The sequence below is a fragment of the Nelumbo nucifera genome, chromosome 4, assembly GCF_055504915.1.
Source record: "Nelumbo nucifera cultivar China Antique chromosome 4, China Antique-T2T, whole genome shotgun sequence".
Lineage (NCBI taxonomy): Eukaryota > Viridiplantae > Streptophyta > Magnoliopsida > Proteales > Nelumbonaceae > Nelumbo > Nelumbo nucifera.
The window spans coordinates 5,568,339-5,710,874 of NC_142652.1; the positions used below are offsets into that span (position 1 = coordinate 5,568,339).

The following is a 142,536-nucleotide window of genomic DNA, read 5'->3' on the forward strand; positions in this document are numbered from 1 at the left end:
ATATGAAAGTTTGGAGGGAGGCCTTTTGAAGCGTTCCCACAGACGGTGCCAATTGATGATGCACGATCTGGCCGTCTTAGCTGTTGACGATCTTGCCTCTGGAGTGAGTAACAGGAACCTGAAATGGGAGAAGAGAAGCTCCGGGGAGAACCCGGCGTAAGGGCTCCGAAGCTCAAGTTAGAATCCTTTAGAGGCAAGAATAACTAGATAGCGCGAGAGTTAGCATACCTCCTCCCCGGGGGGGTAGAATCCTTTTATAACCACCTCGCGTACTCACTTCCAGGCCTCCGTCAGGTCGGACATGATTACTTCTGAACTTCTGCCAGTTCGGGTGTCACCTCCTCTGGTCGGGCAGAACCGCCACTGTTCCTTCTGTCGGGGCCGTCTCTGCGGCTAGTGACGACGGTTGCAGGTGGCGGTGGCAGGAAGCCGTTTGAGATGCGGCTGTCAGGCGTCAGATCCCAAATCAGTCAGGTACGCCGCCCTTGGATGGGGACGTCCTTGGCATCGGGTACGTCTGGCGGGCCTGGTGTTTTGGAAGTGGTGTTGGAGTGGCGAGCGAGGTGTCTTGAGTTCGGTTTGGAATGCTTCGAGCTGCCATGGGTCAGCTCGGGCCAGCTTCGTGAGGCTTGGGGCCCAGTACAGTTCGCGCTCCTCGCAGGGAGCTCGGGTTCTCAGGAGGGAGCTCGCCCTTATCAGGGAGCTCGGGCTCCTTTTAGGGAGCTTGGAGGCTTAGGTTCTTTAGGGAGTTCGGGTCCTTTAGCTCGGGTTCTTTAGGGAGCTCGGGTTTTAGGGAGCTGGGACCTTTAGAAGGGAGTTCGCTTTTAACAAGGAGCTCGGACTAAACACAGCGAGCTGGAGTTGGGGTTCGGTAGTGAGTTTTGACTTGCTTCCGATGTTCGCTTTGGGTGCTCTACTGCCCCGAGCTGCTTGCCTTTGCCACGCGTCGGGCGAACGCGAGATCGGGCCAAATTTCCCTTCATCAAGACTGTTTTCTAAGGTGATGTTTGGCATCAATGCCGTTTCTTGAGAAAATGGTGCCATGTAGGCACTACATCAGAAAAAAGTGCTTCAACCAACACCCATTTGTTTGATATCATTTTTTCTGGAAAAAAAAAAAACGTTACTCCAAACCATGCATTGGAGCAACCATTATTTCTCAAAGCAATCGTATGATGATGACAATTCTCAATAAATCACATGTTTTCGTGCAACAAAAAAAGAGACCATATGAAAAGAGAATTGAAATTTGAGTTTGAAGACAGGAATTTGATCAATTACAAGTGATCTTATCCTTATCTTTTAATGATTAAAAAAACTAGGTAATTGGGGAGTGACTTATCCCTCAGCTTCATTAAATTAAAGATAATTAAGTTTTGGAGTGATAAAGGACGTTTGATCCAACTGCTGCTGAAAGATGATCACCTCCTGCCATGCATATTATTCTCTTGGACCCAGCCAGAGTTTAGCAATTTTATACTTCTTAAGCATTGACTTCATCCACAATCATGTGATACACAATTGCCAGAAAAACGGTCTAAGCTGACTGTCCAAGAGAATATGCATGGCGGGAGGTGATCAAGCATCCCTGATCTCTCCAAAACTTAATTATTTTTAATTTAGTAAAGTTGAGGGATATAGTCATCCCCAACTACAAGAGCCGTCGGCTTATGCCTTTAGACCGCCGCCTCTCTGATTCGCCAGCTAAGTGGTACCGCCTTTGCTCAAGACCACCGCCTTTGGTTACTAGTTTAAAGCTGTCCAAACACCTCTAAGGCGGTAGTATAATAGAACCGACCGTCAGCTTAGATGTTTTCAACGGCCACGTACGACACTTTATCAGTTTAGTCAGTTTTTATATATATTTTAAACTAAAATATTTATTTATATTTAAGTTCATTTCATTTTAATTTTATGTAAAATCAAAATATATATCTAAATCAATTAATTTTTTATGTAAAATTGATTTTTTTTGTCAATATATATTTAAATTTATAAAAAACTGAATTAACTATTGTACTATTGTATTATATTTGTATTGATTTTATATTTTTAGTTTTTATCATAAATAATTATTTTTTCAAAGTTCAAACAAAACACAAATAAAATATATCAGCATTTAACATAAAGGATAGGGACTAATTAATAGTCACTTAAACATATAAGATCGGTTCAGTTCGATTTGAAACCAAACTGAATTATCAGTTTATTTTTTATACAAACCGAAACTGACTGATGATTTTGAAAAACCAACCAACTCAAATTGGGCCGGGCCAATTTGATCAGTTTGACATTTAATATAAATACCCCTAATTGCAATAAGGTTTAGATGATGATTGTGAATTAGAAATAAATTACATGTTATGAATAAAATAATTCCATACGCGATGAGTTGGGGTGGACCCATGTTCTATCCAATTCCAAATAAATCTAAATAAGATCACCTTAATCAGAATCCAAATAGGAATAAATGGATATCGTTTCTACATCTAGTGGAATGGAAATTCTGTCTGTCGCCACCTTTTGCCCGATCCTATGATCCTATCCAGTTCCCACGCCAACCACGGCTATCATCAATACGGATTGCTCCCGAAAACTTGTTGCAACCAGCTTCAACTAGAATCTTCTTACGCCTCTGCTGGGATATTTGCCCCCAACTAACGCTATAGAATCTATCAAGCCAACATTCCGCTGCTTATATGTCGGCCTAATAGCTATTTGGACATGGGAATTTAGGGCTCATTACTGAACAGCTGCCAAGTGACAATAATACGGAATTTGATATGTAGATGGGCAAGAGGCTTTTTTTCTGTTCCGGAGTAGAAGGACCAGAGAAATTAAATTTTACTTTTATTCTTGTTATAAAAAATAATTTTCTAAAAAAATATTTGATTCGTAGTAATATTTTTTTTCCTATTTCTATTTATTTTTTCATTTTAGGTAAGAATAAAAAAAAAAAGGATTGACATGACCTAAATTAACCATCTTCAACTGTGTTTGTCAACTAGTGAAATATGGTCCCTCATCCTCTTCACAATCATAGGGAGGAGGATGGAAAGCTCTTAGTTTTCTCCATAGAGGAGGAACCAAAGTACAACACCGGATGCAGCTCCATGTGCAGAGTGGCAATGGCAGACCTCTGCCATTAAGCCATCGGGTCTTTCCTTTGTTACGTTTATGCAGTGTAACAATTAAGAAATTAAGGTGTTGGGTCCTAACATCTGAATCAATCAATGTCAATCAAGTCTTATCTAAATTGTTTGCACTAGATTGCATGGATCTGTTTGACCATTCAGTTTTGCGTTTTCATCTTTTATCTTTCCTTTCTTTATTAATTTGTTTTTGGGTTTAAGTAAACACTAATATATATGGTGTTTTTTTAAAGATAAACTAATATGGTGTTTGTTATTCTAATGTTGCATTTATACTTGAATAATTGTTTTGACATGTAACATTGGAAATGGGGAAATAATATGTTTCGTTTGGATGCATAATGGATTATTGTATTTTTTAACACATAAGATCAACAACCGGACTAGAAACACCCCTGTTGGGAAAGAGTGCAAATACAAATTCTAAAATACTAAAGTTTTATATATAGAATTTCTAAACCTTGTATTTGTACTGTATATATTTGTATTGTACTCTTCCTAAGAGTCTTAATGAAGAGGTCCTTAGTTTCTTAATCGAAGTATGAGCATTTTTCTGAAATCGAATCAGTCTTATCGGCTTTTACATTTTCTCAAACTAGTTCGTTGTCTCTGAGATGCCGATGTCCCTATTAGTTCGTTGTCTCCACTTCGCTTAAGCCTTTGGTTGACACTTTTCTTTGCTTGCCTATGCCGAGGTTTCTTCGTTAACTCGGCATCCTAGCCCTTAGGCTTTAGTAGCGATTTTGTCCACTTCGCTTGGTGGTCTATAGGTAGTATCGCCTTAAGTTGACGATGTTCCACGCTCGGGGTACTTGTTTGCCCTCTAAGGTTTCGAGCTCGTATGCCCCCCCGAGCGCTCTCTTTACTCTGTAGGGCCCTTCCCAATTTGGTCCAAGTTTGCCCACGCCGGGTTCGGGTACCATGATCTTACGGAGAACCAGGTCACCGACGCGGAAGCTCTGCTTCTTTACTCTGGCATTGTAGTACTGAGCTACTTTTTGCTGGTAGGCTGCTATCCGGATGTGCACGAGGTCTCTTACCTCATCCAGTAGGTCAAGGTTGGTACGTAACTCGTCTCCGTTTGTCTGATAGTCATATGCTTCTAGTCGCAGTGTAGGTATTTCGATCTCCGTCGGGATTACCGCTTCAGTGTCGTAGGTGAGGTTAAAGGGGGTCTCTCCCATGGCGGTTTTTTCCGTAGTTCGGTGAGCCCATAGAACACTTGGTAGCTCCTCCGCCCACAACCCTTTAGCTCGGTCTAGTCGTGCTTTCAGTCCGTGGAGGATGGCTCTGTTCATTACTTCTGTCTGACCGTTTGCCTGCGGGTGTGCGACCGATGTGAAGTTCTAACGAATTCCCATATCTTTGCACCATTCTTGGAACTTGATATTCTCGAACTGCCTGCCGTTGTCGGAGATCAGTACCCGAGGTAGCCCGAAGCGACATACTATGTTCTTCCAAAAGAAGTTCTGTATGTTTCGGGTTGTAACTGTTGCCAGAGGTTTAGCTTCTATCCACTTTGTGAAGTAATCTACCGCCACCACTAGGAACTTTCCCCCACCTGTTGCAAGCGGGAATGGCCCCAGGAGGTCGATGCCCCATTGCGCAAAGGGCCATGGACTGGTGAGGTACTTGAGGTCGGCAGCAGGCTGATGGTGGATATTGGCATGCTTCTAACACTTGTCGCATTTTTTGACGAGCTCGACAGCCTCTGCCTTCATCGTTGGCCAGTAGTACCCTTGTTGAAGTGCCTTCTGAGCGAGGGCCCTGCCTCCCAAGTGTCCGCCGCACAGACCTTCGTGAGTGTCGCGAAGTACGAGCTCGGCTTCGGTAGGTCGCAAGCAGCGTGTAGGACCGTCGGTACAGCCGTTCATCTACAATGACGTATTTGGCTGCTTTGCGCTGCACCCTCTTGGCTGCATTGCGGTCCGCAGGGAGGGTTCCATCTAGCAAGAAGCTCGCGAGTGGGTCGATCCAGCTCGGCTCTGCTTCAAGGACGGGAGCGACCTCCTCTGCCCCATCGAGAATGCTAGGCCGAGGAAAGTCCTCTATGTACACGGTTCTCATGGTGTTGTGACTCGTGCTGGCTAACCGGGACAGGGCGTCGGCCTCAGTGTTCTCTGACCTCGGTATTTGCCTGATGAAGTGTGATTGGAAGTTGAGCAGAGCCTCCTTTACTTTTGCGAAGTAGGCGATCATAGTCAGCTCGCGTGCTTCGTATTCGCCCGTAACCTGGTTGACTACAAGCTGGGAATCGCTACAGATAATTGTGTTTTGCCCTTACTTTTTGCGTTAGGTTCAGTCCGGCTATCAGTGCCTCATACTTCGCCTCGTTGTTGGATGCCGTGAACTCAAAGCGTAGTGCGTATTCCAATTTCGTGCCACCTGGACCGCGTAGTACTATTCCAGTCCCACTGCCCTGTTGGTTCGAGGAGCCATCTACGTGAAGGATTCAGGGCTCCTCATCCCAGTTCGCGTTTGTCCTAACTAGGAGAGATGCCACACTGGCTGCTACTTCACAGGATTCATACTCTATTGGCTTGGGAGCTCCGTGCTCACCCGAACTGGGGATCTCGGGCTCAACCGGCCTGGGGACCTCAAGGCTGAACGTGCACTCAGCGATAAAATCTGCTAAGGCTTGGGCATTAATAGCAGTCCGTGGCTTATACTGGAGGTCGTACTCACAGAGTTCGATGGCCCACTTCGTTAGCCGACCGGAAACCTCAGGCTTGAGTAAGACTTGCCTCAGGGGTTTGTCGGTCAAGACGATGACAGTGTGAGCCCGGAAATATGGGCGGAGTTTCCGAGCTGCTATCACCAGTGCGTATGCTAGCTTTTCTATCAGTGGGTACATTGTCTCTACTCCCTGCAAAATTTTACTAACATAATAGATGGGTTGTTGGACCCGATCTACTTCTTTTATTAGTACCGAACTGACCACCTCGTCGCTTGCCAAGAAGTACAGTTCTAAGACCTCATCCTCCTCGGGCTAGGCTAAGATCGGCACACTAGCGAGGTAGTTTTTTAGCTCGTCGAATGCGAGCTGGCAGTCTCGGGTCCATTCGAACCCTTTGCCTTTGATTGCTTTGAAGAAAGGCAGCGGTCTGCTGACTTGGACATGAAGCGGCTCAGAGCGGCTATGTGGCCGTTTAGCCTCTAAACCTCTTTTACTTTTCTGGGTGGTCTCATATCTAGGATGGCCTTTATTTTGTCTGGGTTGGCCTCAATACCGCACCGGTTGACAATGTACCCTAGGAACTTACCCGAGGTGACACCGAAGACACTCTTGTTTGGGTTTAGTTTCATGCTAAATTGACGCAGACTTTGGAAAACAGAATCTAAGTCTTGTATTAATTCCTGTGAAAACTGCGTCTTGACGACCATGTAGTCTACATAACATTCTATTTTCATGCCAATTAAGGGTCGAAACAGCCTATTTACAAGTCTTTGGAAGGTCGCCCCTGCATTTTTCAACCCGAAGGGCATGACCTTGTAGCAGTACAGGCCGAACTCGGTTATGAAGCTGGTTTTTTCCTCATCGGACTGGTCCATCCTAATTTGGTTGTAGCCCGAGTAGGCATCCAAGAAGCTTAGCAGCTCATGTCCTGAGGTCGCGCCCACTAGGCGATCAATTATGGGGAGGGGGAAGCAATCTTTCAGGCAAGCTCGGTTCAGGTCGGTGTAGTCGACGCACATGCACCACTTGACGTTTGCCTTTTTCACCAGCACTGGGTTGGCTACCCAGCTCGGGTAATGAACTTCCCTTATGAAGTCTGCTGTGCGGAGCTTTTCGACCTCCTCGTCGACCGTCGACCGTCCTCGTCGACCGACCTCCTTGTGAGTCATAAGGCTGGGGTCAATACCGGGCATATCGGCCGCGGACCAGGCAAAAATATCTAAATTTTGAAGTAAAAAACTCACCAGTTCAGTTCGTAGAGGTTCTTTGATGGAAGCACCGATCTGTAGCGTGCGAGCTGGGTCTGTAGCCGAAGTCGGGATTGCGACCGTTTCCTTTATGGGCGAAGCTCATTCCTCGCCTTGCTCCGTAGGCCGCTCCAGTTCAAGGTCGTCGGCCACCTTCGTTTTTCCCTTCAGGGCGGCAACATAACACTTGTGGGACTCAAGCTGGTCGCCCCGCGCTACCCCCACACCAAAGTCTGTAGGGAACTTCATTGCCAAATAGTAGGTGGAGACCACTGCTCGTAGGATATGCGTAATTGGCCGCCCTATTATGGCATTGTATGGGGAGGGGGTCACGACCACCAGGAAATCGTGGTTGAGTTTGACCGCACAAGGTCATGTGCCGACTTCCACAGGTATTGTTATTTTCCCGAAGGGCCTGACTTCCTCTCCGCTGAAGCCCACCAGAGGAGTGTTCGCGGGCTTCAGCTTGCTTCTCTGCAACTGTAGCTGGTCAAATGCTGACTTGAAGAGGATGTCTGCTGAGCTGCTCGAATCCACGAGTACGCGCTTGACCTTGAAGTCATTGATCCTTAGTTTTATGACAAGTGCGTCATCGTGGGGGTAGTGGACCCCTCGCGCATCGTCTTCCGTGAAGAAGATCGGTTCTTCAGTCTTCGGCCTCTTTGGAGGGTTCTGTTTTTCTCGGGCTGCTTCGTGAACTGATGTCCGGGCCACTGCCGAAGTACACCCTGCTACCATCGAACCTCCCACTATCACATGGATGGTTCCCCGAACTAGCCTCTCTTCCGGAGGCTGTCGTTGCAATGGTTCGGCTGGCCTGCTATTGGATTCGGGGGCATCCTTTCCGTGCTCCCCTTGCCGATCTGCCTTATCGTTATTATTATGCTGTACAAAATTTCTCAAGTATCCGCGACGGATGAGTCCATCTATCTCGTCCTGGAGATTATTACACTGTTTGGTACTATGACCGTGATCTCTATGGAAACTACAGTACAAATTTTTATTTCTCTCATTTGGATTCCCCTTTAGGCGAGGTGGCCACTTTACGTATGGGGCATCTTTGATTGTCATCAAGATCTCGGTCTGCCTCGTGTTTAACGGTGTGTAATCCGTCCAAACTGCTAAGGGAGCTCGGAACGGCTGGCTCGGCTTCGGCTCCCGGGCCGGGTTTTTTCTATCAACTAGGTTGGAGGGCTCGCCTTTCCTCTTCCTTTTCTCGATCCCGCTTTCGGTCCTTTGGTTGATCTCTTCCTCTGCTCTCATGAACTTATCCGCGAGCTTGAGGAATTCGGCCATGGTCGCGGGCTGGTTAGCTACCATGTGCCATTTGAACTCCTTGTGTGTTACTCCTCTCTTGGTCGCCGCGAGCTGCTCCGCGGGGTCTAATCGCGGTATCTGCAAGCACGCTTCATTGAACTGCTTGATGTAGCCCCGGATGGATTCTCCTTCTCTCTGGACTACTCCGAAGATGCTTTCCTCGGTTCTGGGGCACCGCTTGCTGGTGACAAAGTGTGCGGTGAAGACCTGCACGAACTGGGCCCAACATCTTATTGACCCGGGGGCCAGGTTCCTGTGCCAAGTGTGGGCTACCCCCCTGAAGGTGGTGGTGAAGGCCACACACATGCACGATTCACTGGCCCTAGCGGGGTGCATTTGGGATTGGAAAGCATCGATGTGGTCGTTGGGGTCAAAGGACCCATCATACTTGTCCAAAGGTGGGAGCTTGAAGTCTCTGGGCATGGGGACTGCTAGGAGTTCTGATGCGAGGGGGGAAGGAATTGAGAGAATTGGGGCAGCTTTTACCTCGTCCGAGCTCGTCTCTTCTTTACCTCTGAGCTCGGGCAGGATACGGGTGGCAGTTCGGCAACTTCGCCGGTGCCTTCGTTGCTGAGTGGGCCTGGTGCTGGCGCTGCTGGCCTCTGTGTTGCCGAGCTCGATGGGCCCGGGCTGTTGGTAGTCTGCTGCCAGGACGCTGAACCGATTGTCTGTCAGCGGGAGCTCAGACTTGGAGTGTCGAGATACTGACTTGGCGGGCGAGGTGCCCGACCCGCCGACGAGCTGCGTGGCGAGGGTGATCTTTCTTTCCCCTCGGCCCGGGAATGAGGCCTGGCTTTTGTGGGGGTTCTGAGATTGGGAGGCCTCTCGTCGGTGACGGCATCCACCCTGAGGGGAGGGCTTAACCGACTTTGGAGCAGGGTGCCGAGGTGGAAGCAGTGGTTGGTTCAGAGGCAGTTGGGGGAACTGCTGCTGATAGTGATACTGGGAGATGTGGTGCAGTACTTGGTGCTGCTGCAGCTGGTGTTGCTGGAATTGTTGAATTTGGGCTTGCGTTGCATCAGGTCGTCCAACTGGTTCTGGCTGGTCGCCAGGGGTACAGCAGTTGGTTCAGTAAAGGTTGTTTCGACAGGGAGAGGAAATGGGACGTTCATGGCAGGAAGGTTTACGGGCGCCACTGTTTGTGGTGCATTCAAGCTGGGGATCCCATCCACCGGAAGGGGGATGGTGAACTGTCTGATTCACACCACGGGGACTTGAAGTTGTTCCCCGGTGGTGTTCACCTCCGTGCCACGTCTGACATTGCTAGAAGAAGCCATGAGTGTTGGGGTTTTTGGAAAAAAGAGGTTATGAGAGTTTTAGAGGGAGGCTTTTAGAAGCGATTCCCACAGATGGCGCCAATTGATGGTGCGCAATCCGGCCGGTCCTAGCTGTCAACGACCTTGCCTCTGACTGGAGCAACAGGGGGACCTGAAACGGAGAAGAAAGTGGGGAATCTCCGGGGAGGAACCCAGTGAGATCACTCCGAAGCTCAAGTTAGTATTCTCTCAAAGGCAAGATAAACCAGATGGCGCAAAGTTCACATACCTTGTCCTCGTGGGGTAGAGAGTCTTTTATAACCACTTCGCGCACTCACTCTGAGGCTTCTGTCAGGTCGGGTATGATTACTTTTGTGCTTCTGCCAGTTCGGGTGTCATCACATCTACTGGGACAGAATCGCCATTGCTCTTTGTCGGAGCCGTCTCTGTAACTGGAGATGGCGGTGGTAGGTGGCCTTTGGAGTGTGGCTGTCAAGCGCCAGATCCCAAGTCAGTCAGGTGTGCCACCCCTGGATACGGACTCCTTCGGTGTCAGGTATGGTGTGGTTTGTTCAGTTCGGTGTCCTGGAGGCGAAGTGCTGGAGTGGTGTGCGAGGTGAAGTCTTAAGTTCGGACAGAGGTGTGGCTCGAACTGCCATGGGGCAGGCCAGTTCGGGTTGTTGCCCTTTGTGTTCGTAAGGCTCGGGCTCCTTACTGGGAGTTCGGGCTCCTTACAGGGAGTTCGGACCGCTGGTTCCTCCTTTCGGAGCTCGCGCCTTGGCGAACTGTTGTGCCGAGCTGTTGCCTTTGCCACGTGTTGAGTGGTTACAAGGTCGGGCCAAATCTTCCTTCATCAGGTTGCCTGAATGGTTCTCAGGTCAAGTGGTTAAATCATCCGAATCAACCACGGTTTAAAAACAATGGTTGATGATGCATTGCCAACTAAATGATGCTTGTTGTTGGACATGCGAATAAGAACAATGTCTACTACTGCCATGAAACGAATGCGAAGCAAGGTTCAAAGTATTGTTATGTATCGACCGATATGTATCGTTCCGGGACCCTTCCGATACACCCCTACAGTGGGTGTATCGAGGGTCTAACCGGTTCAGGGGATGGAGGGGTCCTAGACCGGCTCCCCTGAACCAGTTTTGAAAAAAAAATAAAAATAAAGGTAAAAAAACGAGTATCGAACATATTCTTATATTTCTTGGTGGCTCGACCTAGCCTATTTGGTTTTGGTTCAAATTTGAACTTACGGGTCAACCTAATGAATAATCGAAAGATGGAGGAATGGTAAGCGAATTGGTAAAATGCTGATAAACACTCCCATTCTAATAGACAACTTTTTCTTCATATGGTGGGATCGTCCTTTTAGTTCATTCGCTGGGCTAGAAGTAAAAATATCTACGAGTAAAGACAATCCGACCTAAACTATAATAGTGTTGCTTGGAGTCACGTTTTAGGTTATGTTTGGTTTGAAGGAAAAAGGTAAGGAAAGAAAAGGAAAGGAAAGGAAACATATATAAATCTTGTATAGGTTTTCCTGTCTTTCCTTTCCTTTCCCTATCTTTTCCTTCAAACCAAACCATGGTTCTACCTCAGCATGCTAGTCAAAGCCCAAAAATAATAATTTGGTTATTAAAATCAATATTGATGGAATATAATAAATAGTTAGGCTGTGTTTGGTTGCAATACAAATAAATTTGCACTGATGCAAAATCATAACAGTGCAAATGACTTAAGTGTAAATTCTGAGCTATTTTTGTTTTAACTTTTAGCTTATTTTGTTTGGTTGTAAAACAGATAAAATAAACCAAGACATAAAGCAGAATAAAATAAAATCCAAAGCAAAATTAAACGAGAATTTGCATTTATTTTTATTTGCACTCCCATGTATTTGTACTGGTGCAAATAAAACTGCACTACAATCAAACACAGCCTTTTAAGAAAAAGGGAGCTGGTGCAGGACTGATAGTGCGGGAGAATCTCCTTTGGTGGAAGCAATCCATCGTCAAGCTCTCTCTCTCTCTCTTCCCTACTCTTGTACTTGGCCACTAACACAACAATTAGAGATGGAGAGAGAGAGAGAGTACCGAAATTGGTATTCACATAGAGAAATAGGTAAACCTTCATGAGAAAATAAAATTTTCTTTCAATAATAACCATCATCTAACAAGCATTCCGATCAAGGACCCTTCCTGCAGAAGCCATCATGCATTGACTAACATGTTTAGATGTTATAAAGAGAAATTTTAATAGTTGAAGATTTAGCTAAAAAGTTCATTTAGAGGTATTTGAGAACATGGTTGGTTTTGTATTTTGAAAATAAAAAATAGTAGACACATTTTCATTGATCGTATTGGTTGGTTGGTTTTGTATTTTGAAAATAAAAAATAGGGTTAATAGCCTATATCGACGAATTTTCCAGTCGTCGTTAAAAGACGACTGTCGATACTATGTAGAAGGTAATTCAACAATTTATTCCATCACTATAGATTTAAATTTCGTCGATGGTTGAAAATCATCGATATAGTGAAGGCAGCTATACCTATGGTTTTTTTTGGTTGGGTCTATATGGCTGAAGATATATTGATGATTCTTTTGGTTAGCGTATATTCCTTACAAAACCTATTAATCTCTTATGTTCAAAAAGGCTAATCGGATCCAACAACAATGTGTGTTATATATTATAGGGTAAATTTTTTAAACTGCCCTTATCGGTTTAGGTAATTGACGTATTCTTATTGTTTGAAAATTAACTTATGCCATCCCTATTATTTCTGAATAATTGATTAATTCTATCATTATCGGTAATATCCGTTAATATTTCATTAAAACCTATATACATGTGAGACCACGTGACGTTAAACTTTTTTTAAAATCCAATATTACCCCTCCCTTGTCCCCTTCCTTAACAACCCCTTCTCAGACCTCTGGTCTATTCTCTCTTATCTTTTTCTATTTTTCTCTTTTACTATGATGAAATCTGGATTTCCTCTAGAAAATCAAGAAATCATCAATCCGAGGGGTCTCTCAAAATAGAAAAGGACGGGCAGGGCTTCCGCAAGAGCCTCCTCCCCTTCCTCGTCAAGATAGATGGGAAGAAGATTGACTGTTTCAGGGTAGTGCCGCCCTCCCTCCTGCGATTCCCAGCCCATGGTGGTGGTGGTGGTGGTGGCAGCAGCTACAATGGTTGTTGTGACGGTGGTGAAATACTGTAACAGGCGGGCAGGGCTTCCGCAAGAGCCTCCCCCTCTTCTTGGTCAAGATAGATGGGAAGGAGATTTACTGTTTCTGGGTGGTGCCGCCCTCCCTCCTGCGATTCCCAGCCCATGGTGGTGGTGGTGGTGGTTATGGCGGTGGCGGCAGTTACAGTGGTTACTGTAACAGACGAAGGGGAAGAGAGAGAGAACACTAACTCGTCTCTAAAATTGAAGTTGAAGGAATTCCTTTCCAAGGCAATCATGACAAAAACGAAACCCTATAAACTGAAACATTCTTCATTGGTTGTAGACATCCATTTTCTCGTCTTATTCTATTTACTACAATAATGCTCACGACAAAAGAACAATTGCTAGCTTTATTTGCCTTTCTCTTGTAGACATCAAGGCATTTTTGTTCAAGTTGCAGAAGCTTCTTAACCCATTATTTTTTCTTCTTCCTCAGGTCCACCAGCAGAGGTTTTATTATGGATATGTGCTCCTTAGTTGGCAGCGCAGATGATTGACATTGGAAGAAACGGGCAGCGGTGGACGAGGGCAATCGACGAGAACAAGAGAGAATTTTCTCTATTTATATTCACACAGAACATGTCGGTGCATTAGCTGTGGCGAATTGGATAGAACCTCCCTGCCCGCCCTTCTCTATTTTGAGAGATACCTAAAATTGATAGTTTTTTAGAGGAAATCCAGATTTGCTCCTTTGGCGTTAGGTAAGAGAGAGATAAGAGATACCAGAGGTCCGAGAAGGGGTTGCCGGAGGAAGGGGATGAGGGAGAGACAACATTGGGTTTTAAAAAAAGTTTAAACATCACGTGGTCTCACGTGTATCTAGGTTTTGACGGAATACTGATGAATGTTAATGATAAGGGTAGAGTTAGTCGATTGTCAAAAACAATAGGGGTAGCATTAGTCAATTTTCAAACAGTAAGAATACATTTGGTCAATTAGCTAAACCATAAAGGTAGTTTAAGAAATTTACCCTATATTATATAACTATTATTTCTTTAATGCCACACATGCATTGGTGTCATAAAAAAAGTTAAATCATCATCATCATCCATGCCTTATCCCAATTATATGGGGTAGACTACATGAATCATGTTTCATCGATTTGATTTAAAGTTATGACTACCATTAAGTTATTGGTGCTTAAATCATTTCTTACTAGTTCTACCCATGTCCTTTTTTATTTATCCCAAGTTCTTTTAGGCCCTTTCGATCTGAAACAAATCACTTATTCTAATTGGTATAGTTGGTGGTCTTCTATACACATGTCCAAACCATCTTATTCTACTCTCTCTCTCTCTCTCTCTCTCTCATTTATCACCTATTGGAGCTACTCATGGGTTCTTATGAATAACTTCATTATTTATCTTATCATTTCTAACTTTCCACCCATCCATATTAGCATTTGCATTCTTATTACTATCATTTTCTATATATATTGTTTCTTAACTACTCAACACTTTAATTGTTCCATACAACACAACTGTCTTACAATTATTTTATAGAATTTTCCTCTTAATCTAAATGGTATTTTCCTATCACATAAAAGGTATGATGCACGATTTTGTTTTGCTCACCATGCTCTAATTCTTTGGGTGACATCATCTTCAATCTTGCCCTTGTTATGAATTACTGAACAAAGGTATTGGAAAAATGTCATGTTAAGTTATCTCTTGGTCTTCAATTCTATGTATATCTTGATTTACACTCCTATAATATATTTTATTTTGGTCCTACTTATTTTAAAACCTTTTTTCCCTAAGGCATTTTTCCATAAGCTTAATTTTGCATTTAGTCTTTCTTTAGTTTCATCAATTAAAACAATGGCATCCGCAAAACAATAAGCACCATGGAACTTCCTTTGAATATGTTCAATTCATTTATGATCGATGCAAATAGATAATGGCTAAGTGTTGAATCTTGGTGAAAACCCATACTAACCTGAAGTCTCTCTCACTGGTGTTCTAACATTTATTGTTGCCCCCTCATACATATCCTCAGTATATATATGCACTCCTTTCTTTTTTCTAAGACCCACCATATTATCTCTCTATGAATTATATCATATGCCTATTTTAGATTAATAAATACTATATAAAGATTTTTATTATGCTCTCTAATTTTTTTTATTAATCATCTCAAAAGAAACATAACTTCAACGATTGATCTCCCTATCATAAAACCAATTAAATTGGTTATTTTATTTATTTCAAGTTGTAATATCTATTCAATTATTCTCTCCCAAAGTTTTATAAAATGATTTATAAGTTTAATTCCTTGACAATTATCACAACTTTGTATATCATTTTTGTTCTTAAATATAAGCACCATAATGTAGTTTCTCCGATCATTATACATTTTATTTTCTTTCATATTCTTATTAAATAGCATGGCTAGCCATAACAAGCCTACCTCATTCGTACGTTTCCATATTATATTGGAATTCCATCAGGTTTTAATGGCTTTCCCTTCATCTTATTTGATGCCTCTTTTATTTCAATAGGTCTAACTCTATGAAGGTATGAAGGTATGTATTATTTTTAATACTAGTAGTATTGATAGATTCTCCTCAGTTAGCACCCTCTATCAATTGCTCGTTTAATAATTTTTTCAAAATAGTTTTCATCTTTGTTTGATTCCTTATATTTTTATTAAGGCTATTTAACCTTCATCGTTGATACTTCCACTTTTGTTAGTTTATATGTTCCTCTTTTCTCCCTATTTAGTGCCTAATTTATGGTAAAGCTCACCATAAGGCTTTTATTTAACTTTGCTTTCTTTCTTTTATAATTTCATTTCTTATGCTTTTTTTTTAATTTTTATTGGTTCTTTACATTTATAGCCTTTTGCCATTATTTGTAGCATGCTCATTTTAATCTAGTTATATTTTGAATCTCTTTATTCCACAACAAAGTTTCTTTAATATTTTGCCACTTCCCCTTATATTATTTTAAAATATCATTTTCTATTTTTTATATTGTTTATCATTTCAAGCTAAATATCATTAATTTTTCCATAATCATAATATTTTAAACCATGGATGCAAATGTTGGTTGCCCAATTATTTTAATATTCAATACACTTACAAGTTACAAATATAAAAAAATCTAAATCTAAATTATCAAGACATTCTTTAAATTTCCTTTCATCTTTTACCTTTATCTTTTCAATTTAAACCATTATTTTTCAGTGTTGGTTGTCCAATTATTTTAATCTTTAATAAACTTAAAGTTTGCAAATAAAAAAGATCTAAATTATCAAGACATTCTTTAATTTATTTAATCTTTTACCTTTTTTTTTTAATTTAAATTACTTATAATTAAAATCTAAATAATATATTTAAATCTTAAATTTCAAAAACCTCAAATCTAAAAAGTAAAAACGTTGAAAATTTAAGTGTAATCATAGGTCAATAAATGAGCTTGGCTCGGCCTAGGATTGTGCCCATCCGGGCCTAGGCCCAACTAGGGGTGTCAATTGGACTAGATTTGGTCCAATTCGGTCCAGTCCAATGTGAGTCCATTACAAATGGACCTGGTCCAATTCAACCAATAAATATTTTGGACTGGTCCAGAGACTGTCCAATCTGTTCAAATTCTTATTAATTTAGATTGATTTCAACTGAAACCTGGTCCATTAACAATTATGTCTTTATCTTCTATCAATGGACCAGATATTGGCCCAATCCAATATATAAATTCATTATGGACGGACAGGCCTAATCCAATAAGTCATATTGGTCTGTCCAATCCGTCTAAATTCAGTGTCATATTGGTCCGTCCAATCTGTAAAAACTGATTTTGCTTTTGATGAAATCCAACCCAAAACCAATTCATTGACACCACTAGGCCCAACTAATACCCTTTGGCACAGATTTTAAGCCGTGTGACCAATTAAGCCTCAATTTAGAAGTAGTACAAATGCAAATATATACGGCATAAATACATACAAAATAATATAAAATATAAGATTTTGCACTCTACCTATTTACATTTATACTCCTTCCGAACTCAGCCTAAAATACTAAACTACTAGGTTAGTGGAGAAAGGGTGAACCGGAGACAAGGTAGGAATGCCGAAGGCGTGTTCAGCCTCTACATCCAGTACACTCAAGTCGCATTTGGATCACAACGGCGGATTTGGATTTAAATTTTATTTACACAGTCGACGCCTCTACGGATTTGAAATGACTAGATCCTTGTATAGTTGTATGTATGAGGTTAAAGATGGCCGAATTCCATGATGGTGCAAAATGGAGTCCTCGTACAGAATCCGGAGATTCCTGCGAATTGACAGGTCTGCCGTAAAATCCAGATCCACCCTACTCTAATATCTAAATTCATTTCTCACGGCCAGTGAAAATATGACAAACCGGATATAAAGTTACCGGAAACAGGGGGAAGTATAAATTTTTCTGGAAGATTTTTTGTCGGGAAAATATTTCATCCTTTCCCATTTGACTCCGGTAGACCATCAGATTTGCTAATGGGGTTGGTCCATTTTGTGAAGGAGACGATGTTCATCTTGCAGTAAGCTAGCTTTTTATTAGACTATATATATCTCTGTAAAAGTTTCCGATTGTAACGTTGGATTTTCTCCGGACCCACCTTTATTGATCTACAGCTTGTGTTGATTTAATCCAACATTATTGTATTTCGTCGATCGGAATCTTGTATGGTTTAGTGTAATTTCATTCATTGTAACTGATGCATGCATCATGCATTTCAGTAAAATCTTTCACTTACAAGTGTAGATGTGAGACGACCCACGTTAATGAACAGGACAATATTCAATCGGGCATGAACCGTATACCCGTAACTCAGCATTGCCCTTCGTGGCGTATGTTAAGAAGAACCCAACAAAAGGAAGCTAATATACGCGTCTAGGCGTATTATGCCTATTTGAACTTGAGATGAGAAATAAATTTGCAGACAACAACCAGCCCAGGAAAAAGAAAAGAAATTATATATTTGCTCGTATCCTCCCCCCCACCCTTTGTCTTCTCTCTCTCTCTCTGGTCGGCGAAGAAAGAAAGAACTAAGAGAAAAAAAGAAAAAGCAGTCATGGTTTCGACAAGGCGGAGCGGATCTCTCTCGAGTAATAACAGCAAGAGATCTTCTTCCGACGAGAAGCCCTCTTCGCCGAAGCGACAAAAGGTCTCGAAGATTGATGGATAGCCAAGAAAAGTTTTGGCTTCCTTTTTGGTGTCTCTTAAGCTCTGGAAAGTTGCTTTTTTTTTTTATTCTTAGTGTTCTTCACCTCCGATTTTTTGAAATATGTAGGTGGAAAATGTTGCCGGAGCTGAGAAGTCGACTCAGACATCGGGATCTTCAGACAATTCGAAGGAATCATGTTCATTGCCATCTTCGGACCCCGTAGAATGTACTCCAGTCGATCCTCCAATCTGTGATGGAAGCGGAGCCGACGCTTTGGATTCTGGCAAGGGGGAGAAAGAGGACAAGGGAGCTTCTCCTGCAGTTCCCGTGTCGACACCGATCGCTGAAGGTAGTTCTTTTGATAAATTGATCACTCTGCATGTTCCAATCTGTATTTTCGTGGTTGTTGGGGCTTCTTGGACGGTGAATTAGAAGCCTTTGAGCTTGGATTGTTCTTGTTCTTTTGAAGGGTCTTCGACGATTGTGGGTGATAAAACAAGGACTTCTTTCTCTTCGTGGAGTTTGTATCAGAAGCAGAACTCAAGTTTTGACACTTCGACTCCTTGGTGCAAACTTCTGTCGGAGTACCCACAGGTAAATTCGAGCTTAAGGCGGTATTCTTGGGTCCTATTTTTCTCTTTGGCAAAGATCCCTCAATGCGAGTTGTGTTCTTCTTGGTCATTGTATACTAAGTATTCTAGAGTTGCTTTTTCTTTGTTCTTATTTTTTGGGTTTCTTTTCTGTTAAATTTTCCTGGGTTTTTGCTGAATTTATCGAATAGCGATTCTTAAAGGGTAGGAGGGGGATAAATGGGCTAGATCCTTTCAGAACTACTGGCGTTGGTGGCTCCCTACCGGCTCGACCGGCTCCTCCTACAAAGTTCACCCAGGAAAAGAACAAAAGAAAAAAATCGTTTTTGTGTTCATGCAGACATGTTGACTTGAATGTGGCCACATTCTCATTTTTCAACTTGAATCATATTCTTGGGTTGTCATCTTATAAGGTGAACTAATTACTTTGATGCAGAATCCGCATGTTCCCATCTATTCACCTCTTTTCACCATTGGTTCAAGTAGAAACTGCAATTTGTCTTTAAAGGATCCAAACATTAGTGCGGTTCTATGCAAGATCAAGCACACACAGGTAGTACTTGGACACTAAGCTTACTGTATTCTCTCTCTCTCTCTCTCTTGTGAAGATGTATCTTAGAGTGGTCTACTTGGGTACCTTTGGTTGCTCATACCGTAGACATAAACTCTCTAATGTGTACATGCAGTATAAGTACTCATTGTTTGTGGGCATGGTCAGCGTGACAACAGTGTCATTGCCATGATCGAAAGCACAGGGAGCAAGGGAACTGTGCATATAAATGGGAAGTTGCAAAAGAAGAACAGCAGCTGTGTCCTCAACTCCGGGGATGAAGTTATCTTTGGTTTAGCGGGAAATCACGCATATGTATCCTTATTATATGATTTTCTCTGTTTTTCTGTTTTGATTACCACTTCACATGATTTTTATCTTACTTTTATGGGGAGGTTTCTTAATATTCACCAATATAGATATTTCAGCTACTTGTACCTGAGTTTGTGGCTAAAGTACCTTCATCAGTTGGAGTTGCAGAGCCCAGCTGTGTGGGTAAGGGGCTGAACCTTGAAAGGAGGTCTGGTGATCCTTCTGCTGTGGCTGGGGCTTCTATTTTGGCATCTTTGTCAGGCTTGAGAGAAGATTTATCTCTGTTGACACCTCCAGCTCAGAATCCTGGTGAAACCCCCCAAGGAACCGAGGGGCCAACAAGTCAACTTGCTCGTCCTGAAATTGACCTTGATGGACCACAAGGGAAAGGGAATCCTGATCCAAGTGCAGGCAGTGATAAAGTTTCTGAGGCTGGAGCTACCAACAAAAGCTTTCATCTTGACAACAACCACGACTCTGGTGTAGAATCAGATATTGTAAAACTCTCTGGGGTGAATGATTCACTAAGACCTTTCTTGCGGATGTTGGCTGGATCATCTAGTTGTGACCTGGAATTGAGCAAACATATCTTTAAACAGGTATTAGAGGAAAGAAAAGAATGGACGAGGGATTCACATCAAGCATCGACATCAGGCGTTTCACCCAAATGTGCAGCTTTCAAAGAAGATATTCAAGCTGGGATTCTTGATGGTAGAGAAATAGAGGTCACATTTGACAATTTTCCATACTACTTGAGGTATGGGTCTTCCTTTCTGTGTGTTATTCTTTTTCTTTTTCAATCTTCTTCTCTACTTCTCTGTTTAGGTTGTATTTGACATTCCTTGTTTTAAGGACTTGTCTCCTTGTTTCAGTTAAAATTCCCCTATGAACACTGAGTTTTTAACTGCAAAAAGGAGATGAGTCCTTAAAATAAGGAATGTAAATGCAGCCTTAGTTAATTATCCTTTTTTTTTTCCCTATATGTGCTGGCTAAATCAGATTGGTTGTACAGTTGATTGAAATACCTGTCTCTGTTTCAACTTTCTTCAGGATACCATAAACATATGAATGACCCATACTTAAATATCTAGAATCAATGCAAGTTTCCTAATGAGTTAAAGAAGCTCATTACAGTTCTATCTATCAAAAAAAAAAAAAAAACTCATTACAGTTCTAGGAATTTTGCCGTAGTCACTTCCAAAATTAGTTGATAGAAGATGCTGTTCCCTTAACTAATCAATTTTCCCGTGCACCTGACTTGAACTGAATAAAGTTGAGCTAATATACTTTCGGTCAAGCTTGTCAAAATGTTCAAAACTTCAAATGGGCCTTTAGTCTTAACTTCCTAGACACCTTGAAGAATAAGCCTGTTTCTTAGATGAGAAGAAACTTATTATACATGAACTTAGTGTATTTGTGTGTTTTAGGCATGTTATTTAGATATAACTTTAACTCTTACAAATACAAGTAACTAATGAGCTCAAGGTATTTTTTTTCCTGTTGGTAAAATCTATGAGCTCAAGGTACTTGTTCTATAGTAAAACCTAATGAGCTCAATGGATTGGATTTAAATCATTTAATGCCATCAAGAGCATGTACTTAATCAGTAATAGAAGGACAAGTGATAGAGAGGGTGAAATGTGAAAATATTAGAGTTAAACTGACAATTAAGTAGTAATTTTTTAGTCATTTTTATAGTTCTATTGACTGAATTATGACATGCAGTGTATGAGAAAGATTAGTATTGAGATGAGTTAAAAGGAAAGGAAAGAAAATGAATGATGAGAATCTGTCAATTGTAATGAGAATTAATTCAATTTCTTCTTTTGTGGGATCCAAAACAGAAAAGGAAGCTGAGAGAAAAGGAGGAAAAACTTTCCTTTTGTTGTACTGATGTTTTCTTTTATAAAATGTCCAAGGAAGTGGTTGAAAAGAAAACAAATTAAAGAGTAAAGAAAGCTTATCTCATGTAGCATATTTTCCATGTATGGTTTGTTGTCTTACTTTTTTGCAACTGGCAAAAGATAGAGCTCCACCACCTGTCTTCTTATTGGGCAACTTGAATTTAGCATTTATCATCCTTCTTAAGGTTGCTGGATTATATTTTGTATAGCTGTAAGTGTTAATATTTCAAGAAAGAGTAGTATCTTATGCTTTCTAATTCCCCTACCCCCTGCTGCAGTTCAAGTACCAAAAATGTTTTGATTAATGCTGCATTTATACACCTGAAGCGTGGAGAATATGCAAAATATACATCAGACCTTCCTACTGTAAGCCCAAGAATTTTACTATCTGGTCCTGCAGGTGGGTTTGTTTTTCTTCACTCAAAATTGATTTTGGATTGTTTCATCAATTGTGTAACCAAGTGTTTCTAAATGGTTGTGCAGGGTCTGAGATATATCAGGAGATGTTGTCAAAGGCACTTGCTAATTATTTTGGGGCTAAATTGCTTATATTTGATACCCACTCATTTTTGGGTGTAAGATATCAATCATCTAAATATTAACATCTTATTATTAGAACACTTTCTATTTCTGTTTTTTTAACTTATATTATAAGATTTTTATGTAAAATCATTTCTTTGTGTTGGTCCAGCATATTATAATTATTTGGGTAGATTTCAGACTGTCATCCTGATCTTTCAGATTCCAGCAATTTGCCCCCATCATTGGCATTTCATCAATTAACTTTCAGAGAAGATTTTCACCGGGCTGTTATGTGTATGTTGAAACATTTCTAAAACCCAAACTTCCCTTATACCATGTTATGTGATCATTTTGTAGAAAATTGATAAAATACAACAACAAAAAAAAAATAACATAATGGAAAAGTAGGAAATTACCAAAAATACAGGAAATACAAGAAATAATGTAGAAAGAGGAAAATAAAACAAAATACAAAAAACAGAAAATTGCAAAAAAGATAACAAAGAGAAAGAGAAGAATATAGAAAACACGGAAAATTGCAAAAAAGGAAATTGAGAAAATACAACAAAAATACAGACAATCGTGTACAAAGAAAAAGAGGAAACTATAGAAAGACAGAAAAATACAAAAGAATACATAACTTTAAATGGGCATTTTTGTTATTTTATCCTTACCATCAAGCACATTGACGGGGGCAGTGACAAAGTTCTGAAATCTGAAAGTTCAAGGTGAGTCATGGTCACAAATGAAAATTTGGTGGGCTAAGTGTCACTAACCCCAAGGCACTGGGTGGCCGTGGCAGTCTGTAATTTACCTAATTATTATGTATGCATCATTTTATTATTTAATACAGTTGCAAAAGGGGAGTTGTCAACCAGCAAACAGATCCTCAATTATGTATGTATTGTAGGGTTTATCCTCGAAGGATTCAGATGTTCTAAAAGATGGACTAAAAGCAGAAAAAATATGTAGTTGTTCAAAGCAACGCCCTGGACATGCTGATGTTGCTAAGATCAACATTCCTCTGGCTGGGGAAGCAGATATGCCTGATTCTTCAAGTACACCTTGTGGTCTGGACTCTCAAACAAAGTTGGAGACAAATACTGCACCGTCAACTTCCGGGACTACTAAGACTCATCTTTTTAAAATGGGTAACTATACTCCAAATGGGACTTCATTTTCAGGCTTTTCAGCAACATCCACCACTGAGTTTTACACCATTTGATATTTATTTGTTTTAACTTAACTAGATACTTCAATTATGAAATATTCAGGTGACAGAGTAAAATTTGTGGGTATGGTTCACAATACCTCATATTCAGCAACTTTGCCTGCAAGGTACGGGCTATCTTTACATAACTTCTTACTAGTACTGCTTGCTTTTTTTTGTTTTTGTTTTTTTTTTTTAATTTTTAAATGTGCTGCTTCTTTTTGATCGTTTGTATGCATAATTGGACTAAGCTTTGGTTTCTATTTGTGTTTGTGTCAGTGTGTGTATAAGGTATTAGTTGTGTTAATTTCTTAATGACTTTAGGTGAGGAAGATAGATGAAGGCAAAGAAGAAAGGGGAGGAGAGAATAGAATATGTTGAATGGCGAGATATGTAAAAAATTAGGTTGAATTCCCACCTTGTTAACTTTTATACTAACGGGAAATAATGACAAATTAGCCCCCAATGAAATATATTGTATTTGCTAAAATGTGCCATACTTTACAAAGGTACACTATCCTGAGGTAGACGCTTTTCATCCATAGATCCAGCCTATCATCATCCATGTAGATAATTAGAATGGTCACAGAGCACCTCCATCTCTTTATAGAGAGAGTTCAATCAAGACCAACATTAGACTGTTTAAAATCAATTCTCTAAATAACTCTCCTAAACCTTTCAAATCATGCTCTGGGAGAATGCTTCATGCCATTAATAGACTTTTGTAGTTTGCAAAACTTACCTTGGCTATTTGTAATATAAACACTTGGTGGTAAGTCCATATACACATCTTGTCGTTATTGAAGAATATTTTTGTAACATCCAATTGATGTAAGACTTATAAAAATATTTAAAAATCATAAAAAAAAACATCCGATTGATGATGGGCCATGAGAAATGAGTAATTAGGGACAGTTTAACTCAAGTAGAGTTCATTTTGGCAATTGGACTGAATGTCTCTTGGTAATCAATGGGCTACAAGTTGTGACTTCTACCTCTCTACGGGCCTATTTATCTTATATTTCATTGTGTACACCAGTCTACAGCCCATCGATTCCTCGCCTTGAGGTAGTTTAACTAACTCCCATGTTTGATTTTCAATGAGAGCTTTCATCTCTTGGGCCTTAGCTCTTTTCCGCCAGGGCAATCTCATAGAAAAGACACTAGAAACAAAGGCATAATATGGAGATAGTGAGTTATGCGACAAGTAATTAGAGATAAAATAGGCAACACAAGCAAAGGAAGAAGATTGAATGCACTTATCTTTTCCCTTTGTCTAGTGTAATTGATAAATCAAGATCTAGAATTGTATCAGATAATGATGCATTAGGTGAGGAATCAATATGATTAAAAGAAGGCTAATTACTTGGAAAATGAGTGCCTGGTACCTGCAATTCTTGGACATTAGTAGATTGAATAGGAGGAACAACAAGGAGAATAGGACTAGGGAGTAGGGACAAGAAGTATAGGGATAGGTAAGGGAAACAAAAAGGATTACTCTATGATCTAGCATACGAGAAGGAAATAAGGATATAGATTCAAGAAAAATAACATCTTTGGAGACAAACCGTTTCGCGAGGACAAGATAAAAAATCTGTATTTCTTTTTGATTGGAGAATAGGCAAGAAAAAAAACTCAAGAGATTTGGGATGAAACTTGACTCTAGTGGGACTCATGTCATGAACAAAACATACACATCAAAAGAGTCTCAACAGGTTATCAAAAAGAAATTCATCAGGGCAGAGAACTTGATGTAGGGATTGAAACTGAAGTATCCTTGAAGACAAAAAATTTTGGCAATGCATACGGGTAGCAGTGCTGTGGGGTGTATGGAATGAAATGCAAGAATGATGATAAAGCCTCAACTATGGAGGAAATCATTGATTTGACAACAGTTAGGGTTGCCCATTTGGCCATGGTCATTGACATGCCAAGAGTATAGAACATGGTAGCTGGTTACCAAGTTGTGAAGCAACATGGGTTGGTTTTCTGGACTGCTGAAGTCGTGGGCAGATTAAAATTTAATTTTGATGGTTGTAGATTTTTGGACTTTCAATATATTGTGGAGAACTCAGCTCATATCTTTAGAAGATGCTGAATCTATATCCAGCTTCCCTTTGAAATCGAATTCATGCTCTTTAAATATATATAACCAAGTATGCCAAGATCTATGGACAGTATGCAGTAGTCATATCATCATTCCATACAAGCAATAGATATGGTTCCCTGGTATCAGTTTGCACAAGATGAAGACAACAGAACTTCTTTTATTACTAGAATAATAAGTTGCTCTACATTGTTTAACTAACTATTTACATTTGCAAACTTAAAATAGACATTGACAGAAAGAGGCTGGTAATCAAAGACCTTAGAGAAGCAAAAGAAACATGCCCTAGGCAACAATGCCATAGCCTTATTTGACTTGATGAAACATCACCATTAACACTCTAGGACTGAGGCTGGCATCCAAAGAATTATCTTGATGACTAGTTCAAAAGGTAGATTCCATTAACCTAATGTCTATTTCTAATCATCTTATCTGTGTTCACATCTTGATTCTGGAAGAATAAAATGATTAGGAAAAAAGATTACACAGCATACTAAACCTTTTGTAAGAAACCAACAAACAAGTGATTGGTATTGAATTGAGGTACATGAAAGGTTGTATCAAGTAAGCTGCCATCACTTAGCCTCTTCAGTCTTCACACAGCAAATGTGGGGGCTTGAGATCCATTGGCTATACATATTTTATGTCCACTAAAACACAGTATTTCAGAGGTAAAATGGGGAGATGTATTCGTCATATGGTCTAAGGCACCAAAATCAATTATCCAAGGTTAGGGTGTAAAGGCATGACAAGCAAGGGACTAGAAGAATTGGATCGGATCCACTATTGCCCTCTAGCTGAATCAAAAAGCTTGAGTTTCCCCAACACGCCTGAACTACATATCCCAAATGAAGCCAAAGAAGCAATACAGATGGATGTTGAGAATCTGAAGTAGTGGCATGTTATTCTCCTTTCTTGCCTCCTTTGAAACAAGCAGTCTTCAATTATGGGTGAAGCTTCCAACAATAGTCCCTTGGGTGCTTGAGCTTCTTGTTGCAGACACATACAATAACTTCTGATTCTTCTGTTGACACATTCTTACTCTTACCAACCTCTTTATATTTGGTAGAGACCATCATAGAAAGATCAGGCTTTGAAGATTGAATCATGCCCACCCTATAGCTGTCCTCTCCCTGCACTAGTGACTATTTAGTAGAGAGGCTGCAATTTTCAGTACTCAAAATATGCTACCTAGTGTAGTCAAACTTTGGACTAAGACCTGCCAAAAATTCAAATTCTGTTATTTTCAATGAACTTTCTATATTGATCGACATCAACTGGTTCTGTCCATTCAAAAGTCTCCAAATGGTATACCTTTTCTGATTCTGACACTGTTTTCAAGGAAGAGAACTACATAACCTTTGATCCTCTCCCCTTATTTTCATATTGTTAAGTGCTAACCCCCTGCATAGCTGATAGAGCCTGGTTGTATTTTGGGCTTGAGAATTCGTAGTATTCACTCTATCCCAGATGTCCATGGAAGTGGACAGGTATATGTAGTTCTTTGCAATATGTGATTGCATCGAACTGATAAACCATGCCATCATCAGATTTTCCTTCTCCCTTGTCGAATATGCAGGATCATTGACCTGGGATTTTATCTCCTTTGCATTGATCACCCTTGCTTCCCATGACTTCCACATATAACCTTGCCGATTGAGGCCATTCAAGAAAGTTGATGCCATCTAGTTCTACAATCATAATGCAAACATTGGGACTATCATCAGTCTGCATACAATAACCAGATGTACTTTTTCACTTCCTTTAGGCATTCATCACATAGAAACATCTCTTTAGAAACTTTAAGTGCCTATTTGGAAGGGTTTTCACACAGTGGCTTGTGGCTTTGCAAGGTTGTCCCACACAAAAAGCCTAGAAGCTATGGTGAAAAAACAGTAAAGTCCAAATACATTATACATTTTAATTCAACTACGAAATCGGCTTTCCAGTGAAGCTAGTTTTAGTAGCTTCTTCAAAGCAGTTCAGTCAACACAACTCAATCAAAGCTGAAGCTCTCCCAAATGGGCTCCAAAATCATACAAAAATAGGGTCTATGGTCTGGAAATCTTCAAAGCACACTGAGTCCAACCAGGAAAAAATACGTTAGAATGTCTATTTTTGTATGATTTTGGAGCCCATTATTGGGCAGTAAATATGATGAAATAAATCATCACAACAATCATAATACTACATGAAATGTCCTGAAACCTCATGTGGTGTCTTTTAAAATTTCATATCAAACTAATAATAAATCATCCCAAGGAGTTGCATCCTGAACAGATTACTCTGAACAAATTTTCCAATTTTTCAATGAGAAAATATATGAAAATACTATAATGTCTTAAAATCTTCCTCTGTTTAATAAAAGTTATGTTTTCTGTTGCTGATAAAAAAATGTCTTAAAATCTTGGTGAAAACATTAGCAGTTGCTGAAGGCATCAGGAGGGAGAGTTTTCTTTCTTTCTTTTTCTCAGTAAAAGGTAAAGTATATCTGTTTTTTCCAAAAATTGGGAGAAAACTCCCAGAGGTGAGGTATGACAGTACAAGTATGATAATCATAGCATTACAGAAAGTATATTAATTGTAAAAAGGGAATCTGTAGAATATCTGCAGCTTTAGCCCAAGAGAATTTTGGCAGTCTGCAGTCATGTTGCAAATAATCTCATGAGATTGGGAGGCCCTGTTTTCAAACACCCTGCTGTTCCTTTTCATCCAAATAGCCCACATTATAGCAGCTGGAATCATGTACCGTAGGGTCTTTCCATTGCTGGACAGGCCTTCCAAGTGCCAGCTCTCCAAGAAAGCAGAGATGGAATGGGGGAAAACCCATTTCAGGTGAAGGTTTACCAGAACATGAGCCTAAATGAGTGCTTATAGAGCGGTGTAGAAAAGTTGGTTGGCTCTCTCAGCATTTGAGGTGCAGGAAGGGAAATCAGCAGAAGCAATGGTAATGCCTCTTCCAATCAGCTTGTCCTTAGTGAGGTGTTTACCTAAGGCTGCAGTCCAAACCATAAAAGCAACTTAAGAAGGTACATTCAAGGCCCAAATAGTCTTAGAAGGAAAGGGGTGTCTCTTAAGAGAGAATTGTTGCATCATGGATTTGACTGTGAAAACTCCCTATCCCACTTCGATGTTCTGCAGTCTTCCTAATCAGGAGCAGGCAATTGCTGGAGATGGCTAAGCATCTGTGACTGTATAGCATGCTGATATCAGCAGTTGCTTGTGATAATGTTGCTAGCAGCTGATTGCACTTCTGGTATTAGAACTTGGTGCTGTGATACCAGGTTGCTAATTTGTTGCTCATCTTAAGTCAAGAAGATAGACAGAAGGGAAAATGAAGGAGCAAAGAAAAGAAAAAAGAATGTGTCAAATATTGGGTTATCCAAAAAATTAGGCCACACACCTTCATTAACTTTTATGCTAATGAGAAATAATTACATATTAGCTTCTGATTATAAATACAAACATTGCAATGGCTAAATTATCCTCATACATAAAAAGTGAAGCCTCCACCATATAAACGTGTACCATAATATCATTAAGCATGTACTTCCTAGAGGAAGTAAGGAGCTATGGATGTATGGTTTGTAATCTGCAGCTACTGTTAGGACAATATTATCTTTCTCGATAAGAATTTTATTTCTATTAAGTGGTATAAGGAGGTAGGAATGATCCAATATTGAATTAGATCCTAGAGATTCCTACTGACCCTAACTTGGATTTTGGAATAATGTTAGCTTTATACTAAATGAAACTCTAAGTGCAAGCATTAAATTGGGTGACAAATGATTGTATAATGGACATGAAACTCAATCTTTGTTTAGTAATTGAAAAACACAGATTTATAATCATATCTCCATCATTAATATCTTGTTTATTGCATTTAGGGGCCCAACATATGGATACAAGGGTAAAGTTCTTTTACCATTTGAAGATAACATGGCATCCAAAATTGGTGTACGATTTGACAAACCTATTCCTGAAGGTGTTGATCTTGGTGGTCTATGTGAAGGAACACATGGTTTCTTTTGCAATGGTGATGTCCTGGACTTGTACTGTAAACTTCATATCGCTGTTTAAAGCATTCTCTATCTCAAAGCTTTGTATCTTAAATTATTGAAGGCTTCTTTCTTTTGTAGTGAATGATCTTTGTCTGGAGTCTCCGGGGACAGAAGATTTGGACAAATTACTCATAAACACATTGTTTGAGGTTGTCATGTTGTTTCTTTTTAAATGCATGCATCAGGGTGATTTACCATTGTTGTCTACTTGCATTAGAGACTAACTACTTCAATCATAATACCAGGTTTTATCTAGTGAGAGTAGAAACACTCCTTTCATTTTGTTTATGAAAGATGTTGAAAAGTCTATTGTTGGGAATTCTGAATCAGCATCAACATTTAAGAGCAAGCTGGAAAAGCTTCCTGATAATGTTGTCATAATTGGTTCCCACACCCAGACTGATAGCCGCAAGGAAAAGGTATGCCAATTTGTTTTCTGTGGTGCAGATGCATTAGGTACTTTTTCAGTTCTGCATTTTTCCTTCTATATCTTTATTGTGATAGTAATTCCATTATTTCCATCGTGTATTTCCTTGAATTTTAAGTCTTTTGGTGCAGTCACATCCAGGAGGTCTTCTTTTCACAAAATTCGGAAGCAATCAGACAGCCCTTCTTGACTTTGCTTTTCCGGTAACAAGCCTCTGTTTTGAAATTCTTGCACTTTTTTCCTCTCTCATAATTCAGCTTGTGTTTAGTTTTTGATCCCTATCAATGTTAATTAAATCGGAGTTTCCTTTTTCACATCCTGTTGCTACATGTTTTCAGCATGCTTTTTTCACTTCTTTCCCTTGTAGATAATCCTTTATTGAGTCAGAGAGCAGTCAGTTTGTGTCCCCTCCCCAAATAAAAAGTCAATGCCAAATAGCTGGGACCAACGTTGGGTAATGGCCCTTTATTTCTGTTGTGGATGCTTGATATAATCTCTGGTTAAGCTTTGAGGAACAACAATGTTTCAGAGTTCTATTTCTATTCTCTTGACAATTCAATTCAACCAAAGGCCAAAGGGTAGAAGGACTTGAGAGAAGGAAAGGTTGCAGTGGGTAGTGCAAATAGGATTCATTCAAAAGGGATTTGACTGGTTGCAGTGCAAATACAATATGCATAATGCACTGATGCAAATGTGGGTAGTGCAAACAAAAAGTTCCAATCCTAGGAGGAATTTGTTTACCCCAAATCTTAAGATAAGGAAAGGTTTGGCCATTGTTAATAGAGGATTAGACTAAAGCTTTGTAGGAGGCACAAGAAAACTCACCATCAGAAGTCAATGTCCAAATTCTATTATCTTCCTTTGGGGGATCAAAAACCACCCCACCCAAAATCTAGAGCAAAGCTGAGACAGTCTCAGCTTTGAAGTCCTTAAGATCCCTCCTGAAACCCAAATCCCAGTCAAATCCATACCTTAACTTAAAAGGGACCAAGAAGGAAATCACAATCTCCTTTTTGCATAAAGAGAAAGTACAATGAAGGAAAATTTTCCTTTCAAAGGCACATCTCCCATCCAAATATGTTCCCAGAATTTCACATGTAATCCAGAGTGAAGGTTATGCTTGATGAATGGCATGAAGGAGAGTAGAATGACATGAATGGATTTCCATGGAGAATCTCTTGTATCCCTACCTAGGACTCCCACATCCCAACCATTAGCCGCTTGCCCATGAATACTCACAATTATATTTGCCACTTCTCCCTATCCTCTACTAGTCTCCACAACCATTTCCCCGAACAATGCTTCATTTCTTTTTTGAATGTTTCCAATGCCTAGTCCACCATCAATCCTGTTTTTAATGACCATCTCCTAGCTGACTCTATGATCTTTTTTCTCTTCCCTTGGTTCCCACAAGAAATCTATCATCAGTTTTTCCAATATTTACTTTCTTTAGGATCCTAAAGACAGATAAAAACTAGCTAGGTAGGTTTGTCAATGAAGATTTTATCAATGTTATTCTCTCTCCCATGGGCAAATAATTTTTCTTCCATGAAGCTAACCTTTCAATAAACCTATCCTAGGTCCCAAAAACCGTTATTTCTCAGGTTATCCCCTAAATGCAATCCCAAATAATTCAAGGGCCACTGAGAAACCGCACATCCTAGAACTTCAACCCTCTCTATTGCCTCCCTTTCATTCATATTTATCCCCACAACACAACTTTTATCAAACTTCGCTTTCAAATTAAACATCTTCTCATACAATTGCACCCCCAACTTCAAATTTTTAATCCACCTAATATCCTCTCCTCACAAAACAATATGGTGTCATAAGCAAATTGTTGAGTAATGGGTACCCTATCCTACCAACCCTCCAACCCCTCACCAAACTTCTAGAATCTACCCTTTCTATTAGCTTTCCCAACACTTCAGTAATTAGAGTGAAAAGGAAAGGGGAAAGGGGGTCTGGGTCCCCTTGTCTAATCCCTCTAATTGCTAGAAAGTGATTTACTACTGCTCCATTTACCAAAATTGGATAATGGCAAGTTTCAATACACCCCTACATCCATTTACACCATCTCTCCCCAAAACCAAAAGACTCCATCACTTGTATCAGAAAAGACCAGTCCACCATATATGCCTTCTCCAAATTAAGTTTACACGCTAGCCCCTTTTTACCAGATCTCTTCAAGGTCTCCATAGTCTCATTTGCAATTAGGATTTGATCAACTCTTTGTTTGTTTATCACAGAGGCACTTCAATTACGAGACACAATATGTGGTAGAACAATTCTAATTCTCCAAGAGAGCACCTTAGCAATGATTTTATACACCCTATTCACCAAACTTATAGTTCTAAATTCTCTTGGATGACTTGCACCACATTTCTTTGGGACCAATGCAACAAAAGTGGAATTCAACCCTGGATTAATCACCCCTCTCTTGAAAAATTCATTGAAAACCTTTTAAATATCCTACTTTAGAATGGTCCAACAATCTTGATAAAAAACCACTGTAAACCCATGTGGACCCGGTGCTTTAGGTTTATCCATAGAAAACATTGGTTCCTTTATTTCCTCTGGATTGAAACTCCTTGATGATTTGGGCCAATCTAGTCCATCTAACCACAATCTATTCTTTAGGAGTCTCCCGTATATATTATTTAAAATGTTCTACAAATGCCCCTGCAATCTCCAAATGTTGCGCGTGAGTCATCCATTAATCTCCAATTTATGTATGAAAATTTTCCTTCTTCCATTGGCTAGAGCATGAAAATATTTTGTATTTCTATCCCCCTTTCTCACCCACTTATGCCTCCAACTAATTTTTTCTTTAAACTAAAGATTCCTCCAGTTGCTTCCTTAAGGCCCACCTCATCTCCTTATCCCCATCCTCAAATGTCCCTTCCTCTTGGCATCCAAATCCTCAATTTGGCTAATAATCTCTTGTTTCCTCTCTTCAATCCTTCCAAACTGTTGGATGTTCCATTCCTTTATCTTGGCTTTTCATTCCTTTAATTTCCAATGGAACTTCATCTCTTCCCAATTTACCCTTAGATTACTATCATTCCACCAATCATTTACTTTCTCAACAAAACCAGGGTGAGACAACCACATGTTCTTAAATCTAAATGGGGCTGGACACTTGGACCTCTACTACCCAACTCTTCTTTAGCAATGGTAATAGGCCAATGATCAGATGTTACCCTAGGCAAAGCCCTGGAAACTACAATTCTCATCACAACTTATGATGCAGAAAGTCATTTGTAAATACAAATGAATCTTTTTTTTTTTGGGGGGGCGGGAAGGGATATGAACAAAGGTAGAAGGGTGATAATTGGGATTTAACTGAAAAAATTGTGAGTTATCGTCAATGATTTGCAGAGAAAAAAATACAGGAAAATTTCACTTGTCTGTAGAATTACGAAATTGGGCCTGTTTGTCTAGTGTTTAAGTTTTTTTTCTTTTTAAGGGAAAATATGAATTAACTTTACCAAGATTCTAGGAGAGTCAGTCACTTCATTTGTATAATTGAAATTTATTTACACTGGTTCTAGGTGCCATTGCTTGGTGTAATGGTAATTGGAAAACCTTGGGCTGACAAGCATGAGAACTACATGTTTGAGATTGAGAGCGGCCACTTTCTAGATCCTTATCCAGTTTACCCCTCCCAAAACGGCAAAGATGGTACCAGAACTGTTTTTTTTTTTTTAACCTAGGTTGCGTTGTCATGCATTAGAATTAGATAGTTAACTGGATGAGAACATGTTTGCATGTTCCCTTTATCATGAGGTCTAGGTCTCCCCCTTTCAATGAATTAGAAGGATTTTATCTGAAATTAGGTTTTGTGCAGAAGCTGCATACTGCCTCTTGATAAGAACAATGGTAATCATCCATCACATAAAGTTCCCCTTTGAAATTGGGCCTGCTTGAATGGGCTTTGCCTATAGGCTCAAGAAGAAATGCCATACAGGCTTGTGTCTGCCTGCATGAATTACTTTTTGGATAATTGGATAAGTAATAAAAGGTATGGATATAAATAAAATCACTTTCCTTCAATCCTCAAAGTAATTAAGCAGCTATGAGTTCAGGTTTGTCTGTTCCTTATGTTTGATTTGATATCTTTGATAAACTCAAGGAGTTTATAATAATACAGGTAGTATTTGAGTAGACAGAGCGGAGAAGATGAAGAATGCAGATGTCTTTTACTTACTTGTAATTAACCAGTGGATTTTAAGTTATACTTTCTTTCTGCTTATCATCTTGGCCTGTTTCTAGCTCATAGATGCAATCAGTCCAATATGGTCAATTTCAGAAATTGAATGCTTTACTAGAAAACAGGATGTCCCTGTGTATCTATCAGTTACTAGTTGCCATTTCCAAATACCTGTTTAAACTGTTTTTTCTCTTACTCTTTTTACATTCTTTACCTACAAAAATGAAACATATGTTCAACTTGTTCTGTTGCTGAACTTGTGAAGAGAGGATCTGTTTTGACATGATTACTTTTTGTTTTCTTCCTCAGGATAGTTTTGGTAGACTGCATGACAGAAACAAGGAAATCCCCAAAACAACAAAAATGTTGGCAAAACTGTTCCCTAATAAAGTGACCATACACATTCCCCAGGTGCATAGGAGTGGCTTGCTTTTTAGTCACTGTTCTTGTTTTTTTTCTTTTGTTAAAGCATCTTATGGCAGCACATTTTTCTGTAGGATGAAGCTGTGCTTGCAAGCTGGAAAAATCAGTTAGATCGAGATGCTGAAACCCTCAAAGCAAAGGGAAATTTGAATAACCTCCGTAATGTAAGCAATTCTCATCATTGCTTATTATATATGAGATGTTTGCAGCTTTTCTGCCTGTAACATGAATTGAAAGTCTTTTATTTGAGCTACAAATTTTATTGCATCACTCTTTGAATTGTGATATGGCCCTGAGTCCCTGACTACTTCTTAATTGTTGAAATCTTTTCTTGCTGATAAAAAAAGTCTCAGTGAAGAAATAATAGATTCTCCCCTTAGTGGGTTAGGTGATTTGCAGAGTTGGTAGAAAATCCAATAACATTGCTATTAAATATTAATTACTTGTTCTTTGATTAAAGTGCAAGGCCTTTTTGTTGGTGGGGCAAATTGGGAGGATGGAATTCCTACTACATTTTTTTTATCTTTTTTTCTGTTAATTAAAAAGGATCAATGCCATTAATAAAAACTAGTACAGTTACAAGTTTCCTTTGGAGAGGCACGAGCTGCGTCGTCTCCTACCAGTAGGAATAAAGACAAAAGATAGAAGACATATTCAGTCTACAATTGAGCCCAATACAAACTTTCCCTATTTACCCCTTGCTTTGCAAGACCATCAGCCATAGACTTTGCTGACCTCCCCACCCATTGTATTCTTACAGTCAAGCTTCTTATTAGACAGTTGAACTTTTTAATTTCATTCTTAAAACACCACACAACAGATTCCGGATTTTGTAGCCAGCCCACTACTACCTTGGAGTCTCCTTCTATTATTATCTGTTCCACACCTATCTGCACTGCTAATTGTACTCCCTGGATAGCGGCAGCAAGTTCCGCCCTAGTAGAGTTTCCAACTCCTATGGGTCCTGAGAAAATAAGGACCACATTCCCACTCTCATTCCTCAATACCCCTCCCACCCCTGACGGACCAGGATTACCAAGACTGCTCCCATCGAAATTCAGCTTCAAGAATCTTTCAGGAGGGGGTTCCCAAGCCATGCTCACTTTAGTTTTTTTGGATGAGCAATTAGCCACTGCTAACCCAACATCATTGAATGAGAATTGATGGAATAAATCCAGTGATTTTATCCATAAGATCACCCTATTTAGAATGCAGTCCTTCATCTCTTCTGGGCTTCTCTCCTTCTCTTGGAAAATTCTGGCATTCCTTTCTTCCCACACAGACCAAATCAGCGCTTCTCTTGCACACCTTCACATAATTCTTCCTCTTCTGTGCCGCCAAGGGAAGAAAGCAGGATCAAAGAACAAGCTTGCATCTTCTGGCCTAACCAACCTGCACCCAAACAATGAGAAGAGCCACTCCCATAACTCGGTAGTAAATGAACAAGATATTAGTATATGGTTACAGTCCTCACCATGTGACCTACAAAGAATACACCAGGAAGGTGAGAGGCAGAGAAAAGGTCTTCTCTTTTGTAGAATGTCAAAGGTGTTTATTTTCCTATAATACACTTCCCAACAAAAAGCCATAACCTTAGGGGGAACAGGCCTGCACCAAATTTCCTTAAAAGGAAAAGGCTGGTTGGGGGTAGACTGAGTAATGGGTTTAAAAAAAGAAGCGCATGAAAAGGATCCACTCCGCTGGGGTGTCCAAATCCGAGTGTCATGTTCAGAAGGGTCCAAACATACTGTATCAAGTAGACTTAGCAGATTTGTGAGAGACACAATTTCCTCTTCCCTTAAACCTCTACGAAACCCAAAGTCCTAGTTTGGTGTTAATGGGTTATTCATAATGGAAAAAAAACTTTGACACAACATGCTTTTTGTACCTAGAAACAGAGAACAAAGAAGGGAAAAGGTCCTTCAATGGAACCTCTCCCACCCAAGTATCCTCCCAAAATAGGACTGAGTTACCATTGCAAACATTATACCTGATAAAACTGAGGAAATGAGGAAGAATGCCATGAATAGCTTTCCAAGGTGCTGCCAAGGTTGCCTGCCGTGATACTCTAGCATCCCATCCGTTTTCTAAGTGGCCATGAATACTACCCACCACCTCATGCCAAAGTCTCTCTTTCTCTCCATTGACCACCTCCATAGCCACTTCCCTAGCAATGCTTTATTTTTTTTAATCAAATTCCCTATCCCCAAACCCCCTTCTTCTTTATTCCGGCAAACCACCTCCCGTTTTATCAAGTGATCCTTTTTACTCTCCCCCGTCTCCCATAGAAAGTCTCTCATCAGCTTCTCTAGCTTCTTAGCTTCCCTAGGTGGTATCCTAAACACAGACAAGAAATAGGTTGGTAAGTAAGCAAGTGTGTCTCTTATCAACGTGATTCTACCCCCCAAGGATAAGTAGTTTTTCCTCCATGAAGTTAACTTCTTTTGGAACCTCTCTACCACTGGACACCAAAAGCTACTCTCGCTAGGGTTTGCCCCCAACAGAAGCCCCAAGTAGGTCATAGGCCAGGACGAGATAGAACAACCTAAACTTCTTGCTATAAACTCCGCCTCCCTATCCTCCAAGTTAACACCAGCTACACAACTCTTTTCGAAGTTGACACTCAAATTTGACAACCTCTCAAATTTGATGGGTGACCGGAATACCATCCCTCCTTATTTTCCACCCTTTAATCACATCTTCTCTATCAACCTTTGAGATCATTCTACTAAGAACTTCTGCTATTAGAGTGAAGAGGAAGGGTGATAGAGGGTCCCCTTGCCTGATACCTCTACAAGCTGGGAAGAAGTCCTTCACCTTCCATTAACCAAGACGGAGTAATGACAGGAACTGATACATTCATAAATCCAACTTCACCACTTATTCCCGAATCCACATTTTCTCAATACCTCTGCCAAAAAGTTCCAGTCCACCAAATCATATGCCTTTTCTAAATCCAATTTACAGACAAAGCCTTTTCTTTTAGATCTTTTCATATCCTCCACGCACTCATTAGCAGTTAGGGATGGGAGAATTGCTTTAAGCCTCAAAGACAACACCTTAGCCAAGATTAGTTACCAAACTAATTGGCTTGAAGTCCTTAGGTTGGATAGCATCTGATTTCTTAGGGATTAAGGCCAAGAAAGTGGCATTGACTCGTGGACTTGCTATATGATTCTCTAAAAATTCCTCAACAACAGCACAAAAATCTTCTTTCAAGATGTCCCAACAATCTTGGTAGAAAGCCATAGTAAATCCATTGGGACCTGGTGCCTCGGATCTATCCATCATAAACACTGCCCTCCTAATCTCCTTTCTAACCACCTTGCTTTTTCTTCCTCTAATCTCGGCCATTCCAAACCATCCAAAGGTACCCTCTCATTCAAAGACCTACTATAGATAGATTTAAAATGATCTACAAAGGTCCTGGCTATATCCTCTTGGTTGGTGACTACCTGCCCTTCTATTTCTAGTCTAGCTACTAAGTTCTTCCTCCTCCTACCATTTGTCAGCACATGAAAGAACCTAGTATTCCCATCCCCCTCCTTAATCCACTTGTGCCTTGACTTCTGCCTCTAGCAAATCTCTTCTCTAAGTAAAACCTCTTTCAAGTCCTTCAATTGCCTTCTTGATTCTCTATCTTGTTCACTCAACAACCCTTGGGCTTCCTTCTCATCCAATTTTTCAATTTGTGTGACCAAGCTCAACTTTTATTCCTCCACCCTGCCAAAGTGATCTTTATTCCACTCCTTCAACTTGACTCTTAGTCTCTTCATCTTCAACTTCTGATGAAATTTAATTCCTTTCCACTTTATTCCCCTTAACTCCTCGTTCCAGCAATCCTTCACTATGCTTTCAAACCTAGGATGAGTTAACCACATATTCTCAAACCTAAATGGTTTAGGTCCACTAACTAGGGATTCCACATCAATCTTGATGGGACAATGGTCTGATGTGACCCTAGGCAAAGCTCTAGAGACCAAGTTCCCCCAGTGGTTTTCCCATTCTAAGTTTAATAGAAACCTATCCAGCTTTGAACACAATGGATTAGCTTGAAAGTTAGACCAGGTGAATCTAGCTTGCAGCAGTGGAATTTCTTTTAGCTCACAATCTTCTATAAACCCATTAAATTTCCTCATACTTGTTGTAATTGACTGGACATGATTGCTAGATTCCTCTAAGTATCTTGTGACATTGGAATCCCCTCCCAGACACCAAGGTCCATCCCATAAACCCCAAATTGCATACAATTTCTCCCACAATTCATTTCTTTCTCTATAGGAATTAGGACCGTACACATTGGTCAGCACCCAACAAAATCCATCCTCTACATTCTTGAATTTAATGGAGACAGAGTATCTACCCACTAGCTCCTCCATTGCTTCCACTACCCCAATCTTCCATACGGTGTGACAATTCCTCCCGAAGCACCCCAGGATGGAGCCGATGACCAACTAACACCCCTAATCCTCCAAAATCTTCTTATCCATCTTCCATCCAGTTCCGAGAGCTTCGTTTCTTGCACTATCACAATGTCATGCTTCTCTCTTGTGAGTAAATCCTTTATTACCTTCCTTTTCCTAGCACTTCCCAAGCCTCTCACATTCAATAAAGTCCCTCCTGAAATCAACTCCTTACCTAGAGTTCTTCCTCCTCTCTCCCCCTTCTGCTAAACTTGATGTCAGCCTCATTGTCAGATATTAGTCGTTGCACCTCGGTCCTTTTCTTCTTTCTATGCTCCCTTTTCTCCTCTTTTTTTTTTCCTCAGGTTTCCTATGGTATGTTTTAACTACTTCCTTTCCCACCCCAAGGTCAACCTTGTAGTAATCTCTTCTTGTTTCAAGAATTTAATTCTGTCCTCTTATTGCCTTATATTTCAGCCCCCTCTCCTTCCTTACTAAGCAAACATTTCTTCTGAAAATTCCTTTCCAAGTAATCTTCCTTCAGTCTTATTTCCTCACATTCTGTACATATTAGCTTCCATATTCTCTCCTCCTCCCCTACACCTTTATGACAATTTAATTCTTCCTTCTTATGTTCAAGATTGCCACCGACACCTTCATTCCTTCCTTTAGCCACCACATCTGCTCCTTCAGGATGGGATATTAGAGTATCTGCAATAGGCTGAACACACACATCAGTAACAGAAACCGAATGGACACCCATACCTGATCGCAGAGTAGGAGAATGAGAAAGAAATGAGGCTTGCATTTGAGAAATTACAGGTAGTGCCAAGTCTGTCCCCTTAGTTGGCATTTGCAGTGAGGTGGGTTAAAGTTAAATTTTCACCTTTGTCAAGTCGTACCACCAGAGAAGCCTGTTCCTGTTCCTCCCTTTTTGGCCTATCTTCACAGTCCACCGGAAATTCCTGTGCCTTTATACTAACTTTGTTTGTGTCCTGAGAGGTTGTAGTTGCTCCCTCATGGAAGGGGGGTGTGATAAGCTCCACATCTGAAGCCATGCTTTCTATCTTTCTCGTCTCCCCTTCTTTCTCTTGAGAGATTCCTTCTAAGAAGAGAACCTCTGTACTGAAGCTTCCTTCCTGTAAACATATCCACGTTTTCTTGCAAATCAATACTTCCCAAACTTGCTGTATCAGTCGAGACTTCATCATCGCCACTTTCTTCATCTGTGTCTTCACTATCTTCAAAAAGTTATAAGTCGCATTGTTTCAAGCTTCTGGGGTTCCGCCTATCAGGAGAAAGGATATTGGACCTCTTGGCTGGAACCCATTGTAGGTAGGTTGGGGCCGACATTGCTACTTGCATGCAGGCTTGATAGAACGAACTCGAGGAAGAGGGAGATAGACGGTTCTTACCGTCTATTGGAGCTTCTCCTTTCCCAGACGCGTGTGACTTAAGTGAGTCACGTGACCCCACTTACTTGAACCTTGGCATGGGCCAACTTGTTACCAGGCCCAACAACTTGATCCGTGGCCCACCTATTGGAGCTTCTCCTTTCCCAGGCGCGTGTGACTTAAGTGAGTCACGTGACCCCACTTACCTGAACCTTGGCATGGGCCAACTTGATCCGTGGCCCACCTATTCTTTTGTTACCAGGCCCAACAACATTTTGAGGTCCACTCGAGCTAATAAGCTCTGGCACGTGAGACTTTACAAAGTTACGCTCAGTGCCCCCTACCCCAAATTCCGGTTCACCCTTTTTGGGTTCAACCCGGTCTGACACCTTTACCTTCCTTCTGAGATTTGAATTTGAATCCGAAATGTCACCTTCTTTTACCACCCGAGCATAAGATTTACTGCCCTCCCAACTGAAAACTTGTTCTCCACGTAGTTGACCGCCCAACCTTGTTCCTTGACCTTTGCCATTTTGACCTTCCTGTCTGCTGAAACCTATAGACAGTCCTAAAGGCTGTCTATCCAAATTTGTGAAAGTCTTATCTTTTTCTGAGTGCTCTGCCCCCATCTTGCCACGTAGCTCTAGCCATTCTTCCCTTTCATCTTCAATCTGTCGAGCCTCCCACCACGGACTAGCTTCAATGGAGGATGCCAACCACACCGTATGAAAAACCCCTTCAACATTAATACATATCTTTCTGGGTATATCTTCAGGCTTAACTCCACTCAACAACAAGGCTGCCGGCCGTAGGTCTCCTCAAAACTCTCCGTCAAGACGGGCACCACATAGCATTGCAATGGAGGCTGTTGTCTCATGATTTCACAAGTGGAAAGGCTGATGGGATGAGAGATCCATCATATGGATGGCCGAACCCTGCAAGAAGGCTGGGCGAAATTTTAAAAATCTCTCTCTCCCATATGGGAATCGCATTTCCTATTTTAGAAAATTGCATTTTCAAGGATCAATCTTGAAACAAACCAGACCAGATCTGAACCCAAAAAGGGAGGAGAGGGATATACCTGATACGGAGTAACAGTAACTCCCAATGAAGGTGTTCATGCCCAAGGAGAAGACAAAAAACTGCTTCCACTGAAGATGACACAGTGTGAGGTGAAGCAGAATCAGCAGGACGACTCTTCAGCAAGAACCGAATTCTTCAGCAAGAATGTAGTAGAGGGCTGGTGAGCACGACTTCAGATTGCCTCTTCTGCCAAGAAGCAATATCAAGAACGATTCTTGATCACTCCCACAAGTGGAGATCGAACTGGGTAGGGGCGGCAAGAGCAGGAAGAGAAGAGCAGAAGACAGGAGCAGTCAAACTGTGTATTGTCTTCTCTCTTGAATTCAGCGAACTGTGAGTGTGTTTGGAGGTCCGCCCTGCTCTCCTATTTATAGCCTTAAAGAGAGGATCTCCTAATCCCATTAGGAGTTTCCTAATCCAAATCTTTTATTTGGATCTGGACTCTCTTTAAGAGATAAGGATAATCCCTTATCTTATCTGTAGATAAAGATCAGCCTTCCTAATCAAATTAGGAGTTTCCTGATCCAAATCTTTATTTGGATCTGGACTCTTTTAGTGGATAGGGATAATCCCTTATCTTATCTGCTGATCCAAATCCCAAAACCACCCCCTATTTAATTAATCTTATTAAGCCAGTTCGAATTGGACTTTAGGCCCATTAAGTCTATGTGCTCACTTAACCTCTTAACCTGCTGCCCAGTTGGCTATCCTTGTATGGCGTTGGACCCAAACATTGATCTACACATCAGCCACATGGGTTCAGCCCAACCTTTGTTACAAGGCCTGGCCGAATTCACTGTAGGAGACAGTGAACCCCTGAGTCCATCACCATGGGCTCTTAATGGGCCCAACATTTACACTAAATGGTCATTGGGTCCAGCCACCTTATGAAAACCCAAGGACTGTGGGCAGATGCAAGATTAGCCAATCAGGTATTACTCTCAATGGTCTTACACTTAACCTCTCAGCCCATAATGATCAAACACTGCCCGACAGGAGAGGACCTCTCCCTCGACTGTAATGAACAGTGCTGCACTCTCTACTCACATGGATCCCGGGAATTAAAACCTTTTGCAAACATTTTGAAACCATAATATATATACATATATATATATATATATCTTTATATAATTATATTTTGCAAAACAAATTTCAATGGTTGAAATCAACTGCCGGCAGCTTAGGTTTCCATTAGAGAGAGTGCATCCCCGATCATTCACTCTGTCCGACAAAGGGGCTGATCCTGTCACTATGATCACCCACTCAGATGAATTCTTGGAGTGTCCCAACATACTCAGGTTTTGACCCCCTCTAAGGATCTTACTGATTGGCATATCAAAGACAATCCAATCCGACACCTAGTGTAGTATCATAATTGAGTCTAGGGGTCAGGTGTAACATTCCGGTTTTGCCCATCTATCTCCAAGGTTCAGGGCAATACTGGAATTTTGGTCCAGTTCAGGGTTTAAAGAAAACCCACATTGCATGTACCTCAGGTCTTACCCTGGCAGCTGAGACAAGCCACCCCAACCAACTTGGCGGCACATCAGTGTCAGCCTTGGCATGATAAATCTCCCCAGATCTATCCAACGACTGTGAAGATTCTAAACTAACACGAGTCTCATAAGTGTCCCATTTAAGGGTATTACACAGAAACACATCATAATGACATGAATAAATTATGTATATTCATTTACAATAAATGTCAAAAAGGTACATCAATATGATTGGAGCTAAGGGCATAACTGTCTAACAAAGGCAGCCCAATCAGTCAAATAATCACACCATCTTCCACTGAGAAATGCTTGGAGTTTGACGAGGGAGACCATTTAAACGGAGTAAAAGAACCTAAAGCATCCTGAAAGCTCAGAGCTTCCACTTCAATCATATTTTCAACAGGATCAAGTAGAGCCTTAAAACTGCTAAAAGGGGCTAGGATAAAAGTGGTTCTCAGGTTCAATTATTGTATTAACAGATCAACAACTTTTTTCCACTCCAGTATCGGACTATTAGCCTCTAGCATCATCATGTCTTCCCAACTATCTTTCCTTACATTGACAGTCATTGTGGGGAGGCTTTGACAGTGTGCCATAACAATCATATCCTTCTTTTGCATCTCAGCATCAGTCTTCTAACCTCTCCCTCTGCTTTATCTTCCCCTTTTCTCCTGGAGTTAAGAAATGTCTTTAACACTATGACAACCTCCATCCATCTTTGACCATTCTTTCCTTGAGGAAAGCAAACCGTTTGCTTCTTACTACATTTTTTTTTATCTAGAGGCAAGAATTTGTATTTTCTTGATGCTGTGCAAAGAATTTGTAATCTGCTCAATTATTATATTGGATGGAAGCAATTTTCACACATAATCTTGTTTCTTAAATTTTATTGGAAAAGTGTGAGGTGTGAACTTGGATTAGGAATTTGAATTTGGCAATACAACTTTTTGAGGAAATGCCCAATATTAGAGTTCGGCCTACCTGTTAGATTGATAACAGTCAAGGAAAAGAGAGAAGAGAGAAAGAGAGAAAGGAGAAGAGTAGAAGAGAAGACAAGGAGGAAAAGGTTTGGTTCGAATGAGAGAAAAGTCAACCCTCCCATTCAGCCAGATCTGTTTTATATTACTAAAAATAGTGGAAAAGTCACATGTGCCCCTACTTTAGGGACATTATATCTAACATAAACTTACACCTCAACACCTAACCATAAGCACAAAGATAGAAATACCCCTACATATTTGACAGTAACACTCCCCCTCAAGCTGGAGAGTATATATCATATAATCCCAGCTTGCTACATATGTAGTCCACTCTACCCCGACTCAATCCTTTAGTAAACAAATCTGCCCATTGGTTCCCTGCGTTGACATATGCAGTGTCTATCACTCCACTCAACACCTTCTCTCTAACGAAGTGACAGTCAACCTCTATGTGCTTGATTCTCTCATGAAACACCGGATTAGAGGAAATATGAACTGCAACCTGATTGTCACAGTAGAGCTTCATCGGAGTATCAATAGTATATCCCATCTCCTGTAGAAGGTTCCTTAGCCACACTAGTTCACAAGTAGTATGTGCCATAGCTCTATATTCTGCCTCTGCACTGCGTCTTGCCACAACTGTTGCTTCTTGCTTTTCCATGTCACCAGATTACCCCCAAGAAAAGTGCAATAGCCTGTGGTAGATCTCCTATTAGATACAAAACCGGCCCAATCAGCATTAGTATATCTTTCTATTTCAAGTTTTCCACCACTTATGTATATCAAACCACGATCAGGAACCCCCTTTAAATACCTCACAATCCTTAGAACTGCATCCCAATGTGGAACCAGAGGTTTCTGCATGAACCGACTTACCACACTAACTGCGAATGAAATGTTTGGCCGAGTGATGGTTAGGCAGTTCAGTTTACCTACTAGCCGCCAGTATCTACCAGGGTCTTCAAACACTTCACCCATATCACTGCTAAACTTAGTGTTTGTTTCCATAGGTGTTTCAGTTGGTTTAACACCTAACAAACTTGTTTCTTCAAGCAAATCAAGAACATATTTCCTCTGACACAAGTTAATACCATGCTTAGGCCTTGCTACTTCTATCCCCAAGAAATAATTCAATTTACCAAGGTCCTTTGTCTGAAAATGTTCCTGCAGAAAAGTCTTCAACCTGTCAATGCCCATTTTATCATTTCCGGTAATGACAATATCATCTACATACACCACCGATAGGATCTTCCTTGCCTGAGAGACATGATTGAAGACTAAATGGTCAACTTGGCATTGTTTCATACCAAACTTCTTTACCACTTCACTAAATCTGCCAAACCATGCTCGAGGAGACTGTTTAACCCATAAATGGCCTTCAGTAGTCGGCACACCTTACCATCCTCCCCCTGAGCAACAAACCCCGGTGGTTGTTCCATATAGACTTCCTCGAGTAGATCACTATGCAAGAAGGCATTCTTGATATCAAGCTGATAGAGGGGTCAATCATACATCGCAGCAAGAGAAACCACAACATGGATATAACCAATCTTAGCAACCGGGGAGAAAGTCTCTGTGTAATCATACCATAGGTTTGGGAATACCCTTTGGGAACCACTCTAGCTTTCAGCCGCTCTACACTACCATCAGGTAAGTACTTAACCGCATAAACCCACTTACAACCAACAGTTTGCTTACCGGGAGGAAGAGTGGTGAGTTCCCATGTATGATTATGGGCTAGAGCTGAGAGAGTTGAGAGTTCTTCCATCACACGGCACCATCCTGGAGAGGCAAGGGCTTCCTGGACATCCTTAGGGATAACAACCGAGGATAACAAAGAGATAAATTGGCGATGGGAAGCGGAAAGGTGAGTTGGTGAAACATAATTAGAAATATGATGAAGGGTACAATTGCGTTTACCTTTCCGCAAGGCAATGGGAAGATTAAGATCAAATACTGGAGTTGGGGCTGGTGTGGGAACAACTGCCAGATCTGTCAACGATGATGGAGCTAGAGGAGGAGCCGGTACATGTAAGCGGTGTGTATACACGTGATGGATAGGTGGTCGTTCAACAGGTGGTGGCATCGGAGGCAAGGACTTGGTCACAACTGGAACAAGAGGAATAGAATCCACAACTGGAAGAGGAAGGGGAAGAGGTGATGAAGAGGAAGAAATATCACCGGACCCTAAGAAAAATGGAGTAGACTCGAAGAAGGTAACGTCAACACATACAAAGGAACGTCGAGAGTTGGGATGGTAACACTTATACCCTTTCTGAGTCCAGGAATAGCCAAGGAAGATGCACTAAATAGATCGTGCATCTAACTTGTCCTTTCTTGGCCCCAGATTATGAATGAAGCAAACACACCCAAAAACCCGAGGAGAAAGAGGAAACGGAGACAAGGTAGGAAACAATGTGGTGAATGGAGAATGGCCATCAAGGATAGACGTGGGCATCTAGTTAATGAAGAAGCAAGAAGTAAGCACTGCATCACTCCAAAAAGATCTGGGGACATTCATGTGATGCGTGGGGGATCGAGCTGTTTCCAAAAGATGACGGTTCTTTCTCTTAGCCACCCCGTTTTGCTGTGGGGTGTAGGTACACGAAGTTTGATGGATAATGCCATGTTGGTCTAGGTATTCTTGAAATGATGAAGAGAGATATTCACGACCATTATCGGAATGAAAAATTTTAATGTGAACACCAAATTGGTTGCGAATCTCAACATAAAATTTTTGGAAAGTGGTAAACAATTCACTCATTTCTTTCATTAAATAGATCCATGTCATCCTTGAATAATCATCAACAAAAATGACAAAATATTTATATCCATTGTATGACATTACTTTATAAGGACCCCAAACATCTGAATGAACCAAAGAAAAAGGACTCGACATACGGTTATCAACTCTAGGACTAAAGGGAACACGATGATGTTTCTCCAACTGACACGACTCACAATCCAAAATAGACAGATGACTCAATGAAGGAACCAAAGACTTCAAAACTTTCAGTGAAGGATGACCAAATCTACAGTGCCACTAGAGAGGAGAAAGAGACGATTGGGGAGCTGTTGACGTACTTCCACCACCATCAAGATAATACAATCCACTAGCTTCATGCTCTCCACCAATCTTCATCTCTGTCTTGGTATCCTGAAAAACACACGAAGAGGGGTAAAAGGTAATGGAGCAATTAAGAGACTTGGTCAACTTACTAATTGACATAAGATTAAAAGGAAATTTAGGGACATACAAAACTGTGGATAAGGATACAGGGTCCATGCAAGTCATAGCAATAATTAATGGTATGTTCATCCATACCACGGTGTGTACACCTCCTCGGACCTGAACTATGTCCTCTGCCACGGGCTCCCCCTGAATCTCGACCTCCAGTACAACCACCACTACGGTTATATGTAGGTCCACTATCACCACTTCGGCCATATGTCGGTCCACTACTGCCACTACGGCCAGACTGATCTCCCTGAGCTCCACCTCTAACACCACGACCTCTGGATACTGCAAAAGTGATCTATCGGAAACGTTAGGGTTCTTGGTAGATCCAATGGAAATCCTCCTAAGTTGAGCAAACACCTCTTCTAAGGAAGGGAGAGCTGACCCTCCTAGTATTTGAGCCCGCATTGGTTCATACTCAGATTTCAGCTCCACCAAAAATCGAGTCACATCAAGTTGTTCCCTCTGTTGTTGCTGAATTTTGACATAAGAAGTGAGGGGGTGATAAACATTCAATTCATTACGAATGTTTCTCATACTAGCATAGTACTCCTCAAGACTCTGATTACCCTATTATTGATTAAAGTATTCCTGATACAATTGATATACTCTGGTTGTATTGTCTTGGCCCGAATACAGCTTCTTAGCATGGTCCCACACTTTTTTTGGCAGTATCAAGAAACATAAAATTTACACTAATCTTGGGTTCCATACTATTCCATAACCATGTGATAATCTGTGCATCTGCTTGCTCCCAATCATCATATTCATGAGAATCGGTGGAGGGTTTTTCATCCCTTGCGTGTTTCACCTTCTTCTTTGCCTTAAGAAAGACTTCTACAGATTTAGCCCAAGGTACATAATTTTCTCCATTCAGCTTCATGGAGGTCATTTGAACATTCAGGTAGTCAGTAGGAACCATCACACTAGTCTTGCTATCACTACTGTCTCCCATTGCTGAATTCGGCACACTAAACCACATTACACACTGATTTCAGCATTTACTATTGCTGTTAACTGCTCTCTTTGCACCACAAGCCCTACCTCATGACTATCTGAAACTTCACCTCACTTTTTGAGGAACACTTCCCCTTCGAATCACACTGAAAACTGCACAAACCCTAGCACACTACAATTTGAAATCCCACCATACCATCTGAAACAGACTTATCATTTAATTCACACCAAGAGAATGCATAGAACCTCTTACCTGATCACCCGAAAATCAGACCACACAAAGCACCCACTGCACCACACGAATCAGCCCTCTTCTCTTCATCGATTAGGGGAGGGCTTCTTAGAAACTGCAGCAACCAACCACGAACACCACAACTGGAGGCATAGAAACCTCCAAGGGAAGAGGGCGAACACTCCTTTTCAGCCCTCTCCCTTATCTCCAACTGATGGCGAAGAAAGCAAGAGAAAACCCTAGATTGGGTGTGCAGAGAACAGAATTCTGGGCAGATCCGATTTGCTCAGTTTAGCTCTGATACCATATTAGAGTTCGGCCTGCCTGTTAGACTGATAACAGTCAAGGAAGAGAGAAAGAGAGAAAGGAGAAGAGTAGAAGAGAAGACAAGGAGGAAAATGTCTGGTTCGAATGAGAGAAAAGTCAACCCTCCCATTCGTTCAAATCTGTTTTATATTACTAAAAATATTGTGGAAAAGTCACATGTGCCCCTACTTAAGTTAGGGACATTAGATCTAACATAAACTTACACCTCAGCCCCTAACCATAAGCACAAAGACAGAAATACCCCTACATACTCGACACTAACACCCAATCTTAAGGTGAACTTTGAGAAAAGTTGCATAGTGGGAGTGAACATGGAGGGAAGGGAGATAAGGGAATATGCATGTATCTTAGGATGTGTAATTTTGGATTGGCCTCTGAATTACTTAGGCCTTCCCCTAGGAGATAACCCCAAGAAAGGAAGCTTCTGGAATCCAGTGGTGGAAAGATTTGAAAAAAGACTTGCTCCTTGGAAGAAGAATTATATTTCTTTAGGGAGAAGGATCACATGGATTAGGTCAATCCTAGCTAACTTACCTATCTATTTCCTGTTAGTGTTCAAGATCCCTACAAAGGTCTCTAATAAATTGGAAAAGTTAATGAGGGATTTCTTGTGGGAGTCAGGAGAGGAAAAGAGGGACCGTTGGGTGGGTTGGGAGGTGGTAACTGGTAACTAGAAGTAAGAAGCTAGGAGGTCTCAAGATTGGGAATATTAGGAAAAGAAATATGGCATTAATGGCGAAGTGGTTGTGGAGGTTTCTGTTAGAAAAGGAAATGTTGTGGACAAGATAGCGGCTAGCATTCATGGGCTAGAGGACAATGGCTGAGATCCTGGAATTCTAGCAAGGACTACAAGTGCTTCTCCATGGAAAGCCATTCATGACTTACTTCTAGTCTTGTCCCCTTGGATTAGGTATGATTTGAACTCAAGTAACTTCATAAAATTTTGGGAACAGACTTGGGTTGGGGATTCTACATTGATGAACTATCTTCCCTCCTTGTATGATCTATCTGACCTGAAAAATGAGCCCATTTCTTCCTTGTTCCTTTAGACTCAACTTCTGGTTTTGGATGGAACCTGGGCCTGAGAAGGGCTGTCAGGGACACCGAATTGGGTGCCACTTTGACTCTCTTATCCACTCTTGAAAATGTTTTCTTGGACCCTTCAAAGGAAGACAACAAAATTGGGACCCCCTCTCACTTAAGTTCCTTTTCTCGTGCCTCATTCTTTAAAACCTTAAATCAGCCACCTGCTTCTCCTGGTTTGTCCTTCCCTGTTAAAGAGCTTTGGTGTAAGCCCATTCCTCCTCGGGTTGGGAGTTTTTGTTGGGTAACTTTCTTGGAAAGAATCAACACAAGTGGTATGCTTCAAGGAAAGAGGCCCAAAACTTGTTTATCCCCACATAGGTGTGCTCTTTGCAAAGCTGATGGGGAATCTGATTACCATCTAATGGTATCTTGCCTTTTTGCTAAAACTATATTGGAATGCATTTCCTCCTTTTTTTGGGTGTAGTTGGAACCCCCCAATGGATGTGCAAAGTCTGTTTTCTCCTTACTTCAGCTGGCCAATGAAAAGAGAAAGGATCACATTGGAGGTGTATTAGGGTGGCTATTTGTTGGTCCTTATAGGAAGAAAGAAATTCACGAATTTTCTCAGACAAGGGGAGAAACATTGAGAACATAATAGAATTGATCCAAAATTCCACATAAGGGAGAAAGGATCACATTGGAGGTGTATTAGGGTGGCTATTTGTTGGTCCTTATAGGAAGAAAGAAATTCACGAATTTTCTCAGACAAGGGGAGAAACATTGAGAACATAATAGAATTGATCCAAAATTCCACATAAGGGAGAAAGGATCACATTGGAGGTGTATGAGGGTGGCTATTTGTTGGTCCTTATAGGAAGAAAGAAATTCACGAATTTTCTCAGACAAGGGGAGAAACATTGAGAACACAATAGAATTGATCCAAAATTCCACATAAGGGTGGCACAATGGCTAAATCCTTGGACCTATTCACAGGTTTCACTTTGGATGACTTACTGAGAAATTGGAAAGAGATAGCAAATTCTGCCCAGATTAAGGGTGTTCCAAGCCCTTGGATCTCTCTCCCCCCCCTGTGGATTCATAGAACTGAAATTTGATGGCAGTAGCATAAGGAATCTAGGGCTTTCTGGTATTGGGTGAGGAAGGGAATGTCTTTGCCATGTATTGAGGCCCAATTGGAGAAGGTGGCTCTCTCAGGGCTGAGATCTTTGCGGCTTTGGAAGGAATCCAAAGAGCAAGAGAATTGAATGTCAGAAGGCTAGTAATTGAAGGTGACTCGGAGGTGGTGGTGAGATGGTTAAAGGAAGACAACACTGGAATGTGGAACTACAACAATGAAAGGAAAAAATTTAAATGGTCGGCTAGGGACATTGAGATAAAATGCAGTTGGGTGAAGAGAACTGCTAATTCATTTGCTGATGGGTTAGCCAAGCAAGGGGTGAATAGGGATTCTTTGTTCTGGGCTCATTTTTAATTTTGTTTCTTTTGTTTTTTGCTTGTGGGGGAGTTAATTCAGTTTACCTCTCCCTTGTACATGACAAAAGGGTAATGGAACAAATGCATCTGCATACCTGCCCTCATTGCTTGGCCATTGGGTGTGTTGGGGGTTCCTTGGAGCCCTTATATTATAGATAACATCATAAGCGTGCATTTCGGTTGGATGATTTGCATGGCCTTTCTTGTAGGACTGTCAGCTTGATGCTGATTCATTTTTATAGATGGCATACTTTCCTTTTTCAATGGTAATCTTACTCATTATTTGTCTAAAGATAATAAGTATAGAATATGGAGAGAAGGTATTTGGCTTGTTTGCAATATGATGTATAATTGAGCAAATGCATCATAGCATAGCACCATTTGAAGTTCTGCAATGATTGTCATTACTTATTCCTTTTTTACTGTTTTCATTTTACACAGGTCTTGAGCCGCAGTGGCCTGGATTGTGATGGACTTGAGACATTATGCATTAAGGATATATCTCTTACACCAGAAAGTATGTGTTTATTTTATTATTTTGTGAGATAAAAAGTTCCTCTTTAAAATACTAGTGGGGTTAATTTGAGGACAAATTGTGTCGTTGCAATTCTGCAGGTGCAGAAAAGGTAGTTGGATGGGCTTTAAGCCACCATCTAATGCACAACACAAAATTAGTTGCAGAAGCAAAACCCGTTTTGTCCAGTGAGAGGTGTCAACTAATATTCCATTGTATTATTATATTTATAAGTTGTTACTTGGTAAAAACATTTGTTTGGTTTGAGAATCATGCATTTGTTGTGTCCTTGTTGAAATCTTCCAGTATCCAGTATGGGATTGGGATTCTGCAGGCCATCCAAAGCGAGTCAAAAAGCTTGAAGAAGTCCCTCAAGGTAACTCCTGTGCATTTTGAAGTTGATGAGGGACAATAATAATAGTTTGCCAATTTGCTGAAATTATTTCAGCAAATGTATTAGCACAATCATCCTTGTATCTTTATTTAAAGAGGCCCTATATGTATTATTTGCTGAAATACGTTGATTGGTACATCTTCAGGATATTGTAACAGAGAATGAATTTGAGAAGAGGCTCCTAACTGATGTTATTCCACCTAGTGATATTGGAGTAACCTTTGATGACATTGGGGCTCTTGAAAATGTGAAAGATACACTTAAAGAATTGGTGATGCTTCCTTTACAGAGGCCTGAGTTGTTCTGCAAGGGGCAGCTAACAAAGGTTTGTATGTCTACCAGTTTTTGATGTTAGATACTCTGTAACTTCCAAAAAGTAATTCTTGAAGCTATGATAGGCATAATTGTTAATTCTCTTGTATTGTTTTTTGCTTGTAGTTTTCATATGTAGTCATGACTACTTGCTTGATTTTTCTTGTATTGATTTTGTTTTCATATGTAGTCATACAGTGAATGACTGTAAGCTCTGTTGCTTTGTCAAAAAGATTCAAATAGTGTGGTAATTACAAAATAATTTAACAGGATTAATATTGTGAGTTCTAGACCATGAGAATATTTTTGGCCACTGGCATTCCAGCTGACTTCCTGTTGGGTGCTGGTATTAGAGAAGATTCTAGAGTTCTTTTCTGTCCACACTGCCCACATTACAACGTCAGCAATCCATGTCCAAACCATTGTGCCTTCTTTGCTTAGATCCTTTGAGTGCCAACATGCAAGACTACACAGGAGGAGGTGAAGGTCCAATGGAGGAAAAGGTGATCAGCTGTCTCAGGGTCAAGTCTACAAAGAGGGCAGGTAATACTAGGAAGATGAGGACCTCTTTTGATGAGTTTGTCCTTGGTTAGACATTCTCCGAGAGCAACCGTCCAGACAAGGAAAGCCATCCTTGTGGGAACATTCTTTGTCCATACAAATCTGCAGTAGTAGCAGGGGCAAAGTGCTTTGTCGTGTAACTCACTGAGAATCAGTCAGACTTCACTGCAAACTCTGCATTCAACAGAATTCTGGTCTATTTGATGGCTTCTCGTTCATGTCACAAGATCTGAATTAGTTTGGGGGCCCAATATCCAAGGTTAAATTGTAACAGTGTAAATCATATGACAAGGCAATCAGCCAGGAGCTGTTTTTTACTGGTTTTAACTTCCCTATTTTAAATGTTATTGATAAAAAGAAAGAACAAAAGAAAGAAAATTCATATTAGATATCTGTTGAACTCTCTATCTGAACCTGTGCCTCTTAGAACCTTTGAGGATATATACAGATCGGTCTGAAGTTTTCATTGGAATAAAGTGTTAAATTTGTCAAACATGCTTCCTTTTGCAATATGTTGGGTGTTTTGAGGGAACTAATACAACAGGTTCTTATGAGATGTGAAGTCTTGTAAGATGCGTTGTTCAGTTATGCTGGATCAGGATTCAATTTTGAAGAGATGTTCTTGAATCAAAAGGTTTTACAATAAGTAGGAATGAGAATATCCAATGCAAATTTAGCAATACCAGGAGTGTCACTCATGATACACTTGGGATTGAAGACTAGGAGATACTCAACATGATCACTTCCATTATCTTAGTTTAATAACCGTAGTGAAGGAGAGATTGAATTGGTTGTTAAGAGTGGGGTAGATGAAACTGTGAAAGTGCATAGGAAGTCTTATGTGATTCAAGCATATAATCAGGTTAAAAGGAAATTTCTACAAGATGGGAATAAAATCAGTAATTTGTATGAAGCAACACGTCCAAACATGAGGGGAAAGATGTCATTGTTGTGATGAATGAGTGTCAAAACTAGAACGGGATTGGAAATAAGCATATTTATGGTGATTATGGAATAGCCTTGGTAGGTGATGAAATGAGGGAAAATAGATTAAGATGGACTTCTTGTCCTCAGTAGGAGCAGACACATTTGGGAGTGCTTTTTGGCCTAAATGGGCTTCTGAAGAAGGCTACTTTTTGAAAAAGCACTTTTTTGGTATTTGGCTGGTGACTATCCCATTGGAGAAGCACTCCCAAACACGTTAACAGTTGGAACTTGGAAGAAGTGATCTAATGCAAGTCAAGGGTTTGGAAGGGCTTAACCATGGATGTGACCGTCGATAGAGTATAATAGAGAAATAGGATTCCTGTGTCCAATATCATGTAGTTGGGTTAAGGTTTTATTGAGTTGAAAGGACGCTTTTCCTCTATGTGTGTACAATTTGAACTTCTTATGCTTAAGATGACTGTTCTTTGTAAGAAGTGGAAAAAGGGGAACTTATTCATCTATTCCACCTTTTCTACCTTCCATTATTAATATCTGACCACCAAGTAAAAGGTTATTCAAAATATTTGATTAAAATTGGTATATAGTCCATCTTTCCTTGCCTCCCAAATACCTCAAGATTTCTGCAAAGCTGCATGGGCAATCATCAGTTTTTTGTAGGTGCTTCAAATAATCCATTAGTTCGTTGCTTTCCTTATTTGTGGATATTAGAACCGACAATTTTGATGCGATTCTCTTTTTGCAGCCTTGCAAGGGTATACTTTTGTTTGGTCCCCCAGGAACTGGTAAAACCATGCTTGCAAAGGCTGTGGCCACAGAAGCTGGTGCAAATTTCATCAACATCTCAATGTCTAGCATTACATCTAAGGTTATTAATGACAAGAAACTGCCAATGCTATAATTCCATCTGTTAATTTATTCATTAATTTTAAGCTCATCTTTTTCCCTTTTACTGCAGTGGTTTGGAGAGGGTGAGAAGTATGTAAAAGCTGTTTTCTCACTAGCAAGTAAAATTGCTCCTAGTGTTGTATTTGTTGATGAGGTGAGCCTATTGCATCTATCTTGTAATTTTGTTATTTGTAATTTTTGTCTTGTACAAGCCAACAAACTCTTTCTCGAAACTTCTTGAAGGTTGACAGCATGTTGGGCCGGAGAGAAAATCCAGGGGAACATGAGGCCATGCGCAAAATGAAAAATGAGTTTATGGTTAATTGGGATGGATTGCGCACAAAAGATAAAGAACGTGTTCTGGTACTTGCTGCCACAAATAGACCTTTTGACCTTGATGAGGCTGTTATTAGACGGCTGCCACGCAGGTAAAGCATCATCATATATAAGCCTGGTTATTTTCTTTCAATATCATTATTATCTATATTCCTTAAACTGATTTCTTCTCATTTGATAAAGCATCATTTAAGTTGGTCCCAGTTGTCTTCTTCAAGAACTGGGTTTTGGTATGAACCTCAGTTTTCTTTGTTAATGGGTTGCAGATTGATGGTTAACTTGCCAGATGCTCCAAATAGAGCAAAAATCCTGAAGGTGATTCTGGCAAAGGAGGACTTGTCTCCAGATATTGATCTGGATGTAATTGCAAGTATGACTGATGGATATTCTGGAAGTGATCTTAAGGTTACCTTTACTGTTCCTTCTCAGACAAGTGTTTTTTCATACTTCAGGTTTCGAGAGATGCATTTTGCTACTTTTTCATATTTCTTAAACTTGTTTTCTGCTATTGCAGAATCTTTGTGTTACTGCTGCACATTGTCCAATTAGAGAGATACTGGAAAAGGAAAAGAAGGTTAGGCTCTTTTTCTTTGATAAATGAGAAATTATCGATTAGAGGATCATGGGAATAGCTACACTAGTTGGATACTTGCAGAAAACAAAAGCAAGAAAGGATGAAAACAGGATCCTAACATGTAAAAATAATTTTATTGACTCTCCATACATAGAATTTTGGTTAATTGAAGATATAATTTGAGATGTTTCTTATGAAGTCCTATTGACACCTATCTGTTCACCCAATTCATGCAACCGAATTTTGGTTATCAGCTTCTACTTCCTGTTATGGTTAAGAAAATTAGAATACCTTGAGCATCACTTCAAGTTTACCCTTCCCAGTGATGGTTGAGAAAACACCATTACTCTTGGGAATATTATGCAAGCTCCTACAGAGAGAAAAGGAAGGGGAAGTGTATCAGTTCTCTTATCTTTTCTTGCTATGTTTTCTGCCTGATGGTTGTAATTATTTTTCAAACTCATGCTGTGTTGTATTCTTATTACTCGTGTAGTCGTGTCCATAGACTTTATGGGTGAAGAGATTCGTTTTTTTGGTGAAGAGGATTCACTTGTTTCCAAGATGATATCTTTTTCCTCGAAAAGCTTATTACCTTTTCTTGCATTTGTTGCTTCTGGGGAGTCTGGATCTACTGTGAAAAAAAAATGCCGTAAACCAAAACACTGTTGTTGCTTATATCACCATTGGACAGCTGTCCCCTAAACAAGTAGCTGAGGCCTCAATTCCCAAAAGTTCAAACGGCTGTCCAACACTGATAGCAACAGCATTGGCTTGCAGCAGATCCCAGCTCCTGGCAAGGAGTTCCTTCTGGTTGATTTCAAGTCAGATATATATGAGTATTGTTTATTGACTTGATTGATCACCTTAAAACACCAGTCAAAGCCTATAATCTTTTTGTTTGCTGCAAGCTAACTAGTTGAACTGCTGACAGGAGCGTGCTGCAGCAATGGCTGAAGGTAGACCACCTCCAGCTCTGAGTGGGAGTGAAGACATTCGGCCTCTAAGCATGGACGACTTCAGATATGCTCATGAACAGGTAAAACAGAAGGGAATTACTATCATGGTTCCAAAGTGCCAACCGTTTTTTTTTTCCCTTTATTCCCATTATATATTACTCTCTATGAAAACAGGTTTGCGCTAGTGTGTCATCTGAGTCGGTAAACATGAGTGAGCTGCTACAGTGGAATGAACTCTATGGGGAAGGGGGATCCCGAAAGAAGAGAGCTCTAAGCTACTTCATGTGAATTGTGAAAGCACCAAAAGTTGAGAAATCAAAAATTATGTTACTTGTCTTAACTCCATTTGTAAAGCCAAAAGAGGCGCTGTTGCTGCTGTGCAAGAGATGCTGATCATTCTCTCCGTTTGCCTAACGGGGGAAGGTACAATGCAAAGAGAAGCTCAGGGAGGCATGCTGTCGTTCGTGTATACTATGAATTGTAATATCATACATTAGATACATGCACGAGTGTTTTATTTTGTTTTTTTTTGAGTTTTTTCCGTATGGGTGGTCTCCAGGTGGTAAAAGGAAGGGGACCTTCCCAAAGTTTTTGGCATGTCTCTGTTTCTCATCTTGCGCTCTCCCATCTCTTCGCCAATGTCTCGTTGCTGGGTTGTATAAAATGTCTGAAATCAAATTTTATTATAATAATATATTTATGGATAGACGGATAGAGAACAAATTAAATAAAACTGGGTGTGCTTCCAAGTTCCAACAGTAAGTCCAGAATTCTGTGAAAAACTAATCCGTGAAATAAAAAAAAAATAATAATAATAAATTAGCTAGTCCTAGTTCTGCTGATTGATGTTATTGATAATCCATGAATGGGTGTTGATAAAAACTCAACCCTAACCGGATCTGTTTTAGTCAAATGCCAGGGATGGACGGTCTATTCCCATCTGCAGCCAAAGTGGACGACCCAACTAAACTCGCAAGGTTAAAACCAAAACAAGACTGAGAAAAGCTGCTTTATCTCGAGTTATATGTATGTGTACCAAGTGTATGATAATGAGAGACTGAGGATCGAGGAGACCCAGAAGTACCATTCCTTACTCTTATAAATTATCAATTAATAATTTGATTTGCATTTTATAATAATATATTTGTTTTTTAGAAAAATAAAAATACTGTTTATCAAAATTTTGAGAATTCTCTCTTAATTGACATTTTTATTAATGCTAAAATTATAAGTACTAAAATAGAAAAAAATGATATAATAATTGAAATATAATAGTTGTATATGTTTTGTACCTTGTACTTTAATATAAAATAAGATAAGAATGGCTTTGTGCATGTATTACTTTATAAAAATCTATATAATATGTCTTTTTATCTTGATTGATGCATATTAATAAAATTGTATGATATCTATGCATCTTGATATATAAATTGTAATATATTATTTCATATATACTTTTAAAATATAAAATTGTTATGTATTTATACATTGTTTATAGCTATTTTGATATTAAACCTAATGTTAATAATATATTTATGGAATTTATATTCATTTTTTTAGTGTATCCATTTGTTTTCATGTTTTTTCGTCAGTATCCATATGTTTTCAAAGCGTGTCCATATTCGAATTGTCCGATACGACAATATTAATACTTTAATTCTTACTCTTGGGCAATGTTCAAAGTATTGACACGTATTGGCCTGTATCGGCCGATATGCCCCCATAGTGGGTGTATCGGAGGTTTGACTAGTTCAGGGGGTAGAGGAGACCTAAACCGGCCCTTCTCAACCGGTTGCAGAAAAAAAAATAAAAAGGGGCCTGAAAAATTATATCGGTTCGCCCAATACGCCCATACCAACGTATCGGATGTATCGATATTTTGAACCTTGCTATTGGGTAACTCCATTTTATCATCACAAGCTCACTTTTATGTACATCCTTCTTAGTAATGCCTACTGCAAAGTGATGTATAAATCATTCTTACTGCATATTCTTTACCTGAACTAACAAATACTCTTGGAATTCAATTATGTCGGCAGGATGGAATTGGAGGTAAATGTTGCTGGAGAAGCCCAAAATTATCTTTGGGGAGAAGGTAAATGTGAAAAAAATGTAGAAAATGTGGGAAGAAATTCAATGAATGGGTAGGAGAAAATGAAAGATGATTTGGACGTTACAGATTTTTAATGGTATTAAGGTAAGACTTTTGGTTGGATTATGAAACCGTTGAGAGATCAAACAGAAAAAAAAAAGTTAGAATATTTGAGGTGTACGCTCTCTAACATATTTGAAAGAGTTATTAACAGTCTCAAAGGATGTGGAGGGTGTGAGTTCAAGAAGAAAAGTTATGAATTGTTTTTTTTTTATACATTTTCTAGTTTTATACACTTGTATTACTTTAGGAAGGAAGGCTGTGGGATGGTGGTTGGTGGGGAGACCCTAGAGCCTAGACTCCCACTCTTCAAAAGTAGGAAAAGTTTGTGTCCTATAAAACTAAAACAAAGGGTTGTGTTCGACATTCATTAAATACCAGAAACAATAACATCGTTCGAAGATGCCAACTGCCGAGTTGCTCATCTCTCTCATCTCTCCCATCTCTGGTTGGTTGTAGCGGAGGCGGAGATAATATTAACATCATTCATCTGTATCGGATCCGGATCCGGATGAGGTAGCCCTTCCATCACCTCAAGGGTCGTTTTATCCGCTCCATCCACTTTCTTCATCTGAGACTCTTCCCTGCACGTGTTTTTCCTGTACGTAACTGCGTGGGCCTCAAACAATTACAGAACTTCAAACTTCAAACTTCATTGGTTGCGTTGCAGGTTGCACTGCTTACACGCAATAGGGATAAGTGGACTGCGTTCCACCTCAGAAATCTGAAATCCAAACAGTTGGATTTAACCAACAGTAATTAATGGGTCAACCGTAGTATGTGTCAGTGTCACCCGTTTTAGTGACCAAATGGGCCCATGGGTGGATGAAACTACGCGTCCTATAGGTCCAGCCCAACAACATACATCATTGTTATTGTTTGTATCGGCCAATCTCTTTCTCAACAGTCAACACTCGAGTGTCTAACTGAATCCTGGAACGTTGGAAGGTTGGGAGTCTTCTCTTTTTCTTTCTTTTCTTATTCATTTCAACTCCTAGGCTAAATCCTAATGGTAATAAAGAAAAAGCATAGTAAGACTGACTTTGCCACTATTATTAAGTAAATGATAGAGGTGAAGTAAACATCAATCATTCAAGGGAGGATAAGAAATTAATAGGAATTAACCAAACACGACATAATTATTAAGTTTGTGTCTTTGTTTCTATCTAGACTTAGAACCAATAAGCTAAGCTCGTACTGGCCTTCTTCACGACAGCAATATTCCTTCATTTCGTACAATTAATGGAAGACCAGCCACACACAACATGGGAGGACGAGCAGAAGGGGGGGAAAGAGAAGTTGAAAGCAATTATCTGCACCAGACACTCCTAAAGAGGAGCCCAACTCTTCCTTCTAATCCTTTAGCTATGGTTGGAGCTAAGGTCACCCACATGGAGAGCTTGGACTATGAGTAAGATCACCACGATCGTCTCTATCTCTGCAGTTCAAGTCTTGTGATGATCGGTTCCGTATAATCCCATAAACAACTGTTTGCTCTTCTCTTCTTCATTCTCTCGTGATGCAGGATTAATGAGAACGATCTCTTTAAGCATGATTGGAGAAGCCGATCCAGGATTCAAGTCCTGCAATATATATTCTTGAAATGGACGCTCGCCTTCCTTGTTGGTCTTCTAACCGGGATTGTTGCCACCTTCATCAATCTCGCCGTCGAAAATATTTCTGGGTTCAAGATTCTAGCTGTGACTGATTTGGTTACCAAAAGAAGTTGAGTCATCTTATATATGTATTTCAAACTCTACTGTGTTGACACCAGAGAATCTTTTAATCAATCTGTATAGGATTTGCATTGAGGTTTTTGTATTGGTGATCGTTGTGCAGATATGTTTTGGGATTCCTCTATTTCACGGGGGCTAATCTGGCGTTAACCATGGTCGCTGCGATCCTCTGTGTTTGTTTTGCACCTACTGCGGCTGGCCCAGGGATACCGGAGATCAAAGCTTATCTGAATGGTGTTAATACACCCAACATGTTTGGTGCTTCAACATTGATTGTCAAGGTAAGGTCTCCCCAACAGCATTTCTTGGATCATATTCATTCAATCAGAAATGCAGTGTTTTGAGTTTTCAGACAGTTTTACAGGAAAACAGCTCTGTTTTGAGATTGATCAGAAAAGCATTTTTAGGTGATAATTCCAATTCACCGTACCTAATTAACAATCCTGGTTCTATAAGAGGAAGTTACAATAGTTTAATTGTTAGATGATTGGTGACAATAATTCAGTGGATTCAGACAGAGAACCATCAGGTCTTAGGATTAAGTTGGAATTGACATGTTCCGAGCCTGAGTTTTGTCTCAGAAGCATTTCCGAGCTCATATATGGAGCTTGTCCAATTCCCTAAGATATGAAATATGAGCTTTGTTCAGACAAAAACTGTTTCAGACTTTTGAATTCTCCAAACCGAGTCAGCTGCCCTTCATGAGTTTGATTCCATTCTGAAACCAATTTGGAAGAAGAGATGATGAAGCGTGTCGAGTAAAACATCCTTAATTTATATGGCATTGAGATTCAACTTGAAAAACCTTGATATTTTTCAGATCGTTGGGAGCATCGGGGCGGTCTCCGCTGGACTAGATCTAGGAAAGGAAGGACCTCTGGTACACATTGGATCCTGCATTGCTTCCTTGGTAGGACAAGGTGGGCCAGATAATTACCGCCTCAAATGGCGCTGGCTGCGCTACTTCAACAACGACAGGGACCGCAGGGATCTCATCACCTGCGGCGCAGCTTCCGGTGTCTGTGCGGCTTTCCGAGCCCCTCTAGGTGGTGTCCTATTTGCTCTCGAAGAGATTGCAACATGGTGGAGGAGTGTCCTTCTGTGGAGAACTTTCTTCAGCACCGCTGTGGTGGTGGTGGTGCTCAGGGGGTTCATGGAGTATTGCAGATCTGGGAATTGTGGGCTGTTCGGAGAAGGAGGTCTGATCATGTTCGATGTAAGCTCAGTTTCCGTAAGTTACCATGCGATGGATCTCATCTCCGTCACTGTGATTGGAGTTATTGGTGGGGTGTTGGGGAGCATATACAATTACCTTCTTCATAAGGTCCTCAGACTCTACAGTCTCGTTAACGAGTAAGAAAATTGCTTTGACGCCATAATAGCCACCAGTTATAATATTGCAACCTTTCAGCTTACTAATTACTACAGGTTTGATTGATCTTTATCGTCTGTCCTGTCCTGCTGTATTTTGCAGGAAAGGAAGATTGCACAAGCTTCTCCTCAGTATCATGGTCTCCCTATTTACCTCTGCATGTCTTTACTTCCTGCCTTTTCTCGCTGGCTGCTCGCGTTGTGATCCCTCCCTCCCCGACACAGAGTGTCCCACCAACAGCAGGAGTGGAAACTTCAGGCAATTCAACTGTCCACCTGGCTATTACAATGATCTGGCCACTCTCCTCCACACCAGCAATGACAATGCCGTCCGGAACATATTCTCCACCTCCACCCAAAAAGAACTCCACCCATTATCCCTTATCATCTTCTTTGCACTCTACTGTATCCTGGGTCTCTTCACCTTCGGGATTGCTGTTCCGTCAGGGCTCTTCCTCCCAATCATTCTCATGGGCTCTGGCTACGGCCGCCTGCTTGGTCTTTTCATGGGATCCTACACAAGCATTGACCAGGGACTCTATGCTGTCCTTGGTGCTGCCTCCCTCATGGCCGGTTCGATGAGGATGACTGTCTCCCTCTGTGTCATTTTTCTTGAGCTCACCAACAACTTACTCCTGCTCCCCATAACCATGATCGTCCTGCTCATTGCCAAAACAGTTGGGGACTACTTCAACCCAAGCATATACGAGATCATGCTGAACATGAAAGGCCTACCTTTCTTGGAAGCCCACCCTGAGCCCTGGATGAGGAACCTCACTGTTGGTGAACTTGCTGATTCCAAGCCAGCGGTAGTCACCCTTCATGGCGTGGAGAAGGTCTCACGTATTGTCGAGGTACTGCGAAACACCAAACACAATGGTTTCCCCGTGGTTGACCAAGAAGCTATTTATCCCTTCGACCCCGTGGGGCTGCGTCTGCCCGCTGCTAGTGCTGGGCCTGGGACAACAGAACTGCATGGGCTGATTCTGAGAGCACACCTTCTCGCAGCACTGAATGAGAAATGGTTTCTGAGCGAGCCGAGAAGAACAGAAGAGTGGAAAGTAAGAGAGAAATTTACTTCAGCGGTACTGGCAGAGAGGGGGAGAAAGATTGAGGAGGTGGCAATAACGGAGGATGAGATGGAAATGTATGTAGATTTGCATCCCCTTACCAACACCACCCCATATACAGTGGTGGAGAGTATGTCAGTGGCGAAGGCTATAGTGCTCTTCCGGCAGGTTGGGCTCCGCCAGATGCTGATTATACCCAAGTATCGAGCAGCCGGGGTAAGTAAAAATCCATCAAATTCAAATCTCTCTTTACGTAGTAGATGTAATAATAGGTTTTTATTCTCCACCCCTCGTATGAAAATGAAAGCCCATTCCTGAACAAACATAAGCCCTGAAATTTAATTATTTATAGTGATGAGACAACAAAGATAAAACACTAAATCAAACAGGCTTATTCAGGGACCAAATAAGTTTTTGTTCTGCAATTCTAAATGAAATTGCATATTTGTATGCAAAGTGAAATTTCCCAGATTCTACAAATTTTCCTTTTTCCCCCTAAATTATCATTAACTGTGCATTGGATTTGCAGATCTCTCCTGTGGTGGGAATTCTGACCAGGCAAGACCTGAGAGCCAGCAACATTTTAAGTGCCTTCTCTCATCTAGCAAAAAGTAAGGGACTAGAACGAAAGTGAGTGATACATTATTCATAACCAGTGAAAAATTTTCATTTTTTTTGTATTCCTTGAACTCTATCAATCTTAGATTCTTTTTTCGTCAATCAATAACAAGCCACGAATACGTATGCAAATTTTTCATCTTTATAATTATTTCCTACCATGTTTATTTATTGGTCAAGAATAAATGTATTCCAGTTTCATCAATTCATCCTAGAGAGAGGGACTGTGTGTGTTAATTTTTCCAATTTTCTGTTTCCGTTATTTTCCTATAATTTTCATCTCATTTTCCATTCCTCCATCAACCATGTAAATTTCCATTGCCTACTTCAATTTTTTTTAGGTGTAGTAAAACAAAAGGAGTGCAATTGCAAACTTTTTACTTGATTTGGCATCAAAACCGAGAAAAGTGGTTGATAAACCGTTTATTGACAACTAGGCACCACATCATCAGAACAGTGAATAAATGCTTCCCCTTTTAGGGAAAGTGTTAAAATGAAGTTTTCCCCAATGTTTAGTATGCACATAAATCAAGACCAACTTTTATCAATACCAATACATACAAATTGGTATGATGGGATAAATGCTGGTGTGGTGACGACATAGCACTGTTTATCAAAACACCCCTTACGAAATGCCCATAGAACCAAACATACGCTCTAATCCATTGACGTTTTCTGGAATGCTGGTATAGTGATTTTTGTCCAGTTCAATTCCTGGAATGCTGGTCTCAATCTCACTTCCACTCAGTTTTTGAAATTCAAAGTACAGATAGCAACCAGGTCATTTTTTTGCTCAAATTGTTAACTCCACGACAATAATTCTGGGCTCCCAGAAGTAAATTCATGGGAGAATGATGGTTAAGCCCAGGGTTAGAATTTTCAGGAGTACATTTTGGGTAGGTGCCAGCTCAGAATCGATACCAATTCATGGAACATTAGTGTGTAGAGTGAGAGTATTTAACATTTTGAATGTTTATAGATTTGCAGTAGAATTCAGAAATCTACAATGGGCCTGTCCATACTTTCTATAAATTCATTCAGGATTTATCGTGTAGGTTTAATTAAACGAGATGGCTGTTCAGTGGACTGTGGAATCAATGGCAATATTCAACACTAATAGTAAAATACATGGGACCCACACCTTTCACAGTGAGGCCTATAAATTTAAGGGTTTTTACCGTTCTTCCACCCCCAAAAATCTTAACTCCACCATGGTAGGTGCCAGTTCGGAATTGATACAATTCACTGGCAGGTATCAGTGTTATAGGTGGAGCCGTGGAGGTGTTTACAATTTTGAATTGTTGTAGGTCAGCAGTTGAATTCAAAATGTTCCGCAGGCAGCTGAACAGCTAATCCAAGTTCGTAGATTTTACAGGACTCTCCTGTAATGTGAGTCTTGACCAGGCAAGGTTTGAGGATCATTTCCCTGCATTTCTGACTGGAATGAAATCTTTCATTTCAGTTGAAAGAACTTAACGTACGTTTCATAAAAAAAAGGCGAGTCAACGGGCAATCAATGAAGTATGATCCAGTGTGTTTTCAAGATTTCAATAAGCGAAATGATTCTTATAATTACGATGATGATTTCATTTTATTTGAACTTGTAAAAAATGAATCTGAAAATTTTCGTTCCACGTGAGCAAACTAAAAGCTCACAAAATTCTGTATCAACTTTTTCCAATAGGAATAAGAAACAGAAGGATATACAAAATTCAATTAGCAAAAAGTAGTATGTACAACTTTAATCTATATAACTATTTCCGTACAGGTTAGTCAAGAATAAACAAATTCAATTTTTGAATGTGAACAAAAGAGGCAGCATTTTTGAACTTCTAGTTTCTGGCAAGAATATCTTGTCTCTGTGCTTTCTTCTTCTTTTTTCCTGTTTTCTTTTTCTTGGCGCTAATTCCTGGTCCCCGTTTGAACACGGCCAGAATCTCGATGCTGCATCCATAGTTCATGATCATGGATTTCACAGATGCAATTTTTAGATGGAAGCTTCATGATCATGGATGCTCCTACTTAAGAAAATTTCCATTATCCGTTTCTTTTCCGTGTAAAGATAAGATCCATGAGACTCTGAATTTATCACCTAAATGCAGAGCAGGCAGGAAGGTGTTGATATCCCTGCTTGTGTGTTCAAAAGTCTAAAAGTAACACTTCCCCCCATGCCTACTTGAATTAGATTCTTATTTTCAAAGATATTTATGATAAAAATATAAAAATATAACTATTCTTGACAGTATTATTAGGAATAATGGTTATTCAAAAAGACGGACTTTTTTATGCATCGTGAAACAAAACTTGTTATAGGAAAACAACGGCCTGGAACTAGTCTCTGCAAGAAGGGAATTACAAAGAGAGATGCACATTCTACAATTCTACTCGATCTAGAAAACCACTTGTAGAAAGAAGTCATAAAGGCAGTTGACCAAATACAACTGTGATTTGGAAACATGAGTAAAGGGAAAATAATTAATATATCAACATTTCCAAGTAAGAAGACATAATATATCAAACGGGATGAAATACCTGTTAGTGCCTGGAAAGAAATTGAAAGCATGGGCTTTCTCCAAATGCCATGCCTTGCTAGACAACAGAGATTTGCAATCCTGTTCAAAACCCTGCCGCATTAGAAATTATGTACATACACGCATTTCCAACTTCAAAAGAGTTTTTTTATCAGCAACTTCGAAAGAGATTTCATAACCATAATGAAAACTAACTACTCTATTAGGACAGAAATACCTCCTTAAAGTTTTCCCACCCACAGCTTATATAGATAAGAGTTTGAGGCAATGCATGACTTTTCTCAGAAGGACTTTTGCTCTCAATCTGAACAGTTGCTTCTCTAGCCCGTAGAATCCAAGGCCTTTTTTCATCTTTTACCTTCAAAAAGGAACTGAGGAATACAAGTAAAAGGTATTAATCACTTCAATAGTACTACAGAAGATCAATTACCCAAATTTCCTCAAGAATCATAATTTAATCTAGACATTGACCAAATCAACACTTAACAAAATAACTACCTTTCAGATGCTGCAGCTTTATGCTCAGATGATTCTAAAGTTTGTAATGCATTGATAAGAGATTGGTCCAACCCTTTCCTAGGAGGATCAACAACAACTACATCTGTTCCCTCAAGCCAAGATAGAGGTCCCTGATACAACCAAAGAAAATAAATCATAAATATAAACTCTTAGCCACCCTAGAACTTCCCTTGAGCAACTAAAAAGTGGGTAGTTTTCTTTGGAAGATGAAGTTTTTAGACACTTTTCATCATTAAAAAAATTTTATAGTATGATATAAACCAATATGTCAACAAATTGCCAAACTTAAGAAAAAAAATCAGAGGCTAATTGAACACTGACAATTGAAGTGTCTGCATGATGCCAGCTGATACTGCAATCCACAAATTTTGGCAAGCGTCCAACTGTTTTCTCAAAAGAGAGCTTTGACTCTTTATTAATATCAACACATTTCACAGACCTGCAAATAGGGAGTTCTTTCAATTAAATCGCAACTCATACTTTAGTAGAAGAATGTGGCATTCAAACATTTAAAAGCAATAGATTAAAGACATCTTGGTACTTGCCTACATTTTCTAGTAGCAGCTAATGATAATCCAATCACACCAGCCCCTGCATATAGATCAGCAATAGATGCTCCATAGGGTACATACTTTTGTAACTTCCGGAGCAAGGAATCAAAAGCCTGCAAAGATAGACTTCATGAACAGAATATCTCAAGCATAATACAAACTATTTAAGTTCAGTCTGCTTTTTTCCAATCATCAGTTAATGATTATCTTTGGGCAGTGAGTGATGGGACCTGCATCCTACAAAATACAAATGATATGTAGATGGTTAGATGAGGCCCAAACAAAACGTTCATTGGAGAAACCCTACAATCATATTGTTTTGGACTAATAGATGGAGGGTGTTAGGGACATTAGTATCAAAATATTTTCTTAATAGAACAACACTTTAAACACCAGTAATCCCAATGTAGCACTGCCCACCTGTCTTTGTCTACAGAGTGCCAAAACTTTTTTCAATAATAAAAATACTTCGATATTTAGACTCCATTAGTTTCATTTTAGAGAAGAAAGATTCAATCTGAAATGTTTTAATTATATTTCTGTCCCCTTTGAGAAAAAAAAAAGGCATTGTTTTCTGCCCAACTATAAAGAACCAAATGCATCCATAGCACCAATATTTCTCAATTGCAGTTTGCTGATGACACATAACTTGGTGAAAGGATTCGAAGTGGGAAGGGACAAAATTCACATTTCACACTTACAGTTTGCTGATGACATAATTTTGTTCTTGGATGCCTCCATAACCAACATCACAAACACTAAAAGGATAATTGAATGTTTCGAACTCATCACTAGTTTGAGAGGTTAACTTTTGCAAAAGTTCTATAGTAGCTCTTAACTCAGTGGAAGTGGAACTTCTGGAGAGCTTCAAATCTTTGTTGGGGTGTAAAGAGGAGAGTCTTCCTATCTCATATCTAGGGATGCCTCTTGGAGGGAATCCAAAATCTCTCAATTTCTGGAGACCATGGTGTAGAAATGTGAGAATAAACTTTCATCTTGGAAGAAGTGTTATCTCTCAAAAGGGGGAAGGCTTACTCTCTTGAAGGCCTCCTTAGCAAATATGCCTGTCTACTTCCTTTCAATCTTCCAGATTCCAACCAAAATCAGAAATCAGATTGAGAAGCTTCAAAGGAACTTTCTTTGGGAAGGAGGTGGGGAAAAGAGAAGTCACTTAGTCAGTTGGAAACAAGTTTGCAAGCCTAAAGAGAAAGGTGGTTTGGGAATTGAGCACTTAAAAGAGAAAAATTCTTCTCTCTTAGGTAAATGGCTGTGGAGGTTCCCTAAAGAACCCAATGCTCTTTGGACAGCTGTCATCTCAAGCAAATATGGATCAAATGTAAATGAGTGGAATAACAATCTCCATTTGAACAGGATAAAGTCCACAAATCCATGGAAAGGTATCATCTCCACCCATACTTCTTTCTTTCCTTTTATAAGATACAAAGTGGAAAATGGCTCTAAAATAAAATTCTGGAAAGACCGTTGGTGGGGGGGATCTACCCTTGCAGCCTCCTTCCCTAGACTTTTTAACCTTACCCTTGACCAAGAAGCCACTATTTCTTCCTGCCTTCCAGACAAAACTGTTGAGAACACCCTAAACCTTCGACTCAGAAGACCCCTAAGGGATTCGGAAATTTCTGAATTAATAGACTTAGTTCAGACCCTTAAAGAAGCCTACATCTCCCCCTCCAATTCTGACACCCGAATCTGGACCCTGCACCCCACTGGCAAATTCTCTTCTAAGTCTATGTTCAAGGTTTTGATTGCTGATGGCCAACATCCCTCTTTTCCTTTTAAGAAGATCTGATGTAGCCACATCCCCTCAAGACTTTGTTTCTTTGCCTGGGAAGCTTGTCTCCAGAAATTAAACACTTGTGATCTCTTGCAAAAAATGTTTTTGGGAAGACTGTCCATCTCCCCTCATGTTTGTTTTTTTTGCTTCAGTGAAGGTGAATCAGCAGATTACATTTTCCTTCACTGCAAATTCACCCAAAAGATTTGGTTCCATTTCCTGAAAATGGCAGGTTACAGCTGGGCTACCAAAGCATGTTATGGACAGGTTTAAGTAAAAGGGGTAAAGTTTACTGGTAATCAGTATTACATGCAGTGTTGTGGGGAGTTTGGGATGAAAGAAACAAACGGTTCTTTGACAATAAATTCAGGCCCCTGGAGGAGCTAATTTCATTTCTTACCTTTGCAACCTCTGGACAGTGAACTCAGACCTGTTCAAAGGACTCTCAGTCAATGATCTCAATAGAGATGCTTACCCCTTTCTATTTCTCCCTCACCTCCATCAATCATCCTCACGATATCCTGAACCCATCAGTGAAGGAGTGATGATCCTAAACTTCGATGGAAGTGCTTTAGGTAACCCCAGATTAGCTGGTATCAGAGGAACACTAAATGATGAAAGGGACAACATTTGCTGGACTTTTAGCGGTCCAATTGGTTTGGCAGATTCCACGAAGGCTGAAGTAATGGCTGTTCTCACAGGAATCAAAATAATAAAAAGTTTGGGAATCCAAAATATAATCATTGCAGGTGATTCAGCAAATACTATAAAATGGTTAAGAGACAGAGGGGGGGACCTTGGAAATTGAGTCGCCATTTAGGAATCCAAATAATAAAAAGTTTGGGAATCCAAAATATAATCATTGCAGGTGATTCAGCAAATACTATAAAATGGTTAAGAGACAAAGAGGGGGGGACCTTGAAGATTGAGTCGCCATTTAGCAGAGGCTAGGGACTCTTTGGACTGCCTAAATGTAAATTTAGTTTGGATTCCTAGGGAACACAATCATACAGCAGATGGCTTAGCTAAATGTGGTGTGTTCTTAGAGCATTTGTATGGCGACAAGCTTCCTCCTTTGTAACTTGTAGGGGTTCTTCCCCTGCTTTGTACATCTTTTCATGTACCTCTTTTTCTCTTAATGAATCCTGGTTAAATTTTCTCAAAAGAAAAAAAAAAATCCCAATTGCAGTAAATGTTATGCATCCCACATTTTTGTTATCCAATCATTGCATTAGGAACAATATTACACCTAATCATGAAGTAGATGCCCTTTATGTAGCCCACTCTAAAAGTAATAAACATTATGGTTTTAATTAAAATTGCTATAACAATGAATACTGGCATTTAAATTTAAATAGTCTAGGACATCAACCATACCCATGCATGTTTAAATGCCAAAGTTAAATAATATCTCATTTGAATGGAAGTTATCTAGTCATATATGAAAAGTTATAGAATTTATATAAGGTTTAATAATATTTAGTTACCATTTTCCAAATCTATGGTAGAGTAGTGCTAAGGAGAACACTACTCCCTGTTTCTCACTTGATGCATGGTTCAAGGGAATCCATGGAGTGCAGCATTCCCATAGTTTTTTTTATTTTTTTAATCAATGGGTGTTTCAATAGAATTTATAAATAATATACCATATTCCAACAATGAAGGATCCATCATAAACAAAAATTAGAAAAGAGTAGGAAAATGACTACCATTATAAAGGTCATTATCTGCTGTAATGGTAAATAACCATGAAGGCTCACCACTTCTATACATTATTTTCGTTGTTTAAACTATTGGAACTTTTAATCTATTCTGTGCACTTGTAAAATGCTAAAATTCCATTTGAACCTGGAGGTGGAAAGCCAAAAAATCCGGATGGAATATACAATTGGGTTACCCTTGTATTTGCCTGACCAAAGCTGGATGGAGCCAAAGATATATCAATGCCTCCAACATGTTCCCAAAAATTACTTTCTCCCAATAGATGCCTCCACCTATTTCCAAATATTATCTGCACAAGTATAACGCCTGTCAAGTTCCAAAATCCTCAAATGACATGAACCAGAACATCTCAAAAGGCTCCAAAATAAATTGCATAAAAGCAACCATCAAGAAACAATAAAAGATCTTGCTTAGATTGACATAGAGAAAAAGGTTTGAATCAAATGCCATCCCAAAATTATCCAAGAAGATCTTTTTTTTTTTTTTTTTTTTTTTGGGGGGGGTTGAGGAGAGAGAAGGAAAGAAATAATAGAATATCAACTTTAGTTACTAATTAATATGAAATTTCGCTATTAAAAACTTATTATAGAAGTATTATTTTTGAAAATAATGAAATTAATATATTTTAAGAGATTTTTATCTTTTAGATATGATGACTTGCCACATTTTGAGAGGGAATTTAATGTTCTTACCAAAGAGAATTACTATTTTTCCGATAAGTATGCATGCTAAATGGTATGTAAAACCATGAAACTAGCCACAAGTTAGTTCTTTATATTACAAAATTCTTACTATCTAGACGACTAGGTGCCCCATTGTTGCCCATAATCGTCTAGATGACTTCACAACCATGAATGACGCTTTTGATATGTCATCTTGAATCCATGACCCCTAAAATTCTCTTCTACCTCTTTGCATGCATCAGCTAGTTCTTATGGTCCATTTGGTTCGTAGGAATAGGGGTTTGAAATCGGAACCGGAATGGTCCAACCATTTGGTTGGGTGGAACCGGAATCCTATTCCCATTCCTGATGGAATGGCATTCCCCCATTGAGGGAATGGCCATTCCCTCCCCCTCCCTTGGGAATGAGAATCCATTCCAGTTGATTCCAATTCTGATTCCCATCTACACCAAACAGGTGGGAGGAATAGAGTCAATAGACCATTCTGATTCTGATTCTGATGGATTTCATTCCAATTCTGACTGCAAACCAAACGGACTCTTAATTGTATATTTGTTTGTAGTTCCAATGTATATTAAGTCATCTGTAATTCTGTAACCATAGAGAATATAGCTTGGTTGAACCCAAGCAATAGTTTCAACAAGTAAGAAAGAATATGTTAATGGTAAAACATACCAACCCAGTACTGTCAATCAAGAAAAACTTGGAAAAGGCTCACTTGACAAGTTGACAAATCTATTGATAAACAGACACATACCAATCCACTTGACAAGTGAAAAGAATAGTGCTTGATAAACAGAACCCATTCCATTTTTCTTACAGAAAACTAAAAAACGATTTTCCACTAGCAACCCATACCAATCCATTATTGTAAATCAAGAAACACCCAAAGAAAATGTAGTCTAACATTTGACAAATGAAGAGAAGAGTTATTGACAAACAAAAGTTGTACTTATTTTTTTTTAAACTCACATTGTTAGTAGATGTCTGAAAGTTAACCCAAACAGAGTGAATTAGATGGATATTACTACTAGGACCACCATTCCTCCATAAGAACTGTAAACCACAACTGAAACATCATCTGTAAGGAAAAGATGCAGAAAAGGAAAAAAATAATTCAACCAATCTTGACGGACTAAAATGATCTTACATTGGCCAAAGCATTTAACTTTTCTGAACTGGGTGAGTTCTCATTTCTTGAATTCCAAACCAACGAAACCTGTACTTTACCTGGAAACATATAGGCAATTCCAGTAATGTCGTCTCTTTTCTTATTGCTTACCCTTCAAATTGCTTAAGACTTAAGAAACCTAAAAAAACTAAAGGAATCTAGAATGTAAAATTAATAAGGCCATGCGTTATATTTGACCATTTCGGTATCTTTCTGAAGCCGGGATGGATGTGTTGTATGTCGTTACGGCCATCTGCATGCATCCATCGCCCATTACACTTCTAAAGAGAACACTTAAAAAACAAAAAGAAAAATAAATGCAATTATATTACATCACCATTTTAGTACAGTAGCATTATTGCTTACCTGCACGTATCGCAGCTCACCCGTCCCTTCATCTTCATTATAAGGCTCCACGTCCAATTCAGTAATACCTGAGCAAAATGAAAAGAGAATACAAGACCAGAATTAAACAAAGCAAATTTTTTTATAAAGAGCACAGGACAATAAAACAAATAGAGGAATTAATACTTAAAACTAGGAAAAAAAGAACCGTGTGAGAGATATTGCCTTGTTTTAAAAGTTCAACGGCAGAATTAATGCTAGGATGGTGAGCTGCCAGATAGAGGAAAAATATAAGAGAGATCAAAATTAACCGGAGAAAAAAGAATATCTCAAAATCTCAAACGCTTCAAAACAAAAAGAGCATAAAGAACTCTAACAGTCTAACCTAACCTTTACACAGTGGAATATCAACGACATTATGTGTACCCTCTTGATACAATCCAATCAAAGGGCTAGCCGATGAACCCCGAATAGCGAGTTTTGCACGGCATCTCCAACCCCACTATGAGATTCAAACAGTAAACAAACCCTTGATTGAGCGAAATGAAGAGAAATGCAAAGCACTGCAAACCAATCATGGACCTTACCAATCTACAACTATCAAAACTGAAACCGGAAATGCCGAGATTCTTAAAGAAATCGGCCACTTCATCGAGTATGACCGGTCGGTGGAGATTCCACTCGTGAGTGCAGCCAGAGCACCTGCAAATTAAACTCAAACAAAAGGTTAAGTTTAATTCCTTTAATCTCATACGTTGTTAGACAGATAGAGCTAGAGAGAGGAAATTGTCATACGATTGGAAGTGTGGACATTGGAGGGCACAGGATAAGGAAGGCGCGGGAATAACGTTAGGGCTCTGTGGGATAGAAGGCGGTGAGGCGGGTTGAGAGCGCACTACGGAGGGCGCAAGGCGAGATGTGATGACGGAGGAGACATGGGAGAAGAGCGAGGCAGAGACAGACATTACGAAAGGTAATATCCTCTCAGACAGTAGACTCCCGATTTTGCCGCCCCTGGCGGGAATGGATAAAATATCCTATGCTCTCACTTCAGTCTTCACTGCTTCAGTATTGTAACCAGGGAACCGGAGGGAAAACAACAACAAACATCCCGAACTCGCCTTGGGTAGTAGTAGTAGTAGTAAAATATCAGAAGCTTCCTGACCATCGCCAGGTTTCAAAAAAATATTGGGTAAACCTCCCTTATTTGATAATCGTATATCCCACTTCTAAAACAAATAATTTTAGGGAGAATGACGGCTCCGCGCGTAAGTGCGGCATTGATGCCAATATTCATGGGCGGACATTCATAAATAAAGTATAGATTATTGACATTTGAATGTTTACACTTCAGTAGTGAAAATCAGAAATTTGCCTTGGGCCTGTTTATACTTTTTCGATACAAAAAAAAAAAAAAAGAAGTAAATTATGAAGATCCCTATACCATCAGCCTTTGATAATTATCCCCCACAACTTTTATTTGCAAAAAAATAATAATAATAAACTTTCATTTGTAAATTGCAACAAGATAGGCTCTGTTTGTTTTGTTTGCACTATAATATATACTTTACTTTACATAAATACCTTCTTCTCGCTCGATTCATGAATATAAAATGGGTTCATAGTTGTAAATCTATTTTGTATTCTTCTTGTTTGTTTCAAATTGGTGTAAAGAACTGTACAATGTACAAGTTTGTATCCATCAGATGGATACAGTAGTGTACTCTCCCAACGACAGGAATGTCAGAAAAAAATATTTTTCCCCTCTTAATCTTAATCGATTCACTTTTGTATGGCAAACAAAGGCTCACAAACCCAAATCGGAGTATATAAATACCCCGCTTGTATTTCAAACAAACGCAGCCTTAGTTGCAATAAAGACCTCTTAATAAATTTTCTTTAAAAGAAACACCCCTCTATTAGAGTTCTGTTGGTTAACTTAAAAAAAGATTTTTATTCAGTTGTTTAATTTTTTTTTTAAATCTCCAAATTACTCTTTTCTTATTTATTTAAATGATTTATGGTTCAATTAATTTTCTAAATATAATATTGAATTCCTCTTGTAGGTTTCTGGTTAAATTCAATATTTAGATAAAAATGGTATAAGTTTCCTTTTGGTAATGGAACTGCAAGCCAATTTGCTAATAGAATACTTAAAAACACTGTCCTAAATTCTCTTTATTTTATAAAACAACTATATAAAATATTAAATATGTTTAAGCTAAAATGACGTTTTCCATTGAAGAAAATAGTAACTAAATATAAATAGAGAATTGGGAGTCCCATTTGGAAGGGGTAAAGATGGACTAGGAAAGCAATTTGAGATGGTACTTGGGCTGTCCTGATTGTTACCCCGACTAGGGATGTCAATGGGTTGGGTTGAATGCCAAACCTGTATGTAGGGGTGCAAGTTGAAATCTTTCCTGTATTAACCTCAACCCTATAGGATCGTGTTTGAGTTGAGCTCATTGGCTGTGATTAAATCATATTGGAGTTCGGTCCATGCAGCCCCATCCAAACTCCAGCCTATTGGCACCAGTATTCTAAAAACCAATCGAGAAATGGAATCACTTTTCCATCTGGCTGGGTGGTGGCTTGGTCAATCCATAATATTATTCATAAAATAAAATATAAAAAAATATGTAAAAATTGGACATATTCAGACAAAAATAAGCGTGGTAAATGCAAATTATTGGATACAAATATGATAAAGAATAAAAAATAAAAAATGATCCATGACCCAATGATTAACGGTTTAACTAGTCATGCCACTAGGTTGTTTGATCAAAGTCTAACAATTTTTTTGTACGATGAAAATGACCAAGAAATGTGGCCAGGTGGCAGGTCAAATGGTCCGATCATCCGGGTTGACATTAGTTAAAAATACTAGTTGGCATCACTAAATAGTCTTTCAGATCATTGCATGTGTTGTAACTTTGTTGGTTTAGATACTTGATTGATAACGCGATACTGCATTATATACATTTCTCCCTTTGTACAAAGTAATGGAAGAAGATTCCAAATTCTTTGTCATGAGCCTTGGATCTGGAAACAATTTGCTATTTTAAGGGGTGTTCAACAACATGGTTGCTTTTGTTCTTGGTGTTTTTGCTTATGTAGCAGTTGTTTTTGTTTTTTGTTTTCAAAAGCAAAGCCAACCATGTTGTCAAACTGCCCCTTAGTGGGTATATTAAAACAAATAATAAATTCTTGCTTTTAGCTGACAACTCCTTATGGGGTTCACTTCTTGAGAAAACTACAAGGACATGACCACCAGTAAAACCTACTTAGTGATTTATTTTGCTACATCTGATCCGACAGTTCAATCCTCATCTCCTTATATTTTAGGTTTATACATCATAATTCATATAGCCCATCTGCTGCTTTACTTTTCATTCGTCCAACGACCTGGCAGCAACAGGGCTAATTGATGGTCTACACTTTACAGTAAACAATGTGATTGATGTAAATCCACACAATTAAATTGAAAGTTAGAGCAAAGCCAACGGCTTAGGTTTCGCTGAAAACTTCTGCCATGATCAGAACAACAAGCGAAGTCCAACCAGTAAAAGGGCGTGCACCTTTCCCCTTCCCCTTGTTCTTTTGGTCGTATTGTTCCCACAAATACCCTGTCTCAAAATAATTACGGACGACGTTTCTGCCAGCCAAAGAAAAGTATGGTCACTAAACTGGGCAAACCTCCAGGCCTTGAGAGTAAGTTTAACAAAAAATTGCAAGTTTTACCTAATCAAGGTTTCCCGTAATTCCTTGTAGATGGCCTCAGCTCTGGTTCTATGTGGCCCATCTTCTGCAGTCCCAAAATATAAAATGGATGAACAAGAACCTCAAAACCTTGGAATCAAGATGATTTCTTTCTATGCTGTATTTATTTATTTATTTTCAAGTACCTAGAGAATAGTGGTGGAGTGACGACAGGATCATGTAATTCATGTTCATCCAAATGGGGCCTCTCCAATAAGGTGGATCATGCTCCGTATTGCGTTTCATGTACAGTGAGCTGTGGCAGACATGGCATATAATACTCAGGATTTCCCAATGCTTCAGATCAGCAGGTTCAAAAGATAAATGTGACATAAACAAAGAGCTATTTAGTTGTCTTTTTTTTTAACAAATAAAGGGGGTTAAGATCACCTTGTTTTCGACAGAGAGCGTAGTCCATAGTCTGTCCACAATGTGCTCCTGTTCGAAATCAGGTCCAGCTGTTTTCCCAGGATCCACGATTCCTATATGATAATACAAAGGGTGAAGTCCCTTGCAAGACAGGAACAAGGGAAGTAAAAGGCCAAAGAAACACAACTCAGATACACCAGGAAATGAAAGCTTAGAAATATTTTATTTTCATCCAAGATGCCAGAGAATCTTGCATGAGCCTTACAGGTGGGATGATCCTCATCATAAAGGGAAAGAGATTGACATAACCAATATGAGGAACAAATCTCAACTTTGGTGTTTCTAGAACCTCCCGGACAAACTCTCGACTTGCATAATTGCTACCTGGTTGCTTGGTTTCTTGCCACCTCAAGCGAACCTAAAATCATTAAGGATGTAGTAAGTGGTAAATATCATTGATAAGTTAATATGCATTTAACCTTAATATTCCTATTTTAGCAAAATCAATGAATCAAACAATTGTTATACATTTTAGCAAAATCAAGAAGCAATAACCAATACCTTTTCAGTATGATTGCCAAAATCAAAATAAGCCCCATAAGCATCATCGAAGTGCATCTGCAAAGGCAGCTAAAGTACTAAACATACCAGGAATCAAAACACAGTTGTGGGGGGGGGGGGGGGGTAGTTTCTATTTCTTTAAGTTTCCCTCAAAAGCCATTTAATACTCCCTATGCATTCTTTGGAAGGGAAAAAAATCTGAACATTGCATTGAACCTGAACAGCATAATCATGATAGTTTTTTAAGTACCTTATTCAGAACCTCAAAATTTGAGAGCAATTTAGCTGTAGCATGGTAATCCTGCAAAACGATTCAAGTTCAAGGCCCATAAATCTAACAGATGAATCATGAAAGATAAATTCATATTTTCTTGTGTTATACCTTTGTTGGGTCATTTTTCCTTTTAAGAATCTCTGCAATGGAATTCATGCAATCTGCTGCAAGAAACATCCAACATCTTAGATCCAGGTGCCGTTCTTCATCACTTGGGTGTGATGCACGTGGATAATCATCCAACCCAGAAGTCAGTGTCTGGCAATGCCACAAATAACTATTATTGCATAATCTTTTGTTTTTTATTGATCTATTATTGTATGTATAATCATTGATACAACTAGATAAATTATGTAAAAAAAAAACAGTTCTAATCAGCTAAACTTAATAATAACGAAGTACTAGGGATTAAATCTTGTCAAAAAGTATATGAGGGTCAAGAAATTTCAAAGGCTATGGCAAGAATCGAGAGAATGCAAGTATGCAAGGATTATCCAATTCCTCAGCAACAGTTTCAAACTAATCTAACAACAATATTTATTAGCATTAAAGGTTGATAAATACAATAGATATACTGCTAAAACTGTCAAGGTGACCACACATTAAAAAAGCGAAGTCCAACACCATATAGGGTGGTGAGATAGCATCCCAAAAACTTGAACCGAAAGGATGATCTGTCTACCTCCGAAAATTCTGGAAGCACAAAAACCTAGGCGAAAATCATGATTCCAATATTAGTACATAAAGTGTTACTATTCCTTTTCAGATTACAAGCCTTCATAAAGTCCACCATCCTGCAGGTAATGAAAAAATGCCTGACATATTCTTTGCAATTATCACAAATGAGATTGTCTTCTGGAATCTCCTCCTCCAATCATGAGAATTCTATCCAAGGCCATCAACCATTTTAATGCTTCCACCCAAGAGGGAACCAGACTGCCCTAAATCCCTTTAATGTCAAAAACCTCCACTAGGTTTGAAATGATATCATTAAAATACCTTAACTATAAAACTGACCCTTGCTGCATCCTTTCTACGATCTTGCATCACTCTCCAAAGAAGAAATTTGCTAAGCTAAGGAACACTCCTCAAGCTCCCAGTGCAATAAAGGAAATCAGACCTAAAACATAATTGGAAATCATTTTTTTCATTTTTCATTTTTTTGGAGAAAGAGCAACTGTTTTATATTATAAAGCAAAAAAGGTTGAACATAAGAGATTTTTCACATGGTATAGAGAAAACAGCTCATTCCTAAAAGGAAAACTATCCACGTAAGGTGTTATTACTATCTAAAAAAAACCCTCAACTCCCCTGTTTTGGCAACAACGTAAGCATTGATATTTAATTCTTTTGGGGTCCATCTATCTTGAACATTCAACTGAGTCATAATTTCTCTTATTACATTTAAAAAATGAACTAGTCCCAGGGCCACTTGCCCACCATTTGGGACTAGGAAATTGCATTCTTTAAGTTACCCTTTGTTTCCAATAAAGAAATCTGAAATTGCCTTTTGGTACATAATCCCACGTGTAGACCTCACTTCCACTTCTATGGAGTTACCAAACCAGCAGCTTTATGAAAGAACCTATCTATCTCAGCAGGTCTGTGGTTTCCAATGAGATTACCATCAAACTATAATTATTTGCCATCCTTGAGCAAGGTTCAAAGTATCGATACGATACAAATTTCGGTCGTATCGTATCGGTACTTAGAAACGGCCGAAACATTATTTTTTTTTAGTTTTTTTTTCACATTTTGTTTTTTTGGGAAGCTTTTAGCATGTTTTTTATTATTAAAAAAATTGGGGATCCGAAACACCTGGAAACAGGCGTTTCGGACCATATCTTTTTCAAAAGATACGATACGATACACCCCGTATCGGGCATATCATATCGATACTTTGAACCATGTCCTTGAGACTGTTCCCTGACTAAAGTGGGTGGTGGCATGTTCACTGTTCCTTTCTTTTGTTGAGAAACTTTAACCAGGATTCATTGAAGGAAGAAGAGGCACATGAGAAGATGTACAAAGCAGGGGAAGAACTCCTACAAGTTACCAGGATTCATTGTTACTTCCAAACAAAAAGACCTTCCCTATTCTTATCCAACTTTTGTTTTTGGTAGATCAGTAATAAGATCAATTGAATTCCACTATTCACATTAAGATAAAAATAGACTAAAATATATAAGAATAAAGGGAAAATGAAAAAGAAACCCTAGGCAGACCCAAAATAGCCTCACCATACACTCCAGGGATGCATGCAAATAAGGATGAGATGGGCCATAACACAATTCAATTCTTCCTACCTCAGTCTTAGCCAAAAAATCAGCTAGACAGCTAGCCTAGGCAGGCCTCCTAATCCAATAGAATGAAATGTTCACTCTGGCCACCACTGATCTAGCCTCTCTAGTACAAAATTGATACTTAATAGCACCCTGCCCGTCCCATCTATCACCACTGCCTGTCAGCACCCCTCCTATGTCCACTATTATATATCCATGGAATAAATCAATTGTAAATTCCTCAAAAGAAACCAAGAATCCTATGAGAATAATTGCCAAAATTGACTGGGACAGAATACACATTAAGAATCTCACCCTAATGGTTCTTGTACACCCCTTCAATACCTGAATCTGAAAGCCCCGATTGGAGATCGGATTAGCTGAATGCATTATCTGTTTAGTGGAATGTGGAACCAATGATAACACCCCCCACCAGCCATAAAATACATGGGATCAACAGTGAGTGATTGAATGGTTGTGGGCCCCATGTATTTTATGACTGCCGTGGGTCGTTATCATTGGTTCCACAGCCTGCTATACAGCCATTGCGTTCAGATAATCCAAGTTACACAAATTGCTCAAAGAACAACCATCAAGTTGAAAACAGCTTTTCACTTAATATTATTGGTCCCAGATAGACTAAACGATTGCAACTCTCAAACAGCTTCACATGATTTTCCCCTGGTCATCTGAGTTGAAAACAGTGACTCCATATTTACCATCGATGGCCACTTTTCACTTAATATCCAATGTAATTTACTCAAATCACCTCTTAGTTGAGTGTTCCTGCTAAATAGTAAATGAAATAAGCTTCCTGTGCCAAAATCATGACATTCAGAAAATTATTCAAATGGAAAAGGATCTCTCCAAGAAAAGACTGAATTACGAACCACATAACATGTTTTGATCAATGTTTTCAACCCATTATTGATCCAGCCAGTCAGAGCAGTGAACCTGTCACAATACTAGGTGGCTCAACCTCTAACCCACTTTTTTTCGACCAAAAAAAAAACATTTACTCGGTCAATCACCACAACCCATGTGGTTGACCTGTTCAATGGGTTATTGGGTTCTTTTTTTTTTTTGAAATTTTATGTTGATGACATCATAGGTTGACTGAGATGGTTGAACTGCTGACCTGTTGACCCAGAAGGGGAAATGGTTCAAGCTCCAGGATGGGTTTTTAAAGACTGGTTTTGATTGCACACTGCCTGGGAAAAATTAACTCCTTCGTCAAAATACTTTCTGCTTCTTTCAAATTTAAGCTATGCCATGCTAGTAGGTTCCTGGAACTTGCATGGTTGGTATGGTAGATCAAAAGAGTAAACTTGTTCACAAACCAAATTACATGATTATAAGAAGTAAATGTTCAGTCACAAACATGTTGCCTTCTTTTTGTCAAATTTTGTTCTGTGGACTAGCAAATAGCTATAAACTTTTAATGAAATGCTTGCATACATGTGATTTTGAATCGTAGTAAAATACAACCACTTTTTCCATGAAACATGATTTAGAATTAGATCAATCATTTTTAGAGGTAATTTTACTAATATTACATGAACTTTGAAAAGCACATTTTGATTTCTGAGTACTTAGTTGTGTCTATAGCCAACTTGATCTGAACTTGCTGAGTTCTCAATTTCTAAAGTTCATTAAGACTACATGAAAGAGAAATTAAGAAATAACAATCTCATTCCTGTAAAAGCAAATTAGAAAAATCAACATCAATAACTGCAGGTGATCACAAAGTTGTAATTTGAACCTTTGGGTTTAGTTCACGAGTTGTTGCCTTGTCTCTTCCATGCCAGTAATAACTGCTAGCATCCTTTCCTAGAAAATGAAATATTGAACTGTAAATATACACCATACAGTATAGTGTAGCTGTAACCAACAGATTTTTGGAATTTTAATAGAGAAAAAAGTTAATACAATAACCTACTAAGATGTCTTAAGTATAAATTTTTCATTCTTAACACAATCAAAAATCTCTGTAACACATTTAGAAACTTGTTCTCATGAGAAATGTCAAACAAGTCTATTGCAGCTCCCTACTTCTAAAGCAAGATAAATATGCCAGTTTTAACTAATCAATATCCTTCTAGATGTCTTGAAGGATAGAACTACCAAGTAAAACTGCAATGTGCATTATTAGAAATTGGATATCTTACCTGATTGTGTAGTATTGAACCACTGGAACCATGCTTCAAGGCGAACAAAAGCCCTTTCCAGGAATGAAGATATCTCAATGCTTTCAGTTGTAGTAAACTTATTTTGTTTTATGCCATGAACTAGATCTGAAGGAGCAATTTCAAAATAAAATTAGGCAAATGTTATTTCAACAGGATGATATATACAGAATACAGAAACAAACATGACACAAAAGGAAAAAGTAATAAGCAAATGAAACCCAGAGAAGTTAGATACTGTATAAAATAGCATATTTTTAATAGATGATAATAGCCCTAGATAGTGGAACAGTGAAGCAAACATTTGTATAGCCAAACCCAAATAGCTATTGTACGAGTATAAGACTTAGAATTTGATAGAATTAAGTGCTGTTCCACATTCCAATTCTATAAAAATCCCTTCTCCATGCAAGTCAGTAATTGTCTCTCCATCCATTCTATTTTTATTGATTCATTTATTTTTCTTTTGATAAGGTGAGTTTCATTAAGGACAAAATGACAATCCGAAAAAAAAAAAAAAAGAGTTGTCAGGTATACAACATAATACACAGATCAATTTCACCTAATCCATTACTGATTCCTAACTCCCAGGTAAATACAAAATCAATAAAAGTAGGAATACCCTGGATCCCTCCTAAGATTGAATACCAAAAGTCTTCTTTGAAGACAGTTAATCTTCAAAACATCCTTTTCTTATTGATAATCTTTAAAATATCTTTTTTTATAAATAAATGATGATTTTTATTAAAGACAATAAAAGGTATTACAATAACAGCATCTAAACAGAGGCGTGAGGTGTGGCCCTCATTACAGAATCAGAATTACAATTGAGCCAAAAATAGTTCAGCCTTATGCACCCCCTGTTTTGCCAAAAAATCAGCTATCCCATTTGCTGACCTCCTTTCCCATTGGATGATAATTGCCATGTCTCTAATTAACCATTTAAGTCTTTTCATTGATTCCCTATATTTCCAAATCATTGTTTCTGGTTCCTTCAGCCACTCTACTATCAGTTTAGAGTCTTTCAATTCCCAATCTGTCATAGTTTAGGTCTCTAGCAATTTGTACTCCTTGCAAGACTTCTTGGAACTCAGCATACATCGAATCCCTTTCTCCAACAGGACCTGAAAATACAGCAAGAATGTGTCCTTCAGTATTTCTGAAAACTCCTATGCCAGCTGGCCTTGGATTTCCAAGACTGCTGCACATCAAAATTTAGCTTGATAAAACCTTCTTCCAGGGGTATCCAATCTTTAAAATATTCTTGAGCTTAGGAATTGTCTATTAATGCAGAAACCTTCAAAAATCATTCTTCATAATAGGATCAATAGCACTAAGAATCATCTCAACTCATATCCCAGTGCCCCTGCAAGCACTTTTAGTCCACCATCTCTCCCACCGAATTCTGATATAAGTTTATCTTAAACAGGAATGGATGTTCATCAGTGGCTAATGAAAAAAGGCAGTAAATGGAACAAAGCCTTATCCCAACTCTTTAGGATCAATTTATAGATAACGATGGTATCATTTGCAAACTACAAGTGAGAAGAAAACAAGCAAGGTGATGATCTTATCAAGGTGGGTGGGGGGGTGAGAGATTCCTTGTAGAAGGAAACTTTTTCCTTCTTAAAACTTGTATTTGTGGTGGTAGTGATTGTTATTTTCCTCTCTTGAGATCCTTATTCCTTTTGTACATTCTACATATTCACCCTGTCTTCAATAAAATTTCTTGTGGATCAACTTCAGCTTCCAACTCTTTGGTTTAATTAGATCTTTCAGGTTTATTTTGCTTCTGATTGTGTTTATTTTTGGGTGGTCAGGCCTTTTGAGTGAGAGCTTTTATGTTCTTGGGTTTGGGCAAGGCGGGCTATGTCTCCCCTATATCCTTATTTCCTTTTGATAATGGTTAGTAATAAAAAAATTCAGTGGTCACCCCTCCACCGGGAGTAACGTTTGGGGCTCAAAAAAAAATCTTGACGCTGGTATAACCTGCCTCTGAACCCAAAAACTGGAACCTGATTCCCTCATTCTGCTTATTGAGTAAGTTTAATTTGGATATTTCCATTATAATGGAAAAAGCAGGAAGCAAGGTGATGACATATAGCCCTTTATTTCCTGACAAGCTCAGTCATAGATCCATTTGGAAGAATTCAGAAAGAAGCCATAGAAATGCACACAATAATTCAATTTCTCCATCTTAATGTTAAAATCCACTTTGTGCAAAGGACAATTGAGATGGGGCCAATTACCATGGTCATAAGCATAAAAATTTTCCAAATCTATGTTGCATAGTACTCCTAATTAACTGTTCAAATCTTGAACCAATCCACTCTTTAATTCTCACTTCTGGTTTTGCATGGTCTGTTACACCAATTTGTGGAGCTGTTCAGATGGCCATGGCTTATCTCTAGAGACCAATAGGAATTGATCATCAGATGGTTACAAAAGGTTTTAGTAGGAGATAGTGTGTTATATGAAATCTCCTTCGTCTTGCTATGTGCTAGAGTTTTTTATCAGTAAATATGTGTTTTATTAAAATTCAGATTCAGATTATAAACAATTTATACAATTTGATGATAGGACTGTTGATCCCTTTTCCTCGCTCTATTTATCCCTCATTACAATGTAGCCCAAAGTAATTGTTGTATCAATGCCCCTTGTTTTGCTAATCCATCAGCTAGCCCATTTGCACTTCTATGGACCCATTTAAATTCAGCCTCAACCTCCTTGGCAATCTTCTCCACTTCCCTAATCACATGTTTAAACGTCCATGGGGTGTGGCTGCTATTTGTTGCCCATGAAATTACTACTTTTGAATCCCCTTCCACTTCAACATGTCTGCATCCTAGTTGTTTGGCTAGCTTTAACCCTTGTAATAGTGCCAGTAGCTCAGCCTTCAGCGAGTTTCCGTTGCCAATCGGCCCTGAGAACATACCTAATATCCTCCTGTCATGGTTTCTTAATACTCCTCCTATTCCTGAGATGCCTGGATTTCCATATGAACACCCGTCAAAATTCAGCTTTACTTCATTGCCTTCAGGTGCTTTCCACTCCGGCCTTATTTTATCTCTTACCCTCGAAGATTGTGCTACTTCGGACCATGTTCTTAGAATATTTTCAAATGAGAAGACTTGAAAGCAGTCCAAGAGTTTTACCCAATGGGCTACTTTCACTTTGATATTACCAATCACTTCCTCTACTGTTCTACTTTTTTCCAGGAAGATTCTGTTGTTTCTCTCTTCCCATATTACCCAACAGATTGCTGCCTTTGTTGCTTTCCACATTACAGAAGGAACAAAAGAAACTTTGATGATAAAAGCTGCTTGGTTTATCATACTATAAGGAAAGGTAGAAAGACAACTTTCTGGTTTGGCAACTTGCTTGAAGAGATTTTTGAAGGGGTGAAATTCATAAATAGATCATGCCTATGTGCATATTTCTTTGATAGATTAATACAATTATTCCTTAAAGAATTAATGATTGGAATCCTTGGGGAAGGAGACAATTGATTACAGCATCTTCTTCAATCAGGACACCAATACCATACCATTAGCTTATGCATACCACCAACCAAATTAGTAACTCTAAAACCTACCAGTTCCCCAGTTCAACTAATGGAAGTGGCATTAGCACTTAATTCTGACAGCAGATTCATGAATTCTCTGGTTCATTATGCAGCATCAAACCATAGGTAAAGGCTCAGTCCCAGTCATCAAGCTTCTGTTTTCTTCCTCTCTTAAATCTATTGCCCTTTTCTTGCATCAAATATCTTTCCATGGCTCCAATGTCATTAAAAACCTTGAACACGCCTTCTCTTCTATGGTGCCCAGATACACAGATGCCATACAGACATGGATAAGAGAAACAGAGATTCAGCTTACAGTTTCTTAAAATCCTAGAATCAACATGGGCACAGGTATACCATTTAATACATGATTCTCAATTCTCAATTCCCAATACATATATCTAGCCAAATTTAATTAAATCTAACATATAAAGATTTTAATAGTATGATTTATTAAAACAGACTAAAATATTTAAAAGCATTAATGTTGTAAGTATCTCCATGCAGTAACCATTGTTGTCTCGTGTACATATCATGTGAGGCCTGTTCTCTAGGCATGTACAAGTATCCAGGTAGGCAGCTCCTCTTTTCTCCCTCTGGTTCTTCTTACAAGTGACAATAAAAAAGTTATCATTCTGTATTGATTTCTCATACAGATTCTCTTGTGGTCCTTTTTTAACCTGTAAATAATAAATAATTGCTAGATAAGTGCATCTTATATCTAAATCATCAGATGATGCTAACATTTTACTTTCTAGACAAGATGCAAATAGGAATTCACTATATACTAGGTAGGATGTGGTGCATGTCATACTCCAATTTAAAATTTGGAGCTTAATAACAACTCAGCTTAAATAACAGGAACCAGTTAGCATAATCTCCAATCCAGACCACATCCAAGTGAAAAAGTGAGACAAATCAGACTGCCTTTCTTTCTCTTTTCCTTCATCAAAATTGTCTTAATAGCTTCCCTGAACTTAAATTTTCATCTCCTCTTCCCCCACAATGATTGAGAAGACCATTCTCCTTTCCATTTAAATTATCACAGAAAATTATATACTAAATTCTTTAAACTAGAAAAATAGTGAAAGATTTTCCTAAAAGAAAGTAAAAGACGAACAAGCTTACCATGCAAAACCAGAAATAAAGTTGGTGGATTTCCATTTGTGGGATACTGAAGAACAAATTCCTCTGGAACTTTACTGCAAATATTCCAAAAAAGCCTTCATAGTCAAGTTCATTGATGAGTAAAGGTCTGATTTTACCTTCTATTGTACTACACAGTATACAAATCTTATTGCAAGATTATGTAAATCACCTTAGAGCTTCAGCACCCAAAATTTGTTCACGGGGTATCCATCCATCAATATTCATTAGATCTAACCAATGTCCAATGATGTCCAAGCAAATTCGGATATCCCAACGCCTTTCCAAGGTAAAAATTCTCATAAGTGCACAAAATAAATCAATGAGATAAATGATGTCACTGTAGAACTCCCAAACTAAAAAAGTAAGCACTTGAAGATGAAGGAATAAAACACCATTTCAATAAATTCTGAGAATGGGAGGTGACTAACCAGATCATTAACTGATGGAAACCTTCATCCCATAAGAACCCCCTTGGGAAGAATGATCTGCTTGGAACAGCTGTATAAAGTTCTGCTGGCCAATATGGAACAAAGTTATGACCATTTTTAATCTGCAAAAGCAAACACTCAATCTGATTTATCAAGGTAGATGATGATTACAAAGCAGATGAGGTTGCTTCAACGAAACCTCATCCCAACTATTTGGTTTGGTTTAAACCACACAATGAAGCAAGAATGCATCAGGATAACAATCTAATAGTAGCAACACCACCACCATTGCATGATATAATAGCTAATCCAGATAAAAAGAGAAGAAATTCAGATGGCAAAAGCCCTTTGTCTAGCTATATGCGTGTACTAATGAGTTGACGGCTAGGTTCCAAAATAACTTTAAATGTCTCCAACAGATCTGTTTTAGGTAATAACTTAAACTTACAAATCAGAGTCATAATCACTTATTCAGAAAATTGGCAGTTCTGCATATAATAACTTCTTTTACATACAACTAAAATTGAACCATCAAGCTTCCTGTGTCAGACCCTTATTCAAGGAATAAGGCAATAAAAGTTTCTAACAAGTGGGAGCAGTTTTGTTTCTAAGGGATTCCAAAAAATGCAGCTTCCACATATATGGTTAGGCAGGTTAGGCAGTAAACAGTGGTATGCAGCTCCAACTTAATGATAAATGAAATTACAGAATTTCACAACTTACATTTGAATCTCTTGGAATGGCAATTTTTGACTGGCCATAGAAGTAGCCAATTCCACCCAACAGATTTCCAATAGCAGCCCTACCAACAATAATTGATTCAGAATCAACCTGAACATTCAATACGATGACTTTAGATTAATTCATTCAAAGTAGAAAATGGTTCAATAATAAACTGGATTCATTGCTTTTATACAACTCTATATATATAGAGACAGAGAGAGATAGAAGAGAAAAATTGCAGCTAAGAATATAGAAAATAGAGTAGCATGCAATACAGATATAACCAGAATTTCACCATTTGAAGTCCTGCAACTTTAACAAGCCTTCTTACTTGCTGACAATACAGAGAAGAATGCAGATACACATTCATGCAGACAGAGAACATGATCCTCTTTATTTATTTATTTTTTTTTAAGATAAATAAAGAAAAATTTTATTAGAAAGAGGCAAGAAAGGAAATTACAATGGGTGATAAGGCATCAACCCCAAAAAGAAGAAAAAATCCTGCCACCCCAAAATTTCCACAACTTGACGACCTAGACAAAGCTCTCGAACCACACACTAAAGCCCAAATTTGCCCATGTCTGACCTCCTTCCTGACCCCCTCTCATAATACTGTGATCACCTAACAAACAGACAGCCCAAAACTCTCCATCCCCTACCAAGCAAAAACAAAATCACTTCAGACTTTCGTCAGTTGAAACAACAATCTCTTTTCTTCTCTTCAAAGCTGTTTTTGTCTTCATAGTCCTCTTGTTAATTCCCACTCCAACAAGAACATGATCCTCTTTATAGGGATGGTTGAATTTGAAATCAGCAATTCAGCATTTGACAACTTGACCTCTCTATCTGGTAGTTCTCTTGGTAACATAAGACTGATTCAAATTGATAAGATCTTAATTACTAAGGAGTAAGGGTGCCAGGATGCTTTGGATTTTCAATTGGGGATGTCTATTCCACAAAGACTTAGGTGGTAGTCCTTCTCATAGGAGCTTAAATTGCCAACAGAGTACTCTCTCCTTTTCAATTGTAAGGGATTTGGCCAATGCAACCAAGTGCAGTAGGAGGATAGGCAGATGCCACTATCTTAACAAACTGAGATCTTTGGCTCTACCACCGTTAAGATTAGATGCATCCCACGTAGAATTGAACCTTGTAGCTGATGGTTAAGGTAGGTTGGGGTAAAATGTTGTCATATCAGATTATCTAAGTATCATAGCCTGTTTTAGTCTTGTCACTATGGATATACCAGATATTGGACTCCCCTCTCATTGAGTGTGCGCGGGTGGGTGGCTGATCGAGGAAAAGGGCAGCTGTGGAGATGGCATAAACTGAATTACAAAGATCAACAACTCAAAGGTGCTAACAATCAAACCCAATGCCTTGTTCTCCACAGTATATGTCCTTAGCCAGTCAGGTGGGCATGGTATTTTGTTGGTAACAATTAACTTTTATTGAGTGATAAAAAATGAGTAAATACAAGCATGCCAAGCATCCCTTAAAGTAAGCTTGCATACACCACATCACCACCTAAGCCTATCTTTACTGTTGACATTGCCAAGTCCAATGACATTCCCAAAAAACTGTCCAATTTACCCCTTGTTTGGCCACAGCATCAGCCACACAACTTGCTGATCTTTGGCCCCAGTGAAGAGTTGTTTTTTCTCCTTTTTTAGTCAGAGAAGACCCCACCCCCAAGTAAAGGGTCAAAGGGACTTCACCCACTTCCATGTGGAACACTAAAGCAACTTCTTTGGATAAATAAGCATTAACCATGGTTCAAATTTTCTTTTTTCTTTTTCTGACAAGTCCATGGTTCAAATCTCCTCAATATTTGTTGAAATTAATCCCAAAAAAAGTTCATTCCAAAGGAAAAAGGAATTCACTACTGATTTCTTTGTTTTTTCATAAATTTAGATCTCGAATCCATTATACATAGACATGGTTATTTTGCCAAATTAATTTTTTCCTTACACAATGTTAATCATCTATTACTAAAATAATTTCAGAAAATTATATCAAATCAAATAAATTATAAATCAGAGACATGTAACAACTAAATCATTAAATGTTTATATCATAAAGAATTATGTTCGGTGAAATAGAGAATAGTACAACATTCTAATTCCTAGCAAAAGAATAAATAAAAGAGAGATTATCTTAGGGTGGTTTATGGGCTGAAATGTTTTGCATCATGTTTCAGGAAAAGCACCTAACGTAATGAAAAGAAGTTGCTAAGGATGGATACCTTATCTGTCATATTAAAGCACCTTCTGTATCTTTCTTCAAAATCATTTTGTTTCTCATTGAGTAAACCAGTCAGTAGATTTCCTGAAATTTAGAGAGACTTCTTTGGAATTTGTTACAGTAAATAACAAAATAAGATCACAGTAAGCCAAATTCTGCAAAGATACAAAATTATTGATAATGAAGAGTGGATTATTTCTATGGCATTCTAGGATTGTCCGAATAGAGTAGCCTTCTAGGGAAACCATAAGAGAAAAATAGAAATTTCTTTGAATTTATTTTACCATTATTACCATTTTCATTGGAACAAATAAAATAAACAAATACATATATTCAGTATCTGTCAAAAAAAAAGAAAATAGATACATGCACTTAATCTACAAGGATCAGGGGTTTCTGCATCAGTGCATTGCATGACAATAAATAATAATATTGACATAGCTGTAGCACCTGTAAGCTTGTTGATTCGTTCTTCAACTCTTGAGTTCTTCAGATCAGTTCCTGATACAAAAGCAATATCTGTTCTGAAAGGAACAAGCGCAGAAATCTGAAATAAGAATGAAAAAGAAGGGGTTAAACATAAAGAATTGCAACAACAATGGAAAGATAAGTGTATTGAAGAAGAACTATATGTTATAAAGGAGAGACATCAAATGTTTCACGCATGCCTGAAAGATTAAAATGTTTGGGGAATCATCAGATGTGTCAGGTAGCTGCAGACGGCCCACCCTTCTTGCCTGGAAAGGAAGTACAAAAAACATTAAGGAAAAAAAATCTCATTACTAATCATTAACAATTCAAACATGCAGATTTGTATAATTGAATATCTGGTTTTTAAACATTGATACAATATGGGCCTACTACAGAAAGTAAATGAACTAGTTGGACACTACATAGGTTCCAAGGGTTTCTTGGACAAGCTCAGTTAAATTGTGCATGTGAGGAGTCCTGAACCCAGAATAATGAACTTCCAAATTGTCCTGTAAAAAAAGAAAAAGAAAATTACTTAAAATGTTTGATTAAGTTCAACATCCCAAATAATTGATAAAAAAAGTTCAGCATCCCAAATAACATGAGTAAGAATCAACCAAGAACAACAATAAGATGGAATCTAGATATGTCTTCACTGCAAAATGCTATGTGAAATATATCCAAAGGTATGTATGAAAAAGTAGTGCAAGCATTTAGACACTTAACATTACTTAACTAGTTAACCAAATAACTTGGGTTGGCTGAACTAGGGCTGTCAGTGGGTACTTAACCCTAATGGGTTAGAGTTGGGTCAGCCTTAAATGGGTTTTGGGTTGAGGAAAACCCATGCCTAACCCAACCTGTTGACCTTGCAGCATTGAAACATTTGTGTAAATAGTATAGGTGCACTATATGTGGGAGACTTTGGGTTTGGGTCAGTGCTACTTCGGAACCTAACCTTTTGGCATCCCTAGGCTGGACAAATGCTGAGCTCCAGTTCCACCCTGTCTGGGCCACATCTTTTGTTAAATCACAGACCTGAAGGTTTTTTCATTACTTCCAACTAAATGACTCATTGTGCATTTATAGGCTTCAATGCACATGATTAAATCATCTTAGTTGGTTTTCCCTCCTCTTTTCACCTTTTGGAGGTGCTCATAATAACTTTATCCCTCATTGTCTTTAACCATCCATCTCTATATCCTCATTATTTGTCTGTAGGGGTGTCCAAATTCGGCTACCAAACCGAATAAGCAGATTCAGTTCGGTTTATATGGTTTTTTGCTTGGTTTGGCAAAAAACAACCGAACCGAACTGAAATAACCTATATATATATATATATATATATATATATGGCAACAATAACTCAGTTCAGTTATGACAACAAATTCGGTTTGGTTTGGTTTGTTAGAATGCATAAACCGAATGTCAGTTAGGTTCTCAGTTCTAACAGAACTGAACCAACTGAATGAACACCCTTCTTTTTCAGCTTATTCTGTGGATACCTTGTTCCTTGGTAGCCCAAAATTCAGTCCCATATGGTTTGGCTTGTTTTATGACCACTTGTAACAGATGCACTTATTTAGCAATATATGTGAAATATTGACTCACTATTATTCTTTTCTTTTTATAGGTAGTAATTGATGAGAAGAGGGAAAATTCTGTATGAAAAATTCACAAGCATAGCTGGACAGAGTATGAGATTAACTTTATATAAGATCAGCTTTATAGGAGGTAAGATATGCATCCAAAAGAGAACCCAAATTTTCTTATCCATACTTAAAATCTGGGAAATGAAGCCCTCTAAACTCCACAAACATTGGGCACCAAAAATATAGATACTTAGTCCACTATAGTCTATTTCGGTACCTCTTGTTGACAAAAATATGGTGGTTAGACTCATAAATCAACCAGTATATAACAAAGGAAGAAGTTTTCATAACATGGTCTCTCTTAGTAAGGCCCTTATAGGCTGGACAAGGACCAAATTAGAAAAACTACCCTGAGAGGTCCAAGGGCACTTGTAAATAATGGAGTACCAAGGTACGCTAGAAAGATATAACTGATTCACTTATCAAGGTTATTCAAAAACATACCTTCGAGACTAAATGGAGTTCCCAACCTCCAATGTCCTCACGTGATCCAAATGCCAGAAGAGAGCCATCGTGAATGTCTAAACCCCCTGTACCTATATTTAAAGTATTGCCTCCTTCATCAGCCAAATAGAAGAAAACATGACCTGTCCTCCACATCTCCTGGTCGACTTCAGATCTGCAAATTAACCATGAAGGGTAACCAATCATGCAAGATAATGCAGAAAACCTACTGTGCAGTTTTCCTAAAACTCATCTTGTCAGTCCAAAATACACCACCATAGCAAATTTACTTCAAAAAATCTTACGAGGCTTAAACCATAGTATTGCAGTATTTACAGAAAATTAGGATTCCCTTCACAAAATAATAGATGTGCTATTCAAACATTTCACAATGGAGCATGTTATTAGATCTTGGAGAGCACTGCATCTTCAGTTAGCGTGGAGAGGTTATCCATCAATCATGATCTTCTCCTTCCTTGGATTGTAACCATAGTTAACTTTGACGGTTGCTCCATTGGAAGCACTGGAGAATCTGGAATAGGTAGGTGCAACCAGAAATCAAACCGGAGAAATTTTACAGGAATATTCAAGTTTGTTTGGGGAAGGGAATGTCTTAAGAGCTGAGCCTTTCTCCTTGTGAGGGGAATTTCTTGTTTTTCTTTGTTTCTTTCTTTATAAAATTATTATGATTCATTAACAATAAAAAAATAATAATAGATGAGCTAACTTCACGAGTACTCAGGGTGGTACAGGATATCAGGCATATCTGAACATTATGCTAAACATACTACGTGCATCAACCGATGATAAGCATGGCAGGTTAAAATTTTACTTATTGTTTTGCACATCTGTTCGAATTGCCCAATCTCCTCCGTAGCCACTGCCATTCCCCTTCGATTTTACGAAACTTGTCATCAATGTCATATCTTGGTCAATCAACACCTGATGTCCATAATCCCGTCCATTATGATGTGTCCATCCATACGTGCTAAGTTCATCAGAATCTTGGCACACATGACGCATGGAGTACCTTCCATCCTTTATACCAATCCACATCAATCCAGCAATTAACGACCGCGGTGTCCTATATGTTGAACTACCAATTAGTATAACACAACTAAAAGACCGTGGACTTCAGCAAATCAAAATGATGCATGGAGAGCATTTAGCGCGCAAAAAAACTGTACATTTCGTTCAAGGTTGTGAATGATGAGAACAGTGTCGAATCCAATAAAAAAGAAGTAGATGAAAGAGTCCAAAAGGACTTAAACGGAACTGGAAATCCAGTGAAAATATAGCAATGGAGAAAGGAATGGCGAATCCGTACCTGGCACGGATTCCAAGATAAACATGTGGCCGGTAAGTTCCCCAATACAAGCTCTCCCTGTGCTCACCTTGGAACTGAAAAGTTCATGCCAGCCAAAACTTTAGAAATCCAAATTCCTGGAATACCGAATGCTGAAAGAGTAGAAATTTCCTGACCTGTGTAAGATCCATCATTCTTGGAGCAGGCAACGGCGTAACAACTCTGAGTTTATGAACTTCTTCAGTGGGTTTCATTAGATAATAAGTTACTAAAATGACAACCAGAAGCAGCGCCAAAATACCAACTATAAGAAGGCTTCTGAAATTAACGTCCATTATGCGAATCAAATTGTGATCTCTATGTCGCTCCTTTCTACTTCTCGGACTCGACTTTCTATCACTAAGAAAATTATCGCCATCGGCATCAGCTGAGGATTTTATCCTGCTCCGAGCAGGTCTTCTGCTACTCCCAGTCATGCTGGGATCGGTTATTCACAGATTGTTCAAGAGCAGGAAGATTAGGGCTCTTCTTGCATTGACCAGCGACCAAAAATCACTGAAAGATCCAATGGCGCCAACTTGAACAGTAAAATTTTCTGAATATGGCTTTCTAGATTTAGGGTAAAATTGTTGATATTCTTCGACTTGATCCGAAGTGACATCAAACAAGACGCGGGAGAACCTAGACTCTGCTGCTGCTGGTCGTGGTCATCTATCTCTGGCAACGTTTGGTCGTTTGGACCCTGGGACACTCTGGTTCTCTCGGTTAAGACTGGACCAGTCCAAAATCAATTGGGACGGATTGGATCAATCCAGTCCAAAATATCGTTAAATTGGATTGGACCTGATCCATCCATAATAAATTTAGGGTTTCTTATCGTTAAGGGCATCTTCTTGTCCTTAATATCAATAAAAATAATATTTTTATATAATCACGAAATCTTTTTTCGAAAAATATTAAATAAGGACATTTGTCAAATGGTTTTAGAGACTTCACAAAGTTTGGACGCTTTCACTTAAAGTTATGAACGGCAAACGTTAACAAAAAGCTAGAGGAGGAAGACAAATGCTCTTATTTGATATTTTTCAAAAAAATATATTTTATTTCAGTTATTATATAAAAAACATTATTTTTATTGATATTAAGGGCAACGGCTAGAAACCCATAAATTTATATTGGATTGGGTTGGATTAAACCAATGTTTGGTCCATTAATATAAGATAAGAATATAAGTATCAATAGACCAAATTTAGGTTGAAACCAATCTAAATTAAAACAAATTTGAACAGATTGAATGGTCCAAAATGATCCAAAACATTCATTGGATTGGATTGGACCCGGTCCATTTGTAATGGATTCATATTAGACTGGATCAGATTGGACCAAATCCAATCCAATTGACACTTCTACTCTCGGCATCGAGTAGACCTGTTCATGGGCCAAGTCGGGCCGGGTTTGGGTCAGGCTTTGCCTTTACATTAACATAAAATGTTCAAGCCCAAGCTCGAGCTTGAGACCGGCCCGACCATTGGACCTAGGCCTTGAGCCCGAGCCCGACCCAACTATATATATATATATATATATTAAAACAAAGCAGTTAAGAAGTTTTCTCCTTATTTTTGATTTTTTTATTCCATGTCATTTTTGAAACATCTAGATATACATTTTTCCAATAACCTAAATAATCTCTTCTTCTAAAATTACTCCTAAACTACCTCCCCCACTTTCTCCAAAATTATCCCTAATTCATATTTATCTTCCAAATTATCTTTAATTCCTATTTATCTCCAAAATTATCTCTAATTTACTCGAGAGTTTCTCACCTAAATTATCTCTAATTCATATTTATCCTATCCCCTACTTTTTATCTATATCTATCTAAATCAAGTTTGGATTAAAAAATTTAAGAATTATTTAAATATTCTAACAAAATTATATAATAACTTTAAAATGTTTATTAAAAACACAAAATAATTTTATATTTTTACAAAATATATCACAAAATAATGTACTAACAATTTAAATTATATTTTTCTGGATTATCAATTTAATTAATTTAAATGTTTTCTAGATTATCAATTTAAATAACTAAATATCTATCATAACTAGATTTTAAATAGTTAAAATAACGAAATTATGTAATAAATTTTAAAAATTTCTTCAAAGTAGAAAATTAGTTATAACATAATAGTGAAATTAATAATAATTTATTATTTTTACATAATATTGTAAATAATTAATTTCACTTATATCAATTAATAATTTGAGAAAATAACATTCAAAAAATTTAATATTTATTAATAATAATTTTAAACTCTTAATCTGTATTTATTATATATATATATATATACTAAAATTAATATTTATTGTCTTTTGTGATAAATGCATTTTCAATGATTATGTATAAATTCATTTTATTTTGTTATTTAACAGAAAATTTTCAATAATTATTGGAGATTAAATTACTATTATTGAAATTTTTAAATTTAATTTATTATACTTATTGTATTTATTGTATTTTTGTTATAAGTTATTGATTCATATTTATTATAGATTAAACTATTATTTGAGATTATACTATTTATTGACTAAGCTAATATATTTTTAGTACTTATTGTATTTTTTGTAATTTTTGTAATTATTATACTTTTCATTATCAATATGTTTTCAATAATTGTGTATTTTTGCTATAAATTTTTAATAATTATTGGAGATTAAACTATTGTTATTTATTAGAAATAAAACTATTAATTTAGCTAAATTTATGATTGTTCATGAGTTGGTTCGGTTCAGTCGTAGGCTATTTGGCCAACCAAATTGACCTGGTCAGGTTAGGGAGTTGGCTAGCTGAAACCAACTAACCTTTTGTGAAAACTGGCTCACTCAAGTTGTATCGGTTTGGGTCGATTTTTTGGTTTGGTTAGTCTATTCAAAAGATTTAAACTTAAAATTTTAATTTAATATTAAAAATTACAGTGCAATTATTAAAAATTAAATTTAAAATATAAAATATTAATATATATCTATGGTTAGGTCGTTCGATTTCGGTCGGTTTATAAAAGGCCAAAGTGAAACTGATCCAACTTGGTCAAATTGGTAAATTTTTTAACCAAAAGCCAACCTAAAATACTAGAAAACCGACCAACTCGGATCGAGTTAATCGGGTTGGTCGATTTCATCAGTTTGATAAATAAGCCTAACTGAAATTAATCATTGTTATTTTTGTGTTATAAAAAATTTATTAAAAGTAGTATATAAAATATGAATATTTATTAATTATTTAAAAAGTTGAAAATATAAAACAATTGTATAGTCCTATGTGTTTCTATTAGGGTCATTTATTAGAACACACTTTTAGGGATGGCAATTTTCCCCATCCCCGACGGGACCCGACTTCCCCAACCCGATGGGGCCGGGGATGGGGATTGTTTTGGCAGGGCGGGGGTGGGGACAGGGATTAATAGGAATCCTTGGTCGAGGTCAGGGTCGGGGTCGGGGATGGGGATTGAGATCCTCGCCCCACCCCAACCCCAATATATATATATATATATATATTAAATGTTATTTATATTAAATTTACTATTATATTATTTATCTTATATATATATATATATCAAAACATATTTAAAAACATTATTTATAATTTAAATTTTTTATTTATTTTAAATAAAATTATTTAAAAAATACTATTATTTGAAAAACATTTTGGGAATTCGGGTCCCCACGGGGAACCCTTCCCCGTCAAGGATCAGGGATGGGGTTAATTTCAGAATTGAGATCGGGGACAGGGAATATGATCCCTGCCCTGTTGTCATTCCTACATACCTTATAGTGTTACATATTTACTTATACATACCATATAGTTTTCATTTTACTAAAACATCTCATATATTTTATAACTTATTTACTTAATCAACATTTCATTAAGAAGTGTTTGTTTTGCCATTAGGCCCATATTTTTTAAATGAACTTTAGGGTCAACACTCTCAGTTTCTACTGTCATCTAATGGAAGATTGATTAAATACATTGCAAATAATAAGTGGTGCTTTAGTAAAATGCTAACTATACAGTAGATTTTAGTAAATTCATAAAACTATAAGGGGTATTTTATTATATGACTCTTTATATTATTTAGTTTTCTCTTAATAAATCCCGTGCATCGCATGGGTCCCCGCTAGTTTGTTAATATAATCCTGTTTTGCCAAAAGAAATAAGAGGCTAAAGCGCATGGATTCTTGTTTTCCTAATGGATCTGACGAATTTGGAAGATGTTTTTAATATACATTGGGATGTAATTGTGAGATTAATGTGAGTAGAGGTGTAAAGTGGGTCGTGTCAGGCTGGTACGACACGACCTTTGGGAGGTTTGCACAAAGTGTGGGCCGTGCCATGCTGGCCCGCGGGCCGTCACGAGCTGTGCCGCTTTCCCTGGTGAAAAATTTGGGGGTCAGCCCGGCACGACCCACGGCCTAGGCCTATGCAGGCTTGTGCTGTGCCACGGGTTGGGCTGGCCCGTGGGCCAAGCCTTGGGCTAAGTCGGGCCGTGCATCGGGTCAAAGCTATTTATATTATTTAAAAAAATTGACAAAAAACTTAAAATTTTAATTTTATATGAATTTTGTGTATATAATTGCTTATATACAATAAATAAATAAATTAGTATAATGAAATTAAAAAATTATTTATTTTATTAATATATTATATACTATATATTTATTGTATAATTATAATTTATATATAATATTATATATATATATATATGGGTCGTGCCGCAGGCCATGCTGGGTAGGGTTGCGGGTGGACCGTGTCAGCCCGACCCGTGGACCTAAAACCCCAGGCCCAGCACGGCTTGCATGATCATGTCGGGTTGTGCCAGGCTAGCCCAAGTTCATGCCGGGCCGCGAGTGGCACGACCCGATTTACACCTCTAAGTGTGAGAAACAACGGACCCACAACCTTTTAATTTATTACGTTTGGTGAAAAAATCCAGAGTCTGAGAGCCCATGTATATAGTTATTGTATTGACTGAGTAGGAAAGGCAACGGGGCGGGGCACCCCCTCCCTGTACCCGCCCCGTCCCTGGTGGCGGGGTGGGGCATCTATCCCCCATCGGGGATGGGGAATCCTTGAATTTTCCCCGCTCAAAGACAATTATTTAAAAATTATCTATTTTATGGACAATTTATACATAAGATATTGGAATTTGGGGGTATTTTATAATTGAATTATAATACTTTACGGTAATTCAAAAATAAAATTATGGGATCCTAGGATTTTAAAAATTTAGGAAAAAATTAAAGATATTTTAAATATCAATATTAAACCTAAAAATATTTTACTAATTTACCTTCGGATTCGAGGTGGATTTGAGGAATTATATACAAAATCCGTCTCCACCCATACGGGAGAAAATTATTTTTCCCCTCCCCGCCCCGTCCTTATTTAGGGTCGGGAAAAACCCACCCGGTTCGGGGCAGGGCGGGGCCCCGGTTTTACGGGGGGTAATTGCCATCGCTATGACTGATTCACTTTGGAGAAACTACCGCTGAAAAGTCAAAATTTCTGTTCATATATTTTCAAATTTTCCGTTTTGTACTAAACATGGCTTACGGCTTTAATTCTTGATTTCTTAGGTCATGTAATGTTAAAAGCCGCTGTGTAGATCTTCCAAATGCGCACCAATGTCAGACTGTTCCTCTTTGAAATTTAAATAACGTATCAAGTGCTTCAAAGCAGCTGACCAACTTAGCTGAATCTTCAATTCAGGCCATTCAGCCCTCCCAAATGGGTCCTAAAAAGACAGGTGGATAAGCAATTCAATTTGGCTGATTCTGTTTAATGGGCAAAATAACATATGCGCATTAAAGCACACTTTTAAGATAGTCCCATACAATAGTCACTATAACCAATCAAACCAACAATAGTTACAATACGTGATGATGTCCGGCAACCAGTCTGTATCCTACCTTCGGTAGTTAGCGATTAGCTAGCTGCTTTTCTCTGTTTCCCAGCCTTGCTATTTTTTGGGTCTTTTGGTTTATAATCTGCAAGATGACAGAGGTGAGACGATGATGTTTGATGACTCCGGCAATCAATCTGTATTCTGGTCAACAGCAACCAGCTGTATTATTATGTGTTCGGTGATTAAAGATCATCATCGAGTTTTTTTCCTGTTATTATGGATCATCATTCAAATTGCTCGGTGTTTCAAGTTATCAGTACTTAGAGGCACCTCAAAAGGCTGATTAAAGCAAACAAGCCGGAGATAATCTTCATCTCTGAAACTAGGCTCAATACAGAGAGAAGCCATAAGCTAGCTAAATATTTGAAATATAATAATTCTGCCCATGTCGAAGCAACAGGTCGATCTGGTGGCCTCTTATGTTGTTGGGACTCGCATATAAACATTCAGGTTTTGATGACCACAAATCCTATTATCAAACTGAGCGTTCTCGATCGATCTTCCTGCACATCAAAATTGGAAGATAGTTTTTCTATATGGTCGTCCACACAGAGAACACAGAAGATCTATATGGGAATCTGTACAAAACATGCATGATCTTCGAGAAGGCCCATGGCTGTCAATTGGTGACATGAATGCCCTTGTTTCTCTTCATGATTACAAATCTGGCCGGATTGGTAGAATAGCACCACAGTTATCCCAAGCCGTGCAGAATACAATCGATTCATTTGCTCTTATAGACCTTGGGTTTATTGGTCCACCATATACATGGACAAATGGACAATCTGGCTCATGTATGACTGCTGAAAGACTGGACAAGGCTTTGGCTACGCAATCATGGTTGCAGATCTTCCCAGACTCAAAAATCTTCCATCTCCAGTTTAACCACTCCGACCATTGCCCTCTACTTCTCAACACTCGACCTTTTAAAGAAAACATCAAACCTCACTTTCATTTCTTGCCCATTTGGGCAGATCATGAAGACTACAAGGAAATTGTGGAATCAACCTGGGGGAAGCAGATCCCTGGTTCAAAAGCACGCCAAGTCACCGTTAAACTCAAGGAATGGAACAAGAAAGTCTTTGGAAGGGTGGAGGAAAGGCTTCAATGGCTGCAACAAAACATACATGATTTGCAATCTAATCTGAGAACTCAGCGCGACAAGGAAAACCTGCGAATCCTATACAAGCAATATGATCATTGGCTAGAGAAGGAAGAGCATCTTTGGCGAGTCAAGTCTAGAGAATTATGGTTAAAAGCAGGGGATCACAACACTATATTTTTTTCATCAAATGGTGAAGTACAAAAGGAGAAAGACAAGACATTGAGTGGATCCAAGGAAGGAATGGTGAGTGGCTAACCAATTGCAACGATATAGCATCAGTTTTTGAAGAAGCAATCAAGCAAGTGGGTAATATAGATGAATCAAGTCAATTTCATTAACTTGGCATTTTGGATTTTCCAAACTTACTTACACTCAATGTCACTTTTATTCCTAAGTGCAGGAATCCAGAAAGGCCATCTGACTATAGGCCAATAAGTCTCTGCAACATTATCTATAAAATCATCACCAAATGGATGGTAAATCGAATGAAGCCATTACTTCATGAACAAATTCCGCCAAATCAAGCTAGGTTCCTTAGAGACAGACAAATATCAGATCATGTCTTGCTCACTCAAGAAATTCTCCATCATGTCAAGAGACAAAGAACAAAGAAGGGATGGGTTGTAATCAAGTTAGACATGTCCAAAGCCTTTGACAGAATGGGTCGGCTTTTCTTGATTGAAGTTATGAAGAAAATAAATTTCCCACTTCATTGGTGTAATCTCGTACAGGACTGTATATCTATTCCATCATTTGCGATCGAGTTACAAGGAACCTTATCAAGACATTTTCAACTGAAGCGAGGCCTCAGACAAGGAGATCCTATTTCACCATATCTCTTCATTTTAGGTATGCAAGTTCTAACTCTCCTAATGCAAGAAGCAGAAAGCAAAGGACTCATCGTTCCTATGCACGGGCTATATGGTGTCATGCTCAACTTGGCATCAATCCGGATCACCATGGAGAAGTTTCTTTACATAAGATTCTCAATAATTGGCTCTTGTCCACCAAACGGGAGTTAACAAACCCAGATCAAGTTGTGTTCTTATCCAAAATTAGTATCTTGCTGAAACTAATATGGGATGAAAGGAACCTTAGAAGGCACCAAGGTGGGGGCATCTTCACCAGAGGATTTATTCCAACAAATGCCATCTTTCCTTCTTGAGATAGGAGACTCCAAGGGACCAAGAAACATGTAGTGAGAATTGGTTCCCATAGATTCCGAGCATATCAAAATTTGTACTGATGGTTCTTTTAATCCATTCTCAAATCGTGCAAGTGCAGCTTTTGTCATAGCCACTCACGATAATCACTTACTATTTGCATTAGGAAACGTCATTGCAGCTCAAGGAAGCCAAGATGCTGAATTCAAGGTAGTTGTTAAGGGACTGAAAAAAGCACATCAAGAAGAATATAAACGCATATCTCTCTTCTCTGATGAAGCACAGGTTATACAGGCCATTCAAGAAAGAAACAACATTGGCAATTGGATAACTCAAATGCATATTGAAATTATAATGCTCAATATCACAAAATTTGAGGACTTTCAAGCAAAACATATCCCTAGAGATCAGAATACTCTAGCTCATCTTTTTGCTTACTACTCTAGTAAGTTTGATGTAAATATAATATACGACTTTTCTGGGTTTCATGTACTTTCAAATTATCAATAAATTTTATTTTATTTAAGAAAAAAAAACCCAATTATAACTGGGACACAGAAATAAGAACCAAACCCGTTATAATTAATTTGGCTTTATTGGGTATATCGGACTCAAAACAAAGATCATTCATTCATAAAAATAAGCTTAAATATATATATATATATATATTTGTTAACCTACATAGCTCGAATTTTCTAATGAACAAGATGTTTTTATTATTAAAAAAGAGCTTAATATTTCGGCCGAAATTTTGAAGCAAAAAAAGGCCTGTGCAAAATACTCTCAAAAAGGGTGGTTGGTATGAACTTTCATATCTCTTGGAAAATTGGCAAGTATAAACATACTTGCCCTTTTTATAATTTACCTAAATTCAATCCCCGGACAGGTACAGACGTACAGTGCATGAATGAAATTAATTAAAGCCTCAAGATTACACCTTACTAAAAATTAAACTCATCCATCAAACCCAAGATTATTTCCAAATCAAACAACGAAACATAATCTCAATTAAACTAGATAATTAAGCAAAACAAGGACCATTGACATGACTACTCCAATAGGAGGAGATTGGAAAGTTGAGGCCGGTGATGTGGATGTGGTAGATGAAGTTGCAGAAGAGTCTGAGGGAGACGATCCATTGTCTGCAACCGTCTTGATCTTGACCTTCATCCCTTGGTCACAGTGGCCTGGCGTTCCACAAGCGAAGTACCTAGTGCCAGGCTTGCTCAACTTGACCACACTGTTTCCACCGTCCATGGAATCCACAGCACTACTTGTGTCGCAACTCTTGTATGCGTTTTCGTCAGCAAGCTCAACCACTGTGTGCAATCCTGCTGTGTACTTGAACACTGCGCAAATATATATGAACACGTTTTAAGATGATGGATTTTTAATTTTTATGGATATTGCACCTATTTGTCCTAACCTAAAATTTCAGAAACAAGACTAGAAGCCGACTGGCTCGTCGTGTATTGAAATCCCAGGTCAGCTTTCATTACCGCCAGGCCTAAAGAAGCTCAGTGTTGCAACAATACAACCAACCTTCAGTGATTCATATGAAGACCAGACAGAGTCTGTTTCATGGAGTACTCAAACCGAACCTGGGATCCAAAACCTTATCAAGTGAATCAGAATTCATTATCAGGTGAAGCTCATAGTGAACTCAACTTCGTGGGAATAGGGGTTTGGAATTGAGTTTATATCGAAACCCCATTCTCATTCCCGATGGAATGACATTTCCCCATCTGAGAGAATGATCTCTCACCAATTCCAACTGGTTCTAATTCAAATTCCGATTCTTATTTAAAAAATAAATCATTCTGATTCTGATTCCGATTCCGATTCCAATTCTAGAAAAGAAGCAAATGGGTGCAAGATAGAAACTTAATTACCAAGTTGGTCGCCGACTTTGAATGTGCGTCCTGAAGTCCAAGCGCTGAAATCGGTAGATTCACCCCAACCTTGGCTCCCTCCCACAACATGTTGGGTGGTAAGGGCTCCATTTGCGGCCAGAACCACGAACGACACCAACACCATGAGTCTATAAACACACGCCATTATATTGGAAAAATGCTTGCTCCTCTCTCCTCCCAGACTATTGGTTCTTTTGTATAAATAAAGGAGGGAATGCAGAGACGAGAATTCAAGAAATGCCCAATGGCCTTGGTTATGACTTGAGCTAGGCTGATATTTTTATACTAGTAAGGTTTCATTTACCGACAAGATTCATGTTTCTAGAAATTCGCCAGATTGCCCTTTTCAAGATCAGGCCTAGAGCTTATAGAGAAAGCTTTGGGCTAGCATGGGAGACACGGTAAGCAGGACTCAGGAGTCAGGAGGACAAGAAATACAAAGGATTTATCCATTTTGGGTAATGTGATGGGGGCAACAAATTAAGACTACTGCACTAGGCAATGGTGGTATATCAGTCATTTTACAACCACAAACAGGCCCCTTGAGTATAACTTCCCAACCGTTTTGGATTGTTCTTTAAGTTAGCGATAAATAATCAGACAATTTATTTAGACAAAAATTTAGAAGTCTTTTTTGTATAGCTTGGCTTCGAAACTAAGCAACAAATTAAATGGCACGCTTTATAGTTGTATAGTACTACTGTGCCACCAACGCTCTACTGCGGGCCCTACCGTGATTATTTTATCCCACCAAACGATCATAGACATATTTTGATATGGATATCATAACTAATTACATATGATATACAATTGTATTATTTTTGAAAAGTAATGAAGCATTATATTACTGACATTTACTCAAGAAATGGTTTAATAACACCCATCCGATCAAGCTATTTGAACGCACAATACATCTTTTTCTCTTCCAAATAACGTGGTAATGGTTTTTTTGTTGAAGAAAGATCTATAGAATCAACTAATTACATGGGACAGGTATAGGGGGATCTATCATCAGATGGTGCTTCTCTTTTATGAACACAGGACAGGGACGAACCAGAGACTGGTGCTTGTAAATTGTGATACAAAATACAACCATAAGAGTTTTGTATTGCTATTAGTCCATTAAATAAAAGGGACAGAAGATAAACAAGAGTCCTTGCGCTTTGCTCTTACTTTGCCTTGGGAAGGTTCTGTTCAAGAGTCCTCATCAAGTGGGAGCAATTTGGGCTGGGCACGAGTAGGCGAACTCGGGCATACATATTGGGTTGGGCCGGATATGGACCCAAGGTCCATGTCTTAGGGTTGGGCCTAGCTGATCAAAAACCCCGGCCAACCTGCCCAAGTTACACCTCTGTAGACAACTCAAAATAGTGTGAAGTTATCTGGAAAGTAGCTAGCACTGAAACATCATCAATCTGGCCCCATTTGGTTAGTGGAAATGCGTTATTCCAATTCCAATTGCTTGATTGAGTGGAATTATAACCCCATTTGAGGGAATGGTCATTCCCTCCCCTTTCATTTGGGAATAAAATTTCGTTTTTTGTTGATTCCAATTCTCATTCCCGTTCTTATTTGAATCAAACACAATTATGGTAATAGATCATTCCGATTTCAATTACAATTCTGAGTTTCTGACTGCAAACCAAACGGACCATACATGTATATCAAGAAGCTTAGATCTTATACAAACAGCTACAATATAACCAATTTCAATTGTAAGGGTAAGATGCTTCTTGTCTCGGTACAAAATTACAGTAACCCACGCTGTAACATGTCATCGTATGTGTAGGTGTAGCCCAACCCAATCCCCTTGGTCTTGGGTGGCGCTTGCATTAGTGCTCTTCTTCATCGTCCCGTTGTTGTAAATTATAATTAATACAATTAATTATATGTACTACGTATGTAGAGTGTGTATATATCGACTATCAACTATCAACTATCAAGCATTGGTTGGTTCCTCTATTGGAATGGGTCATCTCACAGTGACTGATCACTGACGTCTGAAGAAGGCGATGATAGCGTTGTAGACGATTTCCCTGGCAGAAACTCCGAGGATAAAATCCGCATGAGCAAAGTCTCTGATAAATTGAACGGTGAGCTTGTCGCCGTCATGGAACTTAAGACTGTCGAGTAAAAGCCCAACGTCTCGAACGTCTGAGAGCGCATCCTGGCCTCCGTAGCTGACGAACAGAGGAATGTTACGCGGGATGTTGGAGAGGTTATAGATGGGTGGCCTTCCCTGCCCGTAATACTCCATGTTCAAATCTCGATTCCCGTAATCATATTTCGACAAGATGCCGTCCCGGACCGCTGCAATTAATTACGTTACGTATGTATAATCAATCAATCATTCTCTTCCCCTAAATACATATATTGCCACAGAAGTAGTTAATTGGATTGGGAGTTGGGACTCACTCTGAGACAGATGCACCAAATTTTTGGTTGAGGTTGACTGAGGCTCATTCTTCAGAAAAAGATCAAGGGTGGAAGAGTTAAGGCAGCAGTTCTGGCCTTGGAACACACAATTAAGTTAATAATAATAAGCTTAATTAGGTTGAGCACTAGCAGAATGACGGCTTTGACGAAGTAGGAGGCAGATTATTAGTACCAGTGAAGGACGTCAACAAGTCGTAGCAGTCGACCCCTGGGTTTGCACAAAGAACATTGAGGAAGTTTGCCACAGGCTGCCTGTTTAATTAACAATACTTTAATTAGGGAAACAAATCCACTTCCAAAGTTCCAAGTTTAAAGGCCATATATATGATGAATTTGTCTTACCCCTTTGGGTTGAACTCTGAAAAACCGATTAGGGTCGTTATCTGCGACAAGCAAATGATATCAAATTAGCAACTAAGCTCGAACAAGCAAATGATATCCACTTAGAGATCTAACTACTTTGAATTGCTGGGGACTGGGGTGGTATTTGAGACTTGAGATGGTAAAACAATGCATGTTCAAGCAGCAGGTAAAAGTAATGGAAATGGGCAGATGAGTAAGAAGTTAGTTAGTAGTATAGCTAAAGTTAAACACATCGACATGATCATGGAATGGAATTAGAAGATTTGTATAGTTTAATTAATTATTCCGACCCCCATATATAGTAATAGTATTAGTACCCATACCATACCTCTCCTACGAATGCTCTGGCAGCAAGTAGGCCCAGGGCGGTGGTCATATGACTCAAATAGGCTACTGGGCTTAGCAAGGCAGCTGATCTCAACTTGTCCACTAACTTCCCTTGGGAGACGGACGCCAACGCAATTAAGGTCCCCTGTCAAGATTGAAAAACCACCACTTGAATCCAGAATCCTTCAGCCACTGAAAATAATTAGAGCTTGGGATTTGGGAAACACATTGATTTTGGCATATTTTGCTAGCTAGTAACTCACAACGAGAGGGGTAAGGTGTTCACCATGGAGTGGCCCACGTAATGGAGCTTCTGCCCTGTTTGATGGTATATGAAGTCAAATATAGCCGGGAGATCATATGATACCAATTCGTCCCATGACCAAAACCAATAAGCCTGCAAAATAAATAAAGAGAGTTGTTTGTATCATTATATGTATGTATGTATGTATAATTTACATGCAACAGAATTGAAACAAGTGATACTGCTAAAAAGGAAAAAGAACCTGTGAAGCTGGATCAAGAGTAGTGTGGCCACGGCTATATCTAGTCCCTCTGGTGTTGGCAATCCACACATCAAACCCACTGTCTGCTAAGATGAACGCCAGCGATTGATCGGGTGAATTCATAACCCACGTCATTCCGTCCTGAAGCCGTAATTAAATTTGTAACTTGTAAATAAATAAGCTCAGCAAGAACAGACTCATTATCAAACAGACACCCACACATACAAAATTCATATAAATATGGACGATATACGTAACTTCCTACTCCTCTACAGTAGCTATTTGGCCCAGCTGACATTCAGTCTGCACACTTGACCGAATCCTATGGCTTATTACTCAGCCAACAGACAGGAAAGTTCACGGATTTACATGTTTGGATTCGTCGTGGGAAGACACGACAAAGGAGATATCTTGATCTGGCCCATGGGCTTAAGGCTATAAAAAACTCGGCAAGCATCCTCCCCCAATTGTCAAATGTCAAGCCCTTTGGCCTTTTTTGCCTTGGAGAACTAACCAAGACGAAAACAATGCTCATCTGCAATTTCATTTTTCAGTTGTGTGGTGAAGATACAAGAAGGTATGAAGAAATGCAAAATTTCAGAACCACTGATATTAGAGCGATTGGCGATCAATGTTGGGGTTGGGGGCATCGAGGTTGTCTTCATAGCTACTGGAGTCTGGAGTTAACCAGCCACAGCCAGGCCCCAGGTAGCGACAAACAAACAAAGCGTCCTTCCATGTGTAAAGACTAAAGAGGGACCCACCACTGAAGGGTGAAATTCAAGAATTGCCAAATCGAGAAGTTTATTTAACGGTTAATCCAGTTTGTTTTTAAATTAAAAAGACCATTATCTCTCTGTTATATATTACTCTCCTTCCTCTGTGAAGGGTTTTTAGGCTTTTGCCTTAAAAAGTTACCGACTCCGGCCACTCATTACCGGCGAAGAAGCAAGGAAGGGAAATGCGTAACACTACTAGTTTCTTCTATTAATTGTAGTAAAGCAGAAAGCTACAACCTAGCTAAGGGTGGAGCCGGGGTTCTTCCATTGGGTGGTGCTTTCAAATATCAAAACTTTTCCCTTGGATCCACCCCTGGATCCGGCAGCAAAATAATATCAGTATCACTAGCGGATCCTTTCTATCCTGTGTTCGTGCCGGAGTGATTTCATCAGGGCATACAGATCAGGAGAATTCTTTCACCTTAATTTTGACCGCACAAGAATTGCTTCTTTACGGGTGTAGCAAAAACAGAGGAACAAGTCTTCATCACCCAGAAAGAAAGAAAGCTAATGTATGTGAATGAGAGACAGAGTTGCAGCATTATGAAGATGCAAACGCACACTTACCACCAAAACACCATGTTGAAGTAAGACAGGTTGCTTAGTTCTCCCACCACCTCCGGAACGGCCCTCTGGGATTCTTTGTATGCCAAGAACGTATCCATCTTCCGTGGTAACCTGAAAAATCAAACCACTTATCAGGTGGAAGACATTGCAGGTTGGGGGGGCTGAACTGATCATCAATTCTATGTATCTCTTACCTCAAATTCTCGACACTTGTACCCATGTACGATCACGGAAGACGCACACAATCCGAACCTTGGATAAGGATCCCATGCTCCACCTGCTAATCCAAAGGTATCGTGCCGCGAACCATATGCTCGATTAGGCTGCTCCACCAGAAGAATCGAGAAGGAAAAGCTGAGGAGAGCCAATGACAGGAACCCACAGAGAGCCATTTGTGTTTTTCTCCGGTTTGAAGACCAGCAAGTAGAAAGTAGAAACCCTCCTTAGCTTTAAAAGAGAAGACAAGGTAGATAAATAACAGTGGAAAAACTAAACAAAAAGGAAGAGCCATTCTGTGTATTTTGCATAGGCCAATTGACTGGAATCTCGAGATTGAAAGGGAAGAGTTTTTTCACGTTCCGCTCAGCAGTAAGGAATGCTGTATTCTGTGGGACCCAACGGTTGTCGTTATATGACCGGAAAGGCTATGATACGATGGACGTAGGCCACAGTTTTGATGTGGATATCATACTTTGATGGGAGAATTTGATTGAGGATTTCTTAAACTGAGAATCACCATACCACCCGACACTTTTTATCATGTTCTCAATGCACGGTGGATGTGTCTATGAGGCGCCTATTTGCGAAGAACAGATGTCGTGGGGTAGGTTGAAGTCTTGAAGATGGTTGGGAACTTGGTGGGATCAAAATTTACGGAGAAGAGTTTTACTTTACTCTTTCCACTAAGCAGGAACCAGTCAGTTAGCACTGCTTCCAAGTTCGGAGCGCTCCAAGTGATAGACATATGGAATCAGGCCGGCACGCCCCTGATCGTCGAGTGTTGAGATCTGATAACGTGACTGTCCTTGCACGCCCCAAAAGCCACTTTATTAATATTAAAAAAAGCTATACATGATTATGATTTATGGGTCTAACGGTTTGTCTATTGTGTTGAACTGTTGATTCATTGATTTGCTATCTCTATATGTAACTGTATATGCATAGAATACGACAGTACGCCAATACGGTTAGTGGTTTTTTATTTGTTTGTTTCTATACAAGTGATTATTATAAATTATATTTTTGTTAAAGAAATCGATATTAAAATGCAATTCTTTTTAATAGCATATATTAAAATTACAATTTCGAATATATATTGTTATGTATATTATTCATATAATCATTACAAATTTAGACATTTAATATATTATATATAATCAGTTCGGGTTTGAGTCAGTTCGGAACAGTAAAAACCGGTTTTGAGTCAATTATAATTGGGACGACAATTACGGAACTGGAACCGACCCAATAAGACAGCAGATGGAACTATAACTGATACATAATTGGTTTGGTTGGTTCGGGTAGACCTGACGCATTGACAGCCTTATTAATAATTGTCTTTGGCATTTTTCCATTCTCATGCATCACATTAATCAAGTTTGAAAATTGTTGAAATTCTTGTAGCGAAGTATTTTTGAGTGCATGATTATTGGGAGCCACTCAGGTTGATGAATTTTGGAACATGACGCCTACATACCTATATCTTGTATGCACCAAACTTGGCCGAAAATAGGGGTGTTTACGAGTCGGGTTGGGTTGATTTATTGGGATTTTCCCAATCGACCCGACTTGGTCGGGTTACCTGAGGTGGAAATCGAAACCGACCCATTGATAGGCCAAACCGACCTGATCGGTTTGAGTCGGGTTGGGTCGGTTTGGGTCGATTTCGGTTTTGCTCCTGTACAAAAGGACACCTAATTGAATTCTAATTGTAATTGCCTAATGGGTCGCCTATTTGGTGTAAAAGATTATAGAAAATTAAAAACTATGATAGATTGCCTATTTTAATTGTAGTTGCCTAATGAACCTTCTAGTTCTAGTAGAAGATTAGTTATAGTTAAGTAGGAAAGTACTCAAACTAGAAACTACCGAACTAGTAGAAGACTAGTTCGGTTTGGGTCGGGTTGGTTTCGGTTTTCACACAAAAAAATTGAAACTGACCTGATATATCGGTTTATATATTTGCCCAACCTAAAATCGACCGGTATTGATGAAAACCCAGTCGACTCGGGTTGGATCGGTCCGAATTGATCGGTTTGATTGGGTTGGACATTCTTATGAACAGCCCTACTCGAAAATAGGCGAAGTTCTGCTCAAGGACAATGTCTTGAACATATCTCAATTGATAAGTCTAATTTTTCTTTCTTTTTTTTTTCCCTTTTGCTTTTCTAACCTTCCTTGACATTAGTGGTTTTCTATTCTATATTTTCAAATAAATTTGATTTATTTCTTACATCTAGATGATTACATTTCACAAGTATCTTTTAGAGTAGCTAAGAGGGAACATGTAATCATAAAATTTTGAAGGTACTGATTACTCGCATTAGATCTCTTTTGATGACCACTACTCTTTTTTATTTATCCAAGAGACAATTTCGATGCAAATATCAAGAATTACACTTCAACCAATAGGACGCTATAAACACGAGAGATCAAAATAGCATAATACGTGGTCTTTGGAAGAACACTCTCTCAAAGACTATTGATCTAACCTACTAATTAGGGGTGGCAAATGGGTGGATTCAATACTAATATACCCGTATTGACCCACCAATCCATCATGATCCATCATCAATCATTGTTAAATGATTATAAGTCACCCTAACTCACCCATATTGATCCATTTATATTGATTCTTAACCACCCTCACTCATACTAATTCATCTATCCTCATCTATAAATATAAAAATGGGTCATGAGAGTTCGTATACTCGAAATAATAATTTTTTAAAGAATAATCTCTCTCAAGACTACCACATGATAAAAACTAGTTAACTCAAACCATACACAAAAAAATACAAAAAATATAGATAAATATAGAAAATAATAAAAAAATGCAAAAATACCAAACAAATTGCAAAAAAAAAACAAAAAATACAAAAAAATTGCAAAAGGCTTTTGAAACGGTATAAACAAAAACTTGCACTAACCGAGGCTGAACCCGACCAAAACCCTGTGAATTATGATGAATACCTCTTAATATAAATGAATTGGCACGATATCATTGAGCTGAGCATCCTCTCTTCACCGGCCATGAGAAGATTCGGAATACATAACCAGTAAGCCAAGGAGCTTCAATCATCTGGTTTATCAATTGCATTTTCCATTTTTAGTATCTTTTTAAAGCATTATAGGTGGTTAAAAGTTTCAGTATTTAAGAGTTCAATTATGATATACCTTTGAAGAAAAAAAAATACCTAAAGTACGGTACCAAAAAAGCTGGTTACCACTAACCTTGGATTTCAGATTGGTTAAAGTTTGTCAGACATTTCTTTCTGGTACGATAGAAATTGCCATATTTTAATAGTCCTACTATGGCAAAGCACTGCACTGTAAAGCCTACCTTATATGGCATCGGGGTGATGTCACAGGTAGATAGATAATCTCTATCTTCTCCTTTCATTCAGCCACTTCTCTCTTCCTTTACGTGACACCAATCAACCATTTTCTAATCCCACCAAAAACATCTTGCCCCAGTCCCCCACCCATTTCCTCTATGATTCTTTGGGCATATCTTTTATGAAAAAAGGTGCAGAAAAGGTAAGTGCGATTTGCGGTATTGGGTCCAGGCCCATGCCCAATAAGAGGCCAATAAAAAAGTTTTCAATGATCAATTTATTTATTTTTAATCCAACCAGAAATTTCTCTTCGTTTTTGTGGAATTAAGGCATTGAATAATAAATATCATAACAGAGGGTGTTCTAGTTACCAGCCAAAGAGAAAATACAAAATGCTATGAACACATTTTTTTTTCTTATCCTCGCATGCCTTACAAATCTTTTTTCACCATACACCCTCCAAATGCAAATGTATGGTGAAAGATGATTAATAAAACTTGCAATAAACTAGAAAGCAAGCACAATTTCGATGCTTGGAGGTTTCTGCTTTGTATTTTCTTGGGCCTATGATTAGAGCTCCATCTTCTATTTAAGGGTAGTGAAAGACAGCAATACCCCTGTAACATCAACATTTTATTGTATTTGACCATGAGCGCCTTCATAACATTGTTACTTTTAATTAGGGCTGCCACTTGGGTGGGCTCAACCCTAGCCCAGCTTGACCAACCTGATCTTTTTCTGGGCTTAATTCCATTTTTGGGCTTTAGGCTGGGTCCGGGCGTGAAAGCTTTGACCTATCAAAATCATGGGCCAAACTTGGGTTACAAAGTCAGGCTTAACCTCAGGTCAGGCCTGGGTTTGGGTACTTAGGTTTCACAGTTAAAGCTGGGCCTAGAGACATTGGCTTCAGTCAGTGCAAATTCCATTGTATTCGAATAGCCTTCACAGTTTGCATTGGGAATATTTTCGTACTTCTATGCTTTATTTCATGGGGAGATATTCCCAATGTAAGATTATAAAGACTGTTCGAATGAGGCTTGCATTGACTGAATCCGGTTTCGGGCCTAGATTGGCTCTAAGCCCGGTCAAATAAATCCACCGTCCACCGAAGCTGCAGCAGGCCTACTTTTTACGCTGTATTAGGTTTGAAAGAAAAAGGTAGGACCTTTCTTTCAAACCAAACGCAGCCTTAGTAATAAATGGAATATCCTGTTTATTGAAAACAGTAGTGCATCTAATACTTTTAAATGCCTAAAGCCTAACTAAAACAATGTTTGTTTAATAAGAAAAAGGAGGGCATTTTGAGTGAGCTGCAGTTGAGTTGAGGATTAACTCGCACTTACGGGATTGCCATGAAAGTAGAGCACCTAATACTTTTCGAGACAAAAAAAAAAAAAAAGAAAAGACAAAACAGAATAGGTGTTTACAGTTGAAAATGACAAAACAGCTTTTAGGCAAACTTTAATGGCAATGTGTTGGGGACCTCTCCCTTGCCGTGGATATATACTGTGCGTCTCTGAGCTGATTTGCCATTTTGAGTTTTACAAAAAGAAAAAGAAAAAAAAAGGCAATGTTTAATTCACATCCATCCGGTAATTAAGGCTGTAATCAGGTAAGGTTCAGATTTATATTGGCTTTGACTATGATACTAGAAAAATTATGATTAATCAACCGGTTTCAGAAAAATAGTAACCAATCATGCGGTTTTTTTTTTTTTTTTATAAAAAAAATGCATGGGGTTTAATCGGTCAAATCTCTTTCCATATAATGTATTTCCGGTATTATGGATATTTTTCCTATGTATGATAAAATGCAAATTTTATAAAATTAATTTAGATTCGAATCTTAATCTAGGGTTATATCTAAATATAATCCTATTATTAAACAGGTTAATTTTAAAACCCAAATCTGATCAACTTACGTGTTAGCCAAAAAGAAATGATTAATTTATGTAAATGAATTGTTTGAATAAAAAAAAAAAAGGGGGGGGGGGTCTCAGACTTTGTGGTGTGAATCAGGTAAGCAGTAAATACCTGTCCTTACAAAAAAGTTAAAATACCCGAGTCTATTCTTCAAAAGATTTAAAGCAATTTAGCTGTCAGAATATATATTGAGTGTGATTACAATGATGTGCCTAGTAGAACTTAAATCCTACTGTGATATTCTGTGTAAAACTTTAATCTAGGTCCGTATTTTTATGTGTTTGTTTTTAGTCTAAGTTTTATATTGAAAATCAATATAAACTTTATGCATAATTGAATTTTACATCGATTATTATACTTTAAAAAGTTTCAACAATTCACTCATTTTAAATCCATCAGTGTTCAACTCCGTCGATCTATTTTTATATCGATGACAATTTACACCGAAAACAAACACAACTTAAGGCTCAAAATTTTAATTTTTACGGTAACAATTCAATGAATGCACCATCATCGAGTATATGTTGCGTGTGTATCAATCCTTGGCTTCGAAGTATTCGAACAACAAAACTTTCCTAACCTTTTGTTTTTTCAAATTCAACCCGATAAATGATAACACATGGGAGATAAGCAGCACAGCATGCTCATTGGTTTAGGTTGTTCATGTAACATGGGCCTTCCGGTACCGTAGAAAACTAGAAATTGCCTACTGTGAATAACGGCGACAAACAAAAGAGACCACAACGTTTAGCTTGTAAATGTAGTCAGTTTAGAGATTGACCATCAGTATCAGTGCTTTGAGAACACGTTTGCCTCTTCCATTCCAAGGCATCGTATGTTCAACAAGCATTTCGACTATACATCTTCTCCTTCAGTGTTGTCCATGCTCGGGCTCCCTTCTTTCCAGTGGTCGGTCGTTTCTGTCTGTCCATAAGAAGAGATGAAATTCCTTCATTTGAGCTTATTGCTTGTACTGTGTGCAGAATATACATTTTATAGAGTTCTACATTATTTACAGAGCATTTTGAGCTGGAGAAACTTCACCAATAGCTAGAATTTTCTATTTTTGGGGGTAATTCTCAAGCAAGAACTGTTGGATGGATCAATGGTCAGAGTGTCACAGTGAGGATGTTCAAACAACCTATACAAATCAGGAGAGCAGAAGTCCTTCAAAACTATGTATTTCTTATGTTTCTTAAAACGAACCTGACCTTCCATCAGAGTAAATCTCAACCCACTTACCCTCAAGTTGCACCAGCAGCAAGCTCGCATATTTACATTCCATACCTATTCTATGCCTTCATATGGATATACTACTCAGAAATGGCAGATCTAGAACAGCAATGGAAGAGAAAGCACACATGTATCTCTTTTATACATAAATAGTTGCCTTTCATAATTCATACATCCATCTTTCTCCATTACAAGGGCATTCGAGTTTGTTTACAGCGGAAGTACCTCTAACTTGAAAAGGATAATACAGCTTTGCTTAAAAAAGTAACTAAACTAAGACTGTAACACTTTCGATGGAGGTAATCACAAAAGCATCCTCTCTTTTCTTTTTATACATGCCGTTGGATCTGAAAATTTTCACTAGGACTTGGGAGAGAATATCAATAATATGGCACCTCTATTATGAAAATCTATGGAGAGGAAAAATATTGGAATTTGTAAGTTGGGAGATCCCAGACCCTGGCTTTTTTTTGTCCATTTACACAAATCTAGAAGTGAATCCTATCACTGAGAATGGGAAATCAGTTTCTGTTATCCTCCACCACTTCGGCCAGGGCTCAGTTTCTTCTTTCTCTCATTAAAGCCAAGATTCGGGACTATACTTGGAAGGCAACACTGTGCAGCCCTGGATGGTTTCTCTTTCTCATGCTTGGAGTCTCTATCAGGAGTTGTCTCACTACTACAGATGGAGCTTGCTCCAGATGCATATGGGACTCCATCAGTAGATCTTGATGGGAGGTCAAGGTTTGATGGTTTAGGTTCTGGCTTTCCATTGGTCATAATCTGGTTGCCTGCAACACTTTGATCACCAAGGAACACATCTCCATCAAAGCTCTCTCGGAAAAGTTCAGCTAATTTCTTTTTCTTATCAGTTGGGGATGGTTCACATTTGAAGTTGGCAGCCCCATCCACAAAAGGAAATTTATTAAGTCGAGGGGTTCCTATGAAGCTGCTCTGATGAACTGGAGTACTGCCACGAGATGGAGTAAACTCTGCATAGAAGACAGACCTAATATCAGGGCAACATGTAACACCCAAAATTTTTAATAGAATGTTAAAACATAAAGAAATTTATCACAACGGTTGTAAAGCTTTAGCTTCATGCAAGAGAGCAGTGCCATATATTTGGTCAACTTGTAAAAAAAACAATATTTGCAAATTGCAACTGACCAAGAAATGAGCTTTTCTCAGTGGAAAGCCAAAACCATAAGAGTGGGTGCTTTCTTGGCTATTGTCCATTTGAGGGCAGGCCAGCCAACTAGATGGCCTGAAATGATTCTAGGAAGAGCACGTGTACAACATACAACATGTAACATAAAGCCATCTAATGTTGCTGATAGCACAATAAGGTACAACATGATTTCTTGTGAGAAAGCAAAACATGGAGACTTCATATTATACTAGTTGATGTGATCTTACCACCATTGACACTGAAGAAATCATCTTCGCAATCTGATTCTAACCAAGGTTGGGAGTCAAAAAAAGTTTCCTCTTTACTACCTACAAAGAAAAGAAGATTATTTAAGATATGAATATGTCTTCAATTTAGTTCTCCTTTTTTTGCAAAATAACTAAGACTTATAACATGATATCATTTGCAAATAATTATCCAAACTTGCAGTTAAAACCCCGACTTGGTATAGATTTTGCCATATTATGATAACTAAAAATGGTGATTAAGACATGCAGACAGAACCACAGAAATAGCAGGTCATACAGCTTAGTCACGAATCAGGCATTAACCGCCCACGTTTTGGAGATATCCTGCATCACACATTGTGCCATCAAACGGTTTCGTTCTTTGTACAGTAAAAATCATCTATTAAGTGGTAAAGGAATTTATCCAAATGGCTCATTTTTTCCAATACCCTAGTATAGAGCACAATAGCAGTCAATATGAGACCACAGGTTTATTTTGTTCCATATCTGGAAAAGGCACCAATACACATTGTGCAGAATAACAGAGAGATTTGGGGAAGCACTGAGAATATTTTTTGCAAACCTGACCACAGAATAAATTCTGCCCTATTTTTATTGGACATTCCCATTGTGTTTTGCAACAATCTTTCCCAGCTTTTGAGTGGCCCCTTCATTTTCCAGTTGTGAAATTATTGCAGGGCATTACATACATTTACTACATTGAGGGTCCGTTTGGTTCACAGCCAGAATCGGAATCCAATTCTGATTCCAGTCTAAACCAAACAGGTGAGGGGAATAGACCATTACTCGGGGTCCGTTTGGTTTGTGAGAATAGGGGTCTGGAATCGGAACCGGAATTGTAATGATCCATTCTGTTTCCAACTGTTTGGTTGGGTGGAATCGGAATCCCATTCTCATTCCTGGTGGAATGGCATTCCCCCATTTGAGGAAATGGCCATTCCCTCCCCATGCACATGCTACCTGGTTGATAACTACATCATAGTAGAGGAAATGCTGATTACAGGAGGATATCTGAATAAAGCCCAGGACTTTAGCGACAAAATAATCTTTATTTCCAAAGCTTGACCCAGCCAAATTGATGAAAATAACCCTTTATAATGAACACTGGCCATTCTAGCTCACTTGGCCTACTTATTGAAATTCACCTACTTCCTTTTAATTTTTGCTTTTGCAAAAGCTGTCAAGCAGGATTTTTTTTTTTTTGTGTGTGCGTGTGTGGGTGGGGGGGCTGTAACTGATCTAGAAACAAATTGCACAGCACAATCTAGATAGCATCATGTAATGACAAGCAAGGTGAGAAAGAGAGAGAGAAGAAAGAGGCATATTATTCAGAATTCAGATTTATATGCGAAGCGGGATATACAAATTATACAATATACAATCCATACAGGATATGCTTGAAAAGCAGCTAGTCTCATGATCTTGGCATATTAAATTTATTGCATCTAAAATCCACAAGGATGGAAGAATTCAAAGAATTAATCAGTTATAACACAATAAATGACAGAACACACTATAAATAATTAATCAGTTATAACACAATAAATGACAGAACACACTATAACTGATTAATTCAAGAATTAATTAGTTGTAACACTGAGTTTTCTTTTGTCTAGCATATAATCCAACGGCAGGCTACGAATCCTGGATTCATTTCAAAGAAAATCAGCCCTGAGGGTAAATTTTCAAATCATAAGCTACTGTCTCTTAACATCTACGGTTGCAATTTAATCCACCTAGGATCCTTACTATAGGCGGTAATGGATGAAACTGCACAGCCTTGTGAATAAATAGATTCAACCCACAAGACAAACAGTACAGTTTTAGTCGAACTCTGCAGTAATGCAAAATCCAGATCAGTATAAAATAGTAATAAAACTGATTACGTAAATCAAAGTAAATGCGAAATCCGTTTTTTTCACTAAAAAAGAAATCCCATCTCAGAATTTGGAGAAAGAAATAGCCAAGAAACAAAGAAGAGAAAATACACGGGTTCAACTTGCCAACTGCAAAAGAAAGAAAAAGAACAAAACTCATCTCTAAAGCAAATCCTAGATGAGAAATTGACTGAGAAGTAAACTATAACCAAAGAAAGGGACTATTCATATCTAATTTGCACTTATCACCAGACATGGCAAACAGAAAACAAGAATCAACATCTGATTTTTTTTTTCAGGCAAAAAATCCAGAAAATTAACTCTTACAGTTAAACCAATCAAGAGAAGAAGAAGAATGCATATGCATCGGAACAAATAAAAAAGGATCATACCAAAGTCCCGAATAGTAGTCACAGAGGGCGGCTGAGGCAAGAACTGAGACTTGAAGCCGAATTCAGAGATCGGGTGTTCACCATTTACGGGTTTTTCCTCATTGGAGGAGGGAATCAATACCTTATCGGTCTTAGAACCGATCGATAAACGGTACTTTATGGCTGAATCCGGGTTCTTATGGATGGAAACACAAGAACCCATTTCTAAGAGAATGCTCCTTTTTTTTTCTCACTCAGCTTCAAAACATCTCCATATTATTATCTTCATGAACTTGAAGAGAAAGAGAGAGAAAGAGAGTCAGAAGCAGGGAGAAGTGGTAGTAAATTTGGAGTAGAAGAACAGAAGAGAAGAGGGTATTTTTGGCTTTATGCAGAAGGAAGGAGTCGAAAATAAGAAAATCTGAAGAGGGAGATTGGACTTGAAAGTGAAGCCATAACCCACAAGAGTGGCCGAGTGGGTCCTTGAAAAATAAAACAAAGCAAAAAAAAGGAAGATGGAAGGAAAAAAAACGAAAAATCAAAAAGAAAAAACTAGGGCTCTTTTATTGATTTTTTTTCCCGACTGAGAAACAGAACAGGAAAAGCTGCCTTTTGGGAGTTCCGGTTCTTTGCTTGACCTGTTGTGCTTTGGCGGTTTCTCTGGCGCTCTAAACACGTTCATTTTCCTGCAAATCCAGAGAAAATTTGGAATATTTATTAACACTTCACTTATTTTACCTATTTTAACCCGATCCAATATCCATCAACCAAACCCGTTATGTGTAACCTGAACTAACTTAAAATTTGTTTCGGTTCCGGGTTTTTTATTCACGACCCACGACCCAAGTCGTGGAGGCAGGCAGCCCAACCGATCGACTTGGGAATATCAGCTCACCGGAACCCTGGCCGTTTGGAGTTAGGTCCGTGACGTTTGAATTTTCTGTAATAATAGTCTCAACCATTGAATCAAGGGGCCATTTCCTTCTCACACACATTCAAACAAAAACTATGGGTGCGGCGTGCGGGTGCCTAGAGGAGCAGTCAGACCTCCCAAAACTCGGAATGAGTCAATGCAGATTAGAGGTCAATAAAAAATGCCATGGTTTGTATGGTTGTTTGGTTAATAGTTTGTTTGCATAAATGCATTAACGATGCGTATTGTGTGTCATTGGGCCACGTATAATCTGATAAATATGGAGGAGCATTGACTAATTAATTAATGACTGACCCAACCTCCATGGCTTCTGTTGAAGGTGGTGACTAAACCAACTTTCTGTTTTTGTCTCTTGGATGGAACATGAAAGCATAAGACATAAAGACAACATTGGTTGATTGATTCGGATACCCAGTATTTTTATTTTATTTTTATGTGTGTTTTTATTATTGCATTATATTTTTTTTTTGGTAGGTTATCAAAATCAATAAAGGGAGATTGAACGGTTAGGATCATTGAATCGGTGTGATATTGTGGTCCTAGGGGTAAGGTTTGCGCTTGGGCGGCAAGCATTATTCTTATTGTCTCATTCTCATCTCAATCTCATAGTCAAGCAACTCAGTTCACACTTCACGCATGTAAAACCTTATTAACCCATCAAGTTAATAAAGCGAAAATGATTGATGATCTAGTAGGATAGAAATGGATGGATATTTTCCAGACTTCACTCCAGAAGTCCAGAGTTTGCTATCTTGCTCTCCCTTTATATATATATATATATATATATATATATATATATATTTCTATCTCGTTTTTTCTCAAATTTTCCCTATGTGAAAGTGCTTCTCCTTGTTATATGGATTTGTTTTTTTTTTTCTTCTTTTCTGGGTGAATGCTGTTATCTTAATATGGAATTTGTGCTTATTTATGACTTGTTAAATCAAAAGTGATCACGATAGAGACCCTTATCGTTATCATTAGGCTAGAAAACCTTTACAAATCTTATATAAATTTCTTTACCTTTCCCTTCCTTTTCCTTCAAACCAAACATAGCTTTAGGAAATGGCATCGAGCCCGTTGTGATTACAATACATTATTCGTCATGTGATCTGGATATGGATCAATAGCAAGTTCATTAATTCGGAGCAGCTAAAGTATAATGGGCAACCGATTTTAGACTTGGCTGGATCTGAGTTCAGCTTGTTTAGATATCTTGAATATGATTAACTCAATTTGTTATTCATTAGCTAAGACATTGAACTGTGCAAAGCTTGGCTCGTGATGGTCTGGACGAGAAGCCAAGGTAATAGATTCTTTTTTTCTTCAGTTTCGAAGAATTTATGAATGACAAAACATAAGTTTAATAAATCAAATGCATGCATATAAGGAATATGTTTTTTTCAAATATAAAAATTATTAAAATCAAAACACTTCATATTTCCCCATGTTTTATTAAAATCCGTATTATCAATCAGTTTGCATTTCATACATGTTAGGGGGATTAAAATATCCATAAGCTTGATACTCTCAAGTGGATGTTAGTGCATATGAATGACCAATATCATTAATTTTTTATTTTTTTTTTCTTTTTAACTTGTAGATACTAAGGCTATGTTTGGTTTGAAGGAAAAGGTAGGAAAAGGAAAGGAAACATATTAAGGTCTAAAAGTTCCTGCATTTTATTTTTTTTCCTAAAAAAAAAACTTTGTATTGAATACACACTAATGTAAGTGTATCATATCAATATTTTTATACTGCATATTACTTGGTATTGATTTCTACTTTTGAAGAGTGAGTGGTTTGTTGTTTTCTTTTTAAAAAACTTAGGTTTCGTTTGGTTTGCAGGAATAGGGGTATGGAATTATATTATTCCGTTTCCAATTGTTTGGTTTGGCAGAATCAAAATCATATTTCCATTTTTTCTGAAATGACATTCCCCCATTTGAGGGAATGACCATCATGGTTTCAGAATTTGACTGGACCAGACGGTTGGACAAGAAAAACTGGTAACCGGTCAGCCCCTAGGTCCGATAATACTATAAATTGGAAATTCCTTAAAAATGTTGAAAAGTCAGAAAATCGATGATCCGGGCAGTCAAACTGTTAAGTCATTCACCCCGGGTAATGGTTCATGGGTTATATTTTTTATTTTCACTGATTTAAATAAAATAGAAAAAACAAAAAATAAAATGACTTTCATATCCCCGCCCCAAATCTTACTAATGGTCAAGGTTAGAACGACCCCCATTTTCGTTCTAACCCTCCTCCTCTCAGCCTTCACACCCAACCGACCACTTACGACGACCACGACTTACAGCAACACATAACGACTGACGACGATTTACAGCGACCAGCAACAACGATGAGCTTCATCTACAGTGACTAGCGTTGATTTTACAGTAGGTCCAACCGTCCAGTAGTAACAGGTCCAGCGATCGACTTGCAGCAGCGGCAGGTGATTTTGCAGCATTGGGCAGGGGTTTCTAGTGGCAGTAACAGTTGTAGGCTTGCAGCAACACTTGTAGCAGCAATCACCTACGACCAAGCCTGAGCCCACCGTCACATCACCGTTACTGGTGAATCCACCGTCACACCACCATTACCGGCAAGCCCACCGTCACACACTCACACCACCATCAGGCCAGTCCACCGACGGAGAGCCCGATTTTTCTGTATTTATTTGCACTTTTTTGTTTTATTTTTCTGTACTTATTTGCAATTTTATCTTATATTTTTCTGTTTTTATTTGCACTTTTCTGTTTTATTTTTCTGCTTTTTTCAGTATTTATTTTTATTTTTCTATTTATGTTTTTGTATTTATTTGCACTTTTCTGATTTATTTTTTTTTGTGTTTTTCTGTATTTTTTGTATTTATTTATAATTTCCTGTTTTATTTTTCTGTTTTTTTTTACAATTTTCTGTGTTTTTATGTACTTTGTTATTTTTGTATTTAAATAGTTTTATTTTTCTGTATTTTTTAGAATTTTTATATTTTCTATGTGTTTTGTATTGTATTATTTTTGTATTTAGATAATTTTATTTCCTGTATTTCTGTATTTTTTATTATTTTATTTAATTTTATGCTAATTTTATTGTTTATAAATATTTTTTATTTTTAAATTATTTATGACATCACAGGTCAAATCGTTTGATCCGGACGGTTGAATTGCTTAACCAGAAACCGGTCCCTTAGCCGGTTCTGTTTCTGTTTCGTTTTTAAAAACCTTGATGGCCATTCCCTGCCCCTCTTTTGAGAATGAAATCCCATTCCTGATGATTCCAATTTTCATTCTTATTCCTATCTGAACCAAATAGACTATAGGAATAAATCATTCCGATTTTGATTTCAAAGGTTTTTTCTGACTGTAAACCAAACAGGCCCTTATACGCATAGAATTCTATGGTTCCTATATATTTATCACTATTATTGCCACTATTATATCTTTCGATGAAGTTCAATTATGGTATGTGAAGTTCACATATATAAGCTGTATGTGCCTCTAGCACAGCCAAATCCAAGTTCGTTTAAAAACAAAAACGAATGAATTTAATCAATTTATTTAAAAGACAAAAAAATTGAGAGTGAGAATCTCCACAATATATAAGAACCCCACCAACATCCATGATAAGAATCACTAATATTTTATTAGGGATGATTTTGGGAAAATGCAAAGACAAAGACAAAAAGGAACTCTTGTTTATATTTTATAATGATAAGAAAAAAACAAACAGGTAAAGGCATTTTTTAATCTGTCAAAGCTTATACTCTTTTTTTTTTTTTTATTGATGCATAATTGATTAATGGAATACCCCTGTTTTAAGAAAACAAAAATTAAAAATAGTGTGCTCAAATCACTCCCCACATCCTATCCATATAAGGAAACTAGAATGTCTCGTTTTACAAGAAGAGTGAAATGGTGGTAAATAACCAGTTTATAGTTACACAACTCTCAGATTTCTTTGGGACACGGACAACGTGGGACCCTGAAAACGCATATCCAACTTTATTTTTTATTTTATAGTGTATTTTATCAAGGGTCCAATCATGTTTGTGCAGCTGTTGATTCTCCTTTGTTTTTATTTATAAAGGTTGTTTGGATTCTACACCCATAAATTAACAATACTAATTAACTGTGTTTTAAAATTTAAATACATGGCTGGCTTGTAGTTGTAGGGTCCAATATAAGAATTTATATTATTGGAAGGGAAAGGGAATTCTGCTGACATTTTCTATACATATACATATATAGACATTTGATTATAAATCTAGTTTAGAGGAACCGGTTTAAGATCCATTCATTCTCTGAACCGGTCAAAACTTTAATATGTATATGTATACAATAGACATACATATACATATATACAGACCAATATGTATGATACTTTGAACCTTGCCAGTGCATGGATGAACTGTCCCATTGATGGTGCCATTATTATCATTTCTGTAATAAAAGAACTGTTGATGACTTGATGTGATATTGAACGGTTCAGTTAAAAGAGTAAGGGCCCCTGTATTACAGTCAACTGTTTGGAAACCATGGAATGAAACACCTAACCTTCAATTGTCACATTTCAGTAGCTTACATTTCATATTTATGACCTGCAACATTACTTTTTTTCCCTTCTTTTCTTTTACTTGGCAATAGTTATATAATGTGTTACCAGCAGACCGAAGTTTAAATTGGTTCATATTAGCGATGGCCCGTGTGATGTATGGGATGTTGTATTTATACTTTTTTATGTGTAGAATAGAAGAAAAATATTTATTTTTCCTTTTTAGTTATTGAGCTTCAAACTTTCATTTTTGTATAGTTTATATATTATGAGAAGCACATAAACCAAGTGATAGTGGCTCAATTGATAACTTATCTAGTTAGTTGTAGAAGAGACTTGGGTTGGTGCAATGAGTTACCTCCCATTGTGTAGTCATATAAAACCAAAAAATGTGCTTAACATGAGATTAATAACCAAGTTCAAAAAAAGCAATTTCAAAATTGAACTGATGAAGATAACCAAAAACTCATATTTAGTTCTTTTTACTACATTTTATTATTGAACTAGAACAGTCCATTAAACAAATCTACATTAAATTAAATTAATAAGAATAAAGGAAAAAAAAAATTGAACCCAAGGATAAGAGCAAAATAGAGGAAAAAAACCTGGCAACTCAAAGAAAGAAACAATGATTTGTTTATATTGGTTTGCCCTATGTGCTGGTGGACAAATCTGGGTTTTAAAAGGAAAATAAGAATTTAATGAGGAAGGAAAATGTTATAAACATTGACTATTAAGGAGAAAAATATAGATTTATTAGAAAGTAAATATGAATTTTATTAGAGATAATAAAAACCTATAAAATTTTTAATAATTTAATATAAAATAAATATACACATATATGAAAAAGGAGAAAAAGAAAAAATTCGTGTGAGGTCTCTAGTGAGAGAACCCTCACCTCCCTTCTCTCTCTTTCTCTATCTATCTATATATATATAGATAAGGGTAGAAGGATAAAACAGAAAATTTCTATAACAAAATTCATGTACAAACCAGAATGACTGGATTTGTCACACCCATAAAGTCATAACTCCAGTCTACACCATAACATAATGTTGTGATGAGTCATCTACCCACTTCAGTAGTCGGTTCAAGCAGATTTATTAGCTTTCCACGTACGAGATGTCTCGTCCTCAATTTCAGTCACACCGATGAATAAACATTTGGTTCCTCCTACGCCTAGGCCGTTATTTAATGCTTATCGTTTTCATTGGTGGTGGGGTTTGCTCCCCGCTAGCTATGCACATCTGTGTGTAGTGGATAAGTGCTTTCCATAGTAGAGATATTCCATTAATCAATTGGTTTTTACAGAGCACATTATACGCTTCAGGCACAGGGGTACGTGCTTGTATCTGTATGGGGTAATGGTTTTGATATGCAAAATACCCCATGTTTCTATCCATGTTTTATTTTTTTGATAAATTATTGCTATCTATAATATTTATTTGAAAAAAAGGTTTATTACAAGTTGAAGGGGTTAGAAGAATTAGGGACAGATCGAAAAGGACTTGAATAGATATAGTAAAATATGATTTAAACGACTATAATTTCCTGATGAATATGACATTGAACAGAATGAAATAGTGAGACAGGATTCCCATAGCCGACCCCATATAAATGGGACAACACTAACATGATGTCGATGAATGATAATGATTCTATCCACCCTGTTGCATACGTAACAAATATAATTAGTTTACTTTTGAACCATGCCCAATGCTCATTGAAATAAAACATTCCACAGTTCATGTCCTTTATTTGTTAAAACCTGTATTATTCATATGTTAAATATTTCTCCACGGTTAGATATGTTTTTGTATTTCTAGAAAGTAGACAATTCGCGGAATTTGCTATCTTTTTTTTTTTATTTTATATTCCGTTTGTTTCAAGATAATAGGTGTAAATGTTTTCAGACAGAAATATTTGAGCTATATTTACACTTCTTTACATTGAATTTTTTTTTGTTTTAGGCAAAACAAATCAAGAATTGGAAAATAAAGTTTTAAGTGGGGTGAAAATACACTAGGGATCTGCTATCTACAAATTATTCTCACATCTCTATCCACAGAATACCATCACAAGGAAGATATTCCTAATGCACAGCTATAATGTCCCATGGGTAAGGATGTGAGAACAACTCTGTGAGTAATAATAATTCTAAGCTGGTGAAAAATAATAGTTGAAATATTTTAGTCTGAAAAAAAATTATATCCTAATGCATCGCATGGGTTCCCGCTAATATATTTTCATAACTATATTTACTAAAATATAGCATGAACCATGAAAGAAATGATAAGCATGATCCATGCCTAACGCATGAAATTAAATCAGAAGTGTTCCGTCTAGCTAGGGAACCTGATAGCCAGACCATCATTGGTTGTAAGTTCCTCATTTTGTAATGAACTCCTTAATCCCTAGTTTAATCAAGATCACTTAACATAAAAATTCAAACAAAAGTTCTTAATCTTTAGATCATAGAACAAGGAAAAGAGGAATAAAAGGAAAATAAAAGGGAGAAAGAAAACGAATGCACGCAATTATATAGACTGTGTATAATGATGATAATAATAATTCCTAAAGCTCACTCCATGTGCCATAGTTGTCAGGAACGATAAGTAGGGCTATCAGCTGGGTCGGCCATTGGCCTGGCCCAGCAACAGTAACGTAGACAAAATAATAATTAATAAGAAAGTATTGGGCCTATTGACCACTAAATGGAGCCAACTTGCATAATAAGCCAACTAATTACAGACAATATGGGTGCCCATTTTAAGTTTAAAAATATATTTTTTTAGGTCAAAGTCAAATACGTAGTGCCTGTATGGAGTCAAAAGCAAAAAGCAATATCACGATTCCAAACGCAAACACCGCCTAAAAAGTAAAAATACAAAGCAAAAAAGCAATATCACTATTTTATTTTGACTAACAAGTAACAATTTATGTAGTACAAAATCATTACATCTATAATTGTTTATTATAACCAATTCAAAGTATTCAACGTGTTGGAGATACTGAAAACTAATACGTATTGTACACTATACACTAATAAGTTGCGATACTTGAACCTTGGCCATATCTGAACTTGGTTCTATTACCAAAATTCTTTTATTGATTTTGATTCAAAATTTGATTGGATCTAACGATGTTGGATCAAATTTAACACAATATACTAAATTTCCACGTGGAAATAATGGGACTCAGAATCCGCGTTTCTACTGTGACTACTCAGCTAACATGCCATCCGAGCCACCACTCGGCGATTGATGAGTCCAATAATCATATTTTTTTTTTGTCTTTTGTTTAAAATATAAGGATAAATCTCTTAAACTATCCCTACGATTTAGCTAATTGATACGTGGTACCTTTACTGTTTAGCTATTGTCTTACGGTATCCTTAAATTTTCTGACAATTGTCTAAGTCTTCCCCTGCCGCTACTCGACCGTTGGGTCCTGTTTGCATGTGACACCATGTGATTGATAAATTTGTCCATAATTCCCAAACTATCATTTTACAGTCAAAAATACATTTTTGGTTTTAGCATTGGAACTGCGGTGTAGGGCTCACTAGCGTCTTGTTTCTAGTCACCAGCACTGGACCATTGTTTGTCAGCATTGGCATCGTCAGTGTAGCGGTGATAAAACAGGGGTGAAAGGGAATGGGGGGAGAGAGAGAGAATGAAGGGGACGAAGAGAGAAAGGGAGGGAGGGAGCCCTTCGCCAGTGGCTGTCATTGCCTGCGACGACTATGCTGAGAGGGAGAGAGAACGGCGATTGTGCCTGCGATGAGCCGTTCGTTCTCTCTCCCTCTTGGCAAAGCCATCACAGGCGACGACAGCCACCGATGAAGGGCTCCCTCCCTCCCTCCCTCCCTTTCTCTCTTCCTCCCCTTTGTCAGAGAGAATGGAGGAGAGAGAGACCACCCAAGAGGCTCCCATGACTAGGGGTGGCAATGAGCCGAGCTTTTCACAATCTGCTTGAGCTCGGATCGGCTCGGTTTCAGTCGAGCTTGAGCCTACTAGAACTCAGCTCGTGAGGCTAGCGAGCCGGCTCGAATGTATATATATATATATATATATATATATAATTATAGAAAATAATATATATAATAAAAATATTATAATTATTAATTATTATAATTCTTAATTTTTTAAATATTAAATAAAAATATTTATATATATAATTTTTTATTTTTATAAAACATTTTTTCTCAAAATCGAGCTCGAGCTGAGCCGAACCGAGCCAAGCTCGAGCTTATGAATTTTTTACTCAAGCCAAGCTTGAGCTTGATCCTTGTAGAATAGTCTCAAGCTGAGCTCGAGCCTCGTACTATTCAACTCAGCTCGACTCGAATCCACCCCTACCCATGACCACGCGAACAATGAAACAAACGTGATCCTTAACAGCCGTTGTTGAAATCGTCAGAGTGATCCTTAACAGTACCGCTATCACCACCTGAGAGAAGAACATTTGGACTCTAGTTTCAAGAGATGGTTTTCTATAGAAAATGAGAGTTAATGGAAAGGTAAAAACATAAAATTAAATTTTCCATTCCGATTTAACAACGATGACGATTGTCAGAAAACTTAAAGGTATTGCAAGACAATAGCTAAACAATAAGGGTACCACGTGGCAATTAACTAAACAGTAAGAATAGTTTAAAAAATTTACCCAAAAATATAATTTTATTAACTTAGAAAGAAAGAACTGATAAGCTATTATAGAACCAAGAAGGCCAAAGATAAACCACGAAGCCCTAGGTTTTTTGGGCTAAGGCAAAGGAAGCGAGCCCATGGGCTGTAGCATTAGCTCTCATAATATATTAGTGAATCAGATGTCTTCAAAGGAGGGAGCAAGTGCCTAATATCCTCGAGGATGACTAAGTGAGGGTTGAAGTTGAGAATAGGGCTGTTCAATGCATCAATAACAATCTTCGCATCTGATTCCAGAATAAGCTTTCGCACACCCCATCTCAAATTCTCAGATGATCCCTCACGGATGGCAAGGATCTAAGTGGAAAGGGCCGAAACAGCTCTACCAAAGGCCAATTTCACTAGAAGGGAACAACCATCTCAAATCATTATCATCAATCATTTAAGCGTTAATGCCTTAATAAGGTTTTTGAAATCAGACTGGACAGTGGGGATCGCTTTTCGGTTTGAATGGATGGTCTATTATGATTTAAAAGAATAAAAAAATAAAAATAGTCAAAACCGTTGTTTAGATCGACGGTTTAACTGCCCAAGTCAATGAATTATTGATTAAATCAACAGATTTTGGCTAAAAAGTAGTTTTAGGGTGAAACGAAACTGATTACCTGACCGATTCTTAGGTTTTCTGGTCTGATCCAGTTTTCAAAACCATGCACCTTAAATATTGTTAAATTATAAGTGCTTAAAACTGCTTTTTACCACTTCAACCCATGCCCTTTTCAGCTATTTCAACATGTAATTGCCTTCTCTTTATAGGTGTTGTAGATATATATTTATTCATTTGATTACCTGTTAGAGATACTCTTAAGTTCCTTCAGATGATTTAATTTCCAACCCCATAATTTCTATTTGAGACGGGATCTCTTGAAAGCCAAAACCATCAAACACACTAAAAACACAATTCGGTCAGTATACGCAGAAACAACGTATTGTGGCTTGATGGTAACATATAATTCTTTGTAAATTAAAGGTCAAGATTTTGATTTCCTTCATTTGTCATTTTACAATATAAAAATAAATGTTAAAGTATTAAACTTGGGCGATAGTTAAAAACTGGTTGGGCTACCAAAAACTTGTATGGATTTCAAAAGTTTGCTTGGTATAATAGTAGTTCAGAAGTTTTTTGTTTTTTTTTGAAAAAAAGTAAAAAACACTAAAAACCAGAAATTTAGAAATCGGATTGCGCTGCGATTCTCGAGTCTGATGGTCCAACCATTTAATCCGGTTCAAGTCTTACATCATTGGGTAGATCATGGGTGGAATAAGCCTGATCAATAGTGTTTTCAACGCGTTGTTTACCTGATGATAATCCCAATTTGGGTCAACCTCTAAGCCACTATATTCTAAAAAAATAAATTGATCCAGATGGTTGAGCCATCGATCCATCTAATCCGTTCGATAACATCATGTGATGTGATGATCAATTGACCCGACCCGAACAGTAAACTAAGCTGCTGCTCCATTGACCCAAATGAAATTCTCTGTTGGTCTGGCCAGATTTGACACGTCAGAGATATCAATAACGTGTCCATTTGCAACAACATATGCTTGTTAACACGTAGGCTGTATTTGGTTTGAAGGAAAAAGTAGGGAAATCTTTACAAACTTTATATTAGTTTCCCCAGCTTTCCCTAAATTTTCCTTCAAACCAAACATAGATCAGCCGAGCGTTTTAGGCTCTGTTGGGTTTGATGGAAAATAAAAGAGAAAGAGATCGGTTAGCAGCATCAAATCAATAGGTTTACTGATAGATAGATCAGCCGAGCGACCGGAGTCGGATTGGGCTTCGATATGCACTTCTTAAAACAAAAAGATAAACAAGCAGAAGCGCTGTTCCTGTTGCTCGGCATTGTTTATGGGCCTTCATGGGCCATGGAGGATAGCAGGGTTGTTGGACGAGAATCGCCAACGCGTTTTAGAGAAAATCATCTTATAAACTTCGTAGACTGGCCGTGGTAGGTAGGTGTTGAAAATATTGCAGCTCTACCCACTACGGCCCCCGACATTTGACCTGGCAGCTAACTCTCAGACATGGAAAGGAAACTAGGAATTAGCATGTATGCCATCAGTTTTTAGATGGTCAAGCGGGCAGTTCCCACGTGGATGATTCTTGATTCGTTTAGCTTTTTTCTTAATGACACGATTAACAAGTTCGTTGATCTGTCCCAAAGCTCGAAACATTGGTCACGCTGCAAGTTGTTAGGGCCCCAGTCCCCAGACCCCACTACATTGCACATTTGTCTCCTGTCTCAAGGGCCCATGGGCCCTGCAAACAAAACAAAATTTAAGAGTATAAAGAAAAGCTACTTCCACCGTTCCACGTCTAATGGCAAGTGAAAACCGAAGAAAACGAGAGTTCCAATCGCGACCTCTTATCTCGCATCTGATGGATAAAATAAAGGATACTATTCTGATGAGCGGTCCAGATTTCCACTTCATTTCTCATTGTAATGAAATTGTGAATTAGTCCAGAAATGATGGCTCTCTGGGAGGTATGAAATCGGGCTGTTTTTTATTTTTTTTTTCCCGACCTCTCTCTCTCTCTCTCTCTCTCTAGCTCTTCTCTCTGTGTTTCCCTTTCTGCATTCTTTTTGGTCTCTGGTTCGACAAATTAAGAATAACACTTCCATGGAGGCTAAGATAGCACCGTCGATGCTCTCATCTGACTTCGCCAATTTGGCTTCGGAAGCCGAACGAATGCTCCGATGCGGCGCCGACTGGCTTCATATGGATATCATGGTAACTATGATTATCTCATGCTTTTCATGTTTTGCAATCCATCTTTGAACAATATTTTTTCCCACTTTTACTAATATCTTGTGTTTCTTTTTTATGAACTAATATCGTTACATTTTTCGATGTTAACATGTGAATCACATTTGACTACATCTGGTTTTCCCCCTTCCTCTTAATCGTTCGTGAACAATTAACTATTTTTAAGTGTTTTCTAGAGCAAATTATCGATTCTATCATACTTTGTGAACACCAAAAGCTTATGATTTTTATAAATTGGGCATTCATAGTCAAGCTAATTTATATGCTAATATATATATATATATATATATATATATATTTATACTACTGGAGTTGCAATTACTTAAAAAATGGGCAAGGTAGCAGGTTTGCACTTTGAAATGGATTGCACCACAGATTTGATCCTGGGATGTGTTTCATAATGAATGTTAGTTAGACTAGCTTCCAATTTGAATTTTGCAACGTTTTGAAGGGATGGAGTCTAAACCGGTTGTAGATACCGGTGCTCAATTATGATTAAATATACCCTTTTGCATGGACTGGGCCTTTTCTGAACGATACCAGTTATGGTGAATTCCCAATTAGGCTACGAGTTAACCTTCATGGTTTATATGAACTTGGTCTTTTCATGGGAAACATAGACTTCGTTACTAAAAGCTTCATTTATCTGTTGTAAGAACTTATACTCATAAAGGTAGTAACTTTAGTATCTCCAAAATGAATATAGAAAGTATAGGATTAGAGAAGAAGTCATATGATGGATCCTAGGAATATCTCCAATAGCTGAAGTAGACTGAAGTGATCTGTTACAAGTAGAAGGGCTAGAAGAGCTGAGATTGGATTTCATCCTCACAAAATTAGTACTCACACCATCCTCACGACACTTGCAGCTGTGTATTGGGAACATCTCCGTACTTGTATGTTTTCATTCATGAGAAGATGTTCCCAATGCACGGCTAAAGTATTGTGAGGACAAAATCCGGATTCAGAAGAGTTAGGGGCAGACCAAAAAGGATATGGGTGGAAGTAGTAACAAATGATTTAAGTGCCCATAATTTCATTATTCATATGGCACTTTATGGAACAGAATGGTGAAACAGGATTAATGTAGCTGACCCCATATAGTTCATTGTCCTGTGACCCATTGTGCATATATTGAAATGACAATTAAATAGAATTTTTACCATTTCATATTCTTTGGTGATATACTATTTACTTTGATCTTGTATTTGTTTTCTCCATTCATAGTTACCTTTTCCCTTTTTGTTTGCAGGATGGGTAGGTCGTGCAGCTGTACTCATATTGTAACACCTTGACTTTTTATTATTACTTTGCACACTTTGAAATTAAGATGGTTACTGCATTTGGGTGCATTCAGAGTGCAAATGTTGTCATTCAAGGGTCATCTAGTAATATAGATACGGACCCTTTTCTCTCCTTAATGTGTTCCTAACATCTAGAATGGTAGAACTATGTGAAGTCATGTGAAACGATTCCTTTATGATATGAAAGCATTGCTCATAAAGGGTGCCAACTTACAGACATGCTATTCTTTGTAGGCACTTTGTTCCAAATCTTACCATTGGAGCCCCAGTCATTGAGAGTCTACGGAAGCATACAAGGTATTACACTTTCTTTCTTTTTTTTTTTTTCCCTTTTTGGTACTGCATTTTTGACATTAGGCACAATTATCCTTGCTGATAGGAAGTCCTCAAATTTTTATTAAAATAAGATTATGTTTACTTATTTTCCAGGGCATATTTGGACTGCCACCTGATGGTTACAAATCCTCTTGATTATGTGGAGCCATTGGGAAAAGCTGGTGCTTCATGTTTTACTTTCCATGTTGAGGCATCCAAAGGTGGATTATAACATTTTCTCTACCATTGCTTGAGGAGCATATCTCCTTATCTGTTTCTTTGCCATAAGTTCAGTGAATCATATCACAAATTATTGCAGATAATTGGCAAGAACTCATTAAGAGGATCAAATCAAGGGGAATGAGAGCTGGTGTGGCTTTAAAGCCTGGAACTCCTGTTGAAGATGTGTATCCCTTGGTATGTATTGCCCCCTTCCTGTATTTCATTTCATCTTGTGATTTCAGCTGACATCTTGGGTTGTCTAAGTCTGGATGAATGTTAATTTTGAGCAATAGCTTGCCTAAATTTAATACAAAACTATTTTCAAGTTCCTTATTGAATTTAATTACAATTGGATTATTTGAAAGATTTTTTCCAGGCAAAAAGTTATTAGATAAAAGGTGAAGGAGATATTCTACAAACAAAACTATGATTGAATGCCAAGATATTAAACAAAGCATCTTGTTTTCAAAAAATCTCTGTGATCCCTTGTTTTAAGTTGAAGAGATTGCATTTTAAGAGTCACCTTCAACCACAAATTTGATCAAGGATCTTGGGAAAAGACCTGAAAGAGGTCCTATTATTTGATCTTTTTTTATTTGTAAACTTGAATGGTATTTGTAATGATAGATATGCTTCTAATTTTGAATTCTCTAGATATATTTTTAAATCTTTGAACACAAAGACTGTCATGCTAAGGTTTTAAGCTTGACTTCATCTATGTCTTGGGAAATTACTTTGAGAATGGGAAAGTAAGGAGACCAAAACACTGATCTCCAGCAGCTTGATATGATTTATTCAAATTCTAGGCTATTAGCACCCTGGAACCATCTTTTTGAAATTTATTAGCTATGGTGGAAGGTTTAATAGAGTGGATATCAAAGATCTTTCTTTCTGTTTCTCCAAGTATCTATTAACTTGCTTACATGAAGTAATCTTCATTCAAAATTCAAAGCCTCCCACCCTTCACAAATAATATACAGTTTTTTTATCAATAACAGAATTTCATTAAATTAATATATAAGCAACAGTACAGCAATCAGAGAGAGTTAAAAAGGCTTAACACTCCCAAGAAAGCAACAACAAGCTCACAATACAGCCCAGTACAAATGAACCCTTCCCACACCCTGCTTTGCCAAAGCATCTGCAAAGGCAGTTGCTGTTCTTTTCACCCACTGAAACTGTATTTCCATCCTCCTAGTTAGCCACTTGATTTCCTTTCTTTCATTAGCGAACTTCCAAAGGCCACTTCCTCTCTGCAGCCAGCTCAACACCAACTTTGAGTCCCCTTCAATAATTAGTTTTTGTGTACTCAGTTCCTTACTCTTTCTAATACCTTCCAATACAGCATAGATCTCAGCTCTCAAAGAATCCCCAATCCCAATGGAGCCTGAATACAATGCCAACACTTTCCCCTCCTCATCTCTGAAGACACCTCCTACACCTGAAGGGCCTGGGTTACCCAAGCCGAATTGGCCACTTCCACCCAGCTATTCAACAACATATCAGTAGACACATAATCAAAAAGTTGCACAGATTTTAGCCAATGCACCACCCTAACTGTTATGGCTTCAATAATATACAGTTCATTGAGAGATTAAATGTAAATTGTCAAGAAATAACATTCAATGTGGCTTTATAAGTTAGAGGAGGTGATTTTGTAACCATTCTGATTCCGATTCCTACTGTGAACCAAATGGACCCTTAAAGACATCCATCTTCACTTGTTCTTTGGAAATGACAAATGGCCAATGTGTGGAGGGAGTTAGCTTAGTTTTTAAAGGAAGATGGAGGAGGAAGATTCCCACTATGCTAGAGCAATCTCCAAGGGGCTTTACCCAATGTTGGTCCTTGCTATTTGGGGTCTGGGAAGGATTGGACTGGATGAAGAAAATGATCCATCACCCTGAATTTGTGCTAGAGCAACCTATGCTCTAATAAAATGATGAATAATTTCTTTCTTTTTAAAGGTTAAACCACTTTATCAATCTCAATGTATTTATCAACTCCATAGAAAATTTGCATTCAAGACATTATGTCAGTGAGTGCCTGTAATATTGGGGAAGTCCATTTATTATAGGACATATGCTGCCATTTTTTATTGGAAATATATGTTGTCAATTAGGTTTCTGTATATATGTTGTCTGGCATTGCAGTTAACTGAGTTCATGGAATCAAAACTTGTTACTTTTATTGTGATACAGATTGAAGATGAAAATCCTGTTGAAATGGTACTTGTTATGACAGTGGAACCTGGATTTGGTGGTCAAAAGTTCATGCCAGAAATGATGGATAAGGTGCAGTTACTTGAGGGCTTTGGATTTCTTTGGATGAGGTCAGTTGATACCCCTGCTAAGACTAATAATCCCTTTTTGGATTTCTTTCATAACAGGTGCGTGCATTGAGGAAGAAATACCCTTCACTTGATATAGAAGTAAGTTGCTTGAGGGCTTTGACTTCAATGTTCATAGTTTGTAATTAAAATACCCGAGTTCCTTATGGCATAAAATATTATGTTTCAAGAATAAGCTTTATATTTTTATTGTGCATTTTGTGCTTTTGTTTCCTGGATAAAGAAATCATCCTCTTGGGAAAGAATGTAACTCAATTCAACTCAACTAGGTCTTACCACAAACTATATGGGGTTGGCTGCATCAATCCTATTCTGCCATTCTTCTCTTGTTTGGTTCCATTTTGTAATGCAGGAAGAAAGTCGGTTTATCATGTATTTTCATATGAAATTCTTAATTCTTAGTTCCTCCATTTTTTCCTGCATTTATAGAGTACAAGGAGTCAGATGATCAGAAAGGGGGAAACAGGAGATTCTAGTAGGCACCACGCCCTGCTGAGCATGCCCCACATGCACATCTCATGAGCATTGGGAACATCTCCCGTACTTGTCATGGGGAGATGTTCCTAATACACAGTTGGGATGTGCTGTGGGGCACCCATGCGAATTCATGATATAAGGGTTCTGATGTTATTCCCCAAGAGAACTGTTTTCCTATATCTCATAGCTTCAGGCATACTGTCACGGGGTTAATCATTGAGGCCCCGTGCGGCACTCGAATGGGGCAAGTAAGCCTAAGTAGCAAAGTAAACACACACAAAAAGGCAACAAGATGGCACGCGAATTAGCAAAAGGCTATTTGTATTGCATTCATAGATGGCAAGCACAAGCACACAGTTCAGTGTCGAGGGGATCTCGTGCTTAACCTTTACACGCTACTGATTCACTCGACTACCTACCTCCCCTCAGAGTACGTTAAGCTTTTGGGGGAGTGACATAAGAAAACATCAAAAGAGTGGAAAATCATACTAAGTAATTACAATAACGCCATTGGCGGTCTCCCCTTACAAGATACATACATAGCCCACCCATGACACACATGATGACACCATGAAGGCACGCTGTAGGCACCCTGATGGCACGACGGTAGGTGCTTGATGGCGCGGCGAAGAAGTCACTTGTGACAATACAGCATGAGTCCAGATCTGCTCCTCACACCAATCTCACAGCATGTCCTGGCCGCACATCGGGAACATCTCCCATAATTGTATTTATTATTTATTATTCATGGGGAGTGGGATGTGGCTGTGAGGTTGGTGTGAGGAGCAGATCCCAATTCATACAGCATCTGCATGTATGGTCTGGTTGGTGTTCCATCTTCTGACTGTTCCCAGCCAAGCATTTCTTTAAGTAGGTCATTCTCATAATCATCTTATAAACTGAGATGACAGATCCTGTTCATTTATTTTGCTCCAAGGCCATATGTTTTACAGAAAGGCGTGGTCAGAAAGTTGGAGAGTCTCTCACACATGGTTGTGCAGGTTGATGGTGGCTTGGGACCTTCAACCATTGATGTGGCAGCTTCAGCGGGGGCAAACTGTATTGTGGCAGGAAGTTCAGTTTTTGGAGCTGCGGAGCCCTCGCAAGTTATATCCCTACTAAGGAAGAGTGTGGAGGAAGCTCGTGGAAACAATTGATAATGATCTAGCAATCTGCAATGTTACTTCCGTCTTTGGTGATCGAACTGCCAACTAATAAGCTCACTGTGTGTACACCGTTAAGCTGTACAATATGCTGAAATTTTGAAAGACTAATAAAATGATTGGTATATTTGCTGATCCTGTTTGACAGTGTGAGTAAATGTTAGTGATTTATTTTCTTAAGACGTTGTGATGTATGGGTTTATTTACCAAAGAAGAAGTGATACATGAGTAATGAAAACAGATATCCAATGGCCAAAAGGTGGAACAAGTTTTTGCTGTACAGAGGCGAGGCCTTCATATGCTGGTCAGTAACCTGAAAGATTGGTATTTTTCTCAACCAGATTAAATGATGCCAATACTCCTTTAGTCCTTTAGTTGTTGCAAACTTGCAGGGCTATTTCTATTTGTTGTACATATTAAGGCAGATCCATCAAGTGGCCAGACATTATGTCCGTTCAGAGCCTCACGAATGCATCAACCAAAATGTGCTTGGATAATCAGTTCTATAATAAAGCCTCATCTTGATCAATTACATAGTTTGGACTTTGTACCGGGCAAGAAACTAATTGAATTCAAGTTCACTTTAGGACCATTGGTTGATGGAAATACATTATATCATTTCAGTTTAAGACTTTCTCATATACAGGACAGGAGACAGTTCAATCTGCTACACTTTTCTCCCCGTACTTGCTGCACTAACCAATCTGTACTGTACAGTACGGAAGGTCTTAATGACTGTAAAACTCAGTTAATCTCACATGTACAGTGTTGGGACCCAAATGCCTTCCCCGAACCCAACAAAGGGAGTGGAGCAGGTCACTGCCCATCAGCAGTTCTCAAGGAGGCAGAAAGGACAGGCGACAGAGCCCCAGAATTAGTTACACACAGAGTTGGTTATTCTGCCGTCAGAAGATATTCCCTCCATGATATTTTCCAGAGTTAGTTATCCTGCAAATCAGAGGATATTCCCTCTATGATTACACCTGTAGGCCAGCTATATAAGGCCATACTTTTATAATGAAAGGTGTGAATGAATATCCCCTGTTTTTCTCTCACTGAGTCCCTCTTTTCCTACCTTCCCTTCCCTTCTTCCTCTCCATTTCTGTTTCAGGAGGTTAAGCCACCCTCGAAGGGGCTTCCGAGGTGAGCGGTATCTCACCAAGTTGGTATCAGAGCAAGGTTGCAGACCAGCTATGCCGCAGACAAGATCCTCTACCATGAAAGATAGAGTCGACCAACTTGAGATTGGGTTCCACCAGGTACTAAACGAACTCAGGGATCTCAAGGTGGTCATCTCTAACCTCGCCTCCCAACAACAATCCGACGACACCAGTCATCCAACAGGGGCCGACGCCTCTGTTTCCGGTAGCCAGGGAACTGGGGGTTACCCCGTCGGAAAGGTTACTAAAATCAAATTTCCCAACTATTCCGGTGGAGATCCCATTCCTTGGATCTTCAGAGCAGAGAGATTCTTCGAGTATCATGAAACCCCTGCACACCAGCGCGTCGCCATCGCCTCCATTCACTTAGAAGGAGATGCTATTCTCTGGCTCCAGTGGTATCGACAAACCCATCCTCAGGCAACTTGGGCGGAGTTCACGGAAGCTCTGTGCATCCGTTTTGGGCCGACGGCGTTCGTGGATTACGACGAACTCCTCACTCGACTAAATTAGACCGGGACAGTAGCAGACTACTAGCTCGAGTTCGAAAGAATGGCGACCAGGGTACATGGATGGCCGGAGAAGGCCTTGGTAGGGTGTTTTGTGGGAGGTCTTAGAGAAGACATCCGCCTGGAAGTGAGAGCTCTTTGACCAGCGACAGTCATGGCGGCGGTGGGTATGGCTCGCCTGCAAGAAGAGAAGATTGATAGCATGCGCAGGACCAGCAAGCCATCCTACCCGAATGTGAGGGCTCCCCAGCAGGCCGAACAGCAACCCCTGAAACAAGTTGGGGATTCTCAGAAGCCCATTTTGCCCAGGCCCACTATGCCTTTCAAGCGCCTCTCGTGGGCTGAGATGTAGGCTTGACGTGAGAAGGGCCTCTGTTACAACTGTGATGACAAGTTTGGGCCGGGCCATAAGTGTCGGGTCCAGCGAGTGTTTCTCCTTCAAACAGAGGAAGAACCGAAGGGGACAGAACCAGAGCACATCGAAGACTGTGATGGTTTTGATTGACAGTGGCTCTACTTTGAACTTCATCACTTGTCGTTTGGCAAAGCAACTAGGTATGACTATACACCCCATTCTCTTTTCGATCCATGTGGCTAATGGGAATCAGATGTTATGTGATGGTGTATGTAGGAAGGAAAAGATCCTCATACAGGGCCATAATTTCGCGGTAGATCTCCACCCATTGGAATTCTCGGGGGTTGATATTATTTTGGGAATCCATTGGTTACGTGGCCTAGGTCCAACACTGTGTGATTGGGCCAAAATGACAATGGATTTTTGCCAAGATGGACAGACCTGCCATTTACAAGGGGTGCGGCCCCCTAGTCCCCGAGGTGATACTTTAGCCTCTATAATACGGGCCTCCAAGGATGCTGGACAGACCTTGTTTATGCACTTAGGCATTCGGCCCACGGTTCCAATTTTAAACAATCAGGACTATGACCAACCCACGGAAGCCCAACACAAGGCCCTAAGATCGATACTCGATCAGTTTGGTGACATATTCAAGGAACCGAACTAGTTACCTCCACCCTGGGCCCATGACCATCAGATACCCCTCTTACCAGATTCCAAACCAGCCAATGTGAGGCCATATAGATATCCTTATTTCCAAAAGCTGGAAATTGAGAAGGCGGTAAAAGAGCTATTGGACAATGGGCATATACAGACCAGCACCAACCCGTTTTCATCCCTCGTACTCCTAGTGAAGAAGAAGGATGGTAGTTGGCGTTTTTGCGTAGATTACCGGGCCCTGAATCAGATTACAGTGAAGGACAAGTTCCCGATACCCCTCATTGAGGAACTGCTGGACGAGTTAGGGGAAGCACAAGTGTTCTCCAAACTAGACCTGCGGTTCGGGTATCATCAAATCCGGGTTCACTAGGCTGATATCCACAAGACAGCCTTTAGGACCCACGATGGCCATTATGAGTTTCTGGTTATGCTGTTTGGTCTTACCAACGCCCCCTCCACCTTTCAGGCCCTCATGAATGACATCTTCAGGCCATTCCTAAGGCAATTTATTCTGGTATTTTTCGATGACATTTTGGTTTACAACAAGGATTGGGGCACCCATATGAAACATCTGAAACTTACCCTCACAATTCTGAGAGAGCACCAGTTGCATTCCAAATTGACAAAGTGTTCCTTTGGACAAAGACAGATTCGGTACTTAGGCCATGTGGTTGCTGCAGGGCGGGTCATGGCAGACCTAGAAAAGATAGATGCCATTCGAAAATGGCCCAAGCCCACTACTGTAAAGGCTCTCAGGGGCTTTCTTGGGCTTACCGGTTATTATAGGCGCTTCATTAAGGGGTATGGGCTTATGACTGCCCCTCTAACACGCCTGTTAAAGAAGGATTCTTTTGGGTGGGCTGATGATGCCCGACGGGCCTTTGAAGACTTGAAGACAATAGTTTCTAGCCCTCCAGTCTTCACTCTTCCGGATTTCTCTCAACCCTTTGAGATAGAGTGTGACGCATCGGGTGTCGGAGTGGGGGCCGTCCTGATGCAGAAGGGGCAACCCATTGCTTATTTCAGCAAGGCTCTCTCAGCAACTCACCAAAACCAGTCCACCTATGTCAAGGAACTGATGGCCGTGGTAATGGTAATACAAAAATGGCGTACATACCTATTGGGACGCCAATTTATCATAAGGACAGACCAACGAAGTTTGAAGTACATAGCAGAACAAAGGGTGCACACCTCGGAGCAGCAAAAATGGCTTAGTAAACTAATGGGATTCGACTACCACATCGAGTATAAACCTGGGCCTGCCAACAAAGTAGCTGATGCCTTATCACGGGTAGAAGAACTGGCCCAACTAACCTGCTCCCATCCTAGTTTTCCCTTGTTTGAAGCTATACGGCAAGAAGCCAAATTTGATCCGCAGCTGCA

General features: G+C 38.6%; 9 protein-coding genes across 16 annotated transcripts; 4 read left to right on the plus strand and 5 right to left on the minus strand.

Moving 5' to 3' along the window:
• Positions 1–17,811: 17,811 nt before the first annotated feature.
• On the plus strand, positions 17,812–57,197 carry LOC104591697 (uncharacterized). 3 transcript variants are annotated; one of them, XM_010250667.3, is made up of 28 exons: positions 17,826–18,035; positions 18,162–18,384; positions 18,505–18,629; positions 19,062–19,178; positions 19,344–19,490; positions 19,595–19,999; positions 20,087–20,244; positions 21,670–21,791; positions 21,875–21,966; positions 22,824–23,064; positions 23,188–23,251; positions 29,118–29,266; positions 29,370–29,440; positions 29,537–29,710; positions 29,850–29,921; positions 34,241–34,342; positions 34,429–34,518; positions 51,426–51,501; positions 51,600–51,693; positions 51,805–51,874; positions 52,038–52,217; positions 54,456–54,578; positions 54,669–54,752; positions 54,842–55,026; positions 55,201–55,339; positions 55,449–55,508; positions 56,440–56,544; positions 56,639–57,197. In XM_010250667.3, the coding sequence occupies exons 1-28, from the start codon at positions 17,943–17,945 to the stop codon at positions 56,750–56,752; spliced, it is 3,675 nt and encodes a 1,224-aa protein (XP_010248969.1). In that variant the 5' UTR covers positions 17,826–17,942; the 3' UTR covers positions 56,753–57,197. The 3 variants fall into 3 exon arrangements, with proteins under 3 accessions (XP_010248968.1, XP_010248969.1, XP_010248970.1); XM_010250666.3 differs by having other exon boundaries at positions 17,812–18,035; positions 19,595–20,244; XM_010250668.3 differs by lacking the exons at positions 17,826–18,035; positions 18,162–18,384; positions 18,505–18,629 and having other exon boundaries at positions 19,312–19,490; positions 19,595–20,244.
• A 2,619-nt stretch (positions 57,198–59,816) lies between these two features.
• Positions 59,817–63,560, plus strand: LOC104591696 (chloride channel protein CLC-b). 2 transcript variants are annotated; one of them, XM_088903321.1, is made up of 6 exons: positions 59,817–60,027; positions 60,142–60,340; positions 60,454–60,633; positions 61,173–61,705; positions 61,827–63,009; positions 63,323–63,560. In XM_088903321.1, exons 1-6 carry the CDS (start codon positions 59,882–59,884, stop codon positions 63,425–63,427), a joined length of 2,346 nt encoding a protein of 781 aa, XP_088759447.1. In that variant the 5' UTR covers positions 59,817–59,881; the 3' UTR covers positions 63,428–63,560. The 2 variants fall into 2 exon arrangements, with proteins under 2 accessions (XP_088759447.1, XP_088759448.1); XM_088903322.1 differs by lacking the exon at positions 59,817–60,027 and having other exon boundaries at positions 60,202–60,341; positions 60,456–60,633.
• Positions 63,561–65,092: 1,532 nt separating this feature from the next.
• LOC104591695 (S-adenosyl-L-methionine-dependent methyltransferases superfamily protein) lies at positions 65,093–74,080 on the minus strand. 3 transcript variants are annotated; one of them, XM_010250663.3, is made up of 15 exons: positions 73,521–74,080; positions 73,313–73,427; positions 73,116–73,227; positions 72,951–72,995; positions 72,747–72,814; positions 72,579–72,633; positions 72,360–72,439; positions 72,182–72,265; positions 70,702–70,815; positions 67,007–67,125; positions 66,783–66,900; positions 66,441–66,571; positions 66,160–66,313; positions 65,944–66,023; positions 65,093–65,355 (listed from the first exon to the last, which is right to left on the minus strand). In XM_010250663.3, exons 1-15 carry the CDS (start codon positions 73,688–73,690, stop codon positions 65,244–65,246), a joined length of 1,557 nt encoding a protein of 518 aa, XP_010248965.1. In that variant the 5' UTR covers positions 73,691–74,080; the 3' UTR covers positions 65,093–65,243. The 3 variants fall into 3 exon arrangements, with proteins under 3 accessions (XP_010248965.1, XP_010248966.1, XP_088759449.1); XM_010250664.3 differs by having other exon boundaries at positions 65,093–65,503; XM_088903323.1 differs by having other exon boundaries at positions 70,714–70,815; positions 73,521–73,989.
• Positions 74,081–75,992: 1,912 nt separating this feature from the next.
• On the minus strand, positions 75,993–94,989 carry LOC104591694 (mannosyl-oligosaccharide glucosidase GCS1). Of its 2 annotated transcripts, none has more exons than XR_734296.3 (22): positions 94,321–94,989; positions 94,166–94,239; positions 93,671–93,922; positions 92,839–93,013; positions 91,165–91,251; positions 90,940–91,008; positions 90,722–90,818; positions 90,273–90,355; positions 88,025–88,132; positions 87,302–87,423; positions 87,043–87,150; positions 86,853–86,926; positions 82,142–82,267; positions 81,736–81,803; positions 77,800–77,949; positions 77,668–77,718; positions 77,418–77,474; positions 77,189–77,274; positions 76,878–76,969; positions 76,634–76,743; positions 76,470–76,533; positions 75,993–76,383 (listed from the first exon to the last, which is right to left on the minus strand). XR_734296.3 is itself a non-coding variant. In XM_010250662.3 (22 exons), exons 1-22 carry the CDS (start codon positions 94,618–94,620, stop codon positions 76,236–76,238), a joined length of 2,568 nt encoding a protein of 855 aa, XP_010248964.1. In that variant the 5' UTR covers positions 94,621–94,989; the 3' UTR covers positions 75,993–76,235. The 2 variants fall into 2 exon arrangements, 1 of the variants encoding a protein (XP_010248964.1); XM_010250662.3 differs by having other exon boundaries at positions 77,122–77,274.
• A 5,707-nt stretch (positions 94,990–100,696) lies between these two features.
• On the plus strand, positions 100,697–101,633 carry LOC148791984 (uncharacterized). The gene is made up of 2 exons (XM_088903045.1): positions 100,697–101,455; positions 101,613–101,633. The coding sequence occupies exons 1-2, from the start codon at positions 100,697–100,699 to the stop codon at positions 101,631–101,633; spliced, it is 780 nt and encodes a 259-aa protein (XP_088759171.1).
• Positions 101,634–103,191: 1,558 nt separating this feature from the next.
• Positions 103,192–104,555, minus strand: LOC104591693 (Cupredoxin superfamily protein). Its single transcript, XM_010250660.3, has 2 exons — positions 104,268–104,555; positions 103,192–103,724 (listed from the first exon to the last, which is right to left on the minus strand). The coding sequence occupies exons 1-2, from the start codon at positions 104,431–104,433 to the stop codon at positions 103,384–103,386; spliced, it is 507 nt and encodes a 168-aa protein (XP_010248962.1). The 5' UTR covers positions 104,434–104,555; the 3' UTR covers positions 103,192–103,383.
• A 1,323-nt stretch (positions 104,556–105,878) lies between these two features.
• On the minus strand, positions 105,879–109,768 carry MPL1 (Myzus persicae-induced lipase 1). Its single transcript, XM_010250659.3, has 9 exons — positions 109,461–109,768; positions 109,267–109,377; positions 107,921–108,061; positions 107,701–107,811; positions 107,416–107,559; positions 107,067–107,107; positions 106,897–106,976; positions 106,704–106,799; positions 105,879–106,598 (listed from the first exon to the last, which is right to left on the minus strand). The coding sequence occupies exons 1-9, from the start codon at positions 109,656–109,658 to the stop codon at positions 106,279–106,281; spliced, it is 1,242 nt and encodes a 413-aa protein (XP_010248961.1). The 5' UTR covers positions 109,659–109,768; the 3' UTR covers positions 105,879–106,278.
• A 6,323-nt stretch (positions 109,769–116,091) lies between these two features.
• On the minus strand, positions 116,092–120,153 carry LOC104591691 (uncharacterized protein At3g27210). The gene is made up of 3 exons (XM_010250658.3): positions 119,688–120,153; positions 117,398–117,478; positions 116,092–116,970 (listed from the first exon to the last, which is right to left on the minus strand). Exons 1-3 carry the CDS (start codon positions 119,887–119,889, stop codon positions 116,510–116,512), a joined length of 744 nt encoding a protein of 247 aa, XP_010248960.1. The 5' UTR covers positions 119,890–120,153; the 3' UTR covers positions 116,092–116,509.
• A 12,173-nt stretch (positions 120,154–132,326) lies between these two features.
• Positions 132,327–138,727, plus strand: LOC104591689 (ribulose-phosphate 3-epimerase, cytoplasmic isoform). 2 transcript variants are annotated; one of them, XM_010250657.3, is made up of 8 exons: positions 132,327–132,602; positions 133,891–133,895; positions 134,177–134,239; positions 134,372–134,478; positions 134,577–134,674; positions 136,681–136,773; positions 136,869–136,910; positions 138,308–138,727. In XM_010250657.3, exons 1-8 carry the CDS (start codon positions 132,492–132,494, stop codon positions 138,461–138,463), a joined length of 675 nt encoding a protein of 224 aa, XP_010248959.1. In that variant the 5' UTR covers positions 132,327–132,491; the 3' UTR covers positions 138,464–138,727. The 2 variants fall into 2 exon arrangements, with proteins under 2 accessions (XP_010248959.1, XP_088742621.1); XM_088886495.1 differs by having other exon boundaries at positions 132,409–132,602; positions 133,891–133,921.
• The last annotated feature ends 3,809 nt before the right edge of the window (positions 138,728–142,536 follow it).

What these genes read in the sequence shown, in the direction of transcription:
- LOC104591697 (XM_010250666.3), top strand. Translation starts at nt 17,943, where the DNA reads ATGGTTTCGACAAGGCGGAGCGGATCTCTCTCGAGTAATAACAGCAAG. An exon ending in TTCTGTCGGAGTACCCACAG is followed by an intron (nt 18,630 to 19,061) that starts GTAAATTCGAGC and finishes ACTTTGATGCAG; the next exon opens with AATCCGCATGTTCCCATCTA. An exon ending in CCCGTTTTGTCCAGTGAGAG is followed by an intron (nt 51,694 to 51,804) that starts GTGTCAACTAAT and finishes GAAATCTTCCAG; the next exon opens with TATCCAGTATGGGATTGGGA.
- LOC104591696 (XM_088903321.1), top strand. Translation starts at nt 59,882, where the DNA reads ATGGGAGGACGAGCAGAAGGGGGGGAAAGAGAAGTTGAAAGCAATTAT. An exon ending in CTGATTTGGTTACCAAAAGA is followed by an intron (nt 60,341 to 60,453) that starts AGTTGAGTCATC and finishes TGATCGTTGTGC; the next exon opens with AGATATGTTTTGGGATTCCT. An exon ending in CCAAGTATCGAGCAGCCGGG is followed by an intron (nt 63,010 to 63,322) that starts GTAAGTAAAAAT and finishes TTGGATTTGCAG; the next exon opens with ATCTCTCCTGTGGTGGGAAT.
- LOC104591695 (XM_010250663.3), bottom strand. Translation starts at nt 73,690, where the DNA reads ATGTCTGTCTCTGCCTCGCTCTTCTCCCATGTCTCCTCCGTCATCACA. An exon ending in GTTTTGATAGTTGTAGATTG is followed by an intron (nt 73,228 to 73,312) that starts GTAAGGTCCATG and finishes TGAATCTCATAG; the next exon opens with TGGGGTTGGAGATGCCGTGC. An exon ending in GGTGGGAAAACTTTAAGGAG is followed by an intron (nt 66,024 to 66,159) that starts GTATTTCTGTCC and finishes GGTTTTGAACAG; the next exon opens with GATTGCAAATCTCTGTTGTC.
- LOC104591694 (XM_010250662.3), bottom strand. Translation starts at nt 94,620, where the DNA reads ATGACTGGGAGTAGCAGAAGACCTGCTCGGAGCAGGATAAAATCCTCA. An exon ending in GAATGATGGATCTTACACAG is followed by an intron (nt 94,240 to 94,320) that starts GTCAGGAAATTT and finishes TGAACTTTTCAG; the next exon opens with TTCCAAGGTGAGCACAGGGA. An exon ending in TTCCATCAGTTAATGATCTG is followed by an intron (nt 87,151 to 87,301) that starts GTTAGTCACCTC and finishes TACCTTGGAAAG; the next exon opens with GCGTTGGGATATCCGAATTT.
- LOC148791984 (XM_088903045.1), top strand. Translation starts at nt 100,697, where the DNA reads ATGCATGATCTTCGAGAAGGCCCATGGCTGTCAATTGGTGACATGAAT. An exon ending in GTGGATCCAAGGAAGGAATG is followed by an intron (nt 101,456 to 101,612) that starts GTGAGTGGCTAA and finishes TCCTAAGTGCAG; the next exon opens with GAATCCAGAAAGGCCATCTG.
- LOC104591693 (XM_010250660.3), bottom strand. Translation starts at nt 104,433, where the DNA reads ATGGCGTGTGTTTATAGACTCATGGTGTTGGTGTCGTTCGTGGTTCTG. An exon ending in CAAAGTCGGCGACCAACTTG is followed by an intron (nt 103,725 to 104,267) that starts GTAATTAAGTTT and finishes ATATTTGCGCAG; the next exon opens with TGTTCAAGTACACAGCAGGA.
- MPL1 (XM_010250659.3), bottom strand. Translation starts at nt 109,658, where the DNA reads ATGGCTCTCTGTGGGTTCCTGTCATTGGCTCTCCTCAGCTTTTCCTTC. An exon ending in CTCTTGATCCAGCTTCACAG is followed by an intron (nt 107,812 to 107,920) that starts GTTCTTTTTCCT and finishes TTTATTTTGCAG; the next exon opens with GCTTATTGGTTTTGGTCATG. An exon ending in TCAGAGTTCAACCCAAAGGG is followed by an intron (nt 106,977 to 107,066) that starts GTAAGACAAATT and finishes TTAATTAAACAG; the next exon opens with GCAGCCTGTGGCAAACTTCC.
- LOC104591691 (XM_010250658.3), bottom strand. Translation starts at nt 119,889, where the DNA reads ATGGGTTCTTGTGTTTCCATCCATAAGAACCCGGATTCAGCCATAAAG. An exon ending in GACTACTATTCGGGACTTTG is followed by an intron (nt 117,479 to 119,687) that starts GTATGATCCTTT and finishes TTTTCTTTGTAG; the next exon opens with GTAGTAAAGAGGAAACTTTT. An exon ending in TTTCTTCAGTGTCAATGGTG is followed by an intron (nt 116,971 to 117,397) that starts GTAAGATCACAT and finishes TCTTCTATGCAG; the next exon opens with AGTTTACTCCATCTCGTGGC.
- LOC104591689 (XM_010250657.3), top strand. Translation starts at nt 132,492, where the DNA reads ATGGAGGCTAAGATAGCACCGTCGATGCTCTCATCTGACTTCGCCAAT. An exon ending in AGTCTACGGAAGCATACAAG is followed by an intron (nt 134,240 to 134,371) that starts GTATTACACTTT and finishes CTTATTTTCCAG; the next exon opens with GGCATATTTGGACTGCCACC. An exon ending in TTGAAGATGTGTATCCCTTG is followed by an intron (nt 134,675 to 136,680) that starts GTATGTATTGCC and finishes ATTGTGATACAG; the next exon opens with ATTGAAGATGAAAATCCTGT.